The following is a 140,753-nucleotide window of genomic DNA, read 5'->3' on the forward strand; positions in this document are numbered from 1 at the left end:
CACAGGTGAGTGCGATGCTCTTACCCAGCACATCCCTGCCCGTCCCTGCGCAGCAGCTGGGCTGTTCTCCTCGTCCAGGGACTGTCCCGGTGGTACCGTACGGGCTGTAAGGACCACGGATGACTGATCGGGGAGCGCTTTTTGGCAGAAATGCCCCCCCTTCGCTGTGCCCTGCGTGCGTGGGACGGTGCTTTTTAAGGGATTAGGGTTCTGGTGAGTTCTGGCACGAACCCACCAGCACCTCAGGCAGCGTTTTAGCTTCCTGCCCTGCGGAAAGGTGCCGCAGGCTGGGGAGAACCAGGAGCCGGGGTGTTTCATTCCCAACGCGCGCAGCTGGAGAGGGGGAGGTGGTGGGGGTTGGGGAGGGGGGAAGTGCCTAAACTCAAAGTCCCGTGGAGAACAAAACCAGCTTTCCAGGGTGAATCGTTTCTGCCTCCCAGCCTGTGCCTTTAAGCTCCGTACGCAAACTGCCCTGTGCCTCCCCCTTCCCCTGCAGCCGGCGCAGCCGGACAGTCCCCGGGCAGCGGAGCTCAGGGACGCGCCGCTCCGGGGGCAGGTTCTGGGGCAGCCCAGACCCCCCCTCATCCACCCACCCCCCCTCGGTGGCAACGGGGAGAGCGAAGCCGGTGAGTTCCTGCTCCCTCCGGACGGTCCTTTTCGTTCCCTCAGGGGGTCGGGCTCTCTGCTAACGGGACCCAGCCGTGGGCGCTTCTCGCCCCCCGCGCCGGCAGCGCAGCCCCCAGCGCAAGTCTCGGGCGCAGCCAACGCGGGGCGCGGGCGGGCGGCTGCGGGGTGCCCCTGGGCATCAGTCCCGGGCTGGGCTCGGCGGGGCTCGGCAGGGTTAAGCAGGGTTAGGCAGGGCTCGGTGGGTTTAGGCAGGGCTCGGCAGGGGTTGCTGCCTGCGCTCGGAGGTTTCCAGACAAGTGGGAATCTGAACCTGCTCCTCCCTGCTGAGTTTTGCAGCCGTGCTCACATCCCTCTGGCTTCGCTGGCCCTGAGGAAATCACTTGTCTCTGGATTTGTTGTCTGTTAGGGGAAGCTTCTAACCTGTAACTTAAAATAATGCGAATAGCATCACTGCTTCCACTACAGTCACTTTCCTTACATGATCATTTCATTTCAAATGATCATCCATAGATCATTTTCCTTACATGATTCTGGAGTGCTTTTTAGTGGGTTTTTGGCTGTTTGGTTTTTTTTTTTATTCTATATAACACAAAAATTATTCAGGGATGGTTGGGAGCACCTTGCACAAACGAGTTGGTGATGCTGGAGGTGATTTCTTCTACTCATCAGACCAAAGGAAGTGGGCTCCCCATTGAACATCTGTGGAAGTCGGACACTTCCAGTTGTGCCCTGCAAGGTATATTTCTGTAGGATGTTGCATCTTTTGTCTGTTAACCAGCGTGTCTTCAGCTATACCACATGTGGGCTTAGATGGATGAGCCTTGGTGGAAAGTGATCCCTGGGCTCTCTTCTCTCAAAGTATTGGCTAAAGAGGAACATCTCAGTTTCTTTAATGCTCTGGAAAACAAAGAGGGTGGTCTGCATTGTTTAAAAGCTATTGCAAATGATGAAATATTCTAGAAACTTCAGGGTAGCTGATGGAAAATAAGAGATCAGATTTAGCTGGCTGAGTAGATCTGAACTCTAAAGCAAACAGCATTATCATTCTGTGAAATAACCTAAGGACACAGCCATGGCTGTGAGAGGTTCTGCCCTCAGCATGGGACAAACCTCGTAGCACCTCTGGGGGCTTGGAATCCCTCCATCCTTTGGGCTGCAGTTGGTGCTAATGCAGGTGGCTGGTGTGTTGTTGCCATGGGTGAAGGAAAGGGCTGCAGAGTGCTGCTCCACACACACTTCCAGGCCTGGGGCTGCCCTGCAGAGCTCAGGCACCTCCTGCTCTGGGAGGTCCCTGATGGGGAAGGTGCAGCACAGCCCCACGCAGGATTTGAGCTTGTCTGCCTGTCCCTGTGCTTGGGGCTGGGTCCCCAAAGCTGGCTGACCGGTCTCACAGCCACAGCACTTGACTTCAGCAGGTGACATTATCCCACAGGGATCCCTGTGCAGTTTCCTTTGCAGGCCCTCAAGTCAGTGACAAAAATCCCATTGACTGGGGTGCTCAGAGTTCCCAGCGTGGCCAACACCAGCTGTTTTGCTGTGTGAATTCTTCCTTTGAGGGAGTGTGCATCACAGATGCCTGGTTGCAGGGTAACGTGGTGGTGGGAGGGTTGCACCCATGAAGGATAACGTCTGCCTGTCAAGCTGTAAGGCAGGCTGAAGGTACAAACTGATGCCATTTACTCATTGCTTCTCATGTACCCAAGCTGGTAAGGAAGACTAAAATGGCATTAGCAGCAGAACAAAGCTGCCTGCTTTCATCCCCATTTCTTGAAGAACCTCTGGGCCCAACACATCCACCAACCCCATCAGGACAAAGAGTTTTCCCAAAGCCTTTGCACTGGGCCAGGCACCGTGTCCAGGGGAGGAGGGTGGTGGTGGCTGGAGGACATGCCCTGAGTTAAGGATGTGAGGTTTTCCTTGGCCATTCATGAGCTGAAAAGTATCAAATTGTATAGTGTCCCTGCTGTGAAAAGTGACCGGCCAGCAATGGCACTTCCTTGCTCACTGGATACTCCCGGTGTGCATTCAGTATTTACTATGGGTAGCAGTTGTCAGGCCAGTGCAGTGGGGGGAGGAAGGCAGCCTTTCTTTTACTCTGTAATCCAGGGCTGAAAGTTTAAGGAGTAATTGCAGGTACCAATCTGCCCGGTACTCTGTTACCAAAGGCAGAGCCCGGGGCTGAGCGTCTCCAAGGTGGAGCTGATGTTAGAGCCTTTGTTAGTGTGATAATGGGAGCTCAGCCTGTCTGTCATGTCCCAGCTGAGACTGCAGAGCTGGCAGGCGGGGAGAGGATCTTCTTACTTGTAAATTGAGAGACATTTGAAGTCCAAGAGGGACAATAAACAAGGCCCACACAGTGTCATTGGGCTTGTTGAGAGCAGGACTGCAGGTGAAGCAGATGGACCTCCAAGAGGAGTGCTGCAGGTGAGCAGCATTTGGGATGAAGTGGTTAACACCCAGCACAGCTTTGTTCACTCACAGGCTGCTCGTGGCCTGGAGACTGACCAGTGCTGGGGGCTCTTTGCTCACCTACCTCAATAGAGCAGCAGTGTCTTCAGCACAGGGTCTGCAGCCTCTCAGCTGATGGAATTTCTTTCTGCTTGGAAGCAGAGTGTAGCCTGTGGAATGCAGCACAACCAACACTGACCTGCAGAAGGCTGGGGGCTGTGCACAGCTCTACACATCAGCTACAAATGTTGGAGATGGGTTAAAACAAAAGATTAATGAAATAGAGCGTTGGGTGGTTCAAGGAACCAGACTGCTGGCAGGAGATCACAGAATCATAGGGGTTGGAAGAGACCTCCAGAGCCCATCAGGTCCCACCCCCTGCCAAAGCAGCTCCCCAGGACAGGTCACACAGGTCGGTGTCCAGACAGGGCTGGAATCTCTCCAGAGAAGGAGACTCCACACCCCCTGGGCAGCCTGTCCCAGGGCTCCCTCACCCTCACTGGGGAAAAGTTCTTCCCCAGATTGGTGTGGAACTCCCTGTGCTCCAACTTGAGGCCATTGCCCCTCCTCCTGTCCCCACAGACACTGAGAAGAGGCTGGCCATGTCCCCCTGTGTCCCACCCTTCAGATATTGATACCCATTGATCAGATCCCCTCTCAGGCTTCTTTTCTCCAGGCTCACTTAGCCTTTCCTCACAGGGGAGATGCTCCAGGCCCTTCAGCATCTCTGTCCCTCCTCTGGACTCTCTCCAGGAGATCCCTGTCTCTTTTATCCCAGGGAGCCCAGCACTGGACACAACACTCATGCCACATGAAACAAAAAGGCCACGTTTGCCAAACCTGGTTTGGCCATGGCTGCTGATCACATGGGTGGGTGTCCTTTGCTCATGAAGGACACTCCCTGCTCCAGCTGACATGATGCTGAGCAGCTCTTCTTTCCTTCCTGCATTCTACCAGCTCACTGCACTTCCTGCATGGGCTCTTTTTTCATGGCATATCATCATCTGGTCAGAGGATTTAAGGGAAGACATCAGGCTCACCAGGAAGCAACATTTTAATTCCAACACTCCTTTCCTTCCCTAGAGCCCCATGCATGGTGCAGCCCTGGGGTGCCCTTGAGCCATAAGAGGGGACTGGCACATGATTCTTGGCCTCTCCAGACTGACCCACTACCCAACAGATTCTTCTGGCTATAAATCCACTCCCCTAAGGCAATGTTCTACCTTCCATCAGTAGCTGCTGCCACAAGTTGCTGAGCCCCATTTGCATGCAATTCAATTCCCAGCAGTAAGGGAAATAAACTAAATCACAAGGCTTGGCCCCATTTTAACTGAGATGTTTGGGTTTCACCATTCCTGGCGCCAGGGTCTGCCATGAGACATCTGCACACCTACATCCCTTCATCCCCTCTGGTCGTGCTTTCACTTCCCAGCAGTGAGCATCTTCTCTGCTCAAGCTTGTGGTTTGTGGTTTGGGGGCACAGGTGTGGTTTGTTGTTCTGGTGCCTGTGATTTTTGGATGGAGAACCCACCAAGTGAGGCATGTCAGAGTCTTTCTCATTTGGGGCTTTCTCCTTCTGGAGAAATGTGCTTCTGCTGTATTCCTCCTCTGAATTGCAACAGATCTTACCTCAGAGATAAAACCATGAGTCCTCCCCTCACCTTTGACCCAATGCTTGTTACCTCCTGAGGTTACTGGGGGATGTGCTGCTGATCTTGTCTGCCCCAAGCCAGTCACATATTTTTCATGCCAATGTCATCATTTCACAAAGGCTCTGTCTGGGGGAGGACTTAGAGGCATGACCTTAGACCATGAGACAGGTTTTACAGCCCTTGTGTCTGAAGGCTCAGCAGACTCTGCTGGGAGCCAGACTGTACTGGTAACCACTTACCATGGCATCAATCAAATGGTTTATTAACACTTGGTTAATTGATTGGCTGCAGCATGTTGGCTGCCCTTTATAGTCACAGTGTTGGAGAAAACCATCTGAAGATGCTAGAAGTGCAGCACAAAAACTCCAGAGGACTCTGTGTCTGGGGACATTGTCCACTGTTTCTGTCTTGTGTTTCTGTCCCTGTTTCTTTCCCCTGGTCAACAGGTCATAGGAGAGGCTTGGCTGGAGTCCTTGTAGTGGAGGACTGCTGCTGGGCTCTGGTAGACCTGGAACAGGAGAAGCAAGAGGAAGCATGGGGCAAAGCTGTGTGAGATAGGGGGGGTTGCATTCCTGTTCTGAAGGGAGGGACACTGAGCACAAAGGGCTGGAGAGTGCTGGGAAGGGGGAAGGAAACGCTTGAAGAGGAACAAACATAAAGGGAAGGACACAGCAGGGGCAAAGGAAGAGAAATGCCTGCTGAGGAGTGGAAGACAAGACTCTGCTGGAGAAAACAAACCCTGAGCTGCCAAGAAGCAGAAAAGCAGAGATGGTGGCTGTCTCCTGGGAATCTCAGGGTCCTGAGGGACAGATGGAGATGGTTACTTTCATAGGACAGTTCCTGTTGACTTTGTAGCCCATCTTGCATCACTTCTCTGCTAAAATGGAACAGGGAGCAGAAACCCCTCTAAGGTAGGACTGGAAGAACTCTCTTAGGCTGCTGTTTCCCTGCCCCACCACCCTGCTATTGGGCATCACATTTTAGAACCACTTTTAAACTGAAAAAAGTCATGTATGTGTGTTTTCTCCTTGACATTCCTACCAGAGAGCCAGGCTTCCCTGGTAATGCTCTCCTCATTTCTTCCCCCAGCAACAAAATTCACTTTTTGCTTCTTTGATTTTCTGCAACAATGTTTTTCAATGGGAATAGCTCCTTGCTCCTTGTCTCCGTTACCTTTAGCCCTTTTCTCCATGTTTTTCAGCAGGAATCATAGAATCACAGCCGGGTCTGGGCTGGAAGGGACCCCAAGGATCACAGAGCTCCAACCCCCCTGCCACAGGCAGGGCCACCAACCTCCAGGCCTGGAGCTACACAAGGTTGCCCAGGGCCCCAGCCAACCTGGCCTTGAACACCCCCAGGGATGGGGCACCCACCCCCTCTCTGGGCAGCCCCTTCCAGCCCCTCACCACTCTCTCTGGAAAGAACTTCCCCCTAATATCTAATTTAAACCTCCCCTCCTTCAGCTTTAATCCATCCCCCTTGTCCTGCCATTATCTCCCCTTTGAACAAGCTGATTCCCCTCCTGTTTCTCTGCTCCCTCCAGGGACTGGGAGGCTGCAGTGAGGTCCCCCCACAGCCTTCTCTTCTCCAGGCTGAACCAGCCCAGCTCCCTCAGCCTCTCTCCATAGGGGAGCTGCTCCAGCCCTCTGAGCATCTTTGTGGCTCCTCTGAACTCTCTCCAAAAGTTGGGAATAGCTCCTTGCTCCTTCTCTCCATTACCTATTTATAGGTGATTCTTTCTTTTTGTTCACTAACATAAAATTTAAATAAAGCCAATCTCTGTTTTGCTCTTGCACGATGGGCTCCCCATTTCCGTGGCTTTGAAAGAATCCTTCAGCTCACACCACTTACACCCAAAGCCAAGACACTTTCCTTATGCTAAAAGGGAGAGCAAAGAACACAAGTTTTAATTGTTTTGGGGAGTAGGTGGCTTCTCTGTCTCCAAATCCTCTCTCCTTTTCCAGTTAAAAGGCCAGTGCAATCAATACCATGAACTTCTTCCTGGGGTCCCAAGCTGCTTTTCCTGCAGTGTGGCTTTTCGCCCCCAGAGAGGGTTAGTTCAGTCCAACTTGTCCAAATAACACCCAGCCTTTGCCAATTTTCTCTGTGAAGTTAAAAACTTTTCCTCAGGGGCCTCTGAGGTCCATTAGCAGTAAGATCACTGTTGCACCCCTCAGCACCTCTAGACTAGAATCCTAGAATCACAGAATCATAGAATGACATGGGTTGGAAGGGACCCCAAGGATCACAGAGCTCCAACCCCCTGCCACAGGCAGGGACACCAACCTCCAGGCCTGGAGCTACACAAGGTTGCCCAGGGCCCCATCCAGCTTGGGGTGGTTTTGAGCTCCCATGTTCAGCTCGTGACGTGGAGACCTATTGAAAGAGCAGAGGAATGATTCTTCATCTGTATGTATTTAGGTCACAAGGACTGCTGGAAAAAAAAAATGGTTCCTACCTGTCTCCTCTTAGCCAGAGCTGAATTGTCAAATGGAGATATTGTTAGCAAAACCCAGGGGCCCAAAGTGCCTATCTCTGCCAGGCTCAGTTACAGCTGGAAAAGAGTATTTGGAGGTCTGTTAGAAAAAAAAATAGAGGGATCTTGGATGGACTCTCCCCTCCTCACCCCTTTCTCTCTGTCTGCTGCCTCACAAAAACACGTGACCTTTTAAAATCTCTTATCTAGAAGCTTCACTTTGAAGAGTTGCTGACCTTGGAAAACACTGAAAAGCTCTTCTGAAACAGTGCTGCTGCTCCCTGTGTCCCGGGTCCCTTTCTGCCCTCTTTCATTTCTGGATGCATTTGCATTAGAAAAGGCTGTTCCTGCACAGCTTCCCCTTGCTGAAGTCATCAGCCTGATTTATAGCATCAGTAAATAGCCACCCTGGCAGCCCAACCACTCACAGCATCCTCTCAACTGGTAGGAAGAGGCCCCTGCAGAAGTGACCTGACTAAATGTCCCTTGGCAGGACAGACTGTTTGGGACTGAGGAAGGAGAAGTGGTTTTTAGGTCAGAATCATAGAATACTGTTTGGAAGGGACCTCAAGGGTCATCTGGTCCAACCTTTCTTGGTAAAAGCTCCATCTAGACAAAAGCAGCATCTAGACAAGATGGCCCAGCATCCTGTCCAGCTGAATGGTCAAAACATCCAGTGTTGGGCAATCCACCACTTCCAGTGGCTGACTGTGAAACATTTTCCCTTGGAGTCCTATCAGAATCTCCCCAGGAGGAATTTGTTACTCCTGGTCTTTTTCCATGTGACTCCTTGTAAAAAAGCAAGTCTCCATCTCCTTGGGAGTCACCCTCTATGTACTGGAACATGGTGAGGAGATCTCCCCTAAGTCTTCTTCTCTCAAGGTTGAGCAAACCCAGTTCTCTCAGCCTTTCTGCATATGGCAGGATTCCCAGTCCTTGGATCATCCTGGTGGCCCTTCTGTGGGCCCTCTCCAGCCTGGCCACATCTCTTTTGTATAGTGAGGATCAAAACCTAACACAGTATTCCAGCTGTGGCCTGGCAAGTGCTGAGTAATGTGGGATAATGACTTCTTTATCTCTACTGGTGGTGCCCTTGTTGATGCAGCCCAGCATCCTCTTGGCTTGCTTTGCTGCACACATATTGAGCTTGCTGTCCACCAAGACCCCCAGGCCCCTCTCTACAAACTGCTCCCCAGTCAGGTGGATCCCAGCCCATGCTGCATTGCTGCATTGTGTTTTCCTGCCTGCAAGACTTTACACTTGTCCTTGCTGAACTTTATAAGGTTCTTGTTAGCCTCCACCCACCAGGGTGTCTCTCCCTTGTCAAGTGTCCACTTCCCCACCCTGGTATCATCTGCAACTTCATTGGTTGAGTTGACCTTCTTTGGCATGTCTTTGACAGCTGGGTATCAGCAGGATGTGGGTCAGGACACAGGCTGGGGGTGATGTGATGGGGAGCAGCCCTGAGGAAAAGGACTTGGGGACACTGATGGGCGCAGAGCTGGACATGAGCCAACAACAGGCACTCACAGCCCAGAAGGCCAATGGCATCCTGGGCTGCATCACAAGGAGCGTGGCCAGCAGATGGAGAGAGGGGAGTGTCCCCTCTGCTCTACTCTGCTCTGCTCTGGTGAGACCCCACCTGCAGAGCTGCACCCAGCTCTGGAGCCCTCAGCACAAGGAGGACATGGGCCTCTTGGAGCGGGTCCAGAGGAGCCACGAGGATGATCCGAGGGGCAACCACAGGCTGGCTTGTACTAGCAAGAGTGTAGAAAGAAAAACAGGGTAAAAGTGCCCTATTATTGGCATTTTTGGAGATGATGTTTGGAGTACTGTAGCTGACTGAGCATCCCCAGTGCAGGAAAAGCACTGCCATACTGGAGCAAAGCTGAGCTCATCTCAGGAGGCAGGAAAGACCACGTGAAGGGGGTTTGGTTCCTGTGCAGGATGTTTGTACCACTTGAAGCAAAACACTGGACACATCAGCACTGACCTCAGGGAGCTGTTCAACAGGAGAGCAGCATAGCTGTCATTCCAGCACATACTGTTCTTCAGTACTGGGCACTGGGACCTTTCTGCCAGTGAGGTTTGTCATCCATTCAATTTATCACCATGATTTTATGTTTCCTTCACAATTCTTGCAAAACTATGGACCAGCACTGGGCTGCATAGGAAACCTCACCTGGAACCTGCACCTCTCCTGGAACCTGCACCTCACCTGGAACCTGCACCTCACCTTGAAACTAAACCTCATCTGGAACCTGCACCTCTCCTGGAACCTGCACCTCACCTGGAACCTGCACCTCACCTTGAAACTAAACCTCATCTGGAACCTGCACCTCACCTGGAACCTGCACCTCACCTGGAACCTGCTTCATAAACAAGGACAGGGTGAGGTGTATCAGCCACTTTTAATCCACAGAACATAGGGATAACAAGGAACCAAGTGTGGATTTCAACAGCTGGGTCAGAACAGTCCAGTAGAAGCAGAGAAGAATTCTCAAGGCTTTTTCAAGGCTTTGGAACACTTATTCTCTGGTGTCCCAGGCAGGGCTCTCTCCACAGCTCTCTATCAGACTGCAGAGTTTCAGATTGAAGGATGTGACTGCAATCTAGTCTTGTAAACATTGTATTTTCCACCTGCTGCTGCAGTTCTGTGACCCCTGAGCAGTACCAAAGCTCCTGCTGGTAACATGGGTTGGTTTTAGGATATTTTTTTTACTAGGGGTGATGTCTGAGGTAGAAAGACTAAACCAGGGTGTCAAGCCCAATGCATACCAACCCATTTCTATGAGCTGGTGTGCCACTTCACCCTGGGATCATAGGCTGTAGGACCTTGAAACCCTGCTGCTAGATCAAGGCTGGGGGGCTGCCTGCCTGGATTGGCCTTCTGGAGGGCAAATCCTCTGAGGAGCAGCTGAGGGAGCTGGGGGTGTTGAGCCTGGAGAAGAGGAGGCTGAGGGGAGACCTTCTCCCCACCTCCCCTGCCCTGCCAGGAGGGTGCAGAGAGGTGGGCGATGGTCTCTTCAGCCAGGGGACAGGAGATGGGACAAGGGGCAATGGGCTCAAGCTGCCCCAGGGCAGGGTCAGAGCAGATGGGAGGGAAAAGTTCTTCCCTGGCAGAGTTGTCAGGGCTGGAACAGGCTGCCCAGGGAGGGGCTGAGTCACCTTCCCTGGGGGTGTTTAAAAAAGGGGAGATGAGGTGCTCAGGGATCTGGTTTAGCACAGGATGGGAATGGTTGGACTTGATGATCTTAAAGGTCTTTTCCAACCTGGTGTGATTCTGATTCTGCAGATTCAAGCAGATGCCCTGTGCTGTCCTGGCTGGACCGCAGGTGGGGCTGTGGGGCTGGGAACACTGGTGCAGTGCTCACCTAGAGCTTGTGTCACCAAAAGTGTCTACACAGAGTACGGAGAGGGATGGACATGGATGTATTGGGCTGGTTTGCCCTCACAACAGACATGACCACACTCAGTGGGGGCCTCCTAGGAATACAGGGAAGGGGAACCAGGCACCATGGTTCATGTCTTCAGGTCCTACAGCCTGGATGGATTACTGAAACCTCCTGACTGCAGCGCAGCCATCCTTTTCCTTCTTGTGATAAAGCACTGGTTGGAGCTCCTGGGGTAACTACAGCTGGCATGTCATGTTTCATCCCAGTCTTGTGCTTTTCTTCCTCTTTTTAATCACAGAGGCCACTGGTATTGCTGCTCAGAAAGTATGGACCAAATAAAGCCAGTGTTAAGCACCCAGAGAAGGGGACTGAGGGTCAGCTGCTGGAAGGTAACCGTCGCTGCTGTCATTGTGGGCAGTGTCACAGCTCTCTACCTGGGGATCCTGCTGGGTGAGTGTGTAACTGGGTATGTTCTTTCAGTTCATCTGCTCCAAAAAAAAGAAAAAAGGTCTGTACAGCTGTCAAGTCCTTACAGCAGAAATCCTCAGAAGGCTTCTGCTGAGGCCAAAACGTGGTCAACTCTCCCCACATGCCCACACAAACTTCAAGGGCTGTAGTCAACTCATGTTCTCAATATCTGACTTTAAGGCACTTTATAGCAGGGTCACACAGTGTGCATGCTCTATTCCTCTCCTCTAATTGGGTTGTGACTCCCCAGATTCCTGTCACTGCACCTCCCTGCTCCAGCCATCTCTCCTACCACAACCTCTTGCAGCCACTGGCCACTGCCTGCTTCACTGTCCCACTCCAGAGCACAACCACCATCTCATCTCTCTCACCTCCCTCCTGCTGCCTCTGGTGCCCCATGGCCAGATGCCACCTTAGCCCAGCACACTGGTGTGGACCCCAGCCTGCCATAGCCCACCAGCACAGCTCCACCACACAGCACTACTCTCTGAGCTGGCTTTGGTACCCAGCACACCTTCCCCTAGCCTGGTCAGGCAGGGATGGGGCCAAGCATTGCCAGGTCACACCTACCTGTTAATGACCTTTTGTCTCAGGCTTGAAGCTGTTTTCAAGTTCAGATCTCCCCTTGCCTGTGTGTGAGGTGGCCCAGCACTGCCATGGGGCATCCCCAAGGCAGTCAGGGGTGCTCATGGACAGTCAAGCTGCTCAAACCAGGAGGGGTCTAAAGGACATGACAAGACACGTGTTCCAAAGCAGACAGAAGGACAGCTGTGCCCAGCCATGGCCCCAGAGCTCCACATGTCCTTTGTGCCTCTAACAGACACCTTCCCTTCCTGGCAGCCTGTCATCCCACGGGGGAGACCAGCTTTGAGCACACAGTGGAGCTGCGAGGAATCACCTTCAACAGCAGCTTACAGATGGAGAACTCAGACTACTACAGGGTGCTGACTCCTGCTTTGGAGAGGCTGGTGAGTCCATTTGGGCTTGCAGAGAAGATGCTGGTGGTTCCCCAGGGCCCAGCTCGACTGTTCTCATTGAGCAGAACCTGGAGACCAAGTGCAGGAGGAAAAGAGGGATTTCTGAGACATCAGCAGGGTACACCGTGGGGCTGAGCTGCTCTTCAAGAGACCCTGTCAGGGCCTTAAGAGGCTTTTGCAGAGTGGGAAATTTGTGCTCAGGCCTTGCAAAAGAGAGGTGGTAGGAAGGCATAAAGAAATGTACTGCCCTGTGCCCTGAACCAGGGTGGGAAAAGGGTTACACCTGAGCTGGACACAGGTGCTCCTGCTGCTTGCAGAGACAAGAGAAGATGCTTCAGCTAGCTCCAGCTCCCTGAAAAATCCCAGGTATCATCCAATCCCATGTCCCTGGGATCTTCTGCCTAATCAGTGTGTGACCACTGTTCTTTGCTTTGCAGTTTCTGTCCAGTTTCCAGGAGTCCCAGCTGGACTGGAGCTGCACAGGTTGCACTATCCTGGGCTACAGGTGAGTGTAGGCAGCTCTTCCTGCTGACTGGAACACTCCTGTTTCAGGGCATCCTGTCAAGCTCCACCAAGAAGGTGAGCTTATGCATGTGTTCTCATTCAAAAGAGCAACTGCTTTTTGGTCCAGGCTGAGTTTTCTTCTGGGACCACACCAATGTTCTGGATTCTTTCCTTTGGAAACACAGGCAGAAAGGCAAGAAAAGGGCTTTGTTCAACCTCAGCTGAAGGAAAGTGGAAACAACCATTTCAACCCAGACCACGTCACCAGAGCAAATTGCACCTTAAATTATTAAGAATTAGTTTTGTTTCCCTCTAGTCCCCTGCAGCCAGCCAGCAGAAGAGCCTGTCCCTTGTACTGCCCATGGAGTCCATGCACCCATTGCTTCTCTGTCTTCCAGCAGGAACGGCAACTCCAGCGTGATCGTCCGTTTCCGCCTCCGCTTCGCCGCGCAGGATTCCCAGCCCCTGAGCTCCACCACGGAGGAGGAAGCTCTCAGGCATGGGCTGGCAGCTGCCCTGCACAAGCAGGGGCTCTCCCTGCCTGCCTATGGGACTATCTCCTCAGTTTCTCTGACAGGTATGCTCCTCCCACAGCTGCAAGGTGCCCGGCGCCGGTGCTGCTAGCACCGAAGGTGACAAAGCCACAGGACGTGTCTCAGATGGCCAAAGGGCCACAGGGTTTTAGTTCTGACATCTGGTCAAGGCTTCTTGCCCAGCAGTAGTGTTAGAAACTGAGGTGCTGCCAGGTACCCAAAGAGGATGCTCCACCTGGCTCCCAGGTGCTGCCAGCTTCACAAGGTGGCAGCAGGAACATGCCAGGGTCTTGGTGGTGACTTAGCAGGCACATGTCCCAGGTCCCCTTCCAGCACTGAGGCTGTCCTGCTGCTCCCAGCCCTGCAGAGCAGCTCTCGGGGGCTGTGTCCACAACAGAGCCTGAAGTTTAACTAGCAGCTTCTTTGGCTTTTGGTGCAGTGCCTGGAGGCAGCCTGAGGGACAAGAGATAAAGCCTCCACAGGTGAGTTGCTGGGTTGTCTGTACCTACAAGTACACAGCAGCCCTCAGAGTTGTGGCAATGATTCCTGCTAGGTAGATATTGCTCATATTTGAATTATTCTGCCTGGAAATTCTCCTTTCCTTCAGTTGACAGTGAGTTGCACGTCACCACAGGACTCCGGGTCCAGCATGTGCCTGGAAAAGATGAAGGCATGAGGTCCTCTGAACTAATGATGGGCAGAGTCCTTGGACCTTTGGAAGGCTTGTGCAGCCCTAAGACAGGGTGCACAGACACCCCTTTGCTTTGGGCATCAGCCTTGCACAGCTTCTGCCTTGGATCCTGCTCCTGGCAGGCAGGTTGCTGCCATGGCTCTTGGGATTGTCCCCCAAGACTCCCACAACGCCTGCAGGGCTATAGGTGGCTGTTCCTCCACTGCTCACTCTGCCCATGGTGGAGCAAACAAAGGAAGGGAAGTGGTCCAGTGGTCCACTGCTGGCTGTGGGGCCAGGCCAGCACTTGCCAAGCAGGAGGAAAAGATGAGCAAAGCCTCTGGCAGCCCTGGCCCAGGAGCAGCGCGGTCTGCGGGAACACACGGCTCCAGTGGTCCTGGCTGGGATGCCCTCACTGACCCCCTCCCTTCCACTTTGTCACAGGTCCCAGTGAGGCTTCTCCCCACAGACTGAAAGCAGGTAAGAGCCAGGCAATGGGAAGAGCCACCTGCCCCAGCGCCCCGGCCACCGCCATGGGCATGGCGCGGCCTGAGGCTCCTGAGGCCTCACCTGGGTTGTGCCCCATCTTGTTCCCAGCTGGTGGGCCCCAGGGGCCTCGGGCACTGCCAGGGAGCAGAGTGACAAGGCCACAAGGTTGTGGTTGCCCCTGGGGAAGTCAGGGATGGTTCCTGGGAGGGCTGCATGAGTGACTCAAAGCCTTGCTGTCCTCAGGGAGCTGCCCTGGAGACACGTTCGTGTGCCGCAACACCCAGTGCGTGTGGAAAGAGAACCCGGAGTGCGACGGCCAAGACGACTGCGCCGACGCCTCTGACGAAAGGGGCTGCGGTGAGTCTCTTGCAGCAGGTCCCCTGGGCACGGGGGGCAGGGCACAACCCATGGCTACACACCTCGATGTGTGGAACAACACCGGCCTTCTGGGCACCGAAGAGAGCCAGAGGACCAAGGGAGGGGATTGTGCCCCTGGACTGGGCACTGGAGAGGCTGCACCTCGAGTGCTGGGTCCAGTTCTGGGCTCCTCAGCATCAGAAGGACATTGAGGTCCTGGAGCGAGTCCAGAGAAGGGCAACCAGGCTGGGGAAGGGGCTGGAGGGCAAATCCTCTGAGGAGCAGCTGAGGGAGCTGGGGGTGTTGAGCCTGGAGAAGAGGAGGCTGAGGGGAGACCTTATCACCACCTACAACTACCTGAAGGGAGGTTGTAGAGAGGTGGGTGATGGTCTCTTCAGCCAGCGGACAGGGGATAGAGCAAGGGGCAATGGGCATGAAGCTGTGCCAGGACAGGGTTAGATTGGATATTAGAAAAAAATTTTTACTGGAAGAGTTGTCAGGGCTGGAACAGGCTGCCCAGGGAGGGGCTGAGTCACCTTCCCTGGGGGTGTTTAAAAAAGGGTAGATGAGGTACTTGGGGCTATGGTTTAGCACAGGATGGGAATGGTTGGACTCGATCTTCAAAGGTCTCTTCCAACCTTGTGATTCTTGTGATTGTGATTCTTGTGACATGGCACAACTTGTCAGGCCAAGAGTAGATGTCCTCATCAGGATGAGGGGAATTGTACCCCAGAATTGTGCCTTGATCCCACCACTACCTGCAAAGGGTCATGGCAAGGCCCACCACCTTCCTGGTGGACCAGCATGCTGGGCCAATGCCACAGACCCACAGGCTGCCATGAGCAGGTCACATGCCAGCGGCTGAGCTTGTGAAACCAGGCAAGATATTTCTCTCCAGAATGTCTTGCTTTAGCAGTTTCAGGGAGGATGCTGTGCTGGGCCAGTGCCTTGCAGTGCTCTTTTCCAAGCCTGCAGGTTAGAGTCTGCCCAGTGATACCCCTGGCAATGTTCTGCTGCTTGAATGGGTGCTGGGAGTATGTGCAAAGCTGAAGCAGCTCCCTCAAGAGCGCCTTCTTGGGGTTACAGTGAGTAGGATCCTGCCACAGTGTCTCCCTCCTCTCTTTCAGACTGTGGCAGCCGCCCTGCCATGAAGACTGCCACCAGGATAGTGGGAGGCTCAGAGGCATCCCGAGGGGAGTTCCCCTGGCAAGTCAGCCTGCGGGAGAACAACGAGCACTTCTGTGGTGCCGCGATCCTCACGGAGAAGTGGCTGGTGTCTGCTGCTCACTGCTTTACTGAGTAAGCTCTAGCCATGCCAGCCTGATGCCCCCCTCCCCGCTTCCAAAGGCCCAAGCTCCCACTGTCCCACATGGCCCCATCATGCCTGGTTTCCTTCTCCTGCCAGATAAGCCACGGGGAGCTCCTGTCACAGGGCAGGTGGCAGGACGGGCAGGAGGCTGCACCCCTCTGAGCCGTGGCTCTGGGTGGCAGGGAAATGCTGTGGCTGCAGGCTCATGTGGTCCTGGCTGTCTTATTTTCCAGGTTCCAGGACCCAGCCATGTGGGCAGCTTACACAGGGACCACCTCCCTCAGAGGCTCAGACACCAACGCAGTGAAAATGGGCATCGCACAGATCATCCCACACCCCTCCTACAATGCCGACACGGCCGACTACGACGTGGCTGTGCTGGAGCTGAAGAGACCTGTGACCTTCACTAAGTACATCCAGCCTGTGTGCCTGCCAGATGCTGGGCATCACTTCCCAGCCAGCAAGAAGTGCCTCATCTCTGGCTGGGGCTACCTCAAGGAGGATTTCTGTAAGCAAAGCGTGTCAGGCAGCAGAGGAGCTGTAGTGGGGTGAGGGTGGTGCAGGAGGCACTAGGGAAGGGAACTCAGGCCATGCTCTGACCAAAGCAGCCAGGGTGGGCTCTACCATGTGCAGCATGTCCTGTGCAAGGCTCCCTGTGGTGAGCCCATAGTTACATCTATTCTCATTTCAGTGGTGAAACCAGAGTTCCTGCAGAAAGCAACAGTGGAGCTCCTGGACCAGACACTGTGCTCCAGCCTCTACAGCCATGCCCTCACAGACAGGATGATGTGTGCTGGCTACCTGGAGGGGAAAATCGACTCCTGTCAGGTAAGCTTTGCCCAGGGAAGCTGGCATGAGTCCTCCCAACATGAGTCATTTCCCTCCCAGTGCGCATCAAGCAGCAGGGTCTGACACCATGGTCACGTTTCCCCTCTCCCCCAGGTCTGAGGTGTGACCTCAGACCCAAGAACAGATGAGGGACAGCAGAAGACAAAAATGAGAGTATGTTCTCTAGTGCTTAGAGCAGGGCACTGCTGCTTAAGGGCTATTCTGGCTATTCAACTGCTCTTCTCCACTTCCTGACCTGCACTCAGGGCTGGCACTACCAAAGTACCTGGCAGCTCCTCAGATTAAAATTCAGATGGCAAAGAGGAGCAGTGGACCCTAAAACACACACACCAGCTTTTGGGGAATGACTTGGTGTTTTCCCTAGTTACCCTTTATCCATCCTGCAATTGCAAGTGGTCAGCTGGAGAAAATCCTGCCTTCACAAGGCACAGGGAGAGGAGGACTGTCTTGGGGAAGGAGGATGGTGGTTTCCATGGATGTCCCTGTGGTTTGGCAGGGCCCTTCACACCTGCAGCCACCAGCTGAGCAAAACCACACTTCTCTGATAGTAATGCTTCACATTTCCACACCAAATGCAGCAGAAACACTGGAGAAGGAGCCAAGAATGGAGGATTTGAGGTTGAATGATGAACGTGACCCATCTGGTCATTCATCACTAACGTAGAGCAATCCAACCCCCAGAAGGCATTGCCAACTTCACAGACACCACATCCCACATCAGTGACATTTGTATGACCCCACAGTACCAAAGAATTAACCAGGGAACCATAGGCCAAAGCAAGGAAACACCATTCAAAGATTAGTATAGTCTCCCTGGGCTGGGAATCATGCACTGTGCACCCATCACCTGGCTGTTATGGGTCTGCTGGGCTTAACCTTGAAAAGCAGCAGTTTAACAAATGATTCAATTAATCAGGAGAAAAGTTCACCCTATATTTTAAGGAGGATGTACTTGTGCTCTTCTGACATATCAAGGCCACAAGGCCACTGCTCAACAGCAGGACAGTGTGCCCACACAGAGGAGCATCCAAAGGCCAGCACCAGAGATGCTTCAGTCATCACTTGGCTGGAGCAAATCATCAGAGGTGACCTGGGAGATGCAGGGACAAAGAAAGGTCTGGCAGAGGTATGCCCAATGTGGCCAGGGCAAGCTCACCATCTGGCTTCTCTTGCAGGGTGACTCTGGTGGGCCCCTGGTTTGCCAAGAACCATCTGGCAAGTTTTTCCTGGCGGGAATTGTGAGTTGGGGGATTGGATGTGCTGAAGCCCGGCGGCCTGGGGTGTACACACGTGTGACCAAGCTCAGAGACTGGATCCTGGCTGCTATTTCTGCCTTCCCCACCTCCATTGCCCGTACCGTCCCTCTAATACACTCCGGTACCAAGAGTGCCGTGGTGGGCTCTGAAGAGCTCAACACCACCACCACAGTCCCCACCACTTCACCAGACCCAGCTGCCAGCAAGGCCGTGACTGTGTGGAGACCACAAGGTAGGAGCACAGGGTGGGGGCACCTTGGCAGGCACAGTGGCTGGTACAGGTCCAGACGTCAGGTTCATCGCGCTGCTGAGCTGAAATGACCTTCAGTAGGGTGACCCACACAACCCTTTCCCAAGTGCTAAGGGCCAAGGCACAGGTGACAATGGCTGGCTGCTCCAGCTCAGCCCAGAGCAGCTTGGCAAAGTCAGTATCTGTGCAGTTGGGCTTCATGGGCATCTTTGCTTATGCAAGATGCAGTTTTGTCTCCTGCCCATGTAATGTGTTTGGTTCAGCAGGGCCAGGACAGGCTACCAACACACCGTGCTCTGGCACTCTTTAGCCTGACCCCTTACTTTTGGTTGCCACCTAAGGATCTCCCAGCAGTTCAAAGTTGATGCCTGCACCTTCACAGCAGCCATGCATCTTCTTCCTGCAGGGAAGGAGGGTGGGTGTCTGGAGGATGACTGTCAGCTCCGAGGAGCCCTCCAAGCAGCTCTGCAGGGAGATAACAGATGGAGGGTGTTTTTCTAAATTTACTATTAACTTTTTATTTGGAATGGCAATGCTGAGAGGCACAGAGCTTCTGGTTACTCTGCCTTGAGAACTTGAGGCTTGAGGACTTGCCAAGACCAAGGTACAGAACAGCAGTTAGGGTGAAAGCCCTTGTAGGGCTGTGAACAGCCACCATCAGGCACCACCACGATCAGCAGGCAGGGCTTGGGCAGACACTTTGCACTTCAGCCCTGACCTGTCCCTGCTCAGCCTTCCTGACCTGAGAGAACAAAAGCCTCTCCTCCTTTGTCCTCTGCTGGAAGTACTCACAAGTCCTGCTTTGGCTTTTGTTCAGAATGTGGAGGACGACCTGGGTTCTCTAAACCCAGCAAGATCGTGGGAGGAACAGATGCTTTCAGAGGAGAGATCCCCTGGCAAGTGAGCCTGAAAGAAGACTCCAGACATTTCTGTGGAGCCACCATAATCGGGGACCGCTGGCTGCTATCAGCAGCTCACTGCTTCAATGAGTAAGAGTCCATCCCTGCTCAGCAGCACAGAGCTGTGTGGCTCCATGTGACCACGTAGCCAAACCCACAGCTGTGGGTGACTGCTGACTGCCCATGTGCCTGGGTGTCTGAGAAGGCCAGCAGCATCCTGGCTTGTGTCAGACATCGTGGCCAGCAGGTCCAGGGAAGGGATTGTGCCCCTGTACTGGGCAATGGGGAGGCTGCACCTCGAGTGCTGGGTCCAGTTCTGGGCTCCTCACCAACAGAAGGACATTGAGGTCCTGGAGCGAGTCCAGAGAAGGGCAACCAGGCTGGGGAAGGGGCTGGAGGGCAAATCCTCTGAGGAGCAGCTGAGGGAGCTGGGGGTGTTGAGCCTGGAGAAGAGGAGGCTGAGGGGAGACCTTCTCCCCACCTCCCCTGCCCTGCCAGGAGGGTGCAGAGAGGTGGGCGATGGTCTCTTCAGCCAGGGGACAGGAGATGGGACAAGGGGCAATGGGCTCAAGCTGCCCCAGGGCAGGAGCAGATCAGACATCAGGGAAAAGCCCTTCACCAAAAGGGTTGTGGGGCACTGGTACAGGCTGTCCAGGGAAATGGTTGAGTCACCAACCCTGGGTGGATTTAAAAGATGGGTGGATGAGGTGCTCAGGGATGTGGGTTAGTGAATAACAGGTACAGTTGGACTTGATGAGCTCAAAGGTCTTTTCCAGCCTGGTGATTCTGTGGCACTGGGGTCTCTGAGGACAAACAAGAACACACAGTGGACGTGGTTATTTTTTTTCCAGCTAGATATTCATTGTAAAAGGGGTTTTGTGGGGAGACTGGGGTGAGGCAGGGAAAGGTTGAAGTAACCTGGGCAGGGAGCAAGAGCAGCACAGGTGCCACAAGAGACCTTCTTCAAGAAATGTAACCTTAAAAATTGGCTGTAATAAAGGAAACCAAATTACATGGTCAGCTGGCAAAGGGAAGCTGGTCAGCTCAATCCCACATAGCTCAGAACAGCAAGAGCCCAAGCCCAGGTTTATAAATAACCTGGGTAAAGAGAGGAGTAGCACCAGGATAACGTTTGTCAGGAATAAAAATTCCTGAAGGCAGAAAAGGTTGGGGACCAACTCAAGTACAAGGAGTTTCTAGACAAACTTACACATTAAATAGCTGGGTAATAAAGCAGTGAGTGAAATGCAAGGCAGGCAAGCATGATGTGAGGGAGCAGAAAGCAATGCTACCTGCCTGCAGGTGATGATGGGTCTCCACCAGCTTTTACCACTCAGGAAAAGGTCAGAAATACTGTGGATGCTGCCAGGAGAACAGCAGCTCTTTGAGCAGCAGCAGTTAAAGAGGGAATGCTAGCAATTACTGGAAAGAGAACTGGGATTACCAGTATGCTGCTGGTAATCCACAGCATGAGGACTTCTCAAACATCACGTGCAGTGCTAGAATAACAGTGTTAAAAAAGCTGAGCTGGGTGTGGAACAGCATCCATCCACAAAACAGATCCAACTAGAGTTGGGAGAGGAGGCAGCTGGGTGGGCAGGGGGTGTGTGGTGGGGACTGTACAGTTACCAGGGGTACAGACAAACTTTACCTGCTTTTGAGGAGACACCCAACATGTGCCACTGCTGGAACAGGTCTCTGGGGCTGACTTAACTGGGCTGCTTGTGTGTGCTGGGCTCTGCTTTGGAACAGTCGGGTTACAAACACTGGGCATGTGGAGTCCTCTGCAGTTTAAATGTCAGGGCTCATGTGAGGGGGGGTGTGTGTAGGGGGTGAGCACACATGTTTTGGATTCCATATTTGCAGGACAAATCCAGAAGAGATTGAAGCCCACATGGGAACAACATCCCTAAATGGAACAGAGGGAAGTGCAGTGCAAATCAATGTAACCAGAGTGATCCAGCATCCCCTCTTCAACCCCATTGTCCTGGACTTCGACGTGGCAGTGCTGGAGCTGGCAAGACCTCTTGTCTTCAACAAACACATCCAGCCTGTCTGTCTCCCACTGGCCGGGCAGAAGTTTCCTGTTGGGAAGAAATGCCTAATTTCTGGGTGGGGGAACCTCCAAGAAGGGAATGGTAAGCAGGGCTGCACCACCAGCTGCTTTGCAGCGGTAGCAATGCCTGTGCCACTGTGCCCAGCCAGCCCTGGCAGCATGTGGGGTGGGCAGCACTGGGAACCATCAGGAACCTGAGAATAAAGGAGGAGAAGGGCACATCAGTTATTTAGGAGCCACTAGCAAACAAGAAAATGAGAGAGCAGCTTGGCAGGAACCAGGACAGGCCTGCTGGGCCCCCCTCTGTTCTCCTGGTTAAGCAGGAGTGGGGCTGCCCTGTACCCTGCCATGCTCAGCTGCTCCAAGCCATTAAAGCAAGCAAAAGCCTGAGCGTGGCACTAGTGCTACCAAAGAAGCCCTGCTGTCCTTCTAACCCTTGACCAGGAGCCCATAAGCTATTGAGACCCCAGGAACGTGCTGTCTGGGCTCAGCAGCCTGCACACAGCTACGACACCATGCCCTAGGGGTGAGCCAGGAGCTTCTGTGCAGCTGAGAAAGCAGCTCATGTATGACACCACTCCTGTGTGGGATTTGAGCCTGGTGTCCTGAAACACATGTCAAAGTCAGTCTAAAAGCTGCTCCTTCCCACTTTCCTCTGCTGCACTCACTAACCCTGTGGTTTCCACGCAGTCACCAAGCCTGAGGTCCTGCAGAAAGCCTTGGTGGGCATCATAGACCAGAAGACCTGCAATTTTCTCTACAACTTCTCCCTCACTGACCGAATGATCTGTGCTGGCTTCCTGGAGGGCAAGATCGACTCGTGCCAGGTAAGGGTCTGGGATTGTTCCAGAAAGCTGGGCTAACTCACAGGCTGTAAGCCACAGGTACCTGAGCTCAAAAAACCAGCCCAGGCCTTGGAGCTTTAGCAAAGTAAGTTGAGCTCCATCAAGTTGAGGATGATTTAAACTATTGGCTGGAGCAGCTCTCCTCTGGCAGCAGCGCTGGCTTGAGGCAGCAGTAGCTGGGGGTGACTGTCCTTCACTTGTGGAAAGGTGCTGCCAAGACCTTTGAATCTTCATGACAAATGCTACAGAGATCTGTGCAGCTGGGTTGAGCTAGTTTCAGCCTCCACACACTCATGTCCTGCACCCACACTGCGTGGCAGCGGACAGAGCTGGATAAAGAAGAGTTTGGGACTAGCCAAGTTCTCCCAGAGTGGCTGTGGGGCAGCTCCACACAGACCGGTTTTGGGGAGACTGGGCTAAGCAGCCACTGCCTTGCTTTCTTCTCAGGGGGATTCAGGTGGACCCTTGGCCTGTGAGGTGACCCCAGGAGTGTTTTACCTGGCTGGCATTGTGAGCTGGGGAATCGGTTGTGCCCAGGCTATGAAACCTGGTGTGTACTCCAGAATTACCAAACTCATAGACTGGATCCTGGATACCATCTCACCACTGCCCAGTCCTGGCACAGGCACCTCTTCTAGTTCAGCCATCACTAGTGCCTCTACTTCAGTCATCCTCACCCACCAGCCCAGCACAACAGCTGCAAGTCCAACCAACAGAACCACCCTGGAGACCACAGCCACACAGGAAACCTCCACAGCTCTGAACACCACCGAGTCTGCCAAGTCCACCCAAACCCCAGGTAAAATTTCCCACAGCTCTGACGTATCGGTAGGAGATCTCCAGCCCCAGCAGAGCAGGTTCTGAGCAGGCCATGGGTTATTGCTTTCCAGTGGTGCCTTGTACCAGTCTCACCTTCAAGTGTTCCAGCAAAGTCTGTATTGGGAAAGAAAACCCTGAGTGTGATGGTGTTGTTGACTGCAGCAACGGCTTTGACGAGCGCAACTGTGGTGAGTGCTGCTTTGCAGCCTGAGACTGCTGCCCAGCCTCAGCCTGTGCTACCCACACACCCCAGGGCAACTCTCCAGCTTCACACAGGCTGTCCTCAGCCCCAGGTTGTACACTGGCAGCTTGCACCTGGCCAAATTTTCTGCTGGGTTCTGTGGCCTCTTCTCCTGTGCTTATGAACGTTAGAGCCCATTTTGCAGGCCACAGGCCCTCTGGCAAGGCAGTCTGCTAGGACGAGCTGGCAAGAGAGCTCTGGAAGATGTACTGTCACCCCCTGGGGTGCACATTCCTTGCTGTGCAGGAGCTCAGCTAGTCTGTCCAAATGTCCCCTCATCTGTGACCACAAGTGAGCTGTGCTCACAGGGTCCCAAACTGTACCGTGCCCGCCAGGCCTCGCTTCAGATGGCTGGAACTCCTCACCCCCCCCCTCCTGCCCTGCCTCCCCCGCAGGCTGCCCCCCAGCACGGGCTGTGGAAGGAAGGCAGAGACCCCTTTCCCTCAGAGTTACTTAAAAAAAAATCACAGTGCTGCTTCTTCTGTCCCAGACTGTGGCTTAACGACTGCCCTGGCCTTCAGCAAGATCGTGGGCGGCAGCACCGCGGCTCGAGGAGAGTGGCCCTGGCAAGTCAGCCTCTGGCTTTGGCGCAAGGAGCACAAGTGTGGGGCCGTCCTCATTGCCGAGCGGTGGCTGCTCTCTGCAGCTCACTGCTTCGATATGTAAGTCTGCAGTGGGCTGGTGAAGCCAACCAGCTCTTGGCCTCACTCCCCCCACCCCTCAGCCCTCCTGCCCTCCCCCTTCCTCATGGCCCAGCACCGTGGCTGTGCCCCACTGGAAGCACACACCCCCTGGTACAGCCGTGGCCCCGCAGGTGAATGTGAAGAGGAATGAGGTAAAGCTTGGGCTGGTCCCCAATGTGCTGGAGACAGGGGTCCTGGCCTCACAAGGCAAGGCCATAGTGCATCCCAGCCTGGCAGCCAGAGGAACAGCCTTCCTTCTGAGGCCATGCTCCTCTAACAGCTGGATTTGCTGTCTTTCTGCAGTTACAGTGACCCCAAAATGTGGGTGGCCTTCCTTGGAACACCCTTCCTGGGTGGCATCGATGGCAAAATGGAGAAAATATTCCGTATCTACAAGCATCCTTTTTACAATGTCTACAGCCTGGACTATGACGTGGCCCTGCTAGAGCTGAGCGTGCCTGTCAAGTTCAGCAGCACCATCAGACCTATATGTCTCCCAGACAATTCACACGTCTTCCATGAAGGAGCAAGATGCTTCATCACAGGCTGGGGCTCCACGAAGGAAGGAGGTACTGGCTGAGGGGGATAAATGCCACCAACCCTGTGAGCCCAACCATCCCCAAGCCCTGCTCCATGGCCCCAAGCCCTCCCCACACCAGGCCAGCGCCTGTGGGGGATACCAGGGAAGGCTGGTATCACCATCATCTCCCTCCAAGCTTCCACACACTATACTCCTCCCTCTGGTTATGTGTTTGCCCTCTTGCAGCCATCCCAAGCTTTCTGCATGTGCACAACTGTGCTCCCCATCCCTGTAGCTCCAGGTGTGCTCCTGTACTCCCAAGGACCACCCTGATACCACGTCTATGTGGTCGGCAGAGCTGCCTGACAAACCACACACCAAAGGGACCTTCCTGAGTTCATTCTGCTGGAGGGAACCAGCCTGGTTCTCCTTCCCACCCCTCCACGTGCTGCTGCTTCCCATGTGCTCTGCAGCAAGCTGACAGGGATGCTTGTCTCCTCAGGTCTCATGTCAAAGCATCTGCAAAAAGCAGCAGTGAACATGATTGGAGACCAGGCCTGCAAGAAGTTCTACCCTGTCCAGATCAGCAGCAGGATGGTGTGTGCTGGTTTCCCACACGGCACCGTCGACAGCTGTTCGGTGAGTGTGAGAGCAGCGATCGCTGTGCCTGGGCCAGAGCAAGCCTGGGCCAAGGCCCTGGGCTTTATTCCCTCAGGAGGGCCTTGCCCTGCCTCCCCTAGCTCAGCTCCCTGCCCACCCATCTCCCCGTCCATCGCCACTATCCCAAGTCCATCCTGCACACGCTGCATTCTGCTGCCCCCCCTCCCCAACCTGTGACAGGTCAGGGAACCATGCAGAGGTAACACCAAGCAAGAGACCCCAGGGAGGGACTCCATGGAGCCCAGTCAACAACCCCTTTGTGCCTCTGTGCACGCAAGAACCCCAACTTCAGACTGTATCCATCACCAAGCAGTCCCCCATCTCAGAGGCAGGCTCCTGGGGAGGTGGGGAACAGGACAACCAGCATTCCTGTGTCCCAGAGAGAAGGAATCTCACAGCTGGGTGAGCTGGGCTGCCTTTCTGCCTTGACAAGGGACCCTTTTCCTCTCTCTCCAGGGCGATGCAGGTGGGCCTCTGGCCTGTAAAGAACCCTCAGGGAAGTGGTTTCTCGCAGGAATCACGAGCTGGGGCTATGGCTGTGCCAGGCCGTACTTCCCTGGTGTCTACACCAAAGTCACAGCTGTCCAGGGCTGGATTGCTCAGAACCTCAAGCTTTGAAGCTGCATTTCACCACTCAGGGAAGGAGATGGATGAAAGGAGCAATTGCCAGAGGATGCACCAACCCCTCAGCTATTGTACATGGGGTTTTGATGCTGAGAAGGGGGCTGCTGGCCTGCTCATGAAGCAAACACCAGCGTTGTGTGACCCACCACAGTTGTGACACCAGGGCATTGGGTAACTGCTTTGTATAGAAGGTACAAATCTAGACATTGTCTCTAAATAAATGAGGCCTGTCCCATCTTAAGACCCGGCCAAACATCCTACGCATTAAAACGTGGCCTTTCTGGTGGGAGGGGTGCCAGAAACACCTGCCACATTCACACAGTTCAGCTGGTGTCTGTGTCTGTCTGGGAGCTGCCACAGAATCACCTGGGTTGGAAGAGACCCTTTAGCTCATTGAGTCCAGCCATGGCTCTGTCATCCCAAAGCCAAGAGCCAAGCAAACTTTATGCCCCTGCAGAAGCCTCAGACCTCAGTGCACTGACAGAGCTGTTATGCTGTACAGTGGCTTCTGGAAGGGGTACACTGTTTCCACTTGATGCTTGGTACTAGGAAGCTCAGTGATGGTCCCTGGTTCACCATTTGGTCACAGACTGCAGCCTGTCACCTGTCTTAGAGAACCAGGAGAGGCTTCTCCAGGCTCCCAGCTCCCACTGGGTAAGGGAACAAGGGGATTACACTGACAAAGGTCGAGGCAACTGCTCTGTCTGAGATAGGTGGGAAGAATTCAAAGTGCTGAGACAGTGAGCAAAGGCCACAACGCCTACAGTGGGAAGTCAGGTCCCACTGACCAGCATCCAGGTATTGGTGCTCACAAGAAAAGGATGCTGCAGCACTCAGGTGTCTGTCTCAGGCAGGGTTAGGTTCAACCACCCAAACTGAAAAGCAGGTAGTACCCCAGACCCCTTCCTAGTCTTGTCACTTGTCATTTGGGTATAGCAACAACCCAGCTGGCAGTGTGAGCCACCACACTCCCACCTACAGCACGAGCAGGATGGGAGACCTGGATTCCTGGTGTGACTGGGCTCAAGACCGGTTCAGAGCCATGGCTGGAATCCTTGTGGGATTGTCCCATCATCGACATGGGACCAGTGCACAGCCAGTACCACAGAACTTATACAGCCAGAAAGAAAAGGAAAAAGGCCCCTGAGCAAACATGGCTGGAAAGCTCTTTATTTTCATGCAGTCAGTGTGCCCAACCTGGATAGGAAACTCCAGTTCAGCATCAATTAGACCCAATATTCGGTTACCTCATGTGAGAACACTTCAGTGCCTTCAGGGAAGCCACCACACTGAGAGCTCATGTCACATCAGGTTCACCCACATCCCTTTCAATCTCCTAGCAGCTGAGACATCACCCTTCCAGTCTGTCTCCCTGGCCCAGCAAACAGTGAGATTAAAACATAGAAGAGCTTCAAAAGCAGGAACTTCCCACATCTCACTACAGAGGCACTTTTCACCTCCAACGCTCTCCCCTTCCAGCTGCAGTGTGCACTACCAACTAGGCAGCATAAACCTGGCCTTCCAGGAGAGGTTTGTAAGCTGAAACACCCCAGAGCTCAGCCCCAGCATAAATCCAGCTCCTCTGTGCTCCTTCTTCAAAACCACACCAGGGCAGCAGGCTCCAAGGTGGACTGTGTGTGCCACAGCCAAAACAGAGATCACAGACGACCACGGCCACAGGACGTATTTTATTCCATGAAGTACTTCCCAAGCCTTTTCCTCCCCTGCTGTGTTTGCACAGCTCCTTGCACGGCTGAGCTGCAAACCGAGCAAGCCCTCCCAGCTCCCCAAAACACAGCTCCAGCCTGCCAGCCCCACAGCCAGCCCCACACGGGTCAGCAGAGCCGAGCAGGGCGCGGGGAGCATCTCGCAGCTGCTTTGCCACTGATGAAAAGGGGCTGGATAACTACCTGAGGCTGGGTCTGTGCTTCCTTCCTGGGCAAGAGGATTGTGCTGCTGGCTTGGCCTGGTCCCCCCCCAATTCCACAGAAGGCTCCTCACCTCTTGCAAGCCTTTCAGCGGGGGGTTCATCAGCTGCTACATGGCCCGACCAGTCCAGCCCTGGGAAGGGCATGAGGCAGACCCAGCTCACGGTGGCTCTCAAGGGCGGCACGTTCACTCGGGGCTGGTGCTAATAAAAGCCAACGGATGCAAAAAGGTTCAGCGAGGGTTTATTGCTCTGCCACGGCGGGGGCTGGAAAGGCGGCGGGATTTCAGCCCCGGCCGCCCGGACCGGCCGATGGTCCCTTCCCCACACGGCCGGTCCGTCCCTGGGCCGGGAGCTGCGGCGCTTCACATGTTGGCTCTCTCCCGCTGCAGCCGAGAGTTGTAGGCTCGGGAAACCGTGTTCCAGGAGTCCATGTACCGGTCCATGCACATGGCGATGCACTTCTGCGGGGCGGAGAGCGCTCAGCGGCGGCCCCGGGGGAGGCGGCCCGCGGTTCCCCGCTGCTCCCCGCCCGCTCTCACCTGCTCCGAGTTGTCCAGCGCTCCGCCGGGCTTCCCGATGCACTTCCGAAAGCACTTGTCCGTCATGCGCTGCGGAGAGACGCCGTGAGAGGGGCCGCGGGCGCGGCCGGGACCGGCCGCCGCGCCGGGAGCCCCGTCCCCGCGCCGGGAGCCCCGTCCCCGCGCTGCTCAAGGGCAGCGGGGCGGCCGCCCCCATCCCGCCCCCGGCCGCGGGGCATCCCCGCTGCCCGGCACCGAGCCGAACCGGGACCCCCCCCCCGCCCGCCCCCTCCTCCTGACCTGCAGCAGCTCCTGCGCGTTGGCCACGGCGATCTGCACCTTCACCTGCTCCATGATGAGCCCCGGGTCCAGCTTCCCGCCGCCGCCGCTGGCGGCCGAGCCGAAGTCGGAGCCGAAGTCGGAGCCGAAGCCGCTCTCCATGCCGCACGGTCGCCGCGGCCCCCACGCTGCCGGCGAGATGGCGGCTCGCCGGGACTACGGCTCCCAGCGAGCACCGCGCCGCTCCCGGCGGGCACCGCGCCCGGGCCGAGCGCTGCCCTCAGCGGCTGTCGGCGGCCTGGAGCCAGCCCGGTGCTGCCGCCCGTCCAGCTCAGTGCGGGTGGGGAAGGGAGGGAAGGGGAGGGGAACAAAGGGAAGGGGAGGGGATGACCCATCCGCCCGAGGCACCCGGGAACGTCCGAAGGGACGGGCAGAGGTGTCCCGGGTCGATACGGCCGGAGACGCGTCCCGGCGCTGGGGCTGCCCGTCCGCCGGACGGGACTCCGCAGGCCGAGCGCGGCGCAGCGCCGGGGGAACGGGGAGGGGCCTGAGCGCTGCCGCGGAGGAGCGACTGCAGCCCGGAGCGGAGAGCGCGCGTTCCGGGCTGCGCTGCCTCCTGGGAGCGGCTCCCTGGCCGCTGGGGAGGGATGGATGGATGGAGGGATGGGCGGACCTTGTCTCCTGCAGGGATGCAGCAGTGGTTCCCTCTGCCATGGGCGCTGCAGGTAAGAGGCTCCTAAGGCTTAGACCTGCCTTAGTTCAGGAAGCACTTTGGCAGAGGGGCCCTCGTGCTGTGCGGGGCAGGTGTTTTGCAGTGAAATCTGGTAGATCTGTGTTAGTTATTTACAGCTTTTGCTTTTGTATCAAGGTGCCAGTGAAATAAGAAACCAACATCCTTAAGCAGATTGAACATGAGGGTTTTGTAGGGGGAAAATAGACACTTGTTTCTAATGTGAAAAACCAGGCAAGCAACACACAGGTGGGGTGTGGGTGACTCTCCATAGAGCAGGATGCAGTGTGGACAGGGATAGCTTTGCCAGCGACACCACAGTGGGATCGATGCACCCTCAGCCAGTTTGCCACCAGCACCAAGCTGTGTGGTGGGTCAGCACACAGGAGGGAAGGGATGGCACCCAGAGTGACCGGGACAGGCTGGGGAGGTGGGACCATGTGAACCTCGTGAAGTTCAACCGGGCCAAGCACAAGGTCCTGCACATGGGTTGGGACAATCCCAAGCACAACCCCAGGCTGGGCAGAGAGTGGATGGAGAGCAGCCCTGAGGAGAGGGGCTTGGCGGGGGGGTGGTGGTGAATTGGGGGAAAAGACTTGGGGGTATTGGTGAATGGAAAGCTCCGTGGGAGCTGATCATATACTGGGCTGGATGCAGAGCAGCGTGACTGGCAGGTTGAGCTGGGGGGACTCTGCCCCTCTGCTCTGGTGCAGCCTCCCCTGCAGTGCTGTGTCCAGCCTGGGGGTCCCTGGTACAAGGACACGGAGATGATTAGAGGAGCCTCTGGCTGAGAGAGTTGGAGTGGTTCAGCCTGGAGAAGAGAAGGCTTGGGGGAGACTTTGCAGCCTTCCAGTACCTAAAGGGAGCTACAGGAAAGATGGGAGTGTAGTGATAAGACAGGGGTGGGGGGTTAAACTGAAGCAGGGGATTTAGATTAGGAGAAAAAAAAATCCTTCCCTAGGAGGGCAGGGAGGCCCTGGCTTGAGTGCCCAGAGAACCTGGGGCTGCCCCTGCATCCCTGTCAGGGTTCAAGGCCAGGTTGGAGGGGGCTTGGGGCACCCTGGGCTGCCCCATGGCAGGGGTGGCTTTGAGGTCCCTTACAACCCAAATCAATCTGAGGTTTTGGTTTTATGACCATTATCTGCTCCAGCTACTCAAGTTCTCTCTGCTGTTGGTGGAAGTGGTGCCACTGCCCAGGGAGGACAGTGCTTTCCACAGTTTGAAGGAAAAAACTCACTTGCTTCTGGAGCAGACCATGGGATTCAGCTGTTCTCTCTCAGGAGCAAGGACAGAAACTCTCCCTACAGAGGCACAGCCACGGGGCTGAGTCATCCCCACCAGCCCCTGCAGCCCATGCCAGTTAAAGGACAGAAGGAAACAAAATGCAAAACATTTATTCGAGTGTGTGGTACAAAAGGTTTCCAGTCATAAAATGTATATTACAAATCATTGAAAAAGACAAGACATTTGGCATGCATATTCTAAGAAAAAAAACACATTTTGAAATGATAAAGTCTAGATAATTATGTTTCTCTAAGTTCCACGTGAACACTGTCATCATTTTATCTTTTCATTGCAGTTTGCATCCTCTTTCAGCATTTCTTACTTTAAAAACCTGACCTTTCTAAAAAACTCATCTGCAGCAGCTGACCAGAGGTGGTCAGTGAGACTGACCAGTGACCTAGAACCAGAGCTAGCTGAGTAAAGATTGTGTTTAAGAAAACCATAAAAATCACAATTCAAGTCACAAGGCATCACTGTTACGAAAACAGAGTCCAGCTGAGAGCGCCCTGTCGTGCCCAAATGGAAAGCATTTTGGCTTAAACTTGTGGAATTAGCTTATTGCTTGTAAATTTTAGTGTAATGATGATCTGGGTAGCTGGAATACACTGTAACATCTACTTTACCAACACGGAATCATCACCTCATTAGAAGCTAACTAGAAAATTAGGAAGTTCCATAAAGACATTTGATTTTCCTGAACTCCCAAGTCAATTCACTGCTTGTGCTGTTCTGAACGGAGTCTGAATTATCAGCGTCCTTTTCACTCTCTAGACCTTAGCATTTCAAGAAAGGCATTATGTTTACAAATAATAATTGCATGTAAATATGGTCTTGTATTAAAAAAAACACTTTTAAATTATTTTAAACTGGTTTAAAAGCTAAGCATATTGAAGGGCAAATAAAAATTCTGTTTCCCAGGCCATTTTAAATGAGAAAAGAAACTCTCCAATACAATTTGTCTTGACATTGAGCTAAAACACAATGCTTTGAAAAATGCAATCACTATACCTCACCTTCCACTCACTGGTTTACAACAAGGCTTTGTTTCCTGCTCACACAGGGTTGGGACCCAACAGTAGCAATAAACCCCAGTATCAGACACTGATATGCCTTTGTTTGGAGGTAAGACTTGCAAAGGAAGGTACAGAAAGAAGAGACAATGGCTTAACAGTGAGGAGTGAGAGGAGTGGCTACAAGAGAGGAAAACCATACAGCATTCATGTTTTCATACAGCATCACAAGCTTTCTGCTGCACACACAAGACACAGATCTCAAGTGTTCTCCACTTAGTACACAGCTGTACTGAAACCTCCCCCTGTGTCACACAAGCTCTGACTCTCAGGCTCCTCCTTTTCTAACTAAGCCCCCTGCTCAGGGTGCAGCTGAAGGGCCTTGATACAGGGCAAGCATTACAAAGAAGAGAAAAGGGTGTATAAAAAACAGTAAGATCCCTGAATGGAACATGAGGTGTCCTGTTGCTCAAGGATAAACATGCACATTAAGTGATCTCCTTTCACAGTAGGGTCTGCTTCAGGCTGCAAGACAATTTCCATGAGTAATGCAGGCTGCAGGCGAGCGTGCCTGGCCGGTACGTTACAGGTCATGGGAAGCAGATCTGTATTTTCTCCTGAGACTTTTCATTCCTGCTACAAACACAAACTCTGCCAGCTCCAAACTGATGGCAAAACAGTGCTGGAGACTAGTGATCGGTGGGTCAGTGTAAACTATTGGCTTTGTCAGGGTGAATCCCCAGGCTGGAAGTAACCTTAAGGGGACACAGAGGGATCACAGCTACACTGTGGCTTGGAATAAGTGCTGCTGTACAGCAGCCAAAGTAACACACACAGAAGCACAAGTGAAGCAGTGGCCTGGAAGGTCAGAGGCTCTCTTTCTGTGAGGGTATCTCGCTCTGCAGGACACCCTGTTACCCATGGATGAACCTGTTTTGACACAAGCACTTTCACACAGTATGAGCTCAGGAGTAGGTAGGATGTGTTTATCGTATCGAATACCGTGTTCTGTTGTGATCTACACAATAAAGAGACTGGATTAACTATTCTGCTCCAGTTATGCTGTTATTCCTTCCCCCTCATAACCAGTAAGGATCATTTAGGAATCATTTTTACTGTTGCATCCAGAATAAAGTGGGTTTGCTTGGGTTTTCTGAATACCACATCCATATGGGTAGTTACAGTCAAGGAACTACTCTGATAAAAGCTATACTGGTTGACTTCCCTCATCAGAGAAGGCTTGAAACAATTTGTTTTCCTGCCAAGTCAAATCTGTTTCTCCTTCAAGGTCTACACCTGACAGCAGACACTGCAGTAGCCATTCTGACTATCCTCCAACTTCTTCCAGAGTGGTTCAGGCACAGGAAAAGAGGGCAAGGGGTCACTGGATCTTATTTGGACCAAAAAAAAAACCCAGAATCCTTGAAAGATAGGGGGGAAAAAAAAGGAAACTATGCATTTCTGTTTGATAAAATTACTGTCTGATAAAGCCAAAACCCCTCCCAGCAGGGAGTACCAGCTTTAGCAGGGTAGTGCTGTCACAAAGCTCAGCACCATAAGCAAGAGGAAAGGCTGGCATCTAAAGACTCACCCACAAAAAAATGAAAGCACATGGAATGCAGTAACACAGCAGTTTGTCTTGTAATTTACAGCTGGGAGTTATTTCTAATATTTTTAATAGCCTTTAGAAAGCACTGTGGTGACAGAACCTCCCCCATTTAGCCTGTTGGCTTTTCCCAGAGCTTCCATCTCTGTTTTAGTAGGAACAGCTGTATATACCTCAGCATGGTACTCAAGAATAAAACACAGAGTTTCCAAAGGACACAGTTCCAAAGCTAGAGAGACAAATCTGCAGACTGTTACTGAAGGGCACAGTGTTCATCACAAAAGTTCTGCAAGCACCAGTCCTCAAGGCTACAAGACGACACGTTCCCCATACAGTAGCTGTTAAGAAATCTCTGGCTCAGGTAGCAAGAGGTTTTCCCTCGTTCAAGCTGCCTTTATAAGCCTGTTCTTTACAGGAAAAGAAAAAAAACCCACCACCCAAACACAAACAAACCCCAGAAAAAAAGCAAATTAACTACACACTGATTGCTTTAAGATCACAGAGCAACCTTAAGGAAAACTGGCCAATGTAAAAAAAAAAAATACATATATATAAATACAGACCTTTAGAAAAACAAAAAGCAAAAAGCCCTCAAAATTCTCTTAAGTATATTATAGAATCTGTGGGTCAGAAAGCAAAATGCTGCCCAGTGGTTGGAAGGTGCACTGCAAAAATGCTTTTTACCTCGATTGCATTCGGTTGCATAACAGCAATTTTTAGAAAAGGTAATTGGTAACAGTATGTCTGAGAAACATAATTTCACTAGATAGGTTTTACAGAGAGATAGACAGGAGTTAACTACATATTTAACCTTCTACTCAAGCAGAGTGGGAAAATTACATTAAAAAAACTGCCAAGTACATCAGTCAAGTTATCCCACCAGCCCAAACAGCCAAATTTCATCCTGGTTTTTGTAATGGATAATGCACTAAAACGTAATTCTGAATTTCTATTAGTTTACCTTCAGCCACCCCAAATAGAAACAAGTAGCATCTTTGATTTATTTTTTAAATGGCAGAATAAATCCATAAGCTTAAACCCACCCACCCCCCTTTTGTTCCCACCCTGCTTGCATTACAAAGCCATCAGTCAGAGCCACTAAACTGACTTCCTAGGTTACATCTGTCAGTCACAATATTGTTCAGAGAACAGAATGTCCAAAAGCCACCGAAAACATCCAAACCTTCTTGCTTATTTGATGAGTCTGAACTATTTGAATGACAGGATCAGAGTTCCAGAGTGCAGGTAAAACCAGGATTCTATGCTGGCATCAAAGGGTAGCCCAATTTTTGTACTCAAACTAATAACTAGTAGAAAAAAAAAATCTGCTTGTACAGTAGCCAATAGATTCTTTGAAGCAGTAAAGTATTTTTCCTAGTGCTTAAAGATGTGTTACTATAGGAGTACTAAGCCTCACAGGATTGGAGCTATCTCCAGAGAGGCAGCAGTGGAAACCTTAAGCTAAAAGGACACTGTCAGATACAAAATGCATCATGCTGTAAGAAAAATCCCTCATACAAAGTAGGTTTTATGAACAGCATTCTTCTCCCTTCCCTCAGGCTTTACTTGCAGCATCTGAACACTGCAAAGCAATGCTTATGTCCTAACAAGCAGCTCTTTTCAACTTGTTTTTGAAAGGAATTCAACAGTTCCTGAATTATTTTTGCAAACACTGTTCCTGAAGCTACCTGACAGTGCCCTTTTGAATCCAAGAGAAGCATGAACAAGCTGCATCTAACTGATTAAAAAAACAGTCTACTTTTACACAGGATAACCTTTCAAGTCCCCAATATTTATCAGTGCCAAAAGAAAAAGTATTTTTAACACCCAAAATCTTGACAACTGTTGAATGCAGAGTATGCCAACAGCATTAAATGCTGATGCTTAATATCATAAATCCTGCACATCACAGCTTGTGTCTGTGATTTAGCAAGGTCTGATTTGTGACCACATCAAAATGCCCTGCAAATAATCCCATTAAAACCCTGTTTTTGACACTTCCATACCTTCAGAGGATGCAGAGAAAGCAGAACCCAGCATTAGCCATCTTCTGAAATAGTGATATGGAGTTAAGTGTTGCCAGACTGAAGTTTTTGCCACTAGGTTGGTCAAACCCTGGAGCAGGACAAGATATCCTGAGCCAGGAGTGTCTGAAACTCAGCTTCCTTCCTCACTTCCATAGGTGGGGTAGCATTTTCAATGAGCACAGGGCCTGATCTGCCTAAACTGGGTCCTGCTGAGGATACATAGAAGCCAAGATGCTGCTACCAACCATTTCATGAGGAAACACTGCTGGGAATCTCTCCTGGGGCCCTGCAGATGAGCAAGGTTTTTAATCCACACATCCTGGTTGTATATGCAATGCCAGAGTTACCATACACTCAAGGAGTCTCATCCTGGTTTAGCTAAAAATTTGTTTTCTGCTGCAGGTTTGTACATAAGACTTGAAACTCTGTATGGGGAAAATTATTGTATTCCAATATAGTGTTTTAACAAAGAGGGAAAAATAAAGAAATCTATTAAAAATTCTGGCAGTTTTGTTCAGCAAAGGATTTTTTTTTAAAGTTTTTTATAAAAATGTACCAAGGAGTAAACTTCAAAGAAATTAGATGATGCATATAAAAATAGTTTTCAGTGGCTCTGGAGGGAAAAAAATAGCAAAAATAAAAGGAAATAAATGGAAAAAAAGCGCAAATAATGGGGGTTTGTTTTTTTTTTTTTCTTTCTTCACATCACTGCGCATCCTCTAGAGGTTGTTCTGGGATCCCCCTAGAAAAAGACAAGACATAATTGAGCTCAATTCTTACCAGCTTTGCACAGAGTAAGCTTAGGGAATCCCACAAGGAGAGAGAAAGCACAGCAGGACTGACACACTGGTACTCTGGTTGTGGTTTTCTGTGATGGGTTGGGTGGTCAATCTCCACGCTTTCCACACTGATCCAGATGACAAGTGAAAATCATGATGGGGCCCTGGGCAACCTTGTGTAGCTCCAGGCCTGAGGTTGGTAGCCCTGCCTGTGGCAGGGGGGTTGGAGCTCTGTGATCCTTGGGGTCCCTTCCAACCCAGACCAGGCTGGGATTCTATGATTCTATGTTATGAGCTCTGAAATTATGTTTCCATTTGAAAGAGATCTATGCTCCTTTAGGTTAAAGAAGTAGTTTCTGGATTAGTTACTTTATACTAGGAATGCACTGCTCAGCCTCCTGGAGACCACAGAAAGCTTTCAGCACTCAACTTCAGAACCAGTTCTTTGTGAAAAGAGCTGCTAATGGCTGCTGATGAGGAGAACATATCACTTGAGTTTGAAACATTTCAAATATTTTCTGCTGTCACCTGTATGAAGTATCTTTCTACTCCTCACTCTGCTGCCTGCTGCTCAGTTCTTCACAGTACTTACCCACAGGCTGTGAAAACACACAGAGGGTAGTGCTGAGACAACCCAAGATTAAAGATCTGATATACATCTTATTACCTGTTGGTTGAAAATATCTTCTTCTCCAAAGTCTGCTTCATCCTCCTCCTCTTCGTTCTCTCGCACCACAACTGATTTAGTGACACTTCTCACTGCAACTTCCTGCACAAAATGATGGGTCAGGAGATGACTGGCAAGCTCTATCTCAAGTTTTTGCTATACCATCAATGTAACACCCCAATTAAATTTTGGGAGGGTTTAAAGCAACTTGCCCTAGATTTAACCTGTTATGCAAGCAGACACTGGCAATATCCTGCAAATCACAACCACATTCCTATTTCTATCCACTAAAAGGCACAGTAATGTGATTTAGCTTCAGGAATTTTCTTTCATTACCTCAGGATTTGAGAGGCAGCAGCTGTGTTTTGGGGAGTCATTAATGAATTTTATCCAAGCTCATAGCACACCCAGCTAGGGGCTGTGTGAGACACACCATAATGTGAGCAACTAATGTTTCTCAGTACGATTAGAGGGCATTAAGAATAGGCCTAATCTCTACTAAATATTCCCCCTCAATTACATATATCAATTATCAGGACAGTCTTCCAAACCAGGCACTAAAATGAAATTTAAAGCCCTAGGAAGCTGCCTTTATCACTCAATTACTTCTAATGCTGCTTAGTATTCGTTCTGTACACTCACACCCCTGAAATCATGGGTGCAAGTTTCTCCTTGTGGGAAAAGTCACCCTAAACATATATTTCTGAGCAGGGATACTAAAGGTAACCACAGTGGGAATGAAGATGGATTTGAATCTTTTTCAAATACTAGTTTAACGACTTCTATTTGAATACTAAGCCAATTAGTTAGCTTCTGGTTGTACTAATGACCCTCCCTCCTACTTTGTCTTGTTGCTACTGCTCCTGCCCAAAGTGCTTCCACAGAATTGTCAGCAAGAAAGACAGCAGGAGAACTGATCCTGCTGTGGTCTGGTTCCCTTCCTTATTTCTATCTGATTGCTGGGACAATGACATGTTTATGAGTAACAGCCAAAGCACAATCCTCCCTTGCAGGAGTCTTCTGCAGGGATGGTTTTGAAAAAGATCAGTTGTGGGCAGATGTAGGACAATGCAGAATACACAGGAACCTGTGCCAAATTAAGTCTTCTGATATACTTCCAACACTGAAAGGCCAGCTATCTTCCTATTTACATCACCCCCCACAATTCTGTAGGTACTATAAAAAGTATTTTGTCTCTTCAGGAAATACACACTCAAACCCCAAGCAGATTCTCTACTAGCAGGGTGTTTGTCTAAAATATGGGTGTCATCAGGAGGATGATCACAATTGTAGAAAATTTCCCCAAACTCTCAGAGTACAGGTAACTGCTGCAGTGTTATGAAGTGTCTTGTTTTAGAAAACAACAGAAGAAATCTCAAAATTGGGATTCTGGTATTGACATACTCCATCCCTGCCCCCCAAATTAAAGAACTGGGGACATAACCCAGCGCACAGCCTGTTTTCTGCAGGCACAGCCTACCTCTCCTTCAGAGTTTACAAGGTACGTGCGGATATTTCCTCCAGTGCCCCAACTGCCTTGATTCTTCCAGACGAGAACAGAAGGGGGGCTGTGAGCAACACCTGCATCTGCACCCCAGATCTAGTGAGAAAGACATTCTGTAATTAGCTGTTAGTGCATATTTATATCCACAGAACCCCCTAATTCTACTTCTCTCTACATACCAGCTTTGTTTCTCAATTCCAATGGCAGTTTTACCTTGCTTTTACCTACACCATTAGTAAGACACTATTCTCAGTCTATAACAAGAATTAACACTAACCATTAAAAAGACAAAAAAAATAAAGAGAAGAATATTATCTAATATTGCAGTCATCAAGTCTCTTCTGAATATACACATTTCTCCTACCACTGTCTCAATGACTATTCTGTACAGAGCCAAGATGGAAAACCCAGCTTGTAGTGTATGAATCTTTAATAAGGATCTGAGCAAGTGATACTTCAGTAGAAACAGCTGGAACTCATTAAAAGAAAAACCTGTGGTTTTCCTTCTGAAATGACACCTTGCAGACTGAAAATAAAATACAAGATTACAGAAAAGCAGCTGTTCTACTACACCTATGGCTGCAAATGTCTAGTCTTAAGCTTAACTCTACTAGACAAAGAATGCCTGGAAATGTTCCCACTGCATTAATGGGTTGAGCAGGATTAGTGTTCCAAACCTGGGAAAATGTGTTTGAATGCAAAACCCCCCTGACCCACCCCTCTCCAAAACACCTTCTTCAACTTTCTCTGTGCCCAAACTAAACACTGAAGTGTTAATATAGAAATTTAATTTCAGTTCTGCACTTTTATAACTGAAATCCTGCTCTTCCAAAGTGAGATCCCTGAACCCAAAAGTTATACCCCAAATCAGATTGGACCAAACATCAGAATTCCAACTGCCACAACATCAGTAAAAGAATCTGTTGTTGATGTACTGTAAGTATAACTTACTGTTACAGTCTGCCCAGCTCTGAGGACATACTTGGGAGTAAATTTATAAGCAATTTCTTCTCCATCTCCAATTTGTCTTTTCAGTCTCCAGTTACCCAAAGACTGATCCTAATGGAGAGAGTCAAAAGGTTATTTAGGCTGAGCAGAACAGAACAAACAGCATCAGAGCTTTCTTCAGGCTTGTTTGGAAAATAATGTGAACATTAATTTATTTACATAGCTGTAAGACATCTGCAGTCTAACTCGAAGGTATCTTTGATACCCACTAGTAGTCTAAAGTGTAAATCCTGTAAGGTCATTCACCAAAATTTAAGATGATAAACGTTTCACACAATGAAGTCCTGCCAGAGCCAGCAAGGCTATTGCCATGAGCAAGGTACCAGCAGCACACATTCCAGCGTTTGGGACACAAGCTATAATCTCTTCCTGCAGCCAACATTCCACTTTCTAATGCCCTGGTAATGACTGCAGGGTGCTGCACCTTGAGATGTTGCTCCTGCTCTCCAACTGACCCCACCTCCTTGTGTAACATCTCAATTTAGCTCCTCCTCACTATCCTCCAGAGTTCTGCTGACACCCACCTTCTCCGAGTTGTTCTTCAGCTGCACGTATTTACCCTCCAGGTCTATCTCTTCTATGCTGATACTTCCTGTTGCTGAAGCCTGCTGGGACATCTGGAAGCTGCTGCTACTGCTGCCACTAACACTTCCAGTGCCAATTCCACTTGTTCCACTGCCTGAGAGCTCCTCTGCTTCAATACGTCTTCTCTTGCCTCGGGAAGGGCGAACCATTGAAGTGCTGCTACTGCTGCTGCTGGAGGTAGCCCGAGAGACTGTAACACGGGAGGAGGGACTTGGAGAGAGCTTCAACCTTAACAGAACAAACAAGCATTTTAATTAATTCATCCAGGGAACTACAGAAAAAGCAGTAATGCTACAATATACTCAGTTACCAGGCTGTAACATGCCCCAAGGCTGAAAGCAACCCTGCTGTGCGTGTGGGGAGAAGTAAACCTAAGAGAAGGGGAGCTATCCATCCCAGAGAAACTATGACTGTGTGATTATGTGACATGAAAAGCAGTGCTCATGAGGGCAACAGAGGTCACTGAACCCTCTCCTCCAGGACTAAACACACTATTCTTGGCCCACATCATTTAAAACTAGGAAAACTCAGAGAAGAATTAGCACTGAAACAAAGAGTGTCGAGCACAGGACTGCATATTCCACTGTACCCCGACCACCATAAAAAGCAAAATATAGTAAGATAAGGTTCAGATGAGAACACTTGCACGTGGTTCCATGCAACACATTGTGGTGTGAAGCCAGTACGACTTCACTGGAACAAAATCTGGGCATTCCTGCTGAAATGGCAAAAAAATATAGACATAAGAAATGCAACTAGCACCTGCTAGTCCTAAGAAAAGAATAGAGACCGTACGTACCTTTCCTCTTCTCCTTCCAGGAGTTTTCGGTAAGCACTGATCTCCATATCCAGAGCTAATTTCACATCAAGCAATTCCTGGTACTCAGTAAGCTGCTGCTGCATCTGGTCCCTCATGTCTGTCATTTCCCTCTCCTTTGAGTCGATCATCTTTCTGAACTTGTCCCGCTCACCAGCCATCATTTCCTCCAGCTCACGAATGCGATCTTCTGCTGCATTAGCCTAGGCAGAGGGCACAGGGGAAAACCCAGTTGGCATCTACAGGTGTACAGCAAAGAGTTGAAAATTCATCTCCCTCCCAAATGAGTACAAAAAAGACTTCCCTCCACCAAATTCAGGAAACATGAAGGTACAGAAATGTTAATGTATCCAAATCATGGAGTGCTCTGTGTTTGAGATGAAGGAAAATTTAGTCCCTTTACCTGTTTCTGAAGGCCAGAAAGCTGGTAGGTGAGAGCCTCTATTCTCATGTGAGCCTCCTTCAACTCCTCTCGGGCTGCACCAGCAGCTTTGTCATTTTGGTCAGAGGACAGTTTGGCATTCTCCAGCTAGAAGACAAGTTTTATTTATACAAGTCACTTCCATTAAGCTGAATATCCTGCAAATACCCTTTTGGTAAAAAACAGAAGGTATTCAATCTTAAATAACTGTAAATGGAAATCTGGTAAGCTTCTGGTAAGAACTGCGTAACATTAAGGAAATGCCCTGAGGACAGGGAAATCTATGTCAGGTCTAGTCCTATTAATGCTTATGCTATAAAAAAAAAAAAGACAACTATTAGTCATTATTAGTCATTACACAGACAACCTTACAGTTCCTGAAACCTGAAGTTCGTGTGATCACACTATCTGCCTGCTGGTTGTAAGCACAATCCTTGTGGGTCAAGGCTACCTAGTTCACATCCTGGCCTGACCATTCCTGGGGTGACCAGGGACTTATGTCAATAAAATACTCCACAGGTGTAACCTCACAGCTGGCTGTTTACAACTCAGGGATTTCCCAAGCCACAGGCAGCATTTTGCTGCTTACTGACTCTTGGTGAATTTTTCAGGCAGCAATTTTTGAATTTATGGGGCAAGGAGATTAGCTGTGCATGAAAAACAACCTTCTTTTGTTTCTCTCAGCCTGGCACTGGGCATTCTCTGTCCCTACTTCTACTGCAACACAATAAACAATGACTCCTCATTGACCTTCTCTCTGCTCTTCATCCTTTTGGAGACATCCACTCCCCTTCTCTCACCTCACACCTCTTTTGCCAGGTGAAGTTTTATTTTAAGCTTTCCTCACACAGCACCTGTTTCATACTCTTTGTTAATCTTCCTGTATTACTCTGTATTGTCTTGGCAAGCAGGACTACAACTACCTGCAGCACTCCAGATGACCTACTGCCCCAGAGGCCAAACAATGCTTTTGGTTGTATTCTCTTGCTCCAGGAGTTGCCAACATTCAACTTGGTTTCAGTTTTTGCTCATGTCACCTAGCAAACAAGCTTCACCTCTAGTGATAAATTTTAACCAAAGTTCTAGTGAGTAATTTTAACCTTCATTTCTAGTGACTAGTTTTAACACAGCAACAGAGCTCCAGCTCGACACTACTAAGTTTCATCAAAGATAGCTAGGAAAAGCATCCTTTCTGTGCCTTGCAGCTGGAGTTGAACAGTTCTGCTACACACCATGGAATCCACCCAGGAACTAAACTGCCCTGACTGCCTCCAGGCCAAAGCACACATTGATATGCAGCCATTCCCCAAGCTGTCCCACCATTCCTCCAGCTTCTCAGAGCCAATGCACTGTACCTACTGTGAGTCTCCACCACCCTCATTTTTGAGGAAGACTGGAACGACTGTCATGAAGAAAACCCCCTTACAGCAGAAGTCATTGTCTAATCAGCTATTGCATGACAGCCACTATTACCACTGTGTCCTCCACAGTGACTAACAGTTGCACGTGTTTTCTCACAAACTGGCCTTTCTTGGTTGGAGCTATTCCTAACTATTACCTCTGGTGGTACCCTGCCTGGAAATGCACCTGCACATGTCGTGGTTTTACCCAGGCTGAAAGCAGAGATCCACGCAGCTGGGGGGGTGAGGGGGTGTGGTGAGGCAAGGGAAGGGAAAAGGAAGGGGCAAATAACAACCCCAAAACCAAGAAAGCAAAAGCCCGTGGGTTGGGATAAGGATAGTTTACTAAAATAGCAGAAAGATAAAATATAACAATGCTGACAGGACTTTAGAGCAAAAAAATCTATGAAATTGTTGCTACACAATGCAGTTTGTCACTGAACCCACAGCTCAGGCCATGCCACCCAGAGCCGTCCTGGAACCTGATCGTTCCCCAAAAACCACGCGTCCTGGAGCGGCCCCCTCCTCCTCCCACCAGCCCCCCTTTATACTGAGCAGGATGGAATTGGCACGGAATACCCTCTTTGGCCCATTTGGGTCACCTGTCCTGGCTTCATCCCCTCCTTTCTCATGAAGAGAGAAATATGAAGAACTGAGAAAGTCCTTGACTGTCTGACAGCAACTAAAAACATCAGGGTGTTATCAGTGCTGCTTTCATTTTAACACCCAAACACAGCATTCCATCCGCTGCTACAGAAGAAGTTAACTCCATCCTGACTGAAACCAGGACAGCACACAAGCACAAGAGGAGGCATTTCAACCCTGGACAAAGCTTCTTGTAATTACTTGCATCCTTTAAGACAGTAGGGCTGATGGAAAGGATTTTCTCTCACCACCTGGACTTCCTGTCAGCCACTGCTGTGGACAGCAGCAGTTACCTTGGCCTGATAGGTCTGCTCCAGCTCCATTTTGTAGAGTTTGACTTGCTCATCGTGTTGGTTCCGCAGATCTTCCAGGGCCTGGGTCATTTTGGATTCATACTCCTGTTGGCGACTGGTGTCCACCTCGATCAAACGGTGTTCATGGCGTTTTCTTGTTTCCCTTATCTCCTACACACACAAAATGGGGACAAATTCCCACATTAGAGTAAATAGTACAAACAGTGGTATGCAGACAATTAACTATTTATGCAGACAATTAACTATTTCAGCCGTAATTATTATATAGGTGCTACAGCACTAAAGGCATTTAAGCCCAAGAATTACTGCATGTATTATCAGATGACAATCTCTCTTCTTATTTGGCAGGATACAGGTCTTAAGTGATTCAACTTTAAAAGAGGCTTAAAATTAAGAGCCTACAACCAAGCACAGATCTGGCATTGAAGTGACAGGCAGCAATCCAACTACCTAGGGCATGGAAGTGAGACAGCAGTCAGCACAACTCATCTACCTGGCTGCTTTCTTTGCCCTGCTCCAGCCCTTGTGCTTAGCCACACAGCCCTGCCCCATCCCTTAATCCAGTCCCAGCGCTCATGTGATTCCACAGCAAGACATGACTCAGTCACTAAACTGGCAAAAATTACACTTGACCAAAAGACCAAAGTATTTTAATAGCTAATCCGGCTGGAATGGTTTAGTGCATGGTGAGGCAAACATCACAGCTACCATAGGTGAGATGAAGGGCAGAATCCTAGAATCTCCTCAGCTGGAAGGGACTCAAAAGACCATCAATCCAACTCCTGGCTCCACACAGGCCCAGCCAAGTCAGGGCGTGGCACTGAGGGCATTGATCAGATGTTTCTTGCCCTCAGCCCAGCTCTAATCCAGTCCACCCACCACCAGAGCTAGTGCAAGTAAGGACAGGGCCATGCAACCAGGTCCAGAGAGAGAACAAGACCTTCCTTTCCCCACAGCAGTCAGCAGCTACATTCCTGCTCATGGAATAATAGCCTTGGTCACTTGGCTCTCATGGCAGCTCTACCACTGATTTTTGCAAAACCTGTAACTACTTTTTACTCAACCTACTTATAGCAAGGATAATAAAGATCTTCCTTATCTGGATTAGTTAGTAATTGCTTATAGTCAGTTTGAATAAAAGCTACATAAACCTCAGACTATGAGGCTTACTAGGTTGGTAATACCTCCTCAAACACATTCTTCCTGAAATCCAGATCCTCTTGCAAGCTCTGGCACCGGTTCTCCAGGTCCACACGCATGAGTGTCTCCTTCTCCAACTGCTTCTTTGCCACAGCATGACCATCTTCAGCCTAGTAAGAATAAAGACAAAGAGTTCATTTTGTCTGGGTTTCTTTATGGTCTTCATTTGACATCTTTGGACCAATTATTCACAACAACCAATCTAATGTCAACTCACTGATTCTTCCAAAAGAATCTAAAAGAAAGAGAGTGTGTGTTCTTGGGAACACTTAAAACAAGCTTTCATGTTTGAGTATCAGGTATTTGAAACATAGGGTGATTTTAATAGTGTGATACTGGATCTGAGGATTATTAATTCCTCAAGCACAACATGCCAGATGGTTTTCTTTTTCTTGCTTACTTAGTCCTGCTGGGTACTCCCACTAAGTTTAAAATTATGCAGGACCTTACAAAGGTTTAACATTTAGTGACCTAATATTTCATTAATATGGAAACACCAGAAATGGTTAAATAAAAGCTTTTGACTAGCAAAATTTCTAAAACACCATGTTGCTTTGGTTGTTTTACAGGGATTTCTCACAATTTAGTTTTATATCCAAGAGGGGCAGGCAAAGGTTCAGCTTTAAGCAAGCTGGATCAGTAATGTTCATAATGTATCCTAACTGCAAAGAGGAATGACAAATTGTAAAGCACACAGCCTCTCCCGTGGTGAAGCAAGGAAGCACTCCTTCACCTTAGCAAGCTGGGCACGCAGATCAGCCACCTCTGCTTCCAGACTGCGTTTCTCATTCATGACAGTATTGAGTTCTGCTTCACTTCTATGAAACAGCACTTCAAGATCCTTAATGCGACCTTGAGCCACAGACAAATCTGCATCTTTCTTCTTGTAGCTGAAAAACAGAAGTTATTCAGGTTTATGCATGTGTGCACAGACATCTCCAGCGTGTCTTGGTTACTACTACACGTGGTTTATCAGGATTAGGGCACCACTAGGTGGTTCCTAGAGTAACTGCAAATGCAGCTAATAAAAGTAATCAGCTTGTACAACTGTGTTGTAAATACACTGCCTAAGGAAGAACACATCACAGGCAGACAAGGGAAGAAGGTGGCAACTCTGACAGCTTAGAGCTGACAATAAGGCTACCTAACACAGAAGGTGTAGAGTGTGTGTTCACCTCACTGCTGCACCTGACATCGGACTCCCCAAAGAGACCCAAGAGCATCCTCAACATTTTGTGCTTGATGTGACCAAGTCCATTCCTTAAGGACTTACTCTCACACAAAGCAGTAAATAATCCTTACTGGGGGAAAGTGGCCACATTTCAAGAATAAACTGGTATTTCTTCAGCAGTATCAGATATGAGCAAAGCAAGTCTGGTCACTTTAAATGTGACTATTTCAGCTGTTACACCCAACTCTCAGAAATCATCCAGGTCACCCTTCCTCCTGCTCACCAAGTATTTGTCTGCCTTTAACACTCAGACTTGCTGCAGCTTCTCTAGGTGCAGGTATTGAAAACTCTTGCTATGTGAAGTAATCCTCCTCTGCTGCAGTTTAAACTATTCTAGTTCCACACCACTACAGATGCAGGGAACAGCTTTTTGTCTTTTTCTCCTGAATCATCTTAGAACTCAGTTTTTTCCTTCCCTTTCCTCACTCTTCTCATCTATAGATGAGTAGTTTTCAGCTTGTCATCAGTGAGTTGCTTTTAAAAGTCCACAGAAATAACTTTGAAGAGAAGTCCTACTACCTGTGGACTTCAAAAAGTATTTGTCTGCAACTCCAAACATGGAAAAAATATTATGTTTGCAAAAATACAACAGCTGGAAAACACCTCTCCAGATTATATAAACCTTCCTCCCCAGCCCAAATCCTGAGTCTTAGATCCCAAACTTGTGATCACTTGGTACTGTCCTCTTGAATTCCTAATTCACCCGTGAATTCACTCATAAATCTAACAAAAATCAGGCACTGCTTTACAAAACTCCCTAGCTGGGGTAGTGGTGTGTGCTACCAACAGTATCTCTTTAAAAGCTTCAGTAGAGAATCATCAGTGTTGAAAAAGACCTTCAGGAATATCAAGTCCAACTGTCAGCTGTACATCACTATAACCACTACACCTCATCTACCTATTTCTCAAGCACCCAGAGGAACGGCAACTCCACCACCTCCCTGGGCAGCCTGCCCCAATGCTTCACTGCTCTTCTGGTGAAGGAAAGGTTCCTAATATCCAGTACCTCCACTGGTGCAACTTGAGACCATTTCTGCTTGTCCTATGGGACAGCAAGGAGAGGTCATGGGGTGGCCTTGTGCTGTGGTGAAGTGAAAAGAAAAAGCAGGATTTTCCTTACCTTTTATTGAACTCCTCAAGTTCTGACCTCAGCTTTCCTATTTCAATCTGTAATCTAGCCCTCTCTCTGGCAGTTTCATCCAGAACTCTTCGAGCATCAGCAAGTTCAGACTCATAGAGACCCTTGATCCCGCTCACCTAAGGGTAAAAAAGTTTTCAGGCATGAGAACACCTCAAAGACTATCAGAGAACTGACACACAGCATTGTTTCACACAGCTTTCTTTGAAGAAAAAAAAGGCAGATGATGATTTATGTTCTTGAAGAACATTCTATATTAAACATTTTCAAATATGCACCTACAATTAGAACTTGCCTTTGGGACTAGATCACATGTAATTTTTATTCCCAGTGGGACATAACAATACATAGTGTTGATGTGTGCAAGTCTTCCAAAGAGATAAACTGAATCAAGTATGCTCTACAATCAGATCTTAAATTATTTGCTTTAATTCCCAATCCTGCTGCTTTGGGAGATTTTTTTAACAGTAATATCACTTGAAGATAAGTGAAGAGAGATTTTTATGCAATACAGATCTGAGGCCCATACTGACCTTGCACTATAAAGCTAAAAAGAATCCAAAACTGAATGATCTACAGAAATGGGAACTGTTGAGGAGATGAGCTTCCACTCCTGCTCTCCACCTCAGAGCAGGCTCTGCAGACCTCTCCCTGTCCCAACTCAATACAAAACATGATCAGCAGCAGCAACAAAGGATCTCTTCAGACCGCAGGCAAAGGATCTCGAGTCTTCCACACCTTTGTTTGGTTTGGTTTCAGAACATAAGATTAAGTGAAAGGTGTATTCAATAGCTACAGCGTCCAGCCCATGTAAAACTGCTACTACAGCAATTATGAATGTAAACTCAGAAATAAAGCAATCACTGAGAAGAGCCAAAGGCAAAACTTACCAACGCCTGGAAGAGACATTTTGTAACAAAGCATAAAAATGTAGAAACAAGAAAGCAAACTCCACTATTCCTAGGAGTGCCTGTTTCAATGTCAGAGTTGAACCAATGACACACTCAACCATCTGGTCTTCAAAAACCAGATTCACAGCAGTCAGGATATAATTAAGTTCCTGAGACTACACGCTCATAAAACTTCTGAAACTGTAACATGACAGCACGAGGGCTGAGGAGCTTTAGTTTACAAGCACATTACAAGCCAGAAAGAATCACAGAATCACAGGCTGGTTTGGGTGCGAAGGGACCTTAAAGATCATCAAGTCTCAACCCCTGCCATGGGCAGAGACACCTCTCACCAGCCCAGGCTGCTCAAGGCCCCATCCAACCCAACCCTGAACACCTCTAGGGAGGGGGCAGCCCCCACTCCCCTGGGCCCCCTGTGCCAGGGACTCCCCACCCTCAGAGGGAAGAATCTCTTCCTAATATCCAACTGAAATCTCCCCCTCCCAATTTAAAACCATTCTCCCTCACCCCATCACTCCAGGCCCTTCTAAGAAGTCCTTTCCCAGCTTCCTTGTAGCTCCTTCAGGAACTAGAAGGTGCTCTAAGATCTTCCTGAGCCTTCTCTTCTCCAGGATGAACACGACCAACTCTCTCAACCTCTCTTCACAGGAGAGGTGCTCCAGCCCTCTGTGGCCTCCTCCAGACCCATTTTAACAGTTCCACATCATGAATGGTGTAAAAAGGAATTACTCTTGCTCTGCTCACAGAAGGCATACATGAGAGTCTATGACCCTAAGTCAATCAGCTTATATAGAAGAATCACCTAAAAGAACACACATTGAGAGCACACCTTTTGGTTGGTTTGGGTTTTGGGGTTATTTCCTTATATCTGCACTAGGGGAACCTTTACAGGATTTCTGCACCTAAGCATCAGTTGAAAGTACCATAGACCAGGTCAGCAAACCAAGCAGTAACAAATCACCACACTTAGGAAGTGTTAAGAGCTTTCTAAAGCCCACTATGGGAACTAAATCCATTAGTATGTTATTTAATCTGTCATTCAGAGCTCACATTGTACTGCAGAATTAGAAAATGGCTCATGGCATGCAAGGTGTCTGAAACAGGACCTACCTACCACTACACTCTGAAGTCCACAGCAGCACAGTACACATGAAGCTGAAGAACAGAATTACAGGTTACAAGAGTAAGAGTCATACTGAGGAAGAACCGATATGACTTGTGCAAAATACAAGTTTCACAGCCTTCTGTACTTGCTCAGTCAACCAGGGAGCAGGTCCTCACCACTCATCAGCTAAGCAAACAAAAAAAGAAGAGTAGTGGGTATGTGCATAAGCACAACAGAAGAGGAAGAGAGTCACACAGTATGGGTTGGGTTTTTTAAAGTGAAGCAGTGGACAAGGGAACAAGCACATGACCAGGAGCATGAAAAGCCAGCAAGCATTCAGAAAGGGGAGACTGAGCTGAGGCAGACTGCCTGGACTCCCAAAATGCTCAAACCAAAGGCTCCTCCTACAAAGGCCACACTTAGTCCAAGCAGGCATAGAGAAGAAAAAGAAGGGAGACACATCACCTTCCAGGAGCTGCTGTGTGGTTATCTGGCCTGTAGTTCTCTGGATCTTCCTTCTCACCCTTCCTAATAATGGGCAGGACAATGGCTTTCTTCCAGTCTTCAGGAACCTCTCCTAATCATCATGATCTTCTGAAGACAACCAAGAACCACCTCACAATGATGTCAACCATTTCCCTTAGCACCCATGGGTACAACCCAGAAGGTTCTGTGGACTTATGTCTAGGTTGTTTAGATGTTCCCCATCCTGATCCTCCTCTACCAAGAGTAAGTCCTCCTCGTGCCAGACTTTTTCTCTGGTCTCAGGGGCCTGGGATTCCTGAAGGCTGGTCTGACCACAAGGAGGCACTGAGTACACCAGCCTTTCTTGTATCAGTTTAGTCAGGCCCCCCTTGCTCATCCATACAGATCTCCTGTCAGCTTTGTTCCATTTCCTGATTGTTGGTATGGTCCACTCTCAAGCTTGTAGCAACCCAGCTCTCATGGACCCCTTTTCTCTCTAGGGCTGTATGTAACACACAGGATTCTCCTAAGCAGAGCCCAGAAGAAACTAAAGTCTACTCTCCTCATGTCTGGAATTGTGGTCCTGCTTTTTGCTCAACTCCATCCTCTAAAGACCCCAAACTCCACTGTTTCATGAAGACTAGTGCACATGAAACTCCTCACATCTGACTGAAGGAGACCTCACCTGCATCATCTTCTTAATTGGGTCAGTAGTAGACATATAACACATCACCCATCTTCATCTACCCAGTAATCCTGACCAAGAAGCTCCAAGCTAGCTCACACCCTGTCCCTTGGGCAGAGTTCCAGGCCTACATAAAAGACAAATTCCCTCTCTCATCTTCCTGTAAAATCTGTATCCATCATAGCACTCTAATGGCTATGTGAGCTATACCCAATCCCAGTGAGGTCACAGCTCTGGAACTGCCCAGACTTCTCATTCTCCATTTGCTCCCCATGCTGCACAGAAGTGTCATGGCACTTCAAGGAGACACCCAAGCGTGACAAATCCCCAGGAAGGACAGGAGAGTCTTCCCCACAAGGCTGTCCTGGAGGCACTTCCTGCTTTCTTCACACCCCTATGTGTAAGGCATTTCCATTTCACCCTTTTTGTGTTGCTTTCTCTTCTGTACACACAGCCCCAGGCCTTTCGCTTGCTTATCCCATCCACCACTTTCTCACCTGATCTTACCTGAAAGAGGTATCCCTCCCTTCCCATCATTCCCAGTCTAGAGTTCTCCTTAGCAGGTTGACCAGCCCTGTTGGCAAAGATACATTTGCCCTAATTCCTCAGGTGGATCCTGTCTCTTTGATGCAGTCAGCAATCCAGAAAGCAAGTTCCATGGTCAGAGAAACCAAAATCCTGCTGCAACCAGCAGTTGTGCAATCCAGTATCACTCAGCAGGATCTGCTTAGCCATCCTCAAACCCCTTCCCACGCTGCCTGGCACCCCATGCCATTAACAATCATCCAGAATCACAGTCTCATCGTGTTTGATGCTTTTCAGGTCACCCCCTGACAGTATCACTGGTGCCTACAAGAGGGGCAGCAAGGGATAGTAGTCATACAGCCAGGTGAGCTTCAGCAAGCCCCTGGGAGCAGCAAAGGTCCCCAGATGACAGGTTAGGCCAGCAAACAAGTCCCTCCACTCTGACAGCAGCTTCCAGCCAAGGCACTGGAAGAAACAATGCTAAAACCTCAAAATGGAGTTCTGCAAGAACCAGAAGACAGGCTGCAGCCTTATCCACTACACGTCAATGTCCATCCAAGCCTAAGTCTTCCTCACAGAGGACAAGTTGGACACCCTCCAAATTGCATTAGGAATGTGCTTTCTTCCCTCCCCCTGCTTCTATCAGCAAAGAAGCCAGCGAGTTTACAACTGGGCAACACAGGGAAGAAGGAACTAAAGTACATGGGGAACAAGATAATAGGGATGTTTCCACAGCAGAGCCTGAAAGGCAGAACTGCTGGATGCACTTTAACCTACCAACCTGCACTGGGAGCACTCAAAGCTCACTGTGCAGCAGTTCAAGCACAGGCACACACAGAACCTCCCACAGCCACCACTTGATAAAAGTTGCAAGATGTCACCCAGTGAAGACACAGGGGAGGAAGCCACATGCTAGACAAGAAGCACGCCCCTGTCCAAGTCCAGACAAACTTGGTAATGAAACATTCATCTCATTAACTTGAGTTAATGAGCAAAACATAAACATATTCCCACCAGATATGGCCCAGTATGTTCTTATCCACACAGTTATTGACTGACAAGAACCACCAGTTAGCTATGGTTGAGACTCACCAAGACCACCACTGAGGTTCTCAAGAACAATGAAAACGTGTGTTGCACATGAGCATCGCCACCTCCCAATGTCTACAGTGCCAGAAGACCATGTAACCCTGTATCTTGGAATATACAACTCAAGTGACCAACCCACCATCCACAGGAGCATCTGAACATGTGTTTTGCGTGTAGCAAACAGGCAACACCAGACCCAGACGTGCCAGTTGTATCTCTGGTTACTACATGTAGTGCACATGAAGGGCACAGTAGCTGCAGCACCAGCAGGTAAGGGGAGACACCACGCAAGACTCCAGTGAAAGTTCTGACAATGTAACACACAGACTGCATCCACCTGCAATCACAGGGATGAAGAGGTAACCCCCTGGAGATGCCACTTTCATAACAAAGGCAACTGCTGTCAGGAGCTGAGACTCAAAGGGATCTTTTTTCCCCTCCCTGCTTCTCCTTTCCATGGGTGAGAGTAGGATGTCCTCAGAGCAGCATGGTAACTCCTGCCATGCCCATCAAAACACCTTTTCTGGAAGGCTGCAATCATAATTACTGCAGGGGAGGGCAGAGTTAGTAGAAAGAACTGAGGAGAGTTCTAGCACTCTTCTCCTTAGTCCTTCCAGGACCTCCCTTCCCAGTCTGACTGATTAGGTATTTCTAACACTGACCCCAACACAGCAAGAACAGCATCAGTTATACACTGACTAGGGAGGTAGAATAACAAGGGGACAAGTAATTTCTCTTCTGTCATAAGCCAAGTTATGCAAGGAGAGCAAGAGGGCACAGAGGAAGAACAGGGACAATTATTAAAGCTCCCCCAGCTACACAGGCAAAGTGGAGTTTTTTTTGTCATTTGTCTGAGGACTTTCTATGTACATTTGTACTTCTTCAGAGGATTACTGCATAAAAATAAAGGTAGAACAGCTTCAGAGAGTTAGGAAAAGGACTGTAATTAGCAGAGGACTAGAGATGAATCTCAGCTCCTGCAAAGCTCCTTTTCTCTACTGCTAAGAGGTGGCAGCACTGTGTTCCTCAAAAAAAGCAACAGGAGTTGTTTTCTTTGATGTTCTACAGACCACTGATAAAAAGGAAAAAGAGCACCTTCATCAGCTGATGATTACAGGGTCTCTGGCCCAACAGTGACTATGGTCCTTGGCTGAACAGCACCAGCAGAACCTCCTCATCTAGAACATACTCCCTTAAACCAGAGCTCCAAGGACTAGATCAGAAATGCCAACCCTTCATTCCCATGCGTGCAGGGTTTGGGGAGAGGATGTCAGTAATGGCCTCACCCCAGCCCCTTTCTCAGCCATGGTCACTGCAGGATACTGGAGTGACAAGCAACGGTCAAACATCTCTCTCATGGTATCATGCTCTTGTCTACTGCTCGTCCTAGCAAACCTCAACTCCCCATCTGCCTTGGGCCAAAAGTCTCAGGTGTTAATGTAGAGCCCACTGGTGAGCAGGGACTCCTGCTTGCCATCTCACCACACGCATCACTCCATCTCATCACTGGACTGCACTTCTGTGCCTCTACACAGCACCCAGAGTTGCTCTTGGGCTTGTTTGGGGTTGTAGGACTTTCTGTGGGGCTTGGAAGGTTCACTTTTAATTAATATCTTATTTCATGCTAACCCTATTCATTTTATGAACACAAATTCTAACAGTGTAAGAGAAGTGAACTGTCAGCAGAAATTCCAGTTTACTAGATTGCTCCTGAAAGTGAACGGACACTCCCACTCCAGTAAACCCAAAGTCTGACAGCTATCTGAAGCTTAAACACCCCCACTGTCCCAAAATGCTGTCCACTATCCTGCACCAACCAAAAAGACTGCAAAGTCTCCATTTCTAGACATACATAAAGAATAAATAACATGTCCTACAGCAATGAGGGAAGCATTTTACAGATGCTGTCCAGAGACCTCCCATTGTCTCTGACATATCAAAGAACTTGAAGAACGCTGACAAAGTTTGAGTCTGTCTAAGAATTAGGACTTCTTTTTAGTCTGTAAGAAATGTGAAGGAGGAAAGCTCAAGGGCAAACTAAGCAAAATGCGATAAAATCCTCAAGTTTCTTTTCAGATTACCACACTGTAATTTTTCCAGACTCGATAACACAAAGCACTGCTATTAGGAGTCAGTTTATGTTTGTACTCAAAGCCTAATGAGATTTTATTTTAAATGTAGAATGCAGAATGTAATTCTGGTGGCAGCAAGTACGTAACAAGTAAGAACAGAACAAGTAGAAAACAACCTCCTCTTGCCTTCAGTAATCTACAATGTAGAAGCTCCCTGGCTATTTGGTGTATACCTTGATTTCACATAGGACAAGTGTTGTAGCTATGGTTTATGTTTAGAAATATCTAGTCATCCTGAAAACATTGAAGTTATATCCTTAAGTGGCACAAAGGGACTTTTAAGGTACTTGAATCTTGGGTGTACACTGATTGCAGGCAGGCCAACCACTCCCAACCACTATCATATCCAGTCAACTTAGACTATGTTATATTAAATCCACCTTCCACCAGCTCTACTATCATGAAATCAGACCCTAAGAGGGGCAGGGGAAAAACCCAAGCAAAATCTACCAACCAAAAAAGTCTACACAGTGGCATAGTAAATCCAGGCATCACACAAGTGACAGTGAAGGCTGTTATGTACAGGCCTTCCCCCAGGAGTTGAATTTCATCTCAGAGGTGGGACACGTTACCTTGCAGGCTGCCTCCCACTGATGGAGAGGGTTTGGTCTGGTACAGGATGGGTGGGACTGTCCCCTGCTGTGTCAGTGACTACATCCTTCCTCCATATGGGAAGGAGAGTACTGGGGGGAAGCAGATACAACAGAAGAGGGGAAAGCAGAGCATGGCTTAAGAGAGTGTGCCAAGTTTTGCCTCAAAGATCGCAGGAAACAAGCCAGCTCCCCTTCCATGACGGGGACTGACAGCAAAGGGTAGCCCACGCTACAAGGACTTGAATCCCGGCATTTGCAGGGACTTAAGAAAGCTTTCCTCCGGCGGGAATCAAAGTTAGCCTAAAGCCCTTCGCATTTCCCGTCTCATCAGCCGTCAGGAAGGGGACCGCGACGAAATGAGTACAGCCCGAGTTGCAGAGGACACACGTGCTCAGCACGGCGCTCAGCACACCCGGCAGGCTCAGCCCGCTCGGGCACAGCGACGGGGCGGCCGCGGCGAATGGGCCCTACAGGCAGGCGGGGGAAGTGTGTGTGTGTGGGGGGGGGGGGGGATAGGTGGGGGAGGGAGCCGAGAGCGACGCTCTGTGCTGCGAGCCCGCCCTGGCCGGAACGCGCCTTCGCCCGCCAGCACCCACCCGCCGCCCCGCTCCCGCCACACGAACCGGGGCCACCCCGGGCGCCCGGCCTGAGCCGCCTTCCCGCCAGCCCCCTGAGGGGCCGCACGGCCAGAGGCCGGGGCTCTACAAACCCCACCGCTCTCAGCTCCGCCCGGCCCCCACAGCTCTCGCCCTCGGCCCCGAACCCCACAGCCAGCACCCGCTCCCGGCCCACCGCGACCTGAACCGAGAGCCAGGCGAGCACGCGCGGCGGGCCGCGCATGGCGCCGTCGAGCCCTGGGCGGCGCGGAGCGGCCACAGAGCGCGCCGAGCGGGCGGGCGGGCAGGCGGAGGCGCTGCGCGGGAACAGAGCGGCCGAGCTCCCGGGCCGCGAACGCCCTCCCAGGGGCAGAGCGGGAAAACGCTTCCAGCGAGCCGCCGCCGCTCCCCTTCCCGCCCCGGAGAACCGGGTGAGGGCCAGCAGGCCGGCCCGGCCGTACCTCCCGGGTGGTGACCTCCTCCTTCTCAGAGATCTTCACCAGCAGCCGGTCATTCTCCAGCTCCAACGCCCGCACTCGGTCGATGTAAACGGCCAGGCGGTCATTGAGCTGCCGCAGCTCCTCCTTCTCCTGCAGGCGGGAGATGCGAGTCGGCGACAGCGGGGTCCCGCAAGGGGTGCCGCGGATCGGGGTGCCTGACATGGCGCTCAGTTCGCGGGCAGGCGGGCAGCGAGCTCATTCAATCCAGCCGCACTGGGGGAGGAGGGAGCGGTAAGATGGCGGACATCGCCTCCCCCGCCGCCGCGCCGCATGGGAAATGGAGTCTCGGCGCCAAGATGGCGGCGCGGCGCCGCGGAGCGCGCTGGGAGGTGCAGTCCAGGCCGAACGAGTGGGGAGAGACAATCCCGCCTCAGGCTGGGAGGTCAGGCCTGTGTAAAAGTGGGGAAACATACTTTACATTAGTGAGTTATACAGCTCTGAAAACAAACCCCAAACCCCCTCTGTAATAAGACAAGCGGCCTCTATAAAACATCCCGAAAAAGGACACGGGAGTTGGATTAAATTTAAGTGTTTGGTGTGCTCATCCAGTGTCTGACCACCACAGCCACTCGTGGTGGACTAATCCTCAGTGCTTTGATCCCACTTGCGAGTGGAGAACTGAACTGGTTATAATGGAGCTAGGGAAGGAACAACAAAAGGTAAAATTTTTTAGTAGACACGGGGGCAACGTACTCAGTTTTGAATTAAGCTTTAATGCCCCTGGGGAGTGACTATATGATGGTAAAAAGGGGCAACTGGCCAAAGTGAAAAGACACACTTTTGTAAACTGTTGAAATATAAGTTAGGAAAACAATGGGACATTCACAAATTTTTGTGTATGCCTAACACTACTTGGGTAGAGATTTGCTGGAACAATTGGGTGCAAAAGTCACATTTGAAAAAGGAGAAATTACTCTGGAGGTAAACTAAATCAACAATATGTCCAGGTACTGAGATTATTTTTAACCAGTTCCCCCACAGAAGGAAAGATTCCTGAGGTAATCCTAAACTGGTATACCCTGGGGTATGGGCCACTGATGTACCTGGAAGAGCAAAGAATGCTCCACCTGTTGAAGTTGGACTCAAAGAAGGCCAGCAGCCAGTAAGAGTTAAACAATACCCCTTGAAACAGGAGGATAAAGAAGGAATACCAGCAATAGAAAAAATTTTACAATTGAGATTATTGAAAGAATGCGAATCAAATTTTAACACCCCTATGCTGCCTGTCTGAAAACCTGACCGGTCATACCAGGTGGTTCAGGACCTCCAGGCCGTAAACAAAATAACAGAAGACCTTTACTGAGTAGTAGCAAAACCATATACTCTGCTGACTGTATTAGCTCCCAAATTAACCTGGTTTACTGTTTTAAATTTAAAAGATGCCTTCTCTTGTCTCCCTCTCCATGAGGCCAGCCAGAAACTATTTGCTCAAAAGTGGTCAGAAGACCCAGTTTACTTGGACAGTGTTACCAAAGGATTTAAGAATAGTCCTACCATCTTTGGCAACCAACTCGTGAAAGACTTGGAATCCTAGGAAGCCCCATCTGAAGGAGTCTATTAAATTTCTTGGGACTCCAAGGGTATCAGGTATCTAAGAAGTTGGCCCAAATAATGCAGCGTAAAGTGATCTACCTGGGCTGTGAGATTAGCGCTGGACAAAGAACTTTGGGACGGTCTTTCTTAGGAATGTCCAATTTCTTAGGTGGTGCCAATTGTGGATCTATAACTATGGGCTACTTGTGAAACCATTATATGCATTGATAGCTACTTTTCCTTTTCTCTCATGAAAAACAAGGGATTTCCCAGGGAATATTGGCATAAAACCTGGGCCCATATCGACAAGCAGTTGCCTATTTGTCCAAACAATTGGATGTAACTGCAAAGGATTGGCCTGGATGCTTGCAAGAGGTTGCAGCTGTAATATTAAACATACAGGAAGCCCAAAAATTTACCCTGGGCTAGAAGGTGATTGTCCTTTTGTCTCATACGGTATCTGCAGTGCTGGAGGCAAAAGGAGGACATTGGCTTTCTCCTCAAAGATTCCTAAGATATCAGGCTATACTGGTGGAACAGGATGATGTGGAAATCATAGTTACTAACATTGTCAACCAAGCTTCCTTTCTCAGTGGAAACACTAGAGAACCAGTGCATCATGAAGCAACCATTGAAGCACATCATGCAAGTCGCACAGATCTGAGAGATAGCCCTATGGAAAATGGGGAAGACTGGTTCACAGATGGAAGCAGCTATGTCCTGAGTGGTAAGAGACACACGGGATATGCCATAACCACCAGAAAAGAGGTCATAGAGTCGGGACCCTTGCCCATAAACACCTCTGCACAGAAGGCAGAGATAACTGCCTTAGCCTGCACCTTGTAATTGGCCTGAGGCAATATATATATAGACTCAAGGTATGCTTTTGGGGTTGTGCATGTACATGGAGAAATCTGGAAGGAAAGAGGACTATTTAACTCGCAGGGAAGAAACATCAGGCATGCAGAAGAAATTCTGAAATTGCTGGAAGCAGTTCAACTCCCTGAGAAAGAAGCAATCATGCACATTAAGGCACAACCAAAAAGTGAGCTCAGAATTGGAAAGAGGAAATGAGCTGGCGGACAGAGAGGCAAAACAAGTAGCCAAAACAGAGGTAAAAACTGAAGGAGCTCTAGTTCCTGAAGGACGAGTCTCCTTAGAAGGTAAACCAGAATATACCAGAGAAGATCAAAAGCTCATCAGAGATCTGGAAGGGTCATATAATGAGGAAAGGTGGGCTCAAACCCCACAAGGAACACTAATCATTCCCTCCGGCCTGATATGGCATCTGGTAAGAGAAGAACATAAGAAAAGACAAAGGAGGCCCTATATAAACATCTGATTAGAGAAATTGTGGCTAGGTAGGTAACTCAACAGAGTGATCTTTGTCTCCAGACTAATCCAGAAACCAAGCCTAAACCAGAAATGGGCCAGATTGGGAAAGCCCTGGACAACAATGGCAAATTGATTTTACAGAACTCCCAAGGGGTATCGATATTTACTAGTACTAACTGATACCTTTTAAGAAGCGTTCCCAACTAGAACAGCTAAGGCTCGAGGGGTGACTAAGGTTTTAATACAAGAAATAATTCCACTCCAATAAATATTTTGAGAAAATGTCAAGTAATGATGTATTACAGTAAAGGTAAGTGTAGTAAAAGAATTTACTAACCTTCTAGAAAAGGGGGGACTGAATGAAGGGGTTAAAAGGGAATTGGTGCTGCTTAATAGTTGCTGTGATGTTTTACCAAGTGTTATATAAACTAAGCGAAGCATAGGGTCTTGCCTTGTCTTGAGAAAGGTTAGCTCCTGGGGGTTGCTTTGCCAGCCAGCAAGAATGGCCCCTGCAGTTTGGGTAAGAACCAAGAGACTGAGCCTGTGCAGGAACAAAAGGTTACTAGCAGTGATAAAGAGGAGCCATCAGCCTTCATCTTGACGACCACCAACGACCACCACAAGGAGGCAATGCGCAAGCGTAATCAGGAGGAACTTATGGAAATGAGTTCTTGGAACTGATTTTAATAGGAAGCGGGGACAGGTCATGCATATGTATAGGCGTTTGGTGAATGATTGTGTAAGTTGAGACGGTGGGTTGCTGCCTGGCGCGCACGACTGTGGCGGGGTTACCCCCCCCGTGCTGCCCGACGCCGAATAAACATCCCGACTTTACAGTCTTAAAGATTGTGGGGTCTGTTTTCTGCACGTCAAGGCCGCCCTCCGTCTGGCGGGCCCAGGCCGGCCCCGCGCGTTGCGAGGCGCGGGTAGGCCAGGCAGGAAGCTGGGCGCCGGCCGGGGCTGGGCCTGGTGCTCCCGCCGTAAGGCTGCGAGGGGCCGCGGGCGGCCGGCGGGGTCTCTTCTCACACGCGGGCTGCGGTGGGTGCGGGTGCTCCGCGAAGGGCTCCGGTGGCGGGCAGCTGCTGCTCCACGCCGGATCTGAGGGCAGGGATCGCCACACGAGCCAGCCAAGCCGCGGCTGTCACGGGGCGCTGGCGGGGAGCTCGGGAACGGCAGCTAAAATGGAAACAAGCCCGCGGGTGCCTGCGCTGCCTTCTGCGGGCGTTCGCACCGCTCCCGGACCCTCCCCAGCGAGCCCTGACGGGCTGATAGGCGACTCGGCGCCAAACGGCTCCACGGCCGAACTCGGGTTGGGTTTGACTTGAACATCCCAGGGAAACAGAGCAGAAAATAAGACTACAAATCCCAGCGAGCCGCGGCGCCGCGCTCGCCGGGGAGGTCGGCTCTGCCCGCGGCCCCCTGGGGCCCGGCCCCTCCGTCCTGTCCCGCCGCCGCCCAGCCCCGGCCCCGCGGCCGGGTTTGAATTTTGGCGCCTCTCTGCAAACGTAAAGTAACCGCTGCTGGCCCGGCTCCAGCCCCAGCGCGGTGCCTCTCGCCAGAGCTCCCCCCACACACACACATACAAGCCGTATGTCATCGCCATCGCTGCCGCCTTCCCCCGGGCAAGGCAAAAGGCGTTGGAGCAGCGAGCCGTGCACTTGGAATGAACTTTTTCCTCTCTCCCAACACCCAGAAATTCTTGGAAGCCCGGTTACAAACTTCGGCTACGTTAAGCCAGGGAAAAGAAACATTTCAGGAATGCCGAAAGCCTCTGCGAAGCGTTTCTGGCTTAGCTCCTTTCTTCTCTCGTGATGTGATGTGATTCTCTGCTGTCGTTATTTTCAAAACTGTTTTAAACCCTTTGCCCAACTTTGGGTGATCACATAACCCAGACGTAAGTCCCCTTTAGGCACGAAGTTTAGCTCAAACTCCCCCATTATTTTGCCTTTCAAATTTTTTTTTTGGATAACAGCTTAGAAACTGTTATCAAAGCTTTGGATGCTTTGAGGGGTTATTTTCCCTTCTGATGGTATTCATTGTTTTCATTGTGTTATCAACTGTGCTGCAGTAAAATCTTTTTTTTTTCCTTTTCTTTCCCTAAACACACTTCCTGAAATCTGCCTCAGTAACAGTATTTCTACATTTCCCAAAGCTGTTTCTGTAGCAGTAACTGTAACACTCACACACTTGAATCCTTGGGCTTCCCTGCCTCTTAACATCTATGTTCACTTTCCCTATCGGATAAATAGAAGATAGCAGTTTGGGGGTGGGATGGGGAGAGGAAAGTATCAAGGGAGGAGAGCCTGCGAGGCAACTGCCTTTTGCAGGGAGTACAATGTGTGCTTCAGTTGTGCAATTGCCATCTGTTCATCTTTTGCATCACTCCGATGACTCTACAGAACTGGAGTCAGCCTTGTCTCTCAATATTTAGCAATTAGCTTTTCATGAAGGACCTTGACAGTTCAGTGCTACCTAAACCAAGTTTTATACTAAACTCCCTCTCTGCTCACACACAGTACACCTGATTTAACATCGTGTTAAACATCGTGTTTTTACATCGTGTTTAACAAAGGGCCAAGCTGGGGATGTGTCAGCCTGCCCTGGCTGGGGTGGCAGAAGGGGCCGCAGGGCAGTGCTGTGCTGTGCTCACTGGGCTTTCCAGTTGGGACCTGTTCAGAGCACGCCTGGGCTCTTCCCTCACCCACTCCCCGGGTTTACTCTGCCAAGCCGAGCAGAGCAGCAGGCTGGTGCACGTGCAGGTTTCACCCTGGTTGGTAGTCAGGAACGTGGAAGCACCCCGGGCTCAGTATCAGAGCTCCAGCTCAAATATATTTGCAATAGATCTTACTGTCTGAGTAGGGTAAGAATCGATTTTGGGGATGTCAGAGAACAGAGGCAGCAGTGGTAGGCTCTGCCCAGCACCGGGGAGCTTCTCCTGTCAGGTAAATGCAGAGAATACTCACAGTACGTAATAAAGACCAAGGAAAACCTCATGTAGGTACCCTGTGATGCAAAGCATCTCCTCAGTCATTGACCAGTTTCCTGTACACTTGGGTGTCACAGATTTCATAATGACTCCGACATTTTCATGAATCTGGGGGTGCAGGATTTCCACTGCACCTGCCTTAGCTTCTCAGCAGCTGCAGCCATGCCCTCCCCTGTCTCGTTCTACGCTTTATTATCTGTAGGTCTTTAAGAGCAGGATTGTTTCTGTCATTTCCACAGTTGCCTTAGCTTCCCCTCTGCCTCGTGTTCCCTATCACATGCCTGTCAGCGTTTAATCGATTGTCTCAGATACTTTCATTAACTTCAGACAAGGATTATACACTTTCCTATTGGTCCAGTTTCCATCCAGCTCAGCATTAGGGCTTAACAAATTGTGAGCAATGACTGCAAGTCTGGAAGATGTACTTAAACCTCAGCATGGATTTCTGCTCTAGAATTTCAGCTTTCATTGGATAATATTGTTTCCAGCAGTGTCAGGACAGAAAGCACCAAAGTAAGCAGAGAAAATGGATAGTATGCCATGTGTCATGGAAGAGACCTTCCTCATCTGCTATGGGAAGGTTTGCTAAGAGGCGTGTAAAAAGGGGAAAGAGGAACACAATGCACAGCTGTGGGTGCAAAGCAAACAGCAGAGCAGGGCCAAAACTGGCCCCCATGTAGAACAAGGAATTTTTTTGAGACAAGACACTACACTGTAATGTGTAGAGGGGGCATTTGTTGCTAATTCCTTGAACAATAATACTCCCCCACTCCAGCATGTACCTCCTCACTAAGGCAGATTTCAACCTGGATCGCAGCGGGGGAGTGCTAACCGAGCCTGGGAAGAAGTCAGATCTGTGCTTAGGTCTGTTCACTCGTTTGTGGCAGGGAAGCAAGTGACTCATTGTCCAGGGAGCCTGGGTAACCCTTTAGCCTTGTACTGGAACCAGACCCTGGTCTTACGTGACCAGAAAGAAATGGGAATTTCATTTAAAACTCCTCTTGTCTTTGCCCCCATCTGAACAGAAAAGTGGCAGAGGAAGGAGCTGAGGAGCCAGTGCTCAGGGCTCCTCGACTTGCTACAATTCCACTTTTGCTTACACCACCACATGCCACAGAGAGCCATATCCATCGCACGAGCAATGGAGAAGTACCACTCATTCACAGCCTTTATCAGGCGAAGGAAGCATGGTTGTGTGGAGCCTTCAGTGTAGCATTAGCTACTGAGTTTTATTCCTGTGCTGACATGGATTTCTTGGCAATGAAATGCTGTGGGAACACCACTGGGAACTGCTGAGGTGGCCAGGTAGGAAGGGTATCACCATTTCCTTCTAGCCAGGCTGTTGGCAGCTCTGGAGTCTGTGGAGACGGCGCCATGGGCATTCATGTGCATAACTAGCTGCTATTTATATAGGCAAGCAGCAAAGGTAATCTAAGATCAAGGAAGGGATTATTCATACCGCCTTTCATGAAATCCCAGGCCAGCAATCTCTAACATTATGAGTTTTGACTTTCACATACAGAGCTGAATTTCATTCTAGTTGTACATCCAGGGACCCAAAGATAAAAGACTCCTCTGCAGCCTGCCAGGGTAGCCCCAGGTTGTCAGCGCTCCCTGGGAACACAAGGAAGCCCCTAATCTTTTAGCCATTTCCAGTTTGGAGTGGAGCAGAGGAGGGTGGGGACTGGCTCCCAAACGCAGTTCAGCAGAGTTCACAAAGCTCCTTTATCAGCCAGGAGCCGTCCCAGCTCTGCTCTGAGGATCCCTGGGCTGGGGCTGTGGGAGGGCAGTTCGCACCCCTCCTCCCTGTTATTGTACAAAACCCTGGCACCGGTTGCTAATGAAAACAAACCCCCGTGGTTGGTTCAAAACAACGTTTGGCGCCTGATTTTCAAACCCGCAGCCCAACTGCAGCTGGCCCGGTGCCCGTCACCATGGAGCCGCTGACATACTTCCCGCCAGCAGCTGAGGTAACCTGCTGCGGCCCTCGGCCCTCCCTGCGGCCCTCGGCCCTCCCTGCGGCCCTCAGCCCTCCCTGCGGCCCTCGGCCCTCACTGCAGCCCTCAGCCCTCACTGCAGCCCTCAGCCCTCCCTGCAGCCCTCAGCCCTCCCTGCGGCCCTCGGCCCTCGCCTCAGCCGCTGCCGGGGGCTCCTTGATTCGTTAAACAAACAAACAAGCTCACCCCACCACCACGCCCCGCGCCCCTGCGATAGGAGCTCAGTTTTTAGCCAAGAAATCCTCTTTTAAAAGATAATTAGCCGCGCTGCAGCGTGAGGAACGCTGCTTACACCGGGGAGCAGCGATTCCCTGAGACCGAGCCACTGCTGAGGCTGGAGTTCCCAGGGGTGGATGTGTGTGAAAGGGAGAAGACAGGTCTGTGGAGGTAGAGGGGTGTGCACAGGACCAGTGTCTCCTGTGCTCATTACCTGAGCGATGCAGGAGAGGAGAGGAATGCTTCCCGCAGCGTGCTCCACCCAAGCTCTCAAAGTATTTTACAAAGGCTCACTTATCAAGCTTAATAATGATCTTGTGACAAAATTAAGATGACCGTGAAGATTACTCAGGTATTATCTATATCTCTGGAGCTTCACAGAGCAGCTCGGAGGACCTGGTCCTACCAGTGCATCTGTCTCACTGGAAAACTTTTTTCCCAGTCCACAGCTGGTGAGAAGAGTGACGAGCTGGAGCGCAGGTTGTGGGGAGCTGCATGTCCTTAACGCTCCGACTGCCATGAACCCGCAACAGGGCCCCATTCCCTGTCTCCAGTGTACGCCTGTACAAAGCAGGAGACCCTGTGCCACGCTGCTGTCCTGCAGCCTGTGCTGCAGACTGAATTTGGAAGGCCAGTGACATCACATCACTTTTCCCTCTACCCCCAGCACACTGTGGGTGGGTTGGTGCAACAATCAGATGTTTTGGCAGCAGCAAGAGATTTGCTTGGGTGGAGTAAATGGGCAGGAGCTATAGCAAATGAGGAGAAGCTTTAGGTTGAGGGAGGTATTTGCAGGCTCCCTCCACACTGCTAAGCTCCATTTCTGGGTATGAGAATACAGGAGCTGTGTAGGATTTCGTTTGGTTTCCAGTGTGCATTTTACATCCTGCATGTAAAAGAAAAATCAGCTTCAGAGTGGCCCTGCATGGGGCAGTGGCCATGAAACCGTGGGGAGAAACCATGGGAGATGGAGAGATGCTGATGCCCCTCTGCCCAAGCACAGGAATTGTAACGCTGAGCCTGTGCTGACTGAATCTCTGAGCTCCCCCAGGTGCAAGAGATTATATGGAACTCCAAGGAATGCAGAGAGTGACCGAGTGAGCTCCAAGTATTGGGCTTCCCAAGCTGCAAGGAACTAATACAGGACATAAATTCACTACCTGACAGTTCTTCCATGTGAACCAAAGAGTTCTCCCACCACACACTGGGGAACATTGCCTCAGTTTACCAGCACAGTGCCCACCTCTGTCGCTCTCAGTAGCGTGGACAGATGCTCTGAAGTGGTCTGTGATACTGCCATCCTAACCGACTCAGGCTTCCATCAGTCTCTGAGGATTTACTCACAAATAACAGAGGAAGTTGCCCCAGGCATAACTCCCCTGCCACGGTCTGCACAGCACAACACAGATGTGTGCGGCCCCCGTGGCACATGTGGATGTGCTCTTGATGCCTCCTTAGGGTGCAGCACCCCTGTGGTGGTTGTCTTGGAGAGTGATGTACCTGCAAACACCCTCCTGATGTGTGAGAGCTGGGCTCTGCTCAGCTTTAAGCAGTGAGATTAATCTGGGATCTGCTGGATAATAAGTAATTGAGAAACTGTTATGCAACTGCTGCTGGATTTGTGTTTTTGTAACCCATTTGGAATGGGAGCCTGGGAAGTGCCAGGGACCTGCAAACCGCTCAGGGGCCTCAGGTATGGGGGGAGGCAGAGAGACCTGGGCCTATGGGGAGGGGAGGCTCTGGGGGGGTGAGGTGGGGAGTGGAATGTGTGTGGTTGGCAGCTTATAGAGACATCTCATTCGAAAGGCAGTGAAGAGTTAGGTCAGAGGAGCGTCAGCGCAGGGGGACACCCTGGACACCGCTGACTTCATGCAGCTGAGCCCACACTTGCAGGAATTGGCAGGCTGATGGCTGGAGGTGAATCTATCAGCGTTATCTCCTGTGCCTGGATCATGCTGGTCTGAACTGGTCTGGAGGGGCAGAAGCTCTGATCTTGCAAGCCAGCCACGTTTGCCCATGGCAGAAGAGAACTGGCTATCCCCTGCTGCACCCCCTGCTCAGCAAATACATTTGGATGGTAGGTCACTGGTTCTGGCACAGCAGCCACCCCACCCCACCCCGTCTCTCAGGGGCAGCGGGTGGGGTCTGCAGCACTGCCCTGAGCCCAAGGGGAGAATACCTCCACCCTGCATCTGGCAGGAGCTGGGAGCCCTCCCAGTGCAGCAGCTGGGCACCTCAGGTCACTCAGCCAACCTCAGCACATCTGGCTGCATGACCAGAAAGCAGGACTCCCCCATCGAGAAAATCCCGGGTGAGGAATCTACACTTGCACAGGCTGCTGCTTCGCCCTCTGCCCTCTCTCTGTCTCTACAGATCCCGTGAACTCTCATTACTTTTTCATTCAAGTAGTTTTCTCCTCCCCACCCAGCACATTTCTCTATTGGTGTCAACAACAGGCAGCGCCCTGGCCACACCAACCAATCCATAACCATGTTTCCTGTTGGTTCTTGCCAAAAATGCCTTCTAAGGTAAAAAATAGCACCAGCTGCTTTCTCCAGGACTCTCCTGTTTGCACGTGTACATGGAAGGACAAAACCTTCCTTGGAAGGTTACCCCATTACTCCCTTCTTCTCATGGAAGTCTTGCAGGGTTGTCTCTGCAATCCTTGGCCTGTTGATGGGTCTTCTTCCAAAAGATCTCACTTTGGGAAGAACCTCCCACTTTGCAGCCTGCTCATCTTCCTCAACTCTTGTTGTTTGGAATGGAAAATACCGTCTTTGGCCACTTTGGGTCACCTCTCCTGCTTGTGTCCCCCTCCCAGCTTTCTGGGTGCCTCCCTGCTCGTTAGCAGGGCAGGATGAGAAGGTGAAAAGTCCTTGACTGCTTGGAACAGCTAAACCAAGCGTGTGTTATCAGCACTGCTCCCGTCTGGACTCCCACACACAGCGCTGTGCCAGCTAGCAGAGAGAGAATTAACTCTGCCCTGGGCGAACCCAGGAACTCCAAACCTCCGTCTGAACCTTGAGGTCCCCACAGGTGCCACTGAGATGCCGCTCTGGGCTCCGGCCTCCCCCTGGAAAGCTGCTTCTGGCTGGGACAGCCCAGGACCCCCCCAGCACAGACAGATGGGGCTGAGCTCTGCCCCGAGGCGCAGTGTGTCCTCGCTGACACCATCCAGCCTTCTCCCTCACGCTGCAGTGACACTCAACCAGCTCACCAAGGAACTGGGCCATGGGCTCAGCCCCAGGGAAGCCATTCGTGTCCCTACGGCGTTCAGCCATCGCACAGCACCGGCCGCCTCCTCCGTGACACATCACACGGTAACTCGAACAGGGATCGTGTTCATCCAGAGCAGCTGATCTTCAGGGAAGCCCCATCAGCAGCGGGGTGGCAGCAGGGACTGGGGGGGGATTGTCCCCCTCTGCTCTGCCCTCCTGAGGCCCCAGCTGGAGTCCTGTGTCCAGAGCTGGGGCCTCAATACAAGAAAGATGTGGGACTGTTGGAGAGGGGTCAGAGGAGCCACAAAGATGGTCAGAGGGCTGGAGCAGCTCCCCTACGGAGAGAGGCTGAGGGAGCTGGGCTGGGTCAGCCTGGAGAAGAGAAGGCTGTGGGGGGACCTCATTGCAGCCTCCCAGTCCCTGGAGGGAGCAGAGGAACAGGAGGGGAATCAGCTTGTTCAAAGGGGAGATAATGGCAGGACAAGGGGGATGGATTGAAGCTGAAGGAGGGAAGGTTTAAATTAGGTATTAGGGGGAAGTTCTTTCCAGAGAGAGTGGTGAGGGGCTGGAACAGGCTGCCCAGAGAGGGGGTGGGTGCCCCGTCCCTGGGGGTGTTCAAGGCCAGGTTGGATGGGGCCCTGGGCAACCTTGTGTAGCTCCAGGCCTGGAGGTTGGTGTCCCTGCCTGTGGCAGGGGGGTTGGAGCTCTGTGATCCTTGGGGTCCCTTCCAACCCAGACCATCCTATGATTCTATGATTCTAAGTCTGTGGGCCTGTAAATGGGCTCTGCGCCCCAGCAACCACAGCAAGTAGGAAAGGAAGGTAAGTCACTGTGATCCTACTGAAAGCTGTGCTGGCACAGGGGAGGAGCAGGGTGTGATACAGCAGTACAGCAGCTGCAGGGGAAACCAAGGTCTTCTTCTATATGATTCCCTACAGGAAGGCAGAAACTTTGCTTCTCTGAGGCAAATAAAGGTTGTTTACCCAAACATGTCCTTCTCACTTGGAAGTGATGAACAACATACAAGGGAGACCAACGCTGAGGAACCTGTCATTGCAGAAGTAGATACAAAACTAAAGCACTCCATTGCGTGGCAACGGAGATGAAGGAGATTAGGCCAGACTCTAAAATCCGGGTGTTGTGAACCCCAGTGCAGCCCCAGAAGGGTTAAATCCTTCCCTTCAGCAGAGGGAAGCAGCCTGCCTGAACCAGCAGCTGCAGATGGTTCCTCTGCTCAGGCAGAGCAGTTGGTTGGACTGGCCAGGTGGCTGAAAACCCCTGTTCAGCAGAAGCTCCAAGGAACAGGCAGGGTTGTTTTCCAGCTTTTCCTCGAGCAGGTGGACGCAGGAACAGATGCTGGTCTGTGGCAGCATGGGTGGCAGGTTTAGCAGTGCACCTGTGCTCTAAAAGCAGCATTTGCATAAAACATTTGAAAGACACAAGCCTTCCCTGTTCCTCGTAGGGATAGCAGGACTGCTGCAGGGTTGTCTGCCTCTCCTCTCTCTTTCTGTGGCTTCCCTGTGTGGGTCTGTATGTCCATGTGCACGTGCTGCTTCCGAGGGCTGGCCATGGCTCGTGAGGAGCAGCTGATGCCCTTGCCTATGGGGTGATGTGGGAGGATTTACCCTACTACTTCCTCTCCTGATTTTGGTGGTAGAGGCTGTTGGCTTCTGATTTTGCTGTGGAAGGTCTTTCAAGCTACCAAATACTGGGAGATACTGTCTGGACCCCAGTTTATTTGCCAAGACCAGAGCTTTCTTTGAAGTCAGGGTCAGATTACCTCAGCTGGAAGAACCAAGGACCTATGTGAAAACTGCCATACGATGGGCAACGCAGTTTGTTTGGGTTAAAAACATGCTTAACCCTAATAAGCCACCACCAAAGAACATGGGCAGGATGTCTCATTGCCTCGAAGCAGAGCTTTAAAACTTTGGAGAGAGACAGCAAGCCCTGTGGTAACTCTCTAGTAGGAGGCAGCCAGAGGTTACCCTGGCCAGGCTGAGATGATGCCACACATTCCTGTGCTGAGGCTTGTTGCTCTGGTGAGAGAGGGCTGTTTTAATTAAAAGATGTAGCAGAGGGGACTCTGCAGTGATCTTCACTTCCTTCCCAAGAAGCTCAAGCAAGGAAAGGCCTTGCAAGGAGGCCCTTGGCTGTGATGACTCCCCAGACAGCCCCATGACACGCCAGGGACTCCTCCGCCTCCAGCATCCTGCCAGCAGAGGCTGGATGGAGCCCTTCCCTAGCTCTCTCCTGCCCCTCAGATGGGGCAGTGGAGCAATGGTGGCAGCTACTGCCCAGTGCCCCAGCAGCGCCAGCACTGCCCTGTGTGCCGCCCAGAGAGGCTTTGCTCATAGTCACAAGTTTCAGTCTGACAGACACAGCCACTTCTCAGCTGGCAGAGAGGGATGTCACTGCTTCTGCTTGTCCCCACATCCTCTTTTCAGGGCCCTGCTCTATCTTGGTGCGGGGGGGTATTTCCATCCTGCACTGAAGGGACCTGCTGCAGAGCTGTTGCGTGTGAGGAACCCCGTGCAGGGAATTTGGCTGGTTGCTGTTGTAATTATTTCCTGGAAGACAGCGGGGCTGCATCGCTTGGGGAGACACCCTGTGTGACCGTGTGCCATCGAGCTCACGAAGCACAGAGCAGACCTCAGTGCAGAGCCAAACTGCCCCGAGCCCTGCAGGAGTGAATGAGGCTTTCAGGTGTCTGAGGTTCAGAAGCCAGTGCACTGGCTGCTACGTGTGGTTTTGTTAATTAACATCAGGCCTCTGGAAGTGGCCTGGATTTAGGGATGAGGCAGAGCCTGGCTCCTGCCCGTCTTCCCCATGCCCAGACCTACCAGCCTCCCCGTGTCTGCTGGCTCACAGGGTGACCCATGCTGTTTGCTACAAGACACCTGGCAGAAACACACTGCTACGGCTTGGCAAACACAAACAGCTGCAGCTTAGAATCACAGAACCATCGACTTGTCTCTGCTGGCAGGGACCTTTCAGATCACAGTAACCTGCCAAACCCACCACTAAACCCTGTCCCTCAGCACCACATCTGTCTTTTAAATCCCCTCAGGGATGGAGACTCCACCTCCCCCCTGGGCAGCCTGTTCCAAGACCTCACCACCCTCCCTGGGAAGAAGTTTTCCCCAACATCCAATGGAAAACTCCCCTGGCATAGCTTGACACCATCTCCTCTTGTCCTGTCCCTTGTCAGGAGGGGGAAGAGATCAGCCCCCGCCTCTCCACACCCTCCTTTCAGGTAGCTGTAGAGACCCATCAGGCCTCCCCCAGGCTAAACAACCCCAGTTCCCTCAGATGCTCCTCACAGGAATGTGCTCCAGGCTCTTCACCAGCCTCATCCCCCTCCTCTGGCCACGCTCCAGCCCCTCAGTGTCGTTTCTGTAGTGAGGGGCCCAGACCTGAGCGCGGCTCTGGAGGGGCCTCCCCAGCGCTGGGGGGACAAGGACATCCCCAGTCCCACTCCCCACACTGCGAACACAGCGCCGGCCTCGGGCGGGGCCCTCGAGAGGCGCCGTGTGGCGGCGCTGGGGCTGCACACGGGCCCTTCCCGCCCGGAGCCGCCGCGCTGCTGGGCGCCGGAGCTGAGGCCGCGGGGTTGCCCGGCCCCGCGAGCTGCTCGGGATGCCGGGGCCGGGCGGCAGCTCCGAGCGCCGCGAACACCCAACTGCTCCTGCGCTCGCCTCCCCTGCCCCGGGGGGTGGTGGGGGGGGACCACGGGCCTCTCAGGGCGGCGGCCCCAGGGCCGGACCGGCGCCGGGCCTGGCCCTTCCTGAGGCCTCCGGCGGCGCGGTCCGCCCTGCCCGCAGGGGCCGCCCTCCCCACGCAGCTCGGCGGCGCCCCCGGCCGCCCGGGAGCGAACAGGAAGAGGCGCCGTCCCGGCGCTCCCCGCGCGTTCGGCCTTTCCGGCGCGGAGCCATCAGCGAGAGGCAGCCAGGCCGGGCCGGGCCCGGCGATCCGCGTCCATCCGCGCCATGGCGATCCGCTACCCCATGGCCGTCGGCCTCAACAAGGGCTACAAGGTCACGAAGAACGTCTCCAAGCCCAGGCAGTGCCGCCGCCGCGGGGTGAGTGTGCGGGGAGGCGCCGCGGGGCTCGGGCCGGGCCCAGGCGCCGCTGCAGGACCCCGAGGGGCGGCCCCGGCGGGGGGGTGGGGGCGGCAGGAGGATCCGGCCCCGCACGGGCTTGCGGCGGTGGCCCAGCGGGCCGGGCCGGGCCGGGCCACCGTCTGCAGCAGCCGTTGGGGTGGCAGCGGGGGGCGGTGGGGGCTGCGGAGCCCCGAGCTGCGGCTGGGGCCGGCAGGACCCTGTGGGGTCAGCGAAAGCCTCGGGCCGTGGGGGCGGCTGCGCAGCCGGTTGTGGGGGAACGGGCGGGACAGCGCAGCCTGTAACAGGAGGGCGAGGTGGGAGCGTTTCAGCCGCAGCCTGAATTGAGGTGGAGGGAGAGAGGGTTGGGTGATGGATGCAGTGGAAGGGGTTAGGACTGTTGTTTCCCGGGAAGCAGACAGGGAAACAACAGGCCTAACCCCTTCCACCGCCCCCCCAAGCCCCCCAAGTGTTAATCCCACTCAGTGTCCGTGTTAACGCTGCGTGAGGCGGTGCCCTGGTTCAGCTCTGATGTCTGAGGTGTGGATCAGTGAGCACCTGGATGTCTCATGGTTCTGCTCTTTCCAGAACCACCAGCCTGGGCTGATCTGTGCAGGGCCCAGCTCTGTGGCTGGGACGAAGCGATTATTCCCCCTCATCCAGATCACTGTGCTGCGTGGCACCCACCAGGGGATCGTGCTGGTTTGGGGGCCTCACCCCCGAGTTTGCCCCGACCCCTCACAGTCAGTCTGGGTACTGAACACTCACATGTGTTGTGACCTGTGTGTTCTCCCCCTTCCCTTCCTCCAGCGCCTGACCAAACACACCAAGTTTGTGCGGGACATGATCAGGGAGGTGTGTGGCTTCGCCCCCTACGAGAGACGTGCCATGGAGCTGCTGAAGGTTTCCAAAGACAAACGTGCCCTCAAGTTCATAAAGAAACGGGTAGGTGGATCCGAGCCCTGGGTGAGGACGGCAGGTGCTGTGTGCTGTGGGGTGGCAGACACTCTGCTGTGGCATGGCAGGCACTGTGTGCCATGGTTACTTCATGTTTTCTGCCCTGCCCCAGGAACACTTTGCTTTGAGTTACTTTTATGGTGGTTTGGGAAGTTACTGGGCTAATATGGGAGGGAGCAGAGGGAATGTTCCTTGGGTGGGAGAGGGGGGGTGGGTGTAAAGGTTCTTACCCAAAGAGGCTGTGAATGAATAATCCAGACTTGCTGTTTTGTTTGTGTGTTACTCACAAACCTGTGTGGGGAGGAGGGTGGGTGGAAGCCTCCAGCTGACTCAAGATGGGGTTTGAAAGCAGCTTGTGCCTTGCCTGAATAATCCTTGATAGAGCAGTGGAGATGGGATGGGATGTAGCTCCTGGCTGGCCAGTTGAGCTGGATGGGCTCCCAGTCTGTGTTCACTGGGATTTGACCCTCCTGCCTGCTTTTTGAGTGAAGCATCTTCAGGGAGTGCCTGGAGCAGCTGAGAAACGTGCCCTGTTAGGTGTTCAAAAACAGGGTAGATGAGGTGCTCAGGGATCTGGTTTAGCACAGGATGGGAATGGTTGGACTTGTTGATCTTCAAAGGTCTCTTCCAACCCTGTGATTCTGTTCTCTGTGGGTGGGTGCTGACCGGGCTCCTCTCCTCTGCCCCACAGGTCGGCACTCACATCCGGGCCAAGCGAAAGCGGGAGGAACTCAGCAACGTCCTGGCAGCCATGAGGAAAGCTGCTGCCAAGAAGGATTGAGTTGTACAGGCTGGAACTCAATAAACTCCTTTCTCACAGAAGTGGTGTAGTGAGTGCTGGTGGTGGTTGGGGATTGGGGGGCTCCTGGGGATGCTGAGGGACTGTGCTACGAGACCCTCAACTGGGGCAGTCTGCAGCTTGCAGTGCTTTATTTTACCTGTAGCTGGAGCTGCCCAGGCTGGAGCTGCTGCTACAGGCCTGTGATACACTGGAGAGCAGGATTTCCCCCTGGGCAGGGCAGTGGCCTCAGTTACCTCCCAGTGCCCCAGCTGTTTCCAAACCCAGACAGTGGTGAGGGAGGAAGCAGGTGGGCAAAAATCACTGCTGACAGTAGTAACTCTGCACTCACTCCTGTGGGACTTCAGCCTTGGGCAGCTTTGCTTGTTCACGTTTCCCCTTCACCCCCTGCTTCCTGCAGTGGGGCATCAGCTCAGGAGGGAAGGACAGTCAGTCAGAGCTCCCTGAGCTTCAGCAGGATGATTCTTTATTCCCCACTAAGGGCCATCTTGCTGTGAGACAGCACAAGCCCCGTTCTTCCTGCCCAAGGATCAGCACTTGAACGAGACTCCACGCAGCTTGCTCTTCCCCTGCTTGGATTCAGTTCTTCCAGCATTTGCCCCAAGGTGAAGTAGGTGGGTTCTCTGGCTCAGGCCTGTCCTTACAGCTGCACAACAGCCATGCTAAGACACTTGAACCCTTGTTTCCTCTCTGGATGTAGGGAAGCTGCTGCAGTGGCAGAGACAGGCACTGGGTGCGGCACTGACTGCTGGGAACGTGCACAGGGGCTTTGAGTCAGGGTTCCCTCTAAGCCTGGAGCTGGCTGTGACTGTACAACCTGAGAATTCATGTGGAGAACCCCTTCCCTCTGCAGCTGAGGGCTGCTCTGCTCCGCTGTCCTGCAGGTTCAACGTCCCCTCCAGCCCAGCACAGGCTCATAAGCTGAGAGGGAGAGCTTTCTGAGGGCTGCTGGGGTTCATCAGCAACGCTGTGAGTCACAGCCCAGCTCTGCTTGAGACTTAAAACATTTTCCTAAGTGGTGTGGAGTTGCATGGCAGGGTTCTGATGGAGGAGGGGGGCTGCAGGGCTGGATTCTGCAAGGAGCAGTGAGAAGCTTCCCCCAGGCCTGACAGAGCCAACACCAGCTGGGCTCAAGGCTGGACTCAACGCTGACCAAGGCCAAGTCTGTCAGCGATTGTCACAGCACCTCTGGAAATCGAATTTGAGAGGAAAAAACCCCCAGCAGCTGCTTTTTTCCCCCCAAAGAAGGGAGTGAGAAGACGTGAGGAGCTGTGCAAGACACCAAGGTCAGTGCAGAAGGTGGGGAGGAGACATTCCAGGCACTGGAGAGAGAGATTCCCTTGCAGCCCATGGAGGAACCCACAGTGGAGGGGGTTCTGTTAAGTTCTAATGTAATTGTGAATTCTAATTCTTAATTCTTACTCTTCTAATTCCATACTTAACATGGATCATAATTCAGTATTAAAGAGTGAGAAATACTTTATTCTACCAAAGCTCTAATTCATTTCAGCAGCTGCGCAGCAGCAATAGCTCCATGTCCCACATCAGGATTGCCCCCAGGTCACCCTGGTTCTGGGTAGGGGGGGCTGAGCATTTGGTGACAGAGCACCTTCCAGCCCTCAGGTTCCTGAATGTCATCCTCCAGCAGAGTCCAGCTTGGAAAATGCTATATCAAATACCTCTTTGTAGTGCTCAACAAAATGCACTTCCAGTCCTTCAGTAATGAACCCAGCGAGGTCGTAATAATCCTTCTTGTTCTCTGATGGCAGAATGATGCAGGTAACACCTGCCCTCTTTGCCTGTGGAGAAAAGAAGGTTAGGCAGCCTGTTAAGTCCTAGAAATCCCTTGGTGTGTAAGACACATGCTTGCACAGCTTAGAAAGCAAGAGCAGTTGTTTAGAAGCATGATCTGGCTTCACTCTGGAGAGCCACAAGGGCATTACTTAGAGGAGCTGTCACTAAGCATGGGTCACGTTCCAGGTGTCCCACAGCCCCCAAAAGACACCCTCCCACACAGAATCCCAGGGACAGCTGAAGCAGGAGGTATTTTAGCAGGACCACGTCAGCACATCAAGGAATTGGTTACAAGAGCTCATACTATTTTGCAGAGTTTTACAAGTCTTCCCACTTGGGTGAGGATAAACCCCAAAACCAAAGGAAGGATTAGAACCCCCTTTACCAGACAACCCACCACATCCATAGGACCTGTTCTACAGAGCCTTCTGCCATGGACCTTGCAGCAGGAGGAGCACACAGAAGTGGAGCCTGGTTGCTGAGGGGCAGGTCTGTACCCACTCACTTTTGGGGGATGCTGCAGTTGTGGCTGCTCCCACTGTTGCAGGTACCAGACACATCTCTGTCACAGCCCCTCGTGACATCTCTTGTCACAACCCCACCACAAAGCACAGGGCAAAACTCAGTGGTTTAAAGCTTCCTGAGGAAAAGGGATGATACTGCACAGGGCTACAGCCCACACAGACTTGGGGACAGGCCCCTGATGGGAAGCCACCAGCTCAGCGTGCTGCTGAAAGAGCTAATTCTGCTCTGAGAGACACAGAACTGTGTGATGCCAGGCTGATGGAGGCAGGAGCTGTGCACATTGAAAGAGGAGGGGATTCAAAAAGGAGGAGAGGGATTGGATGCTTGGAAAGGAATTCTGAACACTGCAGAGTTGAAACCAGAACAGCAGCACTTGTGCCCACAAGAGTGCTTCAGGGAACTCAGTCTTTACAGCTTAAAGAAAAACAATTAAGCAACTTGATTATGATGAACAGAAACTTCACAGGGGAAAATGTGAGACACTGGAAGTGTCCAGTAAATTTCTAACCCAGAAACACTCAGTGGTATCTGTATGGAACTTCAAGTCAGACAAATTCAAGCTGGAACTAGGGACCTAGCTGGACCAGATGTTTGCCAGAGGTGCCTTCCAACCCCCACTGTTCTGTGACTCTGAGCAGTGCCTTAGTATTAAGGATACCTTATGGCTACCATCAAATCTACACTGGTGCACTGCAAAATGGAGAGCTGTAACAGCCAGAGGGGTCCCTTCTACCCTTCATTCCACCAGTCTTGTAAGGGGGTCGGTGCAGATGCCCCAGCACAAAGCCTGGAATCCCATCTCCTTCCTCCCAGCCAGAGACATGGGCAAGTTCAGGTCCCTGCACTCCCCAGGCATGTGGCTTCCCAGGGTGTGCTGACTCACTGCCTCCCCCAAGGAGCTCCTGCTGTCCTCATCCCTGCTGAGCACAACCCAGGGTGCTGTCCCAGCCCCTGCAGACACCCTGTAACAGCTCTTACCGCAATGGTCTTCTCCTTGATCCCACCAACAGGAAGAATTTTCCCAGTTAATGACACCTCTCCAGTCATGGCCACGTTCTGTCTCACTGGGCAGTCCATGGCCAGCGACAGCAAAGCAGTCACTATCGTACACCCTGCACTTGGTCCATCCTTTGGTGTTGCTCCCTGTTTGGAAGAAAAGCAAACCCAAGCCTTTAGCTCCTTCCAAGAGCAGCAAAGCCAGACCCCACTGCTGCCACTGCTGTTTTAACACAGCCCCAGCTCCATGGGGGTCTCATGAAAGTCACTGATGGGATCCTGCTGTTTGAACTGGCCAATTATTAACAACTGTGTCAGCCCTCAGCTTGTTTGTGAGGGATCAACCCATGAATTGGCAGTTTGGTCCCTGGCCTGATGCCACCACGACACTCAGAGCTTAGAATGGGTGAAAACCAGAGCATGAACACTTGGAAGCTTTGTTGACCTAAGTCATCCATGGAAACAAGTAACAGAGGGCAGCACTGAGGCACAAACAGCACTGAAAAGCATTCCAAGGTGGGAAGCAGCATTCAGCTTCCAGAGCCCAGCAAAATCCAGGCCTAAACTAGTGCCAGTCTGTATTTATCTGACATCCAAGAGATCTTTCAGGCAACAGAGAAAACCCCAGTGTTTGAGAGGGAGCAGAGGCAGAGACAGTGCCTGGTGTTCCCTGATCTTTCAGGAAACCAATTCCCAGGTAACAACCAACTAGCTGGACAGGCACAGAGCAAGTTGCAGTGAGGAAACTGTGGAGTAGGTTAAAAAATGGGATAGGTCAGAAGCAAAGCTCAGGCACAGTGACAGTACAAACTCTGTCTTCACTCAAGCACCTGCCCAAAGCCTGGTATGAGCCCCCTGAGTGTTATGTTCAGTTGCAGACACAGGGAAAATCTACTCCCTGTCACTATATGCAGCAGGATCCATGTTGTAGAGACCACGAGGAGCAGGTTCAGTTATGTGTAAAGCTGAAGAGAGGCCTAACAGAGAGACCTATGTTGGTTTCCTTGTAGCTACACTCGTTTTATCTCTGTGCCACGACTTCCCCACCTGCACAACAGGGCCAAAAGCTGCAAGAGAAACCTCAAGATTCCTTACAGCATTACCCAAACCCTGCATTCTTGCCCCATGTTTGCTGCAGAAAGGAACAGAAGCCTAGTTCCTAAGAACACTTTTTTAGGATCCCAAGGAAAATGTCTCCTTTTCCAGGTTTTACAGCAAGAAGAGGTCATTCTGTACAACACATGGACAAATTACATGCTGTCCAGCTTCATGTCTAGGGGAGCAAACCAGCTGCTATGCATGCTCAGTGAATCCTGCCTCAGTTTACCTCTGGCACGTGCAAGTGGATATGGGAAGACACAAGGAAGTCGTTGGTGGGGTCCTTCTGCATCAGGAAGGCTCTTGCAAATGTGTAAGCTATTTTGGCACTCTCTTTCATTACATCTCCCAGTTGCCCTGTTACTTCAAGGGACCCATCCTTGCTCTCCTTGTCTTTGGGTCGTCTCAGGGATGTTTCAACAAACAGAGTGGAACCCCCTAAGAAAGAAGAAAACAAACTATCCTGAGAAAAGTTAAAGGATAATCAATCCAGAAGGTTTTGGTGATGTAGAAACAGAGTCAGGACTTTGGAACTGGGGCCCTCTGATGACACACTAGCTCTTGAGTAAAGAGCAGTTAAAACCTGCTCTCTGAATCCCTCTGGGAAGGCTAGCTAGAAATCCCACAGGACAGTCTCTATTCATTGTTTCTTTGGACTTCACATTCCACCAATACACATGTAACTCCTCTTTAGTGGAAATAATCAGTTCTTATAATGGTTTAATGCTCTTCATAGCCAAAAAATAGGATGAACTCATACCACAACACAGAATCACCAGGTTGGAAAAGACCTTTAAGATCATCAAGTCCAACCATCCCCATCCTAAGCTAAACCAGATCCCTGAGCACCTCATCTACCCTTTTTTAAACACCCCCAGGGAAGGTGACTCAGCCCCTCCCTGGGCAGCCTGTTCCAGGCTCTGACAACTCTGCCAGGGAAGAACTTTTCCCTCCCATCTGCTCTGACCCTGCCCTGGGGCAGCTTGAGCCCATTGCCCCTTGTCCCATCTCCTGTCCCCTGGCTGAAGAGACCATCGCCCACCTCTCTGCACCCTCCTGGCAGGGCAGTGGAGGTGGGGAGAAGGTCTCCCCTCAGCCTCCTCTTCTCCAGGCTCAACACCCCCAGCTCCCTCAGCTGCTCCTCAGAGGATTTGCCCTCCAGCCCCTTCCCCAGCCTGGTTGCCCTTCTCTGGACTCACTCCAGGACTTCAATGTCCTTCTGATGGTGAGGAGCCCAGAACTGGACCCAGCACTCGAGGTGCAGCCTCCCCAGTGCCCAGTCCAGGGGCACAATCCCCTCCCCAGACCTACTGGCCACACTATTCCTGACACAAACCAGGATGCCATTGGCTTTCCTGGGCACACTGCTGGCTCATATTCAGCCTGCAGTCAAACACACTCGTAGCCAGATCAGCTTCTCAATGTCAGACATCTACTCACCTTCTCCACTGCACTGACTGTTTCACTGTAACTACTTCAGTTGTACCTGAGGTCAGTAGCACGTGCAGGGGTCACACCCTGTGCTGTGCACTGAATTTCCACACTGTAGTGCACACAAGCCCCCAAGTTACTGGAGGGGTAACGTCACTAGAAGGGTAACTACACCTTAGTAGAAGGGTAACTAGCCAAGTGCACCCACCCCACAGAGCACTACGATACCTGTACCTGTGCTTGACCTGGAGAGCCAAGTCAGTGGCACAGCACTGCTGAGGAGCTGTGTCCTACATCAACATCACACCTCCTGCTTGGAAGGAAGCAGGCAAGGTCTTGTCCTCTCTGGAAAGCCTTATGCTTTCAGTCCTTGCTGTTCCTAATATATGTGGTTCTTATGGGATATGGATATACAGAGAAAACAGGCTGGCCTGAAGCTAAACTGGGTAAGGCACTAAGGAAGGGTCCCTTCTTCAGGGAACCAGTTGGGATCTGAAAGGCCACAGAGGTTTGTTTTACTGGTGCCAGTAGAATTTCATTGGACTCAGTGGGAGGAATCCAGTCTATCACATCACACTTTTGAAAATTATACAGAAAAGCAGACATTAATCTGAGTCTTTTTGTCTCACCCATAGCTGTCCAGGCCAGCCCCATCACCACTCCAGGAGGAGTGGTTTCATACATGCGATCCACAGTGAAGATGGGCTTTCCTACGAAGTCCTGCAGGTTTTCAGGTGTTACTTGGACCATCTCTGCTTCTCCACTCACAATTTTATAGGCAGATTTCCTCAATACCTGAGTGAGACAGTAATTTCTTTCTGTAGATAAAGCTGAGAAGGTGGAAGCACAGTGGTCATGGTTACACACAGCTTTCCCTCACCTTCTCTACTTGCTTCTGCAGGTTCCTCACCCCGCTCTCTCTGCAGTACTGCTTGATGAGAACAGTCAGGACGTCTGATGTGATTTTGGCTTTGTTTTCATCCAAGCCACACAGAACTCGTGCTTGAGGGACCAAGTACCTCTGAAAGAAATCATCCCCCACTCCCTTCTGTTAGTATTAGTGACAAAAGCCTGGTGGCTCCAATTCACCCAGCTTCATTCTACTGTCAGCTGAACGCCCTTGTCTGGAACCCACAGCCTCTGGAACATGGATTAATCAGAACTGGGTGTTCAAATCAGAGGAATTCTGTCCAAACTACCACGTGCCCAGTTGTTTTGGGCACAGCTGGGTGTAAATATGTAAAGCTGAGCCTGTCACAAACATCTTAGGAGCTGTAACTCACGGTGCCTCAGTGGCTTCTCTTACCTCTGCGATCGCCAGTTTCTCCTCTGCGACATATCCCGACACGTTGATCACCTCCATCCTGTCCCTCAGCGGCTCTGGAATGGTCTCTGTCACGTTGGCAGTGCAAATAAAAAGCACCTGGAAGTATTACAAGATCCTGTTAAGCTTTCTCCATCAGCAGAGGGGTGGCAGCAGGGACAGGGGGGGATTGTCCCTCTCTGCTCTGCCCTCCTGAGGCCCCAGCTGGAGTCCTGTGGCCAGAGCTGGGGCCCCAGGACAAGAGAGATGTGGGACTGTTGGAGAGGGGTCAGAGGAGCCACGGAGATGATCAGAGGGCTGGAGCAGCTTCCCTGTGGAGAGAGGCTGAGGGAGCTGGGCTGGTTCAGCCTGGAGAAGAGAAGGCTGTGGGGGGACCTCATTGCAGCCTCCCAGTCCCTGGAGGGAGCAGAGGAACAGGAGGGGAATCAGCTTGTTCAAAGGGGAGATAATGGCAGGGCAAGGGGGATGGATTAAAGCTGATGGAGGGGAGGTTAAATTAGATATTAGGGGGAAGTTCTTTGCAGAGAGAGTGGTGAGGGGCTGGAACAGGCTGCCCAGAGAGGGGATGGGTGCCCCGTCCCTGGGGGTGTTCAAGGCCAGGTTGGATGGGGCTCTGGGCAACCTTGTGTAGCTCCAGGCCTGGAGGTTGGTGGCCCTGCCTGTGGCAGGGGGTTTGGAGCTCTGTGACCCTTGGGGTCCCTTCCAACCCAGACCAGTTCCACATCTTTATTGTATTGACTGGAATGGTTCAATATAGACCAGTAAACTATTTGTGTGGAGACTTCAAAGTTATTTTTACCTTCTACCACATCAGCACAGAAATTCTAATCCATCATTTTGGCAGTTAAGCTGCCCAAAGCAAGAACCAGTGTCAAGTGTTTGACAGCAGTGTGAGGGCACGTCACTGACAGCAACCCTGCCACTCATTTACCTTTGACAAATCCACAGGAACATCAAGGTAGTGATCCAGGAAGTTAGAGTTCTGTTCTGGGTCCAACAGCTCGAGAAGGGCTGAGGATGGATCCCCTTGATATCCTCTTCCTATTTTATCCACCTATTGGAGAAGAAACTGTAAGTGCCCCAGGAAGTTTCTCCCTCCAATTAATTCTCATGCAAAGATTCTTTAAAGGCTCCATCTGAAAATGTTCACATGTTTGTTCATAAACAGCCAGGACCAGTCTTATCAGGGCCACTTTCCACTGCAGAGTACACTGACAACCTTGATGAGGGAACAGCATCCACCCTCAGCAAGTACCTGATGATCCAGAGCTGGGAGGAGTGGCTGACAGGCAGGACACTGCGCTGCCATCCAGAGAGACCTGGCCAGGCTGGAGAGCTGGGCTGGGAGAAACCAGATGGGGTTTAATAAAAGAAAATGGAGAGTCTGGCACCTGGGAAGGAATAACTGCTGGAATCAGATCAGGCTGGGGGTGAGCTGCTGGAGAGGAGCTCTGTGGAGAAGGACCTGGGGGTCCTGGTGGGTGACAGGGTGGCCATGAGCCAGCAGTGTGCCCTGGGGGCTGAGAGAGACAATGGGATCCTGGGGTGCATCAGGAGGAGTGTGGCCAGCAGGCCACAGGAGGGGATCCTCCCCCTCTGCTCTGCCCTGCTCAGGCCCCACCTGGAGTGTTGTGTCCAGTTCTGGGCTCCCTGGGATAAAAAAGACAAGGGATCTCCTGGAGAGAGTCCAGAGGAGGGACAGAGATGCTGAAGGGCCTGGAGCATCTCCCCTGTGAGGAAAGGCTGAGTGAGCTGGGGCTGTTCAGCCTGGAGAAAAGAAGACTAAGGGGGGACCTTAATAATGTTTATAAATATCTTCAGTATGGGATGCAGGGGGAATGGGCAGCCCCTTTTCAGTGTCTGTGGGGACAGGACAAGGGGCAATGGCTGCAAGTTAGAGCACAGGAAGAACTTTTCCCCAGTGAGGGTGAGGGAGCCCTGGGACAGGCTGCCCAGGGCGTGTGGAGTCTCCTTCTCTGGAGAGATTCCAGCCCCGTCTGGACACCGACCTGTGTGACCTGTCCCCGGGAGCTGCTTTGGCAGGGGGTGGGACCTGATGGGCTCTGGAGGTCCCTTCCAACCCCTGTGATTCTGTGACTATCTAGATGGAGATAATGCAGTTTGCTACTACAGCCAACACAAGGTTCCTTGCCAGCACCACTGCAGTGCTGTGACCTCAGGGTTTCATTACCTTTCAGAGACACACTTTGATTCCATCACCTAGTTTCTTGGTTCTCCACACCACTCCCAGGACACCTGCCTTTGGACTTTCCCAGGCATGGCATGCAGAGGCAAGAGTGACCTTTAGTCTCTCCCAAACACCTCATACTGCATCGTGTCCTTATTTACTTTCCCACAAAGCAGAAGCCTGGTAGTCCTGCCTTATTTATTCTCAAATCAGACTACAAACTGACTATGAGCATCTTACTCCTTAGTTTTGTGTTAACAGGCCTCACACCTAGGCATGGACAATGTACCCACACCTAGGGAGGGATAAGGAGAGCTACTGAAGCCTCTGACTATCCAGCCAGCTCCATTAGGATCCTTGTTATCCAAACAGCTGCAGATAAATGAGAAGGGTGGAACTGAATTAAACTTGAAGTCTGTTAAGGGAAGAGAAAACAAAGGTCTGAGGTATCACCATCACCCAAAAAACTTGAGAGTCCAGGCTCATTTAAATAAAAAAACCCCAGGGGATTTTAGGAGTGTTACTGCTCCACCTCTTCTGCTGAAGTCAAGAATTGATACACGTTTTTAACAGCAAAAACTAGAAGACAGACAAGATACAGCACCTCATCGATCAGTATAAGTGGATTTTCTGTCTTGGTCTTCTTCAGACACTGGATGATTTTTCCTGGCATTGCTCCAACATATGTCCTCCTGTACCAGAGTAAAGCACAGCACATGTCACACAACAGGGTATGCAGCCACCAGACCAGATCTATCCCTGGCCTCCTCTTGCTGGTGATGTATTTGTAGAACCCTTTTTTGTACCTTTTAGTGCTGTGGCCAGGTTGAGCTCATGCTGGGCTCCAGCTGTTCTGATGTTCCCCCTGCATTTGCCAGCAACTCCCTGGTGCTCTCCCCAAGCTGCCTGTCCCTTCCTCCACCACATGTGCACTCTTTTTCTCCTGGAGACTTAACAAATGTTCCCTGTTCAGCCACATCAGCTTCCTTACCCACCAGCTCTTTGGGCACACAGGGACAGCCTGCTCTTGAGCCTGTAAGACTTCCCTCTTGAGAAGGGTCCAACCTTCCTCGATCCCTTATCCCTTTGGGACTGCCTCCCAAGGGACCTCCCTCCAGTGTCCCAAACAGTTTGCAATCTGCTCTCCAGAAATCCAAGGCAGCAGGTTCACTGACCACCCCTTCCTGACTTCACCAAGAACAGAGAACTCTACCATTTCATGGTCACTCTCCCTAAGACAGCTCCTGCCCACCACACCTCCCACCAGTCCTCTGTTTGGGAGCAGGTGGTCTAGTGGGGCACCCACCCTGTAGGCTTGCTAACCAGCTGAGTCAGGAAGGTATCTTCCACACATGCCCAGACTGCCTCCTCTGGGCTGTACTGTATTTCCAGCAAGTGTCTGGGAAGTGGAATTTCCCCATGAGAACAAGTGCTGGTGATTGCACAACTTCTACCAGTTGCTAATAGAATTCCTTCTCCTGGTTTGGCAGTGCCCCCCCAGGATGTCCACCTTGTTGGTCTTCCCCCCTGACCCTCACCCACAGGGACTCCAGCTTGCCATCCCCAGCCCAACTCTGGCACCATCCAAACCCTCTCTACCAGAGAGCCACCACCCCTCCTACGCTGCCTGTCCCTTCTGAAGGGCTTAGAGCTGTCCATGGCCACACTCCAGTCTGGGGAGGGGTCCCACCATGTTTCAGTGGTGGCAGCTATGGTGTAGTTTGCCCACCACACAATGGCTTCCAGCTCTTCCTGCCTCATGCCCAGAGAAGATGCACTTCAGTTGGGCCACTGGGGAACCCCACTAAGGTTCTATTTCAGGTCCAGTTCTTTTCCAGACTTGTTTTAATGCTCCTTTTCCATGCCTGTTTGAAAGCACTGCTGGTTTTCTTCTCACATGAATGTGGGAGGAAAATCAACCCCTGGCAGGGCTGAGCTGACTGATTTTTATATTCACATCTTCTGGATCTCCCTGTGAACGTTCCTCTTCCCAGGTTTTCCTCACTCAGCCCTTCACTCCTGGTTGCTCTGGAACCAAGTCTCAGTCACACTCAAGCACGTGAAGGACCCTGTTCACACAGTCACCATCCTCTGGTGCTTTCAGACAGACACAAATGATGCTCACACAGCTTTTCAAAGAGTATGACCACCTTCCAAACTCCACCCTTTGTTATCCTTTTTACACCTCTCCCTGTATCCCAACTCCTGTCAGCAACAGCTGGCAGAAGAGAGGTGAAAATCACACACATCCTCCAGCCTCAGCCAGGTTCCTGTTCTGACAACATTAGTAAAAACTGCTGCTTAGAGCAACTGCTCCTGTTACACTGACCTGTGTCCCTTTATTTCTGCTACATCAGTCATCCCTCCAACGCTGAAGCGGAAGTACTCCCTGTTCAGGGCCCTGGCTATGGACCGGGCGATGCTGGTTTTGCCCACCCCAGGGGGGCCGTAGAAACACAGGATCTTCCCCTGGGTGGATCCTCGCAGCTGGCTGACTGCTATAAATTCCTGTAGGAGATGAAAAGCACCAGCAGTGAAGGGAGGGCAACTGCAGTACCACCAAAACGCATCTGTAGCAGGTCAAGCAATGGTTAGGAAATGAGAATCTTACCCAAAACTGGTCCTCAAAGCAGCTGGAGAAGGCAAAGGGAGGAGCTAAGTAAGGATACTGATGCATCTCTCTTCCCTCTGGTTTTGTGCTCTGTACTCATCTCACCAGGGGAAGCAGTCTCTCTCCACTGTCTTGGAGTGGGAAGACAGACTTCCAGTTCTCCCTGCCTCCCTAGTTGTCACCAGAGTGTCTCAAGCCACCCATGAGCATCTCTTACTGTACCACTCCTCTGCCAAATTAAACTTGAACCTTTTCACACTCCCATGCTAGGCACCCCTCAAATAACTCTCAGCAGTTGAGAAATCATGAGATCATGGTTCAGAACTGAAGCCTCAACTGCTCAAACACTTTGAAATCCCTGTGCAAGTGGTCTCAGAGATGTGGTTCCCCTCTAACAAGCCAGTTATTCAGCAAAGATGAACCTTGATCTTCTCCACCTACAGCACTGAGCTCCACCACAACACTACATGAGGACAACGGTGCCCAGCTAATTAAGGCTCAAACCTGCCCAGGTATTTCTCAGTACCTTAAAATCATCAACCTCACTTAGATTGCTACAACCAGGGAATCTCCCCTGTGTGGAATTAATCACATCAATAATCAGAGCCACAGACCTGTATGATGCAACTCAAGCCTGGGCTTGGTCAGCACTAGCAGCACTGCCAAGCAATATGAGCACCTGATACTCCTGAGGGCTTCTCTGCTTGCAAGCATGCCACAGGCTGACCACAAATAATTCCAAATAATAAATCAGATGGTGGCATTTAGTCACAAGGCTTGGGCACTGCTACAGAAAGAAAACCTCTTTGGGTGTCAGTGAGGAGATACTGCACAGCTTTTATCTTTTTCTACAGGTACTGGAACAAAGCAGTTTAATAAAAACAAAATCCCAGGATGTCTGAAGAATTTAATGTTCATCATATATAATGACATCTTACTATTAGCTTAGGAGATGCTTGTGTGCACAGCAGTTACTGAGGCAGCCACGTACCATCAGTGCCATCCCCAAGGTACCACGTGGGGACAGTAAGAGAAACTGCTACTCACTCTTCAGAAGCAAATGTCAAGTTGAAGGCCAACTACACTCAACAGCTTCACCCCATCTGCTAAGCTCCCACTGTGGTTTGTTACTGCAGAGTCACTATCTGCACCTCTCTGCCCTCCACTGGACACGGTCACACACTCGTGAGACAAACCCTGGCAGCACTGGAGTGTCTGTCACTGCTTCAGGGCTTGGCTGGCTACAAGCAGCTGCAGAGTCCTGTCCTGGAAAGGAAGACACTTCCTGCAGCAAGTATCTACTCTTCCCTAAACCAGCTCCCCTAACAGCAGCAAGCAGAGATGGGACATCCTCAGCTGGAAGTGGCAGAAGCTGGTAGCAGTCTGCAGTGGTAGGAGGGCTGTGTGGCACAGGCTGGAAGCTCTTCAGCATCCAACACAACCCTGGGGTAAAGGTGGTGAGGCAAACATGCATCTTGGCTAACTTGCCCCTCTTTAGAGGTATGAGTTCAGAGTTTTGGAAAGGCAGCAGCTTTGCCAGTCCAGCAGAACCAGGAATGAATCAAGTAAAACCCAGCCTGCTGCCCTTGGACACTCCTTCACTTGCTCAGTATTAAGCAGCACAGGTTCAAAATCAGAGCACGGTGCCCACTGCCACGAGTAATTAAACACATGAACTCATCACCAGAACATTCTGTTCTGCCCTTCAGCTCTGTTTGATCCACAAATTAACACAGATTCCATGATGAGCTGCGATCTGAAACACAACCAAGATGCCTGATGCTAAGCAGAGCATGAGAGGGGACACACTGCCTGTCCCTGCCTTACCAGAATCCGCTTCTTGACATCATCCATTCCATAGTGATCCTCCTCCAGAACTGCTTGGGCTCTTGTCAGCTCCAGGTTCTCCTCACTGCACTTCCCCCAGGGAATGGATGTCAGCCAGTCCAAGTAGTTCCGTGTAACACTGACAGAAACACACAAACAGGAATGATTTGACAACTGGCTCAGGCCTCCACTGCCTTCCAAAATCACCTCATCCAGAACAAGTGGGATATAAACTACTCACAGAAGGGAGATATTTTTTTTGGTGTGGCATTGGTTCCTGTCTGAAGACAAGCAGGATTATTTCTAAGCCCTGCACTACTGTTTGGATCAGGTCATGAAACTGTTTTCACTGTTTCCCAGTGGACCAAGACAATGTAAACAGTAAAAGAGTCCTGGCTCAGAAGGTCAGGGAGGTTCTCCTGCCCCTCTGCTCTGAACTGGTGAGGCCTCATTGGGAATACTGCGTGCAGTGTTGGGCTCCCCGGGGCAGGAAGGACAGGGAGCTCCTGGAGAGGGGACAGCAAAGGGATGTGGGGATGCTGAGGGCACCAGAACATCTCTCTGGGGCAGAGAGGCTGAGGGACTCAGGGCTGGTCAGCCCAGAGAAGAGGAGGCTGAGGGGGATCTGCTCAGTGCTGAGAAACCCCTGAGGGGTGGGCTCAGGGGGCCCAGGGACAGGACAAGGGGCTGTGGGCACAGACTGGAGCAGAGGAAGTTCCACCTGAGCCTGAGGAGGAACTTCTGTGCTGGGAGGGTGGCAGAGTCCTGGGCCAGGCTGCCCAGAGAGGCTGGGGAGTCTCCATCTCTGGAGACACTCAGACCCTGTGATCCTGGGCACTGTCCTGTGCAGCCTGCTCAGGGGACCCTGCTCTGGCAGGGGTGGGACTGGGGGATCTCCAGAGGTCCCTGCCAGCCCTATCAGTCTGGGATTACCAAGATGTTTCTCATCCAAATGACACGTTTGCCCTCAGCCTTTATTTCCATAAAAGACACTTTGTTTTAGGAGCAAAGATGCAGGATGTTAAAGAGCTGATGAGTACACTGCACAGCACACACCCCCTCAGCAGACAAGGAACACTGAAAGCAGAGCTTCTGACAGTCCATGTCACAGAAGGCATGGCAAAAGCTAGACACTCCTTTGCAATTCCAAGCCTTCCCCAACCCTTCAGGGACCACCTCAGGCAGCCTAGCCAACAGCACATATTAGCAACTAGTTTCTCTTCTCTCACATCGAATGAAAACATCTAAGTACAAGAGAGAAGAGCCAAAATTAAGGGCTGACAGCATCAGTTTCACAAGGGAGAACAAACTACACTGTTCTTATCCACAGCATCAGGCTGCAAAAGAAGACCTGACATGATGAAAAGAGGTAAACTACATTAAAACATATGAGATGTTGAGAACAATCCTGTAGCTAGGATGTGACCACATGCTGTGTTCAGGGAAAACACCTCTGACAAAAAGAGAAGAGAAGCTCTTAAGCTCAAAGCTTCACAGAATTGTAATGTTTTCTCCCATTCTCCTGAGTAGCCCTGACAGCAGAGGATGCAGCCAGGCACTCACTTGAATTCTGAGGAGTGATTATCCAGCAAGCCCAACTTGTTCAACTCTTCATCAATCACATCCATGACGTGTTTGGGCACTACCAGCTCCTTCAGGCGCTCACGGAATTTCTCCTCTATAGCATCCTTGTCCTCCTTCTCCAGACCCAGCTCTTTCTTAATGATCTTCAGTTGCTCTTGGAGAAGATACTTGCGATGTGTTTGCTTGATTTTCTCCTCCACCTGGACACAGCAACACACACAGTAACTCTTCTGTTCTTGGTACCACTCAAGCATCAAACACTTCCAAGCACACACAGATCTCTGGGCTTCATACAGTTTGTTATCATTTTGATGCAGTTATGTGTTGTAATCTGATTAAAACTGAGAGGTCAGGAACCACTGCAGTTCACACTGGCTAGCAGAGGAGTTTTAGAATTATATTACAGAATCACAAGGTTGGAAAAGACCTTTGAAGATCATCAAGTCCAACCATTCCCATCCTGTGCTGAACCAGATCCCTGAGCACCTCATCTCCCCTTTTTTCAAACACATCCAGGGACGGTGACTCAGCCCCTCCCTGGGCAGCCTGTGCCAGCCCTGACAACTCTGCCAGGGAAGAACTTTTCCCTCCCATCTGCTCTGACCCTGCCCTGGGGCAGCTTGAGCCCATTGCCCCTTGTCCCATCTCCTGTCCCCTGGCTGAAGAGACCATCGCCCACCTCTCTGCACCCTCCTGGCAGGGCAGGGGAGGTGGGGAGAAGCTCTCCCCTCAACCTCCTCTTCTCCAGGCTCAACACCCCCAGCTCCCTCAGCTGCTCCTCAGAGGATTTGCCCTCCAGCCCCTTCCCCAGCCTGGTTGCCCTTCTCTGGACTCACTCCAGCACCTCAATGTCCTTCTGATGGTGAGGAGCCCAGAACTGGACCCAGCACTCGAGGTGCAGCCTCCCCAGTGCCCAGTCCAGGGGCACAATCCCTTCCCCAGCCCTACTGGCCACACTATTCCTGACACAAGCCAGGATGCCATTGGCTTTCCTGGGCACACTGCTGGCTCATATTCAGCCTGCAGTCACCCAACACCCCCAGGTCCTTCTCTGCCTGACAGCTCTCCAGCCAGTCTCCCCCAGCCTGTAGCTCTGCAGGGGGTTGTTCTGTCCCATGTGCAGCACTCTGCACTTGGCCCGTTGGTCTCAGCCCATCGGTCCAGCCTGTTCAGATCCCTCTGAAGAGCCTCCCTCCCCTCAGGCAGATATTCTCCTATTTAGAATTATATTCTCCTATTTACACTGTCCTGGTGCTATGTACAGCAATCTGCTGGTACACTACAGTGCTCTTAATCTTTACCTGCACGCATGGATTCACAGCTTGACCACATTTTAACAGCAGATGGTGTAACCTCACATCTTGCTACATTTACCTTGTGCATGAAAAATAAAATTGCCAATGGAACAAGACTATCAAAGCTTAATTCTGAAACCACCTCCCTGTAGAGTGTCTTCATTTATAATTCTTCCCTTGCTGTGCTAAGCATCACAGGGCTGGACATGACTTAAGTACAGAGAAGGTGTGTGTTCACTTGAAAAACTTACCTCCCTTCCCAGACGCTGCTGAAGTTTACTCAGCTCATATTCCTTCTTTAGGAGGGAAAGGGCTTTGTAAAGCCGTTTGGGAATCTGGAAAAGAGACACAGAATAAGTTTTCAGACACTGTACTCTCAGCAACTCCCTATGGGAAAGGGAGGATAAAAAGCTCCAACAGGTTGTCTGGGAGGACTCCAACACCTGCAGATGTAGGAAGGGAAGCTGCATAGCAATTCCACAGCATGCAACCCTTGTGTAAAGGCAATTACATGCCACCACAGATGCAGAGCACCCAGCCTTTCCCTTAAGGCAACTTAGGAGTAACTTATTACATCCTTCAACAGGAACCCAGTCACTAATGATCTCTCGAGGTCCCTTCCAACCCCTACAATTCTGTGCTTCTGTGATCAAATACAGCAGTGTGGTTCCCTCTGTGCTGAGGCTGGTAAGAAGCCATGACTCACAACAGACACACTTCTGATTCAGTTAGCCCAGCTTTAGTTAAAAGCTTCATCTTACACTGGTTTCTTCCAAGATGTCCTGAAGTTCGTGCGACTCTGCCCCTGTCAGTGCTGCACCCATGTCGCTCAGATAGATAGGGTTATCTACCACACGTTGTCCAGCCTGCATCATCTGAAGTACAGACTCTCTGAAAAAGGGGTAATAAACCCAAAAACACACAGTGAATTTCTGCATTCACAAGGCAGCATCCTCACAGAGTTCTTTGCTTGTTACAGCAAGGTAAAGAAATGAAACTCAGCTCAGTTTCACAGCAAAATAACAACCTGAGAAGCTTGAGAAAAGGAATGACCACTGATAACTAACCCCAGTTAGGCAATGCTTGTGCTAAGACTCTTACTATGCTGATACTACATGGATCAGACCATGATACTTACTGCAGCAAGCTTCACTTAGACTCAGCTCACCTGCCACAGGACTGAGCATCCCACCTCGTACCTACATTTCACTTCAGGTTTTCAAAACTTCCCCTCTGTTTCCAATAATGGGTGATAAAGCTTGAATCCCAAACCAAAATTCCAGGTGGCAAATCAACAAATCTCTTCTTCATTGCAGCAAAAGGACAAGCAAGAGTAGAAAAATCTCAGCATGTTCCTACCTAAGAAGATGCTGTTCCCAAAGCAGGGCAGGAGGGGAAGCACATACCTGTACAAGGGGTTCAAGGCAATGATGTCCCGGATTGTTTTGACAATTTCTGCTGTGAGGGCCTGGAAACACAACAAAGATTTCATCAGCAGAAAGGCTGGAACAGGACAGAGAGCACACCCAGCTCTGTCACTGCCCAACCTCTCCAGTATAGGAGTAGAGAAATACAGCCCCTGGCCGCCCAGCTGTAATGGTATTTGGTGGTGGGACAAGTCACCTTGGAGCAGAGTTGGTTTGACAGAGGATATTACACAGATTTAAGCAGAGCCCAACCTCTTCATTCAGCCCCTTTCTGCAATGATCATTCTGAAGAATTGAGCTGTTGTAATGAAAAATCCTTATTTCCATATAAACCCCTCATGCAGCAACTGGGAGAAGGGAAGACTGGTTTCTGAAACCTGACATTAGCCTGATTTTTAAAGCAAGAAGCATAGGTGCAACTCTACAGGACAAGTCCTGCATGATTAATTCACTCACTTTAACCTCTTCTGTGATCTGAAAATCTTCATGAACCACATTCTCTACTTCTACCATGAGAACTTCTTGGGAGGAAGCAGCTACAGGATCTAGTACAACTTCCACAGTTTGGTCCTTGCCTCCAGGCTCCTCTTCAGTCTCTCTCTTAGAGCGCTTCTGCTTCCTTCTAACTTTCTGTTTGTTCTCAGGCTCCTCAGGCTCAACCTCTAGTTGCTTGTTTATACGAATCCTGAAAGCCAACAGAGAGCAGCTACAATCAGTTCTCCCCTGTTAGATGTGATTCCAGCTCTTCAGCATGAAAACGAAAAAGTCTTAAGTAGTATTTTCAATAAACTAAAATACCAAATTTTGACAGAGGTGTGTGTTTTGACAAGATTTAGTTTTTGTGTCATTCTGTCTCCATCAGCAGAGGGGTGGCAGCAGGGACAGGGAGGGGATTGTCCCTCTCTGCTCTGCCCTCCTGAGGCCCCAGCTAGAGTCCTGTGTCCAGAGCTGGGGCCCCAGGACAAGAGAGATGTGGGACTGTTGGAGAGGGGTCAGAGGAGCCACGGAGATGATCAGAGGGCTGGAGCAGCTCCCCTATGGAGAGAGGCTGAGGGAGCTGGGCTGGTTCAGCCTGGAGAAGAGAAGGCTGTGGGGGGACCTCATTGCAGCCTCCCAGTCCCTGGAGGGAGCAGAGGAACAGGAGGGGAATCAGCTTGTTCAAAGAGGAGATAATGGCAGGACAAGGGGGATGGATTAAAGCTGAAGGAGGGGAGGTTTAAATTAGATCTTAGGGGGAAGTTCTTTCCAGAGAGAGCAGTGAGGGGCTGGAAGGGGCAGCTCAGAGAGGGGGTGGGTGCCCCATCCCTGGGGGTGTTCAAGGCCAGGTTGGATGGGGCCCTGGGCAACCTTGTGTAGCTCCAGGCCTGGAGGTTGGTGTCCCTGCCTGTGGCAGGGGGGTTGGAGCTCTGTGATCCTTGGGGTTCCTTCCAACCCAGGCCATTCTATGATTCTATGATCATAAAGCTTGATTTAGTAAAACAGTAACAAACAAGTGGTAAATTTACTTACTAATTAAACATGTAATAAATAAGTTGCCATACAAAAACTCAACAGACCACTGAATGAGCCTATCAGTGTGAGAATGAGAGGCCATGGGCTGCACCTTTATGATAGCCTGTGTTAGCTTAAACCAGCTGCAGAAGTATAAGAACAGATTTCTAATGATTAAAAGAATCTAAAAGATGTTGGTGGACATACACAGGCACACAAAGCTTGCTATCACAGGCTGTCTGACCTCTCTGTGACAAGCTGCAGCACGTGAACAGAACAATTAATAAGAGATGCTTGGTAGGATGTCTGGCTCAGGAGTTAGCTTCTCTAGTTACAATTCTGAGGTGGATCCATGCCCTCTTCTGGCCTCTCCTGAAAAGCAAGTTGACTGTTTCACTTTCATTCTGAATATACTGAATGAAATACTAACTACAGATTGTGTGTGTAACAGACCCTGTGTCACTCCACACGTGGACACGTGAAATTTTTGTCTCTTACAGAGAGATTTCCTACATTGTGATTCTGAAAGAGATCAAACCCACAATATATCCCCACAACAACTGAGTATTAATCCCCATAAGGAACAGGCTAGAACATGGCATAATCACCTTCCCAAAAAATGAGCTTCCCTGTTACCATTTTCAGACTTCTCTGAATTTCACCTGCTGTGCTACAGCCTCACTTCAGGTGTTTGTAACACAGATTATCACCTACAGTTGTCCAGAAAGGGACCAAAATCTTGCTCTCTCCACTGGTAAAAGGTTTTCCCATCAAAGATGAGTGAAAGACACTCAGGAACTGCAACAGCCTTTGATAAAGTTCTCTTAGTAGGCTGGGAATAGAGTCCAAAGAATCCCAGCTCACAGGATAATCATCACTATACTCAGGATGTAGGTTTCATTTTCCATATTATCTCCTTCAAAAAATAAGACCTCAGCTACTCCAACTGTTTGCAACTAGCAACTTTTGACTAATTTTGAGCCCTTCTGTCACAGAATAGTCACAGACAATTAAGTTCAGAAATATTTTCTGAAGAACAGGGTTCCTGGTGGTGGAAACCAGTGGCCGGACAGGACATCCCCTTGCAGGGCAAAGGAAAAAGAGGTTGGCAGCAGCCAGCTGGCCAGTGAGCATATAAATATCTCTGGACTGACTGCAGAAGGCACGGCCCTGAGCCAGAAGGCATGTTAGAAGGTCTGTGAGGAGAGCTATATGAGGGCAGGTGAGAGGACCCACACTTGCAGGACGCAGCATTTCATTACTTTGGCTGCTGATGTCAGGATTTCCTTTTCTATGTTCTTCCCCATAAATGAAGCTTGCTCCTCAGGCCCAACATCCAGTGTGGATGTGTATAGTGGGGTAAAACAATGTATTTACCTAGAAAGAAGCCCAGTGAGCTGCACTGGAAGCAGAGGTAATTAATTACCTGCGGTGCCCCATGACGATCATGCGCAGCTTGTCTCCAAGGTCCTGCATCTCATGGATCTGCACAAAAGTTCCCATCTGGTAGATCTCATTCAGATCCTCCACCACATCAGATTCATTGCTGTTATGGAAAAAAAAAATAATCAGGGGTAGCTATTGAGAACACTGAGAAAACAGGCAAGATGAAACAAGAAAGCAACAAGCTCTGGTTGCAGAACGTTGAGCTGGAGCGAGGAGCAAAGACACTTCACTCTGTCCCCACTGTCACCACCATGCAGCCCCTTTCCAAACCAACCAACTACCCAGATGGTTCTTCTCCCTCTCAAATAACAACAAAAACAAGACTCAAACTCCTCCCAGTGCTGTCAGTGGCAATGAAAACTGTCGTAGCAAGACAGCTTCTGTCCACTACAGGGAATTTCAGATTGTGGCTTTTAGGGTAAATCCAGCCTGGTCACAGAAACAGCTGGTTTTTGTATCTTTAAAAAGATGAAGAGAAACAACTTACTTATCATCCTTTTTAAGAAAAACACCAGCATAAGGTTGGGCAAGACGAACTTTCCTCCTCAGCAGCTCAACCAGCTTCTTATTCTTTACCTAGGGCAACAAGAGGTTGGGAAGTCAGAGGTGGATTCTCCAGAAGCTTTGCACCCTCAGCATGTAACATCAGGCACAGTGAAACACTGTAACTGAATTATGAAGTCCTAGTATCAGATTTTTCTAGTTTTGCCCTCATTAGGGAACAGAAATATGAAGAGTATTAGAGCAACATGAAATTTAGGTATTTAAAGCCTGAGCATGCAAGGAAAGCTTGAAGGCAGAGTGAGAAATGAGGCCTCATCTCCACAGGAGCAAGAAATCTCTTGGTCACACCACTTTGGAAGAGTTTCTGTTGCTATCACTGGGGAGAAGGTCTCTCCTCAGCCTCCTCTTCTCCAGGCTGAACACCCCCAGCTCCCTCAGCTGCTCCTCAGAGGATTTGCCCTCCAGCCCCTTCCCCAGCCTGGTTGCCCTTCTCTGGACTCGCTCCAGGACCTCAGTGTCCTTCTGATGGTGAGGAGCCCAGAACTGGACCCAGCACTCGAGGTGCAGCCTCCTCAGTGCCCAGTCCAGGGGCAAAAATTATTGCAACACCTAAAGATGATAAAAATACATAATCTTCTCCTTCCCCCAACACATCTATAAAGACACTAAAAGCTGCACATATTAAACCTGCAGAGAAAATACTATAGGAGGAATAATATTATGATCAATAACACTACAGCAACGGGTAAACAATTCAGTTCTTGTTCCATTTACTCCAAGGTCGGAGTGGTAACTACGAGTGAGGAGCAAAAACATTAGTACTTGTTCCAATACAGTTGTATTTCCAGAGGAAAACGTATTTCTGGCCTGAAAGTTCACATCACGTCTCAAAGAGAGAATTGATGCCTCTGAAAATACACATAGAGGCGGAGAGGGGAAAGACCACACGATGAGATGAGATGAGGTGAGATGAGGTGAGATGAGATGAGATGAGCACCCCCACCTCTCAGCACCCTCTCCCACCCCAGCAGCTTCCTCCCTGCAGCCCCGTTTCCCACCTTCACACACATTATTCTTAGTGCTACGACACGAGTCCCCGAGGACACCAGCCCAAGGACACATTTGCTTAACCTTCAGCAACAGAACAGAGAGAACTCTGACAGCAAACCCCGGGGGGAAGGTCCTGCACGGATCAGCGATGCTCCCGCTCCCGTTAGGAGCCGCGTTACCCAATCTGATGCAACACTCAGAAACCCACAAGCCGGCAACAGCCCCGCGGGAACCCGCTGCTCCGGTGCTGCCAGGCGACACGGCCAGGCAGCGGGAGAAAGGCTTGTCCGGGAGACACGCCGGTGCCCCGGGGCACGGCCCGGCTGACAGCCCCGGCAGAAGGACACCCCCCTCCCCAAAAAAGGGCTCTGGGAGAAGCCAGTGCAAACTGTTGCCATTCACAGGTCCCCCCCATCCATCCCTGAAGGGGCAGCAGGATTAACCACCAGCCAGGGGGCTTTCTGGTTTGTTTTAACACCAGCCAGGGGGCTTTCTGGTTTGTTTTAACATCAGCCGGGGGCAGCAGCGCTGAGGGGCCGACAGGCTGCCCCCGCTCGCAGCTCTGCCGCCGGAGTGGCTCCAAAGAGCGTCTATCGATACGCTGACAGGCGCTTTGTGTGTATAAATATCTATATCTAGAGATGTACTCGGCAACCCCCCGCCAAACCGCCCCGGAGCCGATGCCCACCCGCGGCCCCAGCGCCTCTCGGCCCCGGTCAGCACCCCCTCTGCCCTCCGAGGAGACCCCCCCCCCGGCAAGCGGGGCCGCCCCCTCACCTCGATGATCTTGATGAAGCGCGGGAAGACGGGGTTGCGCGTCACGGCGATGAGCGGGACGTTGGGGAAATGCTCCGGGACGAGCAGCGGTGTCAGCGCCGTCATCACCGGCCCGGCCCCGCCGCCGTCCCCGCCGCCGCCGCCGCCAGCGTCCTCACCCCCCGCCCCGCCGCCGCTCTCCAGCGCGTCGCCCCCCGCCAAGCCGCCGTGGCTCCGCTGGAGCCATCGCGGGCCAGTGCTGAAGGCGGCGCGGGCCGGTGGCGCGGAGCTCAGCGGGAGCGGGGAGGAAGCGGCCGCCAAGAGGCGGCGCCGCGTCGGCCCCAGCAGGGCCGGGCCCCGCAGCGCCGGGCGCCAAGTCCCACACAGCCGCAAGCAGCGGGCGGCCGCCATGCTGAGGGCGCGCGCCCCTGCGACACTTCCGCCCGCCGCGGCGCGCAGGCGCCGGCAGCGCCGGGGCTCGTCCCGCTGAGGGTGCGCGTGGGGGAGCGCACGTCGCGGCTGAGGCGGCGGGGCCTGGTCTGCAGGGCGGTGGGCGGCGGTGGCGGCCCCCAGCCCGTCCTGGAGCTGCTCCTCCCCAGCTGTGGGGCTTTGCTGAACGTCACGATCACAGAATCACAGGGTTGGAAAAGACCTTTAAGATCATCGAGTCCAACCGTTCCCATCCTGTGCTGAACCAGATCCTTGAGCACCTCATCTCCCCTTTGTTAAACACCCCCAGGGAAGGGGACTCAGCCCCTCCCTGGGCAGCCTGTTCCAGCCCTGACAACTCTTTCAGTAATTATCAGTCTCTCTCCAGTGTTTCAATCTCCTGCCAGCCCATTTCTCCAGCTTGTTGAAATGAAACGTGAAGGTTCAAGGGAGATGTCTCTGGAGAGCTGTCTCTGGTATTGGGTGAAAGGACAAGAGGCCACAAATTGAAATACATGAAATCCTGTTCAAACAAGAACAAAAAAGCTTTTTACCCTGATTGTGACCAATGGAACACGTTGCCCAGAGAGGCTGTGGAACCTGCGTCCCTAGGGATGCTCGAAATCCCACCGGACACAGTGCAGAGCAACCTGCTCGAGCTGATCCTGGTTTGGTGAAGTGATGCCCTGAGATCCCTCAGCCCCACTCCCTGTACTGCACAGCAGAGGCAGGAGGTGTGGGCTGGTCTGTGTATCTCCCCAGTGCACTGAGAGGCCTTTAATGGCTCTGGGCAGCTGCAGATAGGGGCCCTGCCCACAGCCTTGGGCCTTCAAAGCCTGAGCAATACCACCGGTGGAGTGCTGGTCTGGTTCAGCAAGAGCAGTGACAGCAACTGGCTGTGGACCTTCTTGATCTGAACCCTAATCCCTGGGCTAATTTTTTAGAGCTTGACCTCAACCTTGCCTTGTCACTGTGTGCCAGCCCAGCAACCACCAGACCTGCATCGACTTCAGACCTGCTGTTTTTGTATGGTCTGGACTCTCATCTGGCCCTGGCCATCTCTTAGCTGGTCTGTGCTGCTTGTCTGTCTAGGGTGCTGTGGGACTGGGCCCTGACTGGTGATGCCTGCACCCCACCAGCTGCTTTCCCATCCTTTGGGGAACAGAAGTCAAGAAAAAGGGATATCTGGGGGGAGAAGAGCTAATGGCTTTCACCTTGTTCAAATACCATGCCATTAATGCAACATTCCAGCGAGTAATGTAAACTCATTATTCTTTAAGCCTCAGAGACCTCTTCCCTGTAACCTTTGTTTGGGGTCACTTTCCTAGATGGAAGTATGTGCTTGGGTACTACTGCATGCAGAGTAAGCCTCGTGGAGCTTTGCTGGAGTATAGACATATGCAAAACATGGCATCAAAGAAAACACTTTAAGGAAAGGCCTTGTAATAATCTAAATTTAGTCTTTGAGCCCTGACATAGGTCCAGGGAGATAAGGAAGTGTCATACATAATGCTAAATGTAACGTCCCTAACTTTGTAAGGGTATGGTCCTGAGAAGAAATGAGGAAAAAAAAAATCATGGAGAAGGATTGTGGAAAAAATTCCCTTTATTTTTCAAATATGCAAACTATCTTTATTAACACTGAAACTCACAGCATGAAGAAAATAACATAGTCAAACTGCCAGGATGCTATGAACACACTGTACAGCCCTGATTTCCAGTTACCTCTTCCTTGGGCACAATAAAACAAAGATGTACAATTTCAGGGCAGTTTTTATGGGCAGGTCTGACTCCTGAAACATTGTGCACATATCACATATGCAATGGGATGCATGGTCTATCATCTGAAAATCCATATTCTTCATGGATTTTCTCTTTTAAATTTATTTTTTAAGAGATGTGTCCTAATCTAAGAGCCCCTCATGTACGTATTGCATTGAGATAGCTCCCTGTTCCATCCCAAATCCCGCCCATCTAATCATTTGGAGTAAATCTGTTTGCAAATAGGAGAAACTTGGAAAGTTTCTGCAAGTAGAAGCAGTGGAACTGCTGTCCAGACTGCATAAACTCTCAAATATCTTGTAATTTTAAAAGGCAGTTGATAAAATGATTTAATACTTTCAGTTACCCAGTTTTGCAGGCTGAGTTAGCACAAGGTCGGCGTTGGGTTTGGAAGGAGTACAAACACTTTTGTGTTCTTGGCTGGGCTCTTAGGGCCTGCTTCCTTGCCAAGTCAGATGCAGTGGGGATGTGGGTCCTTGGGACGTGCACAGGGAAGTCAAAGATGAAGTGGAGAATTTTCTTTGTATATTGAACCGTTCTTGTTATGTCCCCAACAGGTACAACTTGAAGTCATCAGGCATTGAGCTCCTTTCTGGTAAACCTTGCTTTGGAAAGCTCATTACTGGTATGAAGTAGAATAACCCTTGTTCTTTTAAGGATGGCACTGGTTGGGTAAATCAAAGTGGGCATCTTTATAGAGTGAGAGTTTATATTGCTTTTGCTTCTTAGATTAGCAACAAAAATATATGTTTGTGCACATGCACCCCTTTCATATATGGAGAGAAAGGTTGTGTGTAGACATATGTGCTAATTCCTGATGATACTTTACTGTTTGGGTGCTGTAAACAGAGATAATCCAAATCATAAACTGGCCAACAACATGGGTAAACACCAGAGCTAAAAACTGTCAGCTGAATTCTGAAATTCCCCATGGGACACTGGTTTGCAGGATTTGAAAATGAGGCCTCTACTTGTGTGTGCTCTGTGTTGAAAGCAGGAAATCCCACATGGCAAGGCTTGGAGCAGACTGCTCTGCGGGAACATCTGAGGTCGTGTTGATGCAGTGTGGTAGGGAGAGCCCCTCTCCTGGTATGTTTACATGTCTGCTAACAGCAACTGAAAACAGGTTAGATTCCTGCTGAGTTTTATGAAAGTATCAGTAGGATCCTTCCAGATAACTTTGAAAAATGATTGGGCTGGAGGGACCCTTTGCAATATCTCTAAACCAGAAAGCACGTGCATATATTACAAAGACAGAAGGGATCCTTATTATCATCTAGTGTGACCGTCTGTGTATCCCAAGCCATAGGACTTCCCAGAATGAATTCCCATTTTGATCTAGAGTCCAGTCCAACAACCTCTTCTTCCAATCCATCTATCGGTTTGCCCTTTATATACAGGAAGTCTCTTCAGGATTAGAATTCAATGCTTTCTTGAAAAATTGGACAAATAGTCTGGAAAAAGAAAGAAAGAAAACAAGATGCAGTTCAATATGGACAAATGTACATGACTCTGGGTAGGTACCAGTAATCAACTGCACAAACACAGGCTGGCAGCTAACAGGCTAGGCAGCAGCTCTGCTTAAAATGATGTAGGAATTCCCAGGTTTTACCACTGGAGTAGAGTCAATGCTCTCATGCTGTTGTGAAAAAAAAAATAAAGCACTTTCTTGGGTTTTATAAGCAGGTCTGTTCTTTTGAAGGTTTAGACTCGTGTCAGCTGAGCTGCATTAATGATAAGCTAGTGCTGTCTTAGCCCACTATAGATACAAGCTAATGCAGTGTATCTTAGAACTCTTTAAGATCCAGTCTTTAGGTACAGCCATCTCATCAAAGCAAGAGTCTAACCTCACTAAGATTTAAGACAGGATGAACAGACTTGAATTTGCTGTAGGTATGCACATTGTTCCTAGCAGCTGATGCACAGCATGCCATTAGTCTATGGTAACATGAGTCTAAGAGCTAAATCTTAATGTACAGGAAATATTCCTCCCTTAGTATTTAGCACTCATAAATCTTTAGTTGGATTGTGGTGACAAATTTTAGTTACTCCCCTTTTAAGAAAGATGTGGAACAGTGAGGAAAAAGTCCAGAGCTTAGGAATGTGAATGGTTATTACCTGTGAGGGGATACTGGGTCTGTTTAGTCTAGAAAGGAGAAGAGCAGACATTATAATAGTATTCATACAAGATAAAAAAAAATGCTGCAAAGAGGATGATGATAATTTGTTACCCTGCTCACTTGCCCCCTGCTAGAGCAGATCTCTTGTCAGAATAAGCAGCCTGTTTCCCACAGGCAGGAAACTGCTGCCTCAGGCTCTGGGGCCAACTGCTGCTACATGGAGACATCTATTGTCCCTGCTGTGTTTTCCACTTTCATGTGAAAGAGATGCATTTGTCCATTTACCTCAGATGCCCAACAATTGTCCAGTCCATAAAACAGAATACTCTACCTGTAGGATGTGGAATGTGGCAGCACCAATATATAACCCTGCAATTCCTGAAGGGCCCAAAAGAGCTGCAGGGTCTGGCTTTGGGCCTGGCAAGAAGTGTGCTTTTGGAAGCTTTGTTAGCTTTGTTGGGGAGCTAAGCATGGCAGTTGTGTGGCTGTGGTTGGCAAAGCTGATTGCAGCTGATGCCTCTGAGGGCTTCCTTCCTGAGGTCCACTTAGGTGCACCTCTGAGGGTACAGCTGGGGCCTCTGGATGAAAAGGATGAGCATGGAAGGTCAGCGTAGAGGGGTTTAACTGGTACTCTGGCTTGTTGACTAATGAGCAGACTAATGAGCTTAGCCATTTCTAAAGCAGGACACCTACACTGTAGGAGTCCCAAAACTCTGGATCCTATCCACCTTCCTGGTTGTGTCTAGACATGAATTTTCTGGATATCCATGGACCTGGAGATGATGGAGCAATGCCTGCCAGTCCTGTTTACTGGAGTGAGAGACACAGGCTGTGTTCCTGGCCATGTCAGGGAAGAGAGTCAGACCATGGATGAAGCAGGTCCATCCTTGAACCTCTGAGCTGTTTCAGATGTCATGTGGGCTTATGCCCAAGTGTGTTAAACAGAAGCTGAGCTCCATTTGCTGGAACTGGGAAACTTGTAAGTTTGGGGAGTGGCAACCTTGTACAAGTGCTGGGAAGGGACTGGACACTGCCTATAAAAGAGAAAGAGCTGGAGAGAGACAGATGTTTTGAAGCACATTCAGGAGCAATGTAACTGAAGGGAAGCCACTTCTGAAAACAGCCAGAGATGAGCAAAGGAGCAGTTTCTTTAGGAGTCTTACGATGAGCAGTGAAACTGTTTTCCAAGCAGATCTGGGGTAGATCTTTCCTGGCATGGAGGTACCATCCAGCTGCTTAGGTGGGCAAACTTCTTAAACTCTACATTTTCCCCCTAGAAGGGAAAATGCAAGAGGAGAACAGCTCACTAAAGAGAAATTAACTGGTGTTTGGTAGAGCTTGGTAGAGGGGAGAGCTGTTTCAGAGGCTGAATGATGGATGCAATAAAGTCTTTCTTTGCTCCTTTCACAATCCTTTAGAAGCTTCCACTACTGAAAAGCCTGTTGATTCCTATTTGTGCTACCAGCCAACACAGTAAGCCTTGTCTCTGCTGTATTGTCCCACATTCCTTCAGGAGCTGGGTGATTGTAATAGCTCTAGCCAGAAGGGTTGCCAGAGGAGTGTGACGCTCTCAGGAAGCATCATCACATATCTTTGTGAACACCAGGACTGTGAGGAAGGAGGACACTGTGCTCTCTTGCTAGTGAAGATCTGAACAGGAGTGCTGGGGCTCTCCAGAGATCTCCAAATGAATAATGCTAAAAGTTTTACGTGCTTGAGGAGAAGCCATTGACCAAATGAAGGCTGTGTCCTGCAGAGAGGAGTCATCACAGCAACAGGTGGTGGTGTCCCCAACCCACCTTGCCACTTGGCTGTGCTCATTCCTTAGCTCAGAAACAGAGGAGCTTCTAGTCCGGCTCATTCACTGAGTCTTCTTTCCTCAGGTCTAACTCTTGGACTCCATAAGAATGAATAAACCAGGCTTTTCTGGAATAAAACTTCCTTTGCAGTTTAATTGTCTCCTCTTTAATGCCAGTCAGGAAGAGATGGGGGAAAAATGGGATCAGGGAAGACTGCATGTGGCAGAGCGGGGAGGAGAGTGAGCCTCTTGGAGAGGGGATCTTTCTCTGTCCTCCACTACAGACTTCTGTTTGAGGTCTTGTCTTTTTACAGCATTAATCTGCACCCTGCTGCCAGATTTCAGAGTGCTGTCTCAGCCCTGAGGTGCCTGAGGGTGTTGTTCTGTGGGCAAACCAAGTGGGACAGCTGCTGTTTCTCCTCTAGCACGGAATTACCCAGTTCGCAGTCCTGTGCGTCTAGCTCGTGCCGGGAGAGGTGCTCCACAATCCCAGCCCCCAGGGAATCACCCAGCACGTTCGTGGTCGTTCTGAGGCGGTCCCTGAAACATCAGAAAAAGGAAAAATAGCTCCTTAGTACCAGCTAAGGGTGAGAAAACCATTTCAAGAAACATCTTCAATTGAATGTTTTCTACTTTTCAAGTCACTCTTTTAATTGACACTTCAACCTTGATGGGAAAATGAGCCTCAGATTGCCTCAAATTGCCTCAAAGAGCCTGCCTTGATGGGTTGCACTGAGCACAAGCTTCACATTCATTCCTGCTCTGCTGCATTCCCAGTTTCTTCTCTGGATTTGCCACAAAATGAGGGAAAAGTTATTGTGATTTCTCATGGCCAGTTTCTTTTCCAAAGGGCTGCCGAGACCTTTCTGTGGTCTCAGATGAGCACTGCCACATCTGTTAACACTTGAGCTGCATTTTGTTTTACAAAAAGTCCAGAAATGTTGGTGCAGACCTGTGATGTAGTGCTGCTGAGGAACCAGAGTCTTTCAGCATCCATGTTACATGCTGAGACAAGGCACTGGATTCTTTGTGCAGGACAAGAAATCTAAACCACCCTTTGCAATGAGATATTCTGTGTGTAAGAGCTGAAGCCATCACCAGTCCAGCAACCCATCATATCCTTCAACAGTGACAACAGATAAGACTTCTGGGACCTGATTTAAGCACTGTCAGGGAGCACGGAGCACAGCGTGCTGCTGAGCAGAGAACTTACAGAAACCAGTCCACAGCAATGATCAGTGTAATGTCTTCAGTAGGCAGCCCCACTGATGTCAGCACTATCACCATAGTGACCAGTCCTGCCTGGGGAATCCCGGCGGCTCCGATGCTGGCTGCAGTGGCAGTGATGCTGGAGGGAACAGGAAAGCACAGCTGTCAGCAAAGGGAAGGAGAGAGAACTACTCACATTTGAAGAATGTCAAGAGCTCAAACTCATCGTCTACAAAGCAGGTGGACAGTCTTTCTGCCCTGGTCACTGAGCAGGATGGTGACACATGGGACATCAACAGGGCAGCCAGGCTCCAGCCTGCTGTGTCCCCCCCCTCCTCCCCCATCCATAACAGCCTGCTCGCTGCAGCTCTGACTAAGAATCATAGAATCATAGAATCCCAGCCTGGTCTGGGTTGGAAGGGACCCCAAGGATCACAGAGCTCCAACCCCCCTGCCACAGGCAGTGACACCAACCTCCAGGCCTGGAGCTACACAAGGTTGCCCAGGGCCCCATCCAACCTGGCCTTGAACACTCCCAGGGACGGGGCATCCACTACTTCTCTGGGCAGCCCCTTCCAGCCCTTCACCACACTTTCTGTAAAAAACTTCCCCCTAGTATCTAATCTAAACCTCCTCTCCTTCAGCTTTAATCCATCCCCCTTGTCCTGCCATTATCTCCCCTTTGAACAAGCTGATTCCCCTCCTGTTCCTCTGCTCCCTTCAGGGACTGGGAGGCTGCAATGAGGTCCCCCCACAGCCTTCTCTTCTCCAGGCTGACCCAGCCCAGCTCCCTCAGCCTCTCCTTGTAGAGCAGGTGCTCCAGCACTCTAATCATCCTTATGGCCCTCCTCTGAACCCTCTCCAACAGTCCCACATCTAAGGGATGGCCCAGACCTGGAAATGCAACAGGGGCTCAAGTGGAGCTTCAAAACCCAAATCACATGTGCTTCTACACCTGGAGATGTAGTACACCCTTCTTTTCCATACTTCCCCCCACCCCTTGCATTTTATGAGCAGAAGAGGAACCTGACCACCCCTCTGATAAGCCAACAAAACTGCAGCCTGCCCTGTAGTCCCACAGCTCTTTCAAAAGTCACCTTATTGTGATGATCTGCCCGAAGTCAAGTTCATAGTTGTTGACTTGTGCGATGAAGATGGCTGCAAGGGCCTCATACAGAGCGGTGCCATCCATGTTAATTGTCGCTCCCACGGGCAGAACAAACCTTGTGATGCGCCTGTCCACACCATTGTTTTCTTCCAGGCACCTGAAGGTGATGGGCAGCGTCGCTGAGCTGAAAGGAATTTACAAAACACCATGAATTGGGTGTTTATGCTGACTTTGGAAGAGGGGCTAAGCCTCTGCCTGGTTTATGGCCTTACCCACCTGCTTTTTCACCCTGCCATGTGAGCCAGAAGGCCAGAAGTTGCTAGGAGAAAGAACAGTCTAAGCAAGGCTTCCTCAGATATGGTGCACGCTGCAGTTGCACATTCAGACATGGCATTCCTCAGGGGGCTGGGGCAGGGGCTGTGTAACCCTGAGGCTGATGATGCTGGTATAACACCAAATGAAGGTGATGCTGGAGGATTCAGGGTACACAGGACAGAGCCACAAGACCAAAACTCCTTCTGCAGCCATTAGAAAAAAAAAACTGGAGCCCTTTCTTACCCCCCTCAGTGCACAAGACAAGAATGACCCATGTGTGAGAGCATATCTTGCAGAGAATTGTTTCTGAAAGAGAACATGAGCAGGAAAAATGCCATGTGTTTCAGACATGGCATGGGAAAGGCTGCTATGTGCTTGCCAGGAAAAGAATATAGGCTGAAACACAACATGTAGGGAAACAACAGGTCCCTACAGTCTTATGCTTTGGCTGTGTTGTATGTCAGGTGTCACTGAACATAGGGGTCTTTATGCCATTGCCCAGGTCTCCCATGAGTTTAATGCTGGCTCCATGCAGCATGTGTGCCTGAGGCAGAGCAACATGTGTGTGAGGCATGAGCATGGGGAGTAAGGCTGCAGTGCAGTGGGATCTGGTGTTTGTCCTGAGCTCAGCATTTCAGTGCTGCAAACAGAGTGGGCACTGTGTTTGGTAAGGAGGAACATGGGCCATGCCCTGTGCTTAGAGGTGCCCATGTGCTCAGGGCTCCTGTGCAGGGGGTGGGAATCTTTCCACTCTAACATGAGCTTGGCTGGACCAAGGCAAAAAGCTGCTAGTGCTAGAAACTGTGAGACTCTAGTGCTGCACTGAGGGCAATGGAGTGCTAAGAAGCAGCCCCAGAGTACCCCAACTCTACTCCTTGGTTGCCATCATACCTTGAGGAGGTGCCCAGGGCTGTGATGAGGGCCTGCAGAAGCCCTGCAATGAATACCCAGGGGTTTCTGTGAGTAACGATGAAGTAGAGCAGTGGCAGGATGCAGAGCGCGTGAATGAGGAGTCCAACGATGACAGTGAGTGTGTACATCCCCAGCTGGCCTCCCATCACTGCCAGGTCATCCATCTCCAGGATTTTGCCAGCAATTAAAAACATGATCCCAACTGGAGCATACCTGTGGCAGAAACACAAGGCAGGTGCTCAGAACTGGCACAAATAATTTCACACCAGCTGTAACACATGCTCTCTGGATAAATCCTCCATACACCAACACATCAGAAATGCTCACTGAGCCTAATCACTGCATAACACTGCTGGTTTCTTTTCTGGAAACCTGGGGAGAGCTGTGACATGTTTACCTTACAGTCCCAAACCAGCACTTGTCACACTCTCAGGGACCCCAGCACTGTGTCACGTGCACAGCTTGGGCACTGGTGGAGGCTTCCTCCTCCTGGGTTCTCCACAACACTTCTTGATAGAGAAGGTTGTGTAGAGGAGTCTTCAGAGTCCCTTTCCTAACAGAACTTGGGCTTGAGAGGATTTGATCTTCCTGTGAGGCACAGGGAAGTATGGGAGGAGCAGGGAATCAGGGAGTAAAAGCCATAGTGTCCCATAGGCTCTGGGACATCAGCCTTGCTATCTTCAGATATTTACATATAGGGAATAGGAACCTATAGAGACTCTACAGCTGGTGTAGCAAGGGTTGGGCACACCAACACCTGTGAAAGCAGCTGTGGTGTATGTAAAACCCCATTTCAAGGTATGCTGCTGTCCTTTCCATTCCTTGTGGCTTTTTCCCTCCCTCCATAACAATGCATCTCATGAGCAGCAGGGAGGCTCCACAGAAAGGAAGCCAAAACACAGACATGGAGAAAATCATGGGCACTAGACTAAACATGGACAAATAACTGGACCAAAGAAAATTCCAGCTCCCCCACCACACCTCTCAGGGCTTGGCTTCTACAGCTCAAGAGCTCACATGCAATTCATGCAAAAGGCTCAGAGGTCCACATGCCAAATCCCAACTTAGCCTGGGAGGTTTGGAAAAGTTTCAGGAAAGGATTTCACAAATATTTCATTTCCTCTGACCTTCTTAGAAGACAGCTAGTGACCAGATCTCACCAGGAAAAACGAGGTCCTGGGAGATGCTCTGCAGACTGTGGCTTCAGGAAGGAGCACTAAGCTGCAGCTGACACTCCTGCCTCCTGTACCAGCAGGATTTTATAAGTCAGGAGCTCTCTCCAGACACTACTCACTGTATGCACACAGGGAGTTTCCTAAGCGTAACCTATGTGCTATACATCAAGACCCTGCCATCCTTTGCTGTAAGGGGGAGTTGAAGACACCTTGCAATTGTCTCTGGGAGTAGCATGCAGGTCTACTTGTTCCACTGTGCTCGTGCTCTCCCTTCTGTGCCCTCAGGCAACTCTTATCTTGTGTCAGGAAAACAAAGACCAAAGTTCTGGCTCATCCATGGAGGAAGGGATCCCAGAGGGGCTGGGGCCCACTGACACTGCTATGTTGTTCCTCCCCTTTGTGTAAGGCCTGTTCCCCTGTGCCCAGGATGTTCCTCTGAGATACAAGACTGTGACTAGAAGAACAGGAAGGGAGTGCAGGGCTGACAGATCCCCTCCCTGCCAGACATTCCCAAGTATTTTGCCAGTCCCACGTTTCTCCTGTATTGTGGTACCTACCACAAAGTCCTACTTAGACCCTGAGCTTAAGATGGGTCAAGAGTTTCACATTTGGTGAAATGCTGCTTTCTAGAGAAGACTCCTCTCAGCAATGCCTGGCTTATCAGGACCATATAGCACAGGCAGCCTTCCACAGAAAGCAACAAGTCTTGAGGACTTTGGATGTGGGAGACCTCAAAGCAGAAGGAAGTAACTTTGAGTTGACCTTATCAACCCAGCTCCACAATCAGAGCTAATGCATACAGGTACCACCCTGAGTGGCAGGAAAGTGCCAGGTTTCAATTGGTAGCTAAGTGAGACTCCTGGAACATAGCTGGAAGGAAAGCTTTTGGTGGGAAAGCCTCACACCCTACCCCTGTTGGTAAGGCTAAGAGATCTTCCACTCCAGCTCTCTGGTCTTCCAAGGATGTTGCCAGCAGCCTCAAGGAAAGCAAGTCCTGGTGTACCTGATATTTCTAAGGTAAAAAAAACAAACAAAAAACAGGAAATGAAATGTGAACAAATATCCCATCCAGACTTTTCCCTCCGGCTTGATGGAGCCAAAAGGAGAGCTGCGCCCATCTGCTTTTCCTGTGCATGTCATCCTCAAAGCTACCCCACTTCTGGTCAGGTCAGTGGCAACTGCACCTGCAGACCTGCAGCTCCAACCGGCCGTGCTCCTCACCAGATGATAATGGCCACCAGCCTCATGATGGCTTCGTTGAGGCAGTTAAAGAACTCCCGCAGGGCCCGTCCCTTCTGCTTCATGCTGCCGATCACCAAACCGAAGCACATGGAGAACACTACCAGCCCCAGCGCGTTCACCCCATTGGCCGAGCCCGGGATGGGAATGACTTCTTCAAAGGTCAGCACCTCGGAGAGGGTCCCCAGGGCATGAGTGACATTCTCCAAGATGCCGGTGAAGTTCTCAGGCGCAGGAATCTGAGTGGTTGTCACACCTGCCGTGGCGTTGCTGCTGTGGAGGACGGTTCTGGTGAAGACCCTGGTGCTGTACTGCGTCTTGTACTGAAAAGACACAGAGAGTCAGATGTGCTCACAAGCCCCAGGTCAGGAGCTCAGGATGACATGCTAAGGAAGCTCTTGCAGCCCTTCCTAAAGAAGGGTGAGTACTGCAAATTCCTGCTGGTCTGTGTGGGGAAACATGCTCCTGTTCTCCAACTCCCCAGCTTAGTGCTTTCATCAGAAAGTTCACAGAGCTGACCATTGGAGCATCTCATACCCTCAGGACCAAGATTGTCTGGCTTCTCTGATAAGTCTTCCAAAGCCACTAGTGCTGTGGGAGTGACAAATCCTTGGAGAATCTGCTCCTGTTCCACTGCCAGTCCAAGCCTGTTGCTTGAGATCACACAAACCCTTCCTGACTCTTAAGTGTGGGGTGGAATAAGAGCTTGAAGCCCCCATCTACAGGCAGCTTGAAAAGCTTGAAAAGCTTGTATGGGGGATGATATAATGACAGCAATGTCTCCTGGAGCAGTTAGAGCTGAGGAAGTGTGAAGGCACTATAAAGCAATCACTGTTGAATCCCTCATCAAAGTAGGTTGGACCGTGGTCTGGGACACAGGGTGCAAAGGGAAGTGATGGGCCAGGTGGGTATGAAACATACCTGTTTGAAGCAGGCTTCTACCAGGTTGGGTGGGAACATATTCCTGCAGGAGATGAAACAAGGGAAGACTTATTGACCTGTTTGATTGGAAGGAAGACATAGGCTTAGGTGGGCTTCCTGGCCGGTGCCTCTGTCCTGGAGAAGTGTCTCTGGTCACAACTGTCACAATGCCAGCTCAGGCTACAGAGCAGATGAGACCTTTCTGTCTGACTGACAGGAGATGGGAATATGGTCATCCTTGCAGATTATTTTTCCCAACTGGTATTTTGTGAGCTGCTCTTTTCTTTCTTCCCTAACAGGAGAGACTCTTAGGTAAAAGAAGCAGGAAATAAAACCATGACCAAAAAATGACACCTGAGATATCAGTGGAGAAGTTCTTGTACACTTGTCAAGTCTCAATCCTGTTTCTTTCCTTGCTTGATTTTGGGTTAAAAATTACATATTAATCTTGACAGTGCTACAAATTGATAGTTTTCATTCCTTGTTTTGCTGGGCACACCTTGGCTTCTTGCATTAATGCCTCTAACAGACAGGCTGGACTCCAGAGCTCCTGGCCAAGCATTCATCTCAGCATGGCACAGCCAGTCAGCTCGACTGAGCTGAAGGGAGTGGGCTGGGCAAAACTCAGCTAAACACCCACTTCTTTCCATAAAAGTGGATGCCTAAAGCTGTGACACTCCAAAAGGACATTCCATGGAGGAATATAATCTCAACATGAGATCATCTTGGTCACCTACCTCACCAAGTCCATGAAGGCATCTGTGGTCTGCACCTGCTCGATTCTGCCTTCTCGGTGAAGCTTGTCCTTAGATCCTTTTCCTGGGTGGATGATGATCACCATGAGGATGCCAATGAAGACTGCTATGATTGTGGTCACCATGTAGTAGACCACAGCCCGCATCCCCATCTTCCCTGAGGCTCTGCCATCCAGTGAGGCCATTCCTGAGGAGTCACAGAGAGACAAGGTGAAAAGGTCTATTGTCTTGGAGGGAAGGGGGAAGCCTGAGGATGATTCAAAGTGTCCAGGGCACGTTGTCTGATTTGGGCAGGGAACTGGGGTCTCTAGGAAGCCCAGCATACAAGGGGCAGCCATTGGTGCTCAAGGTGATGTTGATGTGGGAGAATGTGGCTTGTGGTTATGAAGAATTATCACACTGGTGGGTCTTAGGCTGCCTTTGGGAATATGGCCATTACCTCATAAAGCTTCTAGAAGGGAAATAATCCCCTGCCAGTACCTTGGGCCTGTAAGTCCTTAATGGTGGGATGTTTCAGCAGGTGGAATGCCTTGTAGTCCCTTCCACTGTCTCAAAGTTTGGCTGGTTGGCATGTCTTCTATGAGGATGAAACAAGCTCTCCAGCCAGTGATCGGCTCCAGCTCTTTTGGACTGACATGAATTAACCTTCCCCAGGCTGCATGAGACCTGAAGCTGACTTGGGCAACAAACTTGTTGACATTTGAGGTTACATAAGATGAAATTCTTGCTAGTGCTCAAGTTTTGGGCATTTGAAATACCACGTTGCATCCTCCTTGCTCTTGTGAGAAAGCACAAGGCCTTCTGTTTCTCTTCCCCATTGAGCCAGCAGAGATAAGAGTGTGACTCATGCCCACTACAGCTCTATGTTCAGGCTTGTCACTATTAGCCAAGATAATCCAAGCACCTCCAGTTGGGGCACAAAGGCTACTCCACCAAGAGCTACCATCTGTCTTTGCTCAGTGTTGCCTTGTCTGAAAGCAGAAAGCACAGCTCACCTGTGATCAAACTAGAGACAATGAGAGGAAGAACCAGCATCTGGAGCATACGCATCAGCAGCTCCCCAGGGAAGGAGAAATACTTGATCTGGCGATAGGTCAGCTGGTAGGGCCGGAGGGAGAAGGCCAGGATGATCCCTGTGGACAAGGGATGAGAATGGAAATGGGACAGTGTGATCCAATGGCCTGTCCCCCAGTCCTACAGCATGGCTTTTCTGTTTCTCATCTCCTTTCAGCTCCTCCTCTCCCCAAAAGAAAAGATGCTGTTACTTTTTCTACTCCAGTGTGTAGTCAATGCTCCCTCTCCTCCCTCTGATGTATTTGTATGTGCAGGAGCCTCCTGCTAAACCACAGGTCCCCTTGTTGCTCTGTCTGCTGCTCCTGTGGGGTCTGTTCCCAGGAAGATCATCAGCACAAAAACGCTGTGACCAGAGTCAGAACCTCTCAGCTTAACCAAAGTGACCCAGGCATCATCTTAACATCTTTTCAGTTCAGAGACTTTGTCCTCTCATGTAGAATTACAGAATCTCCTGACTTGGAAGGGACCCATAAGGCCCATCGAGTCCCACTCGTGGCTCCACACAGGCACAGTCCAGTCAGAACAGGGCACTGAGGGCATCGTCCAGACACTTCTTGCCCTCAGCCCAGCTCAGGGCTGTGACCCCTTCCCTGGGGAGCCTGTGCCAGCGCCCAGCACAGAACCTCTTCCTGACACCCAGCCTAAACCTCCCCTGGTGCAGCTTCACACCTCATTCACATTCCCTCAGGTTCTGTCCCTGCTCCCCAAAGAGAGGAGAGAGATCGGTGCTGCCTCTTCGCTCCCCTCAGCAGGAAGCCACAGACCCCACGAGGTCTCCCCTCAGCCTCCTCTTCTGCAGGCTGAAGAAACCCCAGGGCCTTCAGCCTCTCCTTGTAAGACTTCCATATCCTTCGGCTTCCCCTCCAGACACTTCAGACCTCTTGGAGCTGAGTTCAGCTAGTGAGTTAGACATATAGTCTGGATCAAAAGCTAGGGATGATCCACTATTTGCTGGGTAGATCTAGTTTGCCTTCTATCACAGCCCGTTATCCCTTCTGGTATTGCCAGGCTAAAACCATGGGATGACCCTGAAGAGCCCTCGTGCCTGTAGCTGCACTCACAAGAAGCCTCTGAACAAACCTGGATGAGTTTATATGACAGCTGGATCAACAAACCCTTTCTGTTGCAGACTGTTCCTAAGCTGTAGCCACAGGGGACTTCCTCACACACGCCTTCTATAAGGTCTGTTGTCCTTGGACACAAAGTTACTTCTGATTTGGACAGCATTTTGAGGTGCCAGTTCACCAGCTTCATCTTCCCAGCCAAATCACTGGGATCAAATCAAATCAGATCAAATCTTTGTGGCACAACCAAATATTTCCCAACATTTATAAACGGTGCCCAGTGTTCCCACCAGCTCCATACCTAGTAAGACTGCAGCAATGGTGAAGAGGACGAAGGCGTTTCTCCTGAAGAAGCTTTTAGCACTGTCAGCAGTGATGCTGTGCATCCTCTTCTTGGCCCGCGCCGCTCGCTTCTGCACCGCCTGCCGCAGGCGCTGCACCCGGCTCTCGGCGTTGAGGCGCTTGGCTGCGTCCTCGTTGAGGAACAGGCTGTTGACATGACTCTGCTCACTCATGGTCAGCACAACTGCTCAGTCCCCAAGGCACAGCTCTGCCTACGCTGGGCAGGGAGAAGCACAGGAGGGAAAGCATAAGCTGCAGCCCCGCCCCAACACCTTTGTTTTTAGGTCATTTGCCTGAGTAGATTTATTGAGAGTTTATTAATGAGCTCCTCTGCCCCTCTGTAAGGAGCAGACTTTGGGACAAGGCAGCTGTAGAGCTGCCAGGATCTTGTCACGACTGCTCTGGTGTCTCTGGAGAAGCTCTGGACTCTGTAGCAGTGAGGAATGGCTTGTGGTGGCCCTGGCAGCCAGACATGGCTCCAGAGCCACCCAGGCTTGTTTGTAGGAGGTTTCTCAGTTTGAACAGGGAGGCATTGTGACCACCTGGCAATAAAACCAGTGTCTGTACACAGACTGTTCCAAACAGCATTTCTGACACCTTCTAGATGGACAAGAACAGCTTTTCCCCACGACAGGGAGTGGCACTGGCTGGTTCTGCAGAAAAGATCATGGTCCCCACTGCCTCTGTGGAGCCTCAGGATGATGCTTCACTGACTGGCCTTTGAAGCACAACAGGACTTTCAAGTCAAACTCCACTGATGTGGTTAATCTGCTGTCCTGCCTTCACAAATACTAAAAGCAAGATCAAGCCTACTTTCAAGAGGTAAATAAAGGACTACTTCTGCTCTGTTACCTACTGGCTGCAAGGCCTGGAGCAGCCTCCTCTTCTTTAACTGTTTAATTTTGACTGTTATTCCCATATTCCTCAGAACAAAAGAACAACAGGGCTACACAGGCAAACCAGCCCTCTCTGGAGTGCCAGAAGACACCAGCAATCCAACCATCCTTGTCAGTAGGACCATTATTACCTGACTATTCAAGTACTTCTTTTCCTACTGTCACTGTGTCTTGATGGATACAGGGTCTGAAAACTCTTCTTGTTCCCAGGAGTTTACAAAGAAAACACAAGACTAGATGAAACCAAAGAAGAGCAAAGTCATCTTAGTGCATCAGCAGGTGCTGAAAAGTTTGGTGTTGCAAGTTGAATAAGAGCTGCTCCATTTGCAATCCTAAATTAAGTCAAAGAAACCATCACAAATGGGTTTACATTCTCTATAAGCACACACCTAGTGTCTGCCATTTGGACTCAGATAAGTGCCTATCATGAGCTGAAGATAGTGCCTTCAAGAGGAATTGGTTCACAGTACAGGGTCATTTCCAACAGGCAGGTGGAGGAAGACCTCCATCTGACAGATCTGTTGGTGCAGGTGCTAATGCCTTCCTGAGGTTCAGAGCAGTGGAGAGACACTGGAGGTGGCCCAGCTTGATCACACATGCACTTTCTTATTATCCCACCCTGCTTTTATCCTTTGGTGGAGCCAATATACATCAGACTTGCTGAAAACTTTGCCTGTCAGTGGTGGGTCAACATGTCAGGGGGACCTGGACAATCTGGAGAGGTGGGACTGTGTCAACCTCATGAAGTTCATCAAGGCCAAGTACAAGGTCCCGCACATGGGTCAGGATAATCCTCACTACCAGCACAGGCTGGGCGTGATGTGATGAAGAGCAGCCTGAGGAAAAGGACTTGGGGACACTGATGGGTGCAGAGCTGGACATGAGCCAACAACGAGCACTCACAGCCCAGAAGGCCAATGGCATCCTGGGCTGCATCACAAGGAGCGTGGCCAGCAGATCGAGCAGTGTCCCCTCTGCTCTGGTGAGACCAACCCCCCCTATCCCGCCCCCCCCCCCCCCACTTCCTCCTTCTTGATCCCTTTCTGCAGGGCTGCTCTCCAGTCACTACTCTTCCAGTTGAGACTGGTACCCAGTGTTACCCTCTGCCAGGTGCAGAAAACAGCACTTGGACTGGTTCAGTTGCAGGCTGCTGCTCATTGCCCAATGCTCCACTCTATCTAGATGCCTCTGCAAGGCCTCTTGTCCCTCAAGAGAGTCAACAGCACCTCCCAGTTTGATATCATCAGCAAGCTGGCTAACGGGGCTTTCAACTCCTGCATCAAGATCACTGATACACGTGCTGCTCAGAAACAGCCCTTAGGATTGAGCCCTGAGGAACGCTGCTGCTCGCCAGTTGCCAGCCTGATGCAGTCCCGCTCACCACAGCCCTCTGAGCCCTGCCACCCCGTTGGTTCTTCACTCAGCCCACTGTGAGCCTGCTCATCTCACAGATGGACAAGAGGTCCAGGAGGATGCTGTGAGGAACAGTGTCAAAAACCTCACTGAAAGCCAGCAAAACTCCATCCATGCCCTTCCTTTCACCCATGAGGTGGGTGACCTTTTCATAGGAGGACATCAAATTAATTAAAGAGGCTTTTCCCTTTGTGAGCCCATGGTGACTGTGCCTGGTGAGTTGAATTGTTATTTAAATGCCTTTCAATAGCACCCAGTATGATCTTCTCAATGATTTTTCCAGGTGCTGAGGCAGGACTCACATGTCCTTTTTGTGTACTGGAAAAGCACAGTCTGGCTTCCAGCCCAGCAGGGATGTGGTGGAACTTAGAATCATAGAATGTACTGAGTTGGAAGGGTCCCATAAGGATCATCGAGTTCAACTCCAGCTTCCTACAGCAGAATGGATTACCACCCCAGGCAGTCACTTCTAAAAGCAGAACCACCAAAGGAAGATTCTAACTGCAAAGACATTCTTTCTTGCTCCCAAACCACTCTTCATCTAACAACCCAGCACACCTTGGTGAGGTGAAGTGCCATCTTACTTTGACAGGCAAAGTTCCCATCTCTCTAGTGAAGTGAAAACATCCATGCTGATGGCTCTGAAATCACCCATCAAGGGTTTGCTGCACACAAACTAGGCTTCCCATTCACCAGGGTGACCTGAGGAATCAGGAGTTAAGAAATGAGGACTCACCTCTCTTCCAAACCTTGCCTTTCTTAAGAGTTGGATCACACCAGGGCAACGGCGCAAATTCCTGTCCAGAGAAGGTGAGAGCAGAACCCATATGCATATAAAGGGACTCACCTGCTCTTTTCTCCAGGTACCTCCCCATCCACATGCACTGGAAAAGGTACTTTGGTGCAAACAAAATGAGATTTCAATTTTGAAATGGGAAAGCTCAGGATTAGCTATTAGATCCCACGTTCCCCCATATGCTCAGCAGCCTTCTGCAGAGCAAAACGTCTTGCACAGAAGGAACTCACCAGCAGAACTTGCTCCAGTGATGTCCCCACCCTCTTGCTGACTTGCTCCCTTTCTCCATCTGCCTGTTTTGCAATTCAGTGGCCCCTCCACAGCACATTCCCTCAGCATCTCTGGCCTGAAGTTGTGTAAATACTCTCTATTGCATCAGCGGGAAGTTTTCAGGCTGCTGTGGTAAGTCATCAAAGTTCTCTTGCAGACTGATGGCCTCTTAATGGCTGGATTTTCCTCTTTGTGAGGAAGAAGGTGGCTTTGCTCTCTTAGTGAAGGTTCTCCCATCCATAGCTGCTTCACCACTTTGCCAGAAGCACTGAAATCTTTGTGAGAGCATTTTTGGAGGCAGCTTCAAGGCTGGAACCAGGAAGCACAGGATGTTTTGCAAGAAAGTTCAATGTTGCAAAACTAATGCCTTGTTCCTGGCAATGAGGTTTCACACAGACAGTGGAATTTTTGGTTATTTTAGGGACATCAGTCAGAAGATGGTGAAAGTGAAAAATGGGGAAGGAAGACTTTTGCACTCTATTTCTTTGCCCTGGTCTTATCTTTGCCCTGGGTTATCTTCCCAGCTACCCAGAGAGATTCCCAACTTAAGAGGAGGAGGAGGGCAAGGGTGCTTAAGGACCTATAAAGAGCTAGTGTCAAATCAACCAGGTTTTTAGAAAAACACTTGGCAAGGATCCTGCATGCAAGGATTTTAAAGCAGGGGGATGGGATGAATGGGAGCATCACTTGTAGTGACAGACAAAACCAAACCAGGTAGAATTTAGTGACTGGTTTTGCCCATGGAGAGATTTCAGTGATGAGGTTCCATAAGAAACTGCACTGAGCTATTCATCCACTCTCAGGTGACCTGGAAGATCAAGCTGTATCAGTGAAAAGCTGTGAACACAGGAGGAATAACTCCTAATTCTACACTCCAGTGACTCAAAAAGGTGTTGGTAATAACACACAGGGGCCCAAGCTGTCAGGTGGACAGCGCTAGGAGTTATCATGGAAGAAGTTAGGGGAGAGAAAATGGTCTTATGATGAGCTACAAATATAGAGCATCCTCCCATCTCTTCCCATGGCATCTCCTGTCTCCTTGACTTGCTCCAGTGGCATGTGGCTTGGTCCTTCCTGGCCAGACCCTGCCCAGCTTCCAGGCCCTTTGGGGCTACGAGCCCACGCTGCCCCCTGACAGGGCTCTCTCAGAGGCCAGTTATTTGGAGCTGGTCCCCAAGGGTACAGGGTTGACATTCCAACCTTTGTCTTGCAATAAAGGGAAAGTGCCCAGGTGTGAAATAGGCTTGTGGGGGATAATACAGCTTTTATGTTACAACAGCTGCTGTCTGGGTTTCTTTAGTACCCAGAAACCCACAGGCACCTGTTAAATATTGCCACAGCACAGCATCAGAACAAAGTGAAATCGCTGGGCCAAACTTAAAGCCCTTTGCTGGAGGAATTTTGCATTTAACTCAGATTCTAAGCAAGCAACTGTGAGAGCTTTCTGCTTCTCCTTACTTGTTTTTTCTGCAGGCTGAGCTTCAGAAAGCAAGCAACCAATATTTGACTTGATAAATGTGCAGTCACTGAAACGTTCCTGCACACAGGCAATCAAGCAGCAGCAGCAAGAATCAGGCTGTGAGTCTTTCTTGAGGCTTTTCTCTTGTGCTGAAGTATTTTGTACTTCTGTATCCAGGCAGTTTGCATCAATTGGAGCCCCACAAGTGAGTTTCTCCTGAGTGGTGTGAGTGGGGGACTGTTGGCTGGGGTGAAGGGGAGCTGGAATGGGAGTGTTCAGTGCAGTGCCTAATGCTGGATGTCTGTAGGGCTGTGCCTGGGGGTGGGATTTTGGGGTGGGGGGAAGGAGCTGGAGGAGCTGGGCTGCATCTGCGTTTGCAGAGAGATAAGACAGGCCCCTTTCCAGGTGGAATACAGCTCCCAGGAGGTCAGGGCAGTGGTGCTGTCAGTTCTGTGTAGCAGTGATGCATCAAGTTTCTGCCCAAGAGTTTGTGCTGCCCACACTAATTGCTGATGTTCGTTACCAGCGGGGATGATGTCCAAGCAGAGCTTCATGTGCCTCAGCATTCCTTCACAAAAGGAACAGAAACTACACTGGGAAAAAACCTCTGCTCCATACCTGTGTGTGGCTCTGCCCTCTCTCCAGCCACAGGCAGCAGCCTTGTCACATGCTATGAGCTTTCTGAGCATGAAGGGAAACCCCACCGGATCTGTGTCCCCACAACAGCCAGTGTTAGGCTGTGCTGGGAGAAGAGGAAATGAATTTGACCACTGTACATGGTCCAGATGAAATTAAAAGCTTGCAAGCCACTAATGACACTGCAGCCTTTTCTTAGGGCCTCCATCCACTACTTCAGCTCTGGGACTCCAGAGCTCTCTGGAGGTCACAGGTGGGACCAGCACCAGAGACCAGAAACTCAGGTCAAGGGAGGGGATCCTTCCCCTCTATGCAGCCCTGGTGAAGCCATGTCTGATTGCTGGGTCCAGTGCTGGGCTCCTCAGTACAAGAGAGACATGGACACATTGGGGAGAGTCCAAGGAAGGGCCACGGAGATGATGAAGGGACTGGTGCATCTCGTGAGGAAAGGCTGAGAGAGCTGGGACTGCTCAGCCTGGAGGAGAGAAGGCTTGGGGGATCTTTTCAATGCATACCTGAAGGCAGGGTGTAAAGAAGACAATGCCAGACCCTTCCCAGTGTTGCTCAGTGACCAGAGGAGAGGTGATGGATGTGAATTGAAGTACCTACACATTCTTCTTAAGCATAATGGAAGGCTTTTTGACTGTAAGGCAGACTGAACACTGGATCAAGTTGCCCAGAGAGCTTGTGGGGTCTCCATCCTTGGAGATACTGAGAAGCTGACTGGACACAGTCCTCAGCAACCAGCTGGGGTTGACTCTGCTTTGAGTGTGGGGGTTTGGACTTGATGAATTCTGGAGATCCCTGTCCACCACATCCATGCTATGGTCTTCTGCTGATGTGCTGCGAGACAAGGTTTTACAGGACTTTTCAGACAGCACTGACACATCTTGTCCCTGACAATCTCCTGAAGCTGATTTACATGTAGAATTAGTACCAGGCTATGGGCTGCTTCTCCACTCTTCTCTCACCATCTAACCCTTGCACAGCACTCTTGCACCACACTGAAAAATAAACAAGGAAATGCTACTTCAGGGGAACAACCACTTGTGGCTCTTGGACAGATCAGGAGGAGCCCGGGGTGTCTCAGCAGAGCAGGGGGCTATCAGTCAAGTGGATCCTCTGGAACTCCCTGGGGACAAGGAAGGTCCTGGCCCCTGGCAGGATGTGGCATTACAGGGCATGCTCATCATGATGTGTGAGGCTGGAGAAAGTAAATGCAGAGTTCAAGTGAAGACTTTATCTGCCTCCTTGCCCTGTGCTTCATCTTCTCCTGATATCGGCAGTCAGTCCATGCCCTGCTCCCTCTGCCTACATAGAGCAGAACACTGACATGGCTTTCTGTTAATGTGAGCCAAATATCACATAACCCACCCCAAGGGAGGCAAAAAACTGTGTGGCTGACACAGCAGAGTAGAGCTCCAGTCTCCAGAGGGTTCAGGTTCTGGGCTGGGACAAACCTGGCTGTCAGCACTCAGAACAAATGGATGGGAGACGATGGCTGAAATGCCAGCGCTTTACATCCCTGTCCCACTACTGCTCATGACTGCCTAGAGGGGCACTCAAGGGGTTAATCTAATTAGCTGGTTTTACTCCTGGGACAGAGAGCATTCAGCAAAATTAGAAATGCCCACTGCAGAGTCTCTCCCAGGTTCACCAGCCTCCAAGGACTGGGGGATGAGCAGCAACACAGTCCCAAGCCATGGGTGGTTAGTACAGCGTGTGCTCTCAGCCCACTGCCATGGAACAGCACGCTAGAGCCAGGCATCCCCCTCCTCTGCAACGGCTCCCCCAGGCTCCCCCTTCCCTCTGCTAAGGCAAACCTCTTTTTGTGTTTGTTTCTGAAAGCCACCCTGAGATAATCAGCACTTTGGAGCCCACTGTTTCTCTTGTCTCCAAGGAAACTCTGCGATTATGCTGAACATCAGCATCAGCAGGGGTTTCAGGGAGGGAGGTCTCCACAGGTAGCAGCAGGGAAGAACCCTGAGAGGGAGAAGGGGAAGGAATCTCTGCAGGAGGAGATGGGTTGGGAAGAGCTTTGCACAAGCTGGGCAGGTACAGTGGGGCAAGGCAAGGGGTCATGGGGAAAGCTGTACTCGTCTTTCCAAGAGGGACAGCTTCTAGTGCTGGGTCACCCAGTCAGAGAGCAGAAGTTAAACAGCACATCCTTGCATGGAGGGAGGGAAGGCTCAGTGCTCACAAGGCAGGGAGGTGCTGGAGTGTTCAAGAGAAGGTGGCCAGGGCCATGCTTCACCCTCAGGACCCTGTCTGGTCGCCTGACCAGTGCAGGTAGCAGCTACAAAGCCCTACTTGCTTTTGGGCAGATGACTGACACCCCAGAGTAGGGAAGCTAAGAGTCCCTCCAACACCAGCTGAGTGAAATAGGTGCTTCATAGGGATTGTCTTTGCAAAGATGGCAAAGGAGGAGCGTGTGTCTCCACTCCTGCCTCACTCTCCCTTGTCAGTAGCTCAGTGCCTGTGGTCAGGAGCACAGAATCCAGCCACTGCCCTACTAGATGGTGTTTTTCAGTCCCCAGGACCAGGACAGAGAGGGCTCACAGACCCCCAGGCTGGAGGCATCCTCACCCCTCATGCTCTCAGAACTTTTGCAGCATGGCCCATTGTTTGCTTCTGGGGAGGGCAGTACAAGCTGAGAGCAATGCAGCCCACACTGAAAATTTCCACTCACAAGCCCAACTGGGGTGAACTCGACCATCTTTGTGTTGCTATAGCAGCCGCTGGCAGGGCGCTCTGCTCAGCCAAGTGCCAGAGCATCTCCCTTTCCCACCCAGCAGCCAGCTCCCCCCCAGCCAACTCCTATCACAACAATGGATCCAGGAGGAAAATGGATCTGCCCAGGGTCCAGCCACTGCCCCGTCTCTGTGAGAAAGCACCAGCTAAGGGGAGGGGATCTGCAATGGGCAGGAATGTCAGCCCAGCTGAGCTGTACAGTGACAAAGAGTTCAGCTGGTTTGGGGCCTAAGTCCAAGACTTGGAGGCCAAGTGCTGTTCTCCCCATCGCTCCCACTCACCAGGCATTTCACCCCAGCCCCAAACACACCATCTCATTTTTAATGCACTCCCCTCTGGGCAGTCCTCTGTCCTAAAGCAGGGTGAGAGTTGTCCCAACTGCTCTCACACCTAAGGAAACCTCCTGCCATCCTCCTGTCCTCCTTCAGCTCCTGGACCTGGCACCACTCTTATTCATGCATTCAGATTTGCTGATAAAACCACTCACCTGGAGCAAGGGCTGGCTGTCAGGCAGGAAGGGCAGCGGGTCTTTTTTGTCTTGGGGGATTATTCTGAGTTGTTTCGTTCTTTAATTCTTTAAGCTCAAAGGCAGGAGGGAGGATTTTTCTCCTTCCAAAGGTGCAGCGTTAGCAGAGAGCTCTGAGCAGTACCTCCTGAGAGAGGAAAGGAAGACTGTAATATGTTCAGGATACATGGCAGCAGGGGGTGGGGGAGTGGCATGTAGGAGGAGACTGAGAAAATCATCGATGATTGCAGGAGACCAGAGGACAGAAAGCACCTGTCACCGTGATGGTGCACATAGCCCATGCTGGATTTTTAATTCTGCATCCTCACACAAGCTGCAAAGAGACTGAGTGGTAACACAGAGCAGGGCAAGCTGTTAAATGAAAACCAGACCCCATCCCACTCCAGCCCTTTGTTGGCTCCATCCCCGAGGGTGGCTGGATGCAGAAATCCACCCAGCAGCAACATCTGGGATCCCTGGATGGGAAGATCCTTCTCCAGTCCCGTCTGTGGAAGCAGGACCTTGGAGATTTGGACACATCCCTGGAGGGGTGGACATGTGCCTGTCCCTCAGATGAAGTGCTGTGATTTCCCCTTGGTGTTTCAGGCAAGTCACAAGGAGGAATCAGTTCACTGGGGTGCAACATGAGCAACAGAGTCTGCCAGGGAGCCGGGCTCTGCTTCCCAGGAAGCGGGCAAAGCTTCCCCTGGAAGAGCTCTTACACACTGGATCCTGCTGCAGTTCCTTTGATACAAGTTCCATGGTTTGAAATGGCCACTAATATACAACACCAGACACACCAGTCACTGCACAGACATGAGCTCCACCAGTGCTGGGTACACCACATCCAGAGACAAGCCCCAGCCCCAAGGTTACAGCAGCATCTCTGCCTCTGTTCCTGCCAGGTACGGGACTCACAGGGGGCCCATCAGCCGTTTCCTTACAGCAGCCGTCTCAGTTCAGGGGGCAGCAGTGCAGGGGCTCTGCACGTGCTCCAGCTTCAGTCCACCAACCCTGGTGTGTTGTGTCTGCAGCCACAACTTGCCACAGAGTTTGAACTCACCCAGCAAGAGGTCACTCAGAGAGTCTGGCTCATGTGACAGAGTCCTGGAACCGAAACTCCCCGGAGCCCCGTGTCAGAGTCCGGGGGAGACGAGAGCCTCCACCTCTTCAGCCCAGACTGCAAAGCGCAGATCCCAGCACCAGCTGACTTCTGGCAGACATTAACCATAGACTCATATGATCATTTAACTTGGGAAAGACCTTTAAGATTGACTCCATCCATAAACTGGGGTAGAGACTAGACAGGACTTCTGTGGACGAGCCATTTGGAGCCTGAGACCTTGACTCTCTCTGTTATTCTCCCTTGTTTCATCTGTCACATCAGAGGGGACACAGGCTGTTGCTGCATCAGGAGACAGGGACACACTGTCTGCACCTAACACTTTACATGGGCTTCACGCAGCCTGGTTGCTCACCTGTGAATCGAGGACATGGCCCTGATCTCCTTACTGAGGGCTGGGCTGGAAACCCAAGCCCCACACCCAGCAAAGATTCAGCCACCTTTCCAGCAAAGCACATGTTGGAATGGGCTCCACAAGAAAACAGTTTTATTCCAAAATGAGTGTGTCTGGTTATGGGGAAGAGACTCCATCACTCTGCCTACACATGAGCCCAACCCGCTCCTGGGGAAAGGGGGCTGAGACCCACAGAGGGAAAAGGAGATGGAGCCTGGCAGCGCTTGTGTAGATCCTGGAGGTTGGTGTCCCTGCCTGTGGCAGGGGGTTGGAGCTCTCTGATCCTTGGGGTCCCTTCCAACCCAGACCAGGCTGGGATTCTCTGATTCTGTGCTGATGTCCTTTGCTCCTTCTGCTGGGTTGACCACTTCGGCTCCCGCTTGGGCAGCCCCAGAGAAAGGACATCTCTAACTCCTCCTGCCCTGCTTCTCTTACAGAAGAGCACCAGACTTCACTGTGTGCTGTCTGCTGGAGGCTGGGTGACCAGCAGCTGTCAAATCACTTTGCTGGACAAGTGCATTTCTGACACTACCCAGAGAGGGGCAGAGCTGCTGTGCACTTGGCCATCCCTCAGCTGAACCTGCCTCAGGGAGAAATGGTTGGCTAATGGTGAATAATTGTCCTTTTCCACATCAAGCCTGAAGTCCAGCTTGGCTCCTAGAATCTGTAATAAGCCCTACTGACTTTTTTAACCCCCAGGTTAATACCCCTTGGCCCTTTTTAGCCATGAACTCATAGTGACAAGTGTATTAAACTTTGTCTTTGGGCAACTTTTTCCACATTTCATTTCCACTTGTACCTGTGGCAATTTTGAGTTATTGAATAGGACACAGAACAGCAGTCTGAAGCTATGGAGGAGGTGAAGAGCACCCTTGGATTGGAGGTGCCCAATGCCCAGACAGAGTCATTTCAGAATGGAGCAATGCCTGGGAACAAACCCCATGGTGAGCTACTCCCCCAGCCTCTCCTATTTCCAGGGAAACTCACGGTGACACCCTTGGGAGAAGCTATGAGAAAAGACAGGATAACTGCACCTCGGGTCTCTGAGTCACCTTGTAAAGGGTCTTCCAATGCTATCCCTGCACAGCTGCCTGAAAATACAAGAGGGGCTTGTTGGAAACCACTTCATAGCATCATAGAATCACAGGGATTGGAAGGGACCTCCAGAGCTCATTGGGTCCCATCCCCTGCCAAAGCAGCTCCCCAGCTCATACTGCTCAGGGCGGTGTCCAGACGGGGCTGGAATCTCTCCAGAGAAGGAGACTCCACACCCCCTGGGCAGCCTGTCCCAGGGCTCCCTCACCCTCACTGGGGAAAAGTTCTTCCTCTGCTCCAACTTGCATCCATTGCCCCTTGTCCTGTCCCCACAGACACTGAGAAGGGGCTGCCCATTCCCCCTGCATCCCATACTGAAGATATTGATAAACATGAATAAGGTCCCCCCTCAGTCTTCTTTTCTCCAGGCTGAACAGCCCCAGCTCACTCAGCCTTTCCTCACAGGGGAGATGCTCCAGGCCCTTCAGCATCTCCGTAGCCTCCTCTGGACTCTCTCCAGGAGATCCCTGTCTCTTTTATCCCAGGGAGCCCAGAACTGGACACAACACTCCAGGTGGGGCCTGACCAGGGCAGAGCAGAGGGGGAGGATCCCCTCCTTTGACCTGCTGGCCACACTCCTCCTGATGCCCCCAGGATCCCATTGTCTCTCTCAGCCCCCAGGGCACACTGCTGGCTTGTGGCCACCCTGTCACCCACCAGGACCCCCAGGTCCTTCTCTGCAGAGCTCCTCTCCAGCAGGTCACCCCCAGCCTGTACTGATTGGAGTGGTTATTCCTTCCCAGATAGATGTTTCCTGTGCAGAAAACCACTGGGATCTTCCCTGCTACTAATTGCTGTGGGGAAAGATGAGATTTTCTTGTGCATTAAGCAATCCTTCAACCCTTCCTTCCCTGGATTTTGCAATTCTGTGGTCTTGTTCTCCCTGTTACAGTAACCTTAATTTGGGGGTTGGGATTAATTTTGTATCCTGCACCGCTCCCTTGGCCCAGGGAGCAGAGTCCAATTACGCAGCCGTGTCCTTCATTCCAAGTTAGCAGAGTTTCTGCAAATGAATCTCCTTTGTGTTTCCCAGAGCTGCTCAAATAATGGAATTTCCTTCCTATGGGAAATGCCAATATTTCAACATTTATTTTTTGCCCTATTTTGGAACAAAAAGTCAAAATTTCAACACTTGCAACACATGAAGTTCAGGAAAATTCAGAAATATAAAGAAATGATTTGGTTTGGATCAGCTTGATGTAAATCTACCCTCACCTGAGCTGTAAGGTGTCTTCCTATGAGTGCCTCTCTTAGGTTGTAATGTTTCAACCTCGTTTGATAGACTGCAGCTCCTGTGATACTTGGCAGCATCTCTGAGCTGAGCATCATCCTTGATTCAGCCTGGAGGGTGAGCTAAGGCTGAGGAGAACAGGGCCAGAAGAGAAAGAGTCTGTGCAGCTCTTACTTGCAGCACCTGCCAGGACATTGGCATAATGAAACAATGACAGTGAGAGTTTAAAAATGCTCTATCTGATGACAGAAATTGCAACTACCCCAAAGTTTTGAACTGGGTAGTTTCAAGTGATGAGTGAGGGAAACTTCTGTGAGCACCTGAACTTTCTGTCACCCAAAAGTGCCTGTATTTTCATGCTGCTGAGATTGCATGAGGTGGGGATATTTCAGCTGCTCTAAACCCCAGTTTGCAATCCCTGCACCCTTCTGGGGTGAGTTCTGCTTTGGGAGTTCAGGTGATTTGGTTTGTACCATGAAATCTCAGGATTTCACTATACAGGACACACCAGTGTGAACTGCAGATGCCTAAGGTGGTTTCTCTGGTGATGCTGAAGACTTAAACCCACTGTTCTCAAACACTTTGAGAACAATTAATGACATTCCCCCTGAAAAAAGGAGTGACCCCCCTGCTCCCTTCCCAAAAGGTTGCCGGATGGAAATGCACCTGCATTCCCCCAGCATGGCAATAGGTGTGAGGAGCCACTGAGCTTTTCTTCCCTGCCCTAATCCCCCTCTGCCTCCTCCTTCCAGCTCCACTCTTTCCTACCACACTACAAACTGCATAGCAGCTGCTCTGCTGATGCATTTGAAAGAGGTTTGACTTCAGTTTCATGCAGAATCCCAGACTGATAGGGCTGGCAGGGACTTCTGGAGATGCCCCAGTCCCACCCCTGCCAGAGCAGGGTCCCCTCGAGCAGGCTGCACAGGACAGTGCCCAGGATCACGGGGTCTGAGTGTCTCCAGAGATGGAGACTCCCCAGCCTCTCTGGGCAGCCTGGCCCAGGGCTCTGCCACCCTCCCAGCACAGAAGTTCCTCCTCAGGCTCAGGTGGAACTTCCTCTGCTCCAGTCTGTGCCCACGGCCCCTTGTCCTGTCCCTGGGCCCCCTGAGCCCACCCCTCAGGGGTTTCTCAGCACTGAGTCCCTCAGCCTCTCTGCCCCAGAGAGATGTTCTGGTGCCCTCAGCATCCCCACAGCCCTTTGGTGTCCCCTCTCCAGGAGCTCCCTGTCCTTCCTGCCCTGGGGAGCCCAACACTGCACACAGTATTCCCAATGAGGCCTCACCAGTTCAGAGCAGAGGGGCAGGAGAACCTCCCTGACCTGCTGCCCACACTTTTCATGATACACCCCAGGATGATGCCATTGGCTTTCTTGGCCATGGGGGCAAATTGCTGATTGACAGTCAACCTGTTGTCCACCAGCACTCCCAGGCCTTTTTCTCCAGAGCTGCTTGTACAAACTGGAGAAAGTCCAAGGGCCTTACTGGTGTTTCCATTTGCTCGGTGTGATACTGCTGCAGGTGAAGTCTACCTTCTCTGAGCTGGGAAACCAGGATGGAAATGCTTTACTTCTGCTGCTCTGATGATATATTTGTCCAAATTTAACTTGGCCCATTTTCTTTGGCATTCTCTACACGGTATTACCATCGCATTGTGCTCTTCTCCAGCAGCTTGCTACACAGTATATGTGTATATGTATTACAAGGACAAAAGGGACCAGTTGTGATCATCTAGTCTGACCTCCTTTTTCAGGACAGGAATAGCCCTGTGTTAATTAATTTTCTTTTAAGTAGAATATACTATTTAGAAAAATTTCTGAACCTGCATTACTCTCTTCTGGCAGTGATGAATTCACCACAATTCCAGGCAAATTATATAAGCCTGGGTCTACCTGACCCTGGAAATTATGCATGATAACTGGAAAGAAGCAGAATTTGCTGCTGTAGAGGAGCTAAACTGAACTTAACTAATATTAATGGCAATACTGACATCCATGCAGCAAGAGGCTGCAGCTTAACCAGTGTGGATATGCACGCATTCACCATGCAACAATGGTGGATACAGTCTTAGAGGCTCAAATGAGAATGACATCTGGCATATGAAAAGCTTAGTCAAGGTGGATAATCTTGCAGCAGTCACTGGGGCAGCAGCAACTCCATTTCTTCCAGATGCCCCCTCAAAGCATTGCTTCCCTCAGCATAGGTTCATGAGGTTCCTCCTCTTCTCCCAAGTGAGATCATACTCTCCAGACCCAAGCTTTGGGCTGACTTCTAGGGTCTGATTTTGCAATTTGCTTTCCTTTGGGAGTCTATCAGTTATTCACTAGAAGGAGAAGAATTCAAAACTACAGGGCTTCAGAGAAAGCAGAGCTCTAGACAAAATCTGCACCCTTGGCTTTCCTTCACTGGATTGCAGAATCCCCTAAGCCCAGCTGCCTTCAGCCACTCCTGATGGAGTTTGTCTTTCATTCCCTCAAGCTTTCTCTTGGAAAAGCATGCTCTAGCTCTCTTTTCTTGAGATTCTTCATTTCACTCTTTCTATGACACCCTCCTGTCATGTTTCCTAGGCTCCTAATTTTCACAAAACATCTGTTCACCACGGGGTAGAGCCTTGCTGTAAGACCCCCACGTGGGGAACTCAAAAGTTCGGGTCCAGCAGGACTCTTCCCATCTTCCCAGTGTGGAGAACCTCCTGCAAACTGTGTCAGAAAGACACAGAGTCTCCTCTTAAGGACTGTGGGTAATGTGAAATGCATAGAGTCCCAGACTGGTCTGGGTTGGAAGGGACCCCAAGGATCACAGAGCCCCAACCCCCCTGCCACAGGCAGGGACACCAACCTCCAGGCCTGGAGCTACACAAGGTTGCCCAGGGCCCCATCCAACCTGGCCTTGAACACCCCCAGGGATGGGGAACCCACCCCCTCTCTGGGCAGCCCCTTCCAGCCCCTCACCACTCTCTCTGGAAAGAACTTCCCCCTAATATCCAATCTAACCCTTCCCTCCTCCAGCATTAATCCATCCCCTTGTCCTGCCATTATCTCCCCTTTGAACAAGCTGATTCCCCTCCTGTTCCTCTGCTCCCTCCAGGGACTGGGAGGCTGCAATGAGGTCCCCCCACAGCCTTCTCTTCTCCAGGCTGAACCAGCCCAGCTCCCTCAGCCTCCCTCTGTAGGGAAGCTGCTCCAGCCCTCTGATCATCTTTGTGGCTCCTCTGACCCCTCTCCAGCATCTCCATGCTTATCTACCTTTGCAGACAGAGAATGGTATCTTATATCAAAGTCATATTTAGCTCTCTGCCTATGCCCCCATCTTGTCCAGTCAGCAAGAACTCTGCCAGTTCACTCCCCCAGGTGTAGGTACATCAGTGCAGCACAGAGTCAATAAACCCTTTCACAGGAAGGGCTGAACCAACTGAGCTCGATATGCTCTTCCTCTCCTCTTACATCTTTGACCCCTTTGAAGTATTTCAGGGGGAAGCACAGCCTTCCCTCTCAGCCTTCCCTCCCAGCAGTTCTCCAGAGCCAGATCTCAGTGACAGTTTGGCCCCAGTTGATGCTACAGAAGGGTCTGCTGAGGCTGCAGGGATGTGCACAGCGCTGAGCTCTGAGTCAGAAGGTCCATGCACACACAGAGAGGTGCTCTGAGCTGGCCACCCCCTGCCAGCCTGAGGCAGAGCAGTGCCAGGACAACCCCAACCTACTGCTGCATCCCACCCTGCATCCTCCATGGCTTCCCAAATGGGGGGTTTTCTCCCCATCCTCTGCCTGTGGGTGTCAGGTGAGCCCAGGCAGACACGCAGGGCCCAGGTCCTGGCGCAGAGAACGCGGGAGCGGTGCGGGGCTGCGCGTCACCAGAGGCAACGCAAGCTGTCTCACAGCTCATTACAGAAACTGAGCCAAAGGGAAGGCACGTTCCCAGCTTATCAGGTCACCTCCTCTGTGAGCTCCCTGATCTACTTTTCCAGTGATTGTTCCTGACCTAGGAGAAGCCCCTGAGAAATCTCACAGTTCATAGCCTGCAGCTAAACGGGCATGGGCGGGCAGCCACGGCAGGGAGCTGGGAGCGTGGTGCACACAGGCTGACTAACTGGCTGGAAAATTCCACTCCTTCATGGTACCAGACCATGCTGAAGTGCTTGGAAAGCAAACCCTGCCCGGGGTGTGTTTATCTGCCTGCCAGGCTGCTGTGCTGCTTGGCTTCCCATGCATTGTGCCACATTTTCCAGGATACCAATCTGTTCAGCCCTCGTTTGGCGCTGCAGTAAGAAGTGGCTCGGGAATGGTGTCCTGCTTCCTTTGCTCATTTTATGATATGTATTTGGTTTAGCCCTGCTGACAGTCCGTGCTGGCAGGGACATGAAGGTGTGGGTCCAGAATGGGGATGCCCACAGAGCCTTCTCCTCCAGATCCAGCCAAGCTGGTGACAAGAAGCCAGTTCCTCTGACACACTCATTCCTTGAGCCTCTACCAAGTGATCAGCTCTAGACAACCTCTCCTTGCCTCAGGTTAACTCAAAACCATGCCAACTTCCATGAAATTGGTCAAACAACTTCCAGTCATCTCTTCTTACTCAAAGACAATCAGACCACGAGTGACAAAGCAATACTAACAAACGTTTCAACATGGAAAGCACCCCACTGGCTGAGGACTGAAAGCTCCCATATGCTCCCAGCTCCCATCCCTCTCTGGGCCTTATTTGCAGACATTTTTCCCCTTTCTTGGCTCATCCCATGCTCTTACCTTCTCAGTTTGCAGCTGTGGTCACTGGAGGTTTGTTTAATCCCCTGTCAGGTGAGGAAAGCCTGTGAGTGAGGCTCATGCTGCAATGTCACCACTGTCAGGTCACCACTGTCAACCAACAGGAATAAATCCCGTGGGAATTACACAGCTGTAAAGCCTGGAAGCCACACTTCACACATGGATTGTACTGTCACTGGTTTCCTTGCAATACTACACAATGAAATAATGCAGAAACCTTTGGATTTAAGCAGCAAATCAAGAAACAAGCGTTATCCAGGCTTTTCTCTGTAACAGCCCTAAACCACAGAGTGTCTCACTTGCTAACAGCCACAAAACACCCCCAACTTCCGATGGGGGCACAAGGAAACACAGAGCAAGTCCCTCCATAATTATCCAAGGGGCTGAATGTCCACTTTGCAACAGCGATGTGCTCTTGGCACTCACCCAGAGAGGAACAAGGTGCAGGCAAGAAGAACTCTCTGAAGGTTTTTACTTAGGAATTCAGTAACCAGGTTACTTAGTAAGGCTTCAACTCCGTGATGTCCTTCCCCTTAGACAGCTTTTTAGATGCACATAAAAGTTTCACCCTCATGTTTAAAATATATCCTTAAAAAAGGAGTAGATGGGGGAGGTTTGTTAGCACTATTCAGGCAGCTGATTTACAGCACGGTGTCTGGAGGGGATCTGGAATTTAAAGGAGGGAAGCTTGCTCAGTCCAACCAAAGTTTCCAGCGACTGGGCACAAAAATGACTTGCTGAGTTCTGGCTGAAATGTGTATCTTGCATAGCTGTGGCAGAAAAGGTGGAAGATTAGACTGAGTGAAGTGACATGTCAGTGTCTGCCCTTGCTTACATGCAGCCTGAAAGTGAAGCTGCTTCTCAAAGGTCAGAGCGTGTGACCTTCTGGTCACAAAACCTGGATTTGAGGAAACTTTGTAAGAACAAATTGTGTTACAGTTATGCCATACCCTCATCACCCGTTCCTGTGACGATGGGGAATGGTGCCCCTTCTCTGAAAACCAGGAATAAGGAGAATTTCCTGGTCTTTGCAAGTTCCTTAGCACCTTGAATGCTTCCCCGGACCAGGAGTCTGGCCCACATTTGGGATCTCCTGTATGAATAACAAAGTCTCCACACAAAATTGAGCAGAAATCTAAGTATTCTCACCATACCTTCACGCTGTAGACCCGGAATGAAACCTGTGGAGAGCTCAGGAGGCAGCGGGGAGCCCAGGTTCTGACCTCTGCCTGCCCAGGACAGACGATCTGCCGGCTCCCAACTGCAGAGCAGAGCCGGACGCCAAGCTTGTGAAGATGGAAAGAAATCCTTTGAAGAGGAGCAGTAGCCACAAGCATCCCCCCACAGCCTGCTCTGTACTCCTGCTTGTGCCCGGGACTTGTGCGGGCCCCCGCGCGTGAGGCCCGGCTGGGAGCCGGGGCGGGCCAGGCCGCGCTGATATCTCTGTGCTGGGCGCTGATAGCAAGAGGCGCGAGCCGGCGGTTGGCAGGCCGCAAGCCCCGCTCGCTTGCTGCTGGGAGATGTTGGGCAACGGCAGCAGGAGCTGCTGGGGTGGGGGAAGAAGCAGGAAGGAGCCAGGAGGCCCAAGTTAGGTCTTGAGGTGCTGAGGGACACTGAGCCTGTCCTGTGTGTGCCATGGGCCTCAACTGGGAGTAATGCTGCCTGCTGGTGACAATGAGCCATTTGCAATATCTGAGCACAGGAGGAGCTTTGTGCAGCACAGGGTGATGTGCTGGGGTCGCTGGGAAAGGCCAAACAGGCTCTGTCCCCAGCCCTGAGCACTACAGCTGTGACAGGGATGGGTCTTGCCGCTGTGTCTGCTGGTCCAGACTGGTCCACCTGCATTGCTTCTCACCAAGTGCTGCCCTGGCACGGTGCTGTGTGGCATCCTGTAGATGCACTGCCACACTGGGAATGCTCTCCTGCACTGCAGAGGCAATGCTACACTGCATGGTGCAGCTATATCCCACATACCACTGTGTTGGGGTTGCTTCTGTTTCTTTGAAGATACTGACCACTTCCCTCAGCTCAGGGCCTCCTTGCAGGATTCTCTTGGATAGATCTTGCTGTCCAGGGAAGACAGAGAGCACATCTAACCTCCAGCTGAGTGTTCCATACAACAGTGTAAACACGGGCTCTGCAGCCAGCAGCCACAGCACAAACTCCCATGGACAGCATGATGGGGTGCTGCACACAGAAATGCTTGTCAGCAGATGGTTCTTTGCTCCTTGAGTAAGAGTGATCGTTTCTGTACCTCCAGGGAATGGTCACCTTAGGAAAAATGCAAGGATAGTCTGAGATGTTCAACATTGTAATGTGCTTTTGAGAAAGAGCTTCACAGGGAAATTATTTTCCTTCTATTTTTTTTCCTGCCAAAATAATAAATATCTTCTTCCTGTTTTGTTCCTGGGCAGTTAGAAAACTGCTTCTCTGCAATGAATGCACTCACAAGGGCTACAGAAGGTCTGGATCCAGCTCTGCTCCATCTCGGCAGGTCTGAGGCCCATGTGTAGGGGTGTGAACTGCCCAACCCGCTGTTCCAAGTGGTGAATGTTCCCGGTCCCTTGTTGAGCCTGATCCAGTTTGTGTAGATCCCAAGAAAAGCCAGAAGAGGAAGCTGAGGCAGGGCTGGGGATGCCTGCAGGACACAGCACCGATTTGGCAGCGCTGAACAAGCACAGATGAAGGAAGGAAAGCAATCCCAGGTCTGTGCCCTGTGGGTTTGCTACTGGGGAAGCCACTGAGCCCATCCCGCTGCGACCCAACAACACAACATTCTTCTGTCTTTCCTCATGGGTGACGTTTTCCAGCTCCTGCTTTCTCTGGGTCCACATGGGGATGCAGCACTCAAAACAAAGCCTCTTAGGAGTGGAGATTAGAAGTGAAAGCTTGCTTTAGTTTGCTTCTGGGCAGCATTTCAGATCTCCTTAGGATCCTTTTGCCCAAGTGCCTCTTACAGACCGTAGCGACAAGCCTGTCATAAACCAGCAGGATGCTGGAATGTGCTGATTCTCAAACCTCCTGCATCCTCTGGGCAGGATGGTGAGGAAAGCCAGGATCTGTTGGTGTCCATCACACTCTCATTTGTCTGACTTTTTCTGCACTTTGCCTCACAGAGGCACCAAGAAAAAGAAGGATGTGAAGGGCGGGTGGAATGACTTTGTTGTAACTCTAGAGAGGCGGTGGGAGATCACCACTCTTAATTGCTTCTCAGCTAATTTGCAGGAACCAGTTTCCACAGACCTGACCTCCGCTGGGTGAAAGCCGATGAGGCAACCTGCCAGTTACTCTGCACTTTTCATAGCCAGCCTTTGCTACACCCTATCATTTGCAGTGCTCCCTCCACCAGGATCACACTGCTAGCAAGGAATGGATGGCTCAGTTATTCAGCAGCTTTGTACTTCTAATTATTTTAAGCCCATGAGGTGTAAGGCAGTCAGCAACGCTGCTTTGTAGAGAAAAGTACCCAGGCAAGGTCCACCACTGCCCTGCACCTTCCACACCTCATTTTCCACCCAAGATAATTCCTCCCTGGCTCTAAATGAGTATCAGCATCAAGGACCAGCTCTGCATCAGCTTTTGTAACACACTTGCTGTGACTGCTCTGCTGGGACCCTGAAGAACCCGTTTGTGTCTCATCATCCTCATCATTAGTAGAATGGCAACAGTGACCTGGAGACCCTTGGCAATGCTCACTTCTACTGGTTTGAAGCCAGAAAAGTTTGAATCCTGTAGGCCAATACTGGATTTGTGGAGTATTGCTGTGAAGCTCAGTGTAAGGCTGCTCTGCAAAAGTGAGGAAGGAGGTTTGGGTTTTGGAAGGAGGTTGAAGGAGGTTTGGGTTTGTTTCCATCAAAAGCCATGCTTTCATCTTTCAGGAGACTTTTTGTCATACAACACAGGTGCTCCCCTTCCTGCATAGACCTCACAGCTGCAACCTTGTGTCATCCACCCTGGGACTTCACCAGTCTGTGGGCTAGTGCTGAACCTGGAGAAAGGGTGAGTGACCCTTGGAGAAAGGGTGTGTGACCCACAGACTGGTGGGCTAAGACATCTCTTACTCTGATATGGCACCCAAGCTCAGGTAACCAGGGGAGATACTTCATCTCCAGCACGTGTGGCTTTGGAGGAAGGAGTGGGCGTAGAATTATAGAATCAATGGACTGAACTGCTGAGATAACTTGCATCTTTGCTCCAGACTTGTCTCTGTAGTTACTCTGCTTACTCTGGGCAGGAGGGTAAAAGGTTCTGCTTCCACTCAGGTGCAAGCAGCTTCCAGGGACACCACCAGCCTCTGGGGAAGCCTATTCCATCTTTGAAAGCCTTTTGTAAAGCTCTGGTAGCACTGAGGGGCTCTTTGGTGCTCAGGGCTCTCTCTATGCTTACAGTCTCACAGGGGCAGGGGGGCATCCAGGTCAGGTCCCAGAGCAGCAGATGCAGCATCAGCATCTCCTAAGTTCCCACTGCCCAGTGCAGGAGTGCAGGGTGTGTTCTGACCAGGGGTATTTGGCATCATTCACCTTGGGCAGTGCACAGCACCCGCATTATCCCAGGCGGTACGTTGCTGCTACGCCCCTGATTTGCCCCAGAGTAGTTTTAGGAGGAGGGTGATGGAGATAGTCCCAGTTTGTAGTGAGGTAGGAGTTTGTTGCTCATCTTATATACCTGAAGGAATCTACTATTATTGACTGTACCCTTTTCCTGGGCAGCTCTGGCATGCTGATGTTTCGCCATCGGTTCTCTGGTGAGATGTCCTTTGGACAGTGCCTCTTCTGGAGGTGAGATGTGCTGGTTTAAGCAGTGCCAGTAGCAGTGTTGATGGAGACTTCTGACAAATTGTCTGGCTCCCTTGCACCTGCTCTCTCCTGTGACCATAAACAACATGGATTTGTGAAACAAGGGCAGGCGTACTTCCATCCCAGTACCTTGGGATCTGCCTCCACACCCTGACCTCAGCATCTCCAGCACCCTGGCCCTTTATGTTACCTGGTGTGAGAGCAAGTGCCCAGCTCATCCACTTTGGCTGAGCTGAAAGTTGCTGAGTCCAAGCCTGATGCTTCCCAGGAGCTAAACTGCTTAAGGGGTTAACCAAGGAGTGTGTTTGGGTAACGCTGAGAAGGCAGAAACACATGGGAAGCCTATGCTGACTTGGAGCTGCCCAGGGAGGGTCCTGAGAGGGGTCAGGTTTGCTGTAGTTGGTGGTTAACAGAGGTAGAGTGTTAACAAAGATACAGTGTCCTGCTCAGCACAGCCAGGGCACCAAGGATTTACCCTGAGCTGGAGTGAAAGCTGAACACCACGGGAGAGGTGCCTTTATCCAGGTGCCTCATGCTCTGCTCACTTCAGGTTCTCTGATATCTCACCTGGAAAAGCACCATTTGGAATAAAAACTGGAGTTCACATAACCATGATTTCCCAAGAAAGCATTCTAGCTGCCTGGCCACTACACTGTGGTGAGAAAAGTCACAGTGGAGAATAACTAGCAGCATCCCTAGGGACAGACACTGATTATGAGACACACTGGCACCACACCCCAAAGCTTTTAGTTCCTCCTGAATATACACTATAGGGTTTTGGATGTCCACAGCCTATAGTTCTTATTTCCCCAATTATTTTTGATGATACTCTCTCAGTGCTAGGATTTTAAACCAAGACAGGCCTCAACTGCTTTTTGCTACAGGCAAAAAATATTCCAGGCTGCTAGAGAACCTTCAAAAACCTCATGGAGGTGAGGAGGACAGAAGAGACCAAAGGTACTGAATGTTTGCAAGGGCATCCACAAACTTGCTTGTTAAATAATATCCCTGGAAGAGCCACACTCCTGCTGTAGACCCTCTGCAGACTGGGACCATGCACCACATCCCTCCAGTTACAGCCTTCCCACCTTGGCGTAGAACAGCACCTCTGACCTCAGGCAGGCTGAAATCCTGTGGTCCAGCGCTGCAGCACAGGCACCAGAGCAGGTAGAGATGCTAAGCAGAGGGGCAAGGGCACACTGGTGTGTATGACAACAGCCAAAGCCAAGGGAGTGAAATTTTTCAGTAAGAAAGTGTGACAAATGCAGTGCTTGCTTCCCCACCTAGTGGTTGTGTTCAGAAGGAAGAAGCTCCAGGAGGAGTCAGCTGCTGGTGTTGATCCTCTTCAGATGGACAGGCAGTTGCAATGATAACTGTCCATGTCCTCTTCTAGCTGGACAGCTCATTTCAGGCAGTTTTAAGAAGGAAAGAGACAAAACTGAGAACAAAAGTGCTCTCCAGTCCTGTCAGAGGATGGAGGACAAATCCCTACTCACTTACACACTGTGCTGGCTGCAGAGGAAATGCTTCAGCAAGGTTGTGCTAAACACAGGCCCAAACTGCCAGGGGCTCCCAGCAGGGCAGGGAGATGAGATGTCTGAGCCTTTTAATTCAGCCCATGAAGAGCTCTAATTACTTTTGGGACCCGTCAGCATGTAGAACCCACACAGCTATGAGGACCATCAGTGCCTTGATTTGAGTCCTGGAGCAGTGTGCCTGCTGTGCCAAAGTCTGGGAGAAGCATTCATGGTTCAAGTCAGAGATGTGAACTACAGACTACAAACCCTTCCAAGGCACTCATTTGTGTTTGTGAGTGGGTTTAGTTGTCCTTGTACACCTAAACATTCCTGGAAGTGAGCCACAACTTAGAGTAACCCAGCTTGCTTCCTCCAAGAGAAAACATCAACTTTTCCTAGAATCCCAGACTGCATTAAGTTGGGAGGGACCTTTAAAGCCATCCAGTGCCACCCCTGCAGAGAGCAGGGACACCTTTAGCTAGAGCAGGTTGCTCAGAGCTTCATCCACCCTGACCCTGAGTGTCTCCAGGGATGGGGCCTCCACCACCTCTCTGGGTACCCATGGCCAGGGTCTCACCACCCTCAGAGGGAAGAACTTCTTCCTCAGGTCTCATCTAACCCTGCCCTGCTCTAGTTCAAACCCATCGCCCCTCATCCCACCACTCCCTGCCCTTACAAACAGCCCTGCCCAGCTTCCTGTGGGTCCCTCAGGGGCTGGAAGGGGCTTGAAGGTCTCCCCACAACTTTCTCTTCTCCAGGCTGAGCCAGCCCAGCTCTCTCAGCCTGTCTTTGTAGGAGAGGTGCTGCAGCCCTCAGATCATCCTTGTGGCTTCCTCTGGACCCACTCCAAGAGGCCCATGTCCTCCTTGTGCTGAGGGCTCCAGCACTGGGTGCAGCTCTGCAGGTGGGGTCTCACCAGGGCAGAGCAGAGCAGAGCAGAGGGGACACTCCCCTCTCTCCATCTGCTGGCCACGCTCCTTGTGATGCAGCCCAGGATGCCATTGGCCTTCTGGGCTGTGAGTGCTCGTTGTTGGCTCATGTCCAGCTCTGCGCCCATCAGTGTCCCCAAGTCCTTTTCCTCAGGGCTGCTCCCCATCACATCACCCCCAGCCTGTGCTGGTAGTGAGGATTGTCCTCCTGCAGGACCTTGCACTTGGCCTTGTTGATCTTCACGTTCATTGGATCTTCATCCATTGGATCTTTATTTCTTCAGCTTAGAGAGAAGGATGTTGTGGGGGACCATGTCAGAGGCTTTGCAGAACTCCAGAGAAACCACATCCATCTTTTCCTAGGAATGCAGCTTCAGTGATCCCTACCATGTTGGTTTTAGGATTGTTCCCACAGGTCCCATGCTTTGGCACATCCTTTCAGCCCTTCATGGCAAGCAACACCTGGGCCAAGGAACCCTCCTCCTCGTTATCCTAGCCCACCATCTAATGGGTGCTTGTGATCCCACTACCTCCTCAGGCAAGAGCTGTGCCATGACCCACAGAGACTGGGTGTTCTTCTGAGGAGACACATGATGGATGCCTGGACCAGCAGGGTTATGTGCCAGCAGGAAGTCATTTAAACTCCAGAGGTTCCCACAGCTGGGTTGTTTTTTCCATGCAAAGCCATTAACAAAAAGCCAATCTCCTCCATGCCAGCAGCACATTGACTTGCACTGCTGCTGTTACAGGGTGTGCAGCTGAACTTGAAGGTTACCCAGTTCCTGGAAATACGGACTTAGCCCCTTAACAGCCCCTTATTTTTATCAGTCAGGCTCAGTTCTGCAGTGTGTGAACATGTGAGTAGCTTCATCCGTGGATCAATCCCCTGACAGGACCTACAGACCCTCTCACCACAGCAAGTATTTTACCTTGCAGATGTTCCTACTGAAACCAGTGTGAAGCTTTGGAGGTGATGGTATGAGAAACAACTTAATTCAGCAGCAGCTTGAAAACCCTCTGCAACTACACCAGAGAAACAGCAAGATATAGGCTGTGTAGGTTCTTGGTTCCTCATGTGGGCTTCCTCAAAACTGTCAGATGACCTCTTTCCTTACAGCCAGAGAAATACTGATGGCTTGCTTTCCTTGGGGAAGAACCTCTGGCTCAGTCCTCCCAAAGTGGAAAATAGATGCTTCAAAAGAAATCACCTGCTGAGTAAGAACCTCTGCAAACATTAATGGTGGTAACCAACATCCTGGTCATGTTAAAGACCCTCACAACAGCTTGTACATAACTCTGTGTTTCCAGTGATGAACCACTGCCTTCACAGTGACCAGTGCCATGAAATTAGGCCAACAAAGGTGTCTTCTTCATTGTTGTAATTACCAGCAAGCAAATGGTTGTAAATCTGTGGCTTGGCAGCTGTTCAAGAGCCCAGTGTCATCCCACAGCAGTTTCTGGCTGAGGGTCACAATGCCACAGGGGGTCTCAGCAGTCACAGGAGGGATCTGTGTTCTAACAAAACATGATTCTGAAGTAGTTCTAGAAGACCCACAGGAATGGACTGGCAGCTGGGAAAGCCTATGACATTGGTCAACTGAGTTTAGCACAAATCCATGCTGCTGTTGAAAAAGGAAGGAAGCCCTGTCCTTCTTCTGGTTCCTCACTTGTCCCTGCGAGTCCTGTGGTGACATCAGTGTCACAGTTTTGTGTGGTGGGGTTCTGGTGGAGAAGGGGGGGGGCTGCAGGGGTGGCTCCTGCAAGCAGCAGCCAGAAGCTCTCTGCAGGCTCCAGAGAGCAAACATGGGCCGATTCAAGGCCAGAGTCGCTGCTGACCAAGGCCCAGCACATCAGTGATGGTCACAGCGCCTCTGGGAATCACAGGGAGGAGAAAAAAACCCACAAGCAGTGGCGTTTTGCCCCCAGAGAAGAGAGTGAGAAGATGTGAGGAGCTGTGCAGGCACCAAGGGCAGGGAAGGAGGGGGAGGAGGTGCCCCAGGTGCTGGAGAGAAAGATGCCCCAGCAGCCCTGCAGAAACCCATGGTGGAGCGGGTGTCCCCCCACAGCCCATGGACAAGGCCCAGTCCCCCCCTGCAGCTGTGGAGAGGCCCCAGGCTGGAGCAGGGGCAGACAGACAGGAGATGCTGTGACCTGGGTTGGAACAAGCCCCTGCCAGCACTTGCAGCCTGTGGAGAGAGACAGAGACACAGAGATGAGCAAGGGAGAGATTCACACCAGAGCAGGGGTGCTGGGGGGAGGCTGGTGACCCCCTGGGGGACCAGAGACATTGTGATTGATGACTGCACCCATAGCAGGGACCCACGCTGGGGCAGCTGGGGAAGAGCTGAAGCCCTGTGGGAAAGGACTCAGGTTGAAGAAGTTCCTGGAGGATTGTCTGCCATGGGTGGGACCCCACGGTGCTGCAGGGGCAGGGGTGAGGAATGACACCCCCCCAGCTAAGGAGACCATCTCATGAGGAACTGACTGAACCCCCCATTCCCCCAGTCCCTGCCCCCCCTGTGCCACAATGGGGGGAAGAAGGGAGCAAAACCCTGACTAGAGTGCAGTCTGTGAAGAAGTGAGGGGCCTCCAGCCATGGCTAAACCATGAAGTCCTCTGAGAAAGAACCCTACCAGTACAGAAACAAGTCAAAAAATAGGTTTTCAAGTGGACCAATTCCAGCAGATCCACAGAGTCCTGGATACACTTCCCAATTAATAATGGTCAGTGTGTCACTGGAAGCCACTGAAGTAGAGTTCAGGTCTACAGGTAGACAGAACCTCTGCAGGCCTCTGGCATAACTTTCTGCCTGAGCCAGGTCCACCACCACCTGATCAACACGGTGTGAACATCTAGTGACTGCCTTCTTGTCCAGGGCACTGGCAGAGCTGGGAAGGAGATCATGGTTACCCATGGTGCTGCCTTCACTCCAGAGCCTCTGATTCTTTTCCTGCTAGTGGATTCTTCTGGCTATGGATCACAATGCTTCACAGTGCTGTGGAACACAACACTCTAAATCCTTCAAGATCTGAGCTCATCCAACTTCCAAACAGAGGGTTGAAAGCCTTCACACAGTGTGGGTTGGGTTTTTTCTTTTGGGGGGTGGGTTTTTTGTTGGGTTTGGGGTTTTTTTGAGAGCTCAGCCATGGGAAAATATTTAATTTGTCAAAGTCATAGTGACTTTTAGGCCACGTCCCTTTAGAAATGCTGACCTAACAATAGTACTAATCAGAAAGTATGGCATTTATAGTATCTTAATGGCACTCACCCAAAATAGATTCTAGTTATATCAGCAAGTTGACAAGCTCACAGGGTACAGATAACTCTTGTAATTAATTTCTAAAAGTCACAGGAACTGTGAAGTTGGTGTGGGTGGAGTTTACTTTTTACTGAAACAATAAAAACCCCACATTTTCCCTGGTATTATTATAGATTTACTTGCAGGTAAATTAGATCAGAATCTGGCCTTCAAGCTCAGTTAGGATAAATCCAATACATTTCCTCTGTCATGTTAATGATGCTGGAGAAGTGTGAGCTCTAATTAGAACATGAATAGAGAACACACTGTGACCTGCTGGTGCTTAAGGGCCAGTGAGTGTAACTTTCTGAGGTGTGCTCTTGCTAAATCACTTCCCTCAAGTAGGTCACACCACCCACTGTGGTAGTACCACGTATTCATTAGAGAAGCACAGCATAGGAATTCCTATAATTAAAGTTGCCCGACATTTCCATGATAAAAGCATGTTCAGGTTTCTTACAGGTTTAACAGGCTTTAATGCTCTGAAGGGAAATTTCTGAATTTATCTGTAACAGGACAAGGACTCACATCCAAAAAAGTAATTATTGTTTTTTAGACACCACATAATGGGTAATGACTCTCACACCTTTTCAGTACTAGTGTTTGGCTCGTTTTGTAGGATGTGTCTGCTTTGGGATAGGAGCTTAATTCCACAACAGCTGGAACTGAGTCTGTATCGTGGTTTAACCCAGTCAGCACCTCACCCAACCACATGGTCATTCCCCCACAGTGTGATGGGGAAGAGATTTGAAAAGAAAAAGGTAAAACTGAGGGGTTGTGGTAAAGACAGTTTAATAGCACAGAAAAGGAAGACAAGAATAAGGATGATGACAACAACGATGACAGTGACAGCGAT

The 140,753-nt window shown here is 50.7% G+C and overlaps 6 protein-coding genes across 7 annotated transcripts; 2 read left to right on the forward strand and 4 right to left on the reverse strand.

Annotated features, from left to right (window-relative positions):
* Positions 1-10,924: 10,924 nt before the first annotated feature.
* TMPRSS9 (transmembrane serine protease 9) lies at positions 10,925-25,601 on the forward strand (the record flags this gene model as incomplete). Its single annotated transcript, XM_084276415.1, has 18 exons — positions 10,925-11,048; positions 11,907-12,034; positions 12,481-12,548; positions 12,946-13,124; positions 14,195-14,230; positions 14,483-14,596; positions 15,724-15,895; positions 16,139-16,413; positions 16,597-16,733; positions 17,930-18,242; positions 19,078-19,249; positions 21,026-21,297; positions 21,906-22,042; positions 22,508-22,859; positions 23,611-23,782; positions 24,107-24,372; positions 24,826-24,962; positions 25,440-25,601. 18 exons carry the CDS (start codon positions 10,925-10,927, stop codon positions 25,599-25,601), a joined length of 3,216 nt encoding a protein of 1,071 aa, XP_084132541.1.
* Positions 25,602-27,762: 2,161 nt separating this feature from the next.
* TIMM13 (translocase of inner mitochondrial membrane 13) lies at positions 27,763-28,563 on the reverse strand. Of its 2 annotated transcripts, XM_084276405.1 has the most exons (4): positions 28,356-28,563; positions 28,077-28,145; positions 27,883-27,998; positions 27,763-27,839 (listed from the first exon to the last, which is right to left on the reverse strand). In XM_084276405.1, exons 1-3 carry the CDS (start codon positions 28,494-28,496, stop codon positions 27,900-27,902), a joined length of 309 nt encoding a protein of 102 aa, XP_084132531.1. In that variant the 5' UTR covers positions 28,497-28,563; the 3' UTR covers positions 27,763-27,839; positions 27,883-27,899. The 2 variants fall into 2 exon arrangements, with proteins under 2 accessions (XP_084132531.1, XP_084132530.1); XM_084276404.1 differs by having other exon boundaries at positions 27,763-27,998; positions 28,356-28,560.
* A 7,072-nt stretch (positions 28,564-35,635) lies between these two features.
* On the reverse strand, positions 35,636-55,463 carry LMNB2 (lamin B2; the record flags this gene model as incomplete). Its single annotated transcript, XM_084276173.1, has 12 exons — positions 35,636-35,733; positions 36,438-36,539; positions 37,918-38,037; positions 38,893-39,000; positions 39,474-39,762; positions 40,334-40,554; positions 40,755-40,880; positions 43,111-43,281; positions 44,316-44,441; positions 45,065-45,221; positions 46,683-46,819; positions 55,263-55,463. 12 exons carry the CDS (start codon positions 55,461-55,463, stop codon positions 35,692-35,694), a joined length of 1,800 nt encoding a protein of 599 aa, XP_084132299.1. The 3' UTR covers positions 35,636-35,691.
* A 15,020-nt stretch (positions 55,464-70,483) lies between these two features.
* On the forward strand, positions 70,484-72,465 carry RPL36 (ribosomal protein L36). The gene is made up of 3 exons (XM_084276421.1): positions 70,484-70,668; positions 71,497-71,631; positions 72,335-72,465. Exons 1-3 carry the CDS (start codon positions 70,576-70,578, stop codon positions 72,422-72,424), a joined length of 318 nt encoding a protein of 105 aa, XP_084132547.1. The 5' UTR covers positions 70,484-70,575; the 3' UTR covers positions 72,425-72,465.
* A 1,438-nt stretch (positions 72,466-73,903) lies between these two features.
* On the reverse strand, positions 73,904-96,200 carry LONP1 (lon peptidase 1, mitochondrial; the record flags this gene model as incomplete). Its single annotated transcript, XM_084276269.1, has 18 exons — positions 73,904-74,241; positions 75,740-75,904; positions 77,085-77,293; positions 78,916-79,081; positions 79,167-79,307; positions 79,593-79,709; positions 80,542-80,664; positions 82,403-82,490; positions 84,128-84,306; positions 86,237-86,375; positions 87,800-88,020; positions 89,367-89,450; positions 89,877-90,006; positions 90,522-90,583; positions 90,999-91,227; positions 93,460-93,579; positions 93,967-94,055; positions 95,811-96,200. The coding sequence occupies 18 exons, from the start codon at positions 96,198-96,200 to the stop codon at positions 74,077-74,079; spliced, it is 2,817 nt and encodes a 938-aa protein (XP_084132395.1). The 3' UTR covers positions 73,904-74,076.
* Positions 96,201-102,209: 6,009 nt separating this feature from the next.
* Positions 102,210-112,205, reverse strand: LOC311201824 (excitatory amino acid transporter 4-like; the record flags this gene model as incomplete). Its single annotated transcript, XM_084276285.1, has 9 exons — positions 102,210-102,458; positions 103,132-103,266; positions 104,225-104,419; positions 105,442-105,675; positions 107,859-108,199; positions 108,798-108,840; positions 109,535-109,739; positions 110,548-110,685; positions 111,992-112,205. 9 exons carry the CDS (start codon positions 112,203-112,205, stop codon positions 102,260-102,262), a joined length of 1,704 nt encoding a protein of 567 aa, XP_084132411.1. The 3' UTR covers positions 102,210-102,259.
* Between the last annotated feature and the right edge of the window lie 28,548 nt (positions 112,206-140,753).

Source organism: Gallinula chloropus (genome assembly GCF_964237585.1).
Source record: "Gallinula chloropus genome assembly, chromosome: 28".
Lineage (NCBI taxonomy): Eukaryota > Metazoa > Chordata > Aves > Gruiformes > Rallidae > Gallinula > Gallinula chloropus.

Excerpts from the sequence above, each read along its gene's own strand:
- TIMM13 (XM_084276405.1), bottom strand. The coding sequence starts at position 28,496 with ATGGAGAGCGGCTTCGGCTCCGACTTCGGCTCCGACTTCGGCTCGGCC. Across the intron at positions 28,146-28,355 it reads ACGCGCAGGAGCTGCTGCAG|CGCATGACGGACAAGTGCTT; the intron begins GTCAGGAGGAGG and ends GTCTCTCCGCAG. Across the intron at positions 27,999-28,076 it reads CGCTGGACAACTCGGAGCAG|AAGTGCATCGCCATGTGCAT; the intron begins GTGAGAGCGGGC and ends TCCGCCCCGCAG.
- RPL36 (XM_084276421.1), top strand. The coding sequence starts at position 70,576 with ATGGCGATCCGCTACCCCATGGCCGTCGGCCTCAACAAGGGCTACAAG. Across the intron at positions 70,669-71,496 it reads GGCAGTGCCGCCGCCGCGGG|CGCCTGACCAAACACACCAA; the intron begins GTGAGTGTGCGG and ends CCCTTCCTCCAG. Across the intron at positions 71,632-72,334 it reads TCAAGTTCATAAAGAAACGG|GTCGGCACTCACATCCGGGC; the intron begins GTAGGTGGATCC and ends TCTGCCCCACAG.